The sequence below is a fragment of the Engystomops pustulosus genome, chromosome 9 (genome assembly GCF_040894005.1).
Source record: "Engystomops pustulosus chromosome 9, aEngPut4.maternal, whole genome shotgun sequence".
Taxonomy (NCBI): Eukaryota; Metazoa; Chordata; class Amphibia; order Anura; family Leptodactylidae; genus Engystomops; species Engystomops pustulosus.
In genome coordinates, this window is record NC_092419.1 from 75912157 (window position 1) to 76056335 (window position 144179).

General features: G+C 42.7%; 2 protein-coding genes across 3 annotated transcripts; one reads left to right on the top strand and one right to left on the bottom strand.

Moving 5' to 3' along the window:
- The first annotated feature begins 14321 nt into the window (after positions 1–14321).
- Positions 14322–74774, top strand: ATP7A (ATPase copper transporting alpha). Of its 2 annotated transcripts, none has more exons than XM_072124363.1 (23): positions 14322–14489; positions 23920–24057; positions 29422–29893; positions 31847–32566; positions 34268–34468; positions 38747–38910; positions 39472–39633; positions 39724–39800; positions 44561–44783; positions 44857–45090; positions 49532–49623; positions 50168–50295; positions 51026–51180; positions 51433–51567; positions 53270–53464; positions 62723–62905; positions 66074–66281; positions 66693–66839; positions 66946–67088; positions 67256–67459; positions 68172–68289; positions 70950–71052; positions 71218–74774. In XM_072124363.1, exons 2-23 carry the CDS (start codon positions 23944–23946, stop codon positions 71492–71494), a joined length of 4455 nt encoding a protein of 1484 aa, XP_071980464.1. In that variant the 5' UTR covers positions 14322–14489; positions 23920–23943; the 3' UTR covers positions 71495–74774. The 2 variants fall into 2 exon arrangements, with proteins under 2 accessions (XP_071980464.1, XP_071980465.1); XM_072124364.1 differs by lacking the exon at positions 14322–14489 and adding an exon at positions 21724–21916.
- An 11089-nt stretch (positions 74775–85863) lies between these two features.
- Positions 85864–90336, bottom strand: LOC140076700 (cis-aconitate decarboxylase-like). Its single transcript, XM_072123356.1, has 6 exons — positions 90174–90336; positions 88811–88865; positions 88444–88631; positions 87834–87938; positions 87513–87718; positions 85864–87428 (listed from the first exon to the last, which is right to left on the bottom strand). Exons 1-6 carry the CDS (start codon positions 90192–90194, stop codon positions 86507–86509), a joined length of 1497 nt encoding a protein of 498 aa, XP_071979457.1. The 5' UTR covers positions 90195–90336; the 3' UTR covers positions 85864–86506.
- Positions 90337–144179: the final 53843 nt, after the last annotated feature.

The window sequence follows — 144179 nt, forward strand, 5'->3', positions numbered from 1 at the left end:
ATGAAATCATGCGAGCAGATCACTCGGTAGGCTATTTAATACTGATGCTGGCACATACTTTAGTTAGGCTCGGCGAACTTTAGTTTTGCTAAAAAAATGATTAACTTACATATGTAAATAGCACTCCGGTGCTACCCCTACGTCATCTTTGGAAGGACGATGGCTTCCGATGTATAATTATTGACGCCTCCTTCATTGTAACCGTCCTCCTTCAGGTGCCGAGAGCTTGGTGACGTCACGGCTCTCGGCACCTGAAGGTGCAAAACTAAAGTTCGCCGAGCCTAACTAAAGTATGTGCCGGCATCAGTATTAAATAGCCTACTGGGTAGTCTGCTCACATGATTTCATCACGCGAGCAGTGGTAGGTTTCCTTCAAACTACAAATAATCACCTCTGCTCCTTTTGATGTTGATCATGCAGAAGGCGTGCATAATTAGCAGCCTGAAGCCCCAGACATCTTGTCCCCGCACTCCAGGCTGCTAATTCTAAGTTTATTCTAAAAAAAAGTAGGATCTAATAGATAAATCACATCAGCAGAATAGCAAGGGCAAAGGTTGCTTGTCTATATAGGCATCACCAAGACACAAATACAGACCCAAACCTGTTCTGAATTCTCCCTGCTCCCTGATTGCATAATTTTACCACAATAGAAGAGAGCTAGATAGCTAAAAGCAAAACAATGGGCCAAATTTATCAAAAGCAGTGCAAGCTGCACTAGGTGCAGTTTGCCTGTCAAGTGTGCAGAGTGTACAAGATTCATAAAAAGTGGCGCACTGCTCAGGAAATGTGCACCAACTCTTTTGGCCACATTAAACATAGAACATGTGACACAATTCTGTCAGATTGCTATATTAAATGTGGTGCACGGTTTGATTCTGGTTCACCCCTTTAGGTGCAGAATTTTGTTGCGCGTTGGGCATAGTGCAGCCGCGACACAATACTGACACAGACACTTTATAAACACATGTGCAAGCAGTTTGTACATTCTTTTCAGTGCAATGTCAGGCAGAAAACTGGTGCAGACACTAACTGAGGCCCACTATGCTTAGTTTACACCTAACACTAATGTACACTGTTTCTTGCGTCACTAAACGGGAGAGCGTACCTTACAGGAAAGCTGGTAGTAACCTGGTAGTAACCTGGTTTGAAGGGGTGGTCCAAAGTTTAAAATTTTATTTGCTATCCATAGGATACCACATTTTGTCTAAATTTTTGGGTGCTGTCCCGTCATCCCGTGCAGTTGGGAGAATTTTCCCTGCTATCCCTCACTGCCCCGGGTTGTCCCGCCTCCTGGTAACCCCACCGACTCCCCGGAGCTGCAGAACAGGGACCAGGACCAGGTGGGATCAGCTGCTCCTCCCATGTATGGCCCATCATCTCAGAGCTGCCGGGACTGGAGAGGAGGAAACAGGACTTCAGGGAAAGGAGGCAAAGGTAAATCACAAAGTTTTTTTTCTTTTAATACCCAGGAATAGAGGAGGACAGGAGGCCACTATATGAGGGGAGATGGAGAAAAGGAGGCTACTATATGGGGGCATATGGAGGACAGGAGACCACTATATGAGGGGAGATGGCGGAGGACTGAAGGCCACTATATGAGGGGAGAAGGAGCAGGGCAGGAGGCGACAATATGAAGGGAGATGGAGGAGCACAGGAGACCACAATATGAGGGGAGATAGAGGACAGAGACCACTATATGAGGAGAGAAGGAGGAGGACAGGAGGCTACAATAAGAAATTGAGAAGGACATGAGGCAACTATATGGGAAAGATGGAGGATAGGAGGCCACTATATGAGGAGAAAAGAAGGAGGACAGGAGCCCACTATATGAAGGGAGATGGAGGGTGACAAAAGGCCACTATATGAGGAGAGATGGAGGAGGACAGGAGGCCACTTTATGGCACCCAGTTTTCACCAGAGCCCGCTGTAAAGCGGGTTGGACTTGCGGCGCGGTACCACCAGGTCGTTCTAGAGGTGCAACTTTGTCTGCAATGGCAGCCAAGGTGAAGGTACACAGACTTTAGGCAGAATCGTAGTCAGGGACAGGCAGGAGGTCAGGACTGGTGGCACGGGATCAGAGCAACAGGCCAAGGCAGGCAGCAAAGGAGCATAGTCAGGAACGGAATCAAGGTAACAACGGGAAATCACTAGCCAAAGGACATGGGAACAAAGCATTTTCTAAGGCCGTGAGGCACAAAGATCCGGCAGGGAACACAGAAAGGGGCTGGGAATTTATTAGGAAGGGCAGTTGGCCAGCGGCAATTATCGGTGCGCTGGCCCTTTAAATCTAACACACGCATGCCCAAGGCTGGGGTCGCGAGGAACCGCGGGAGACGCAGCTGGATCCCGGTGAGGTGAGTACCGCGTCGAGCGCAGCGACTCACATGGTGGAACACAAATGCACCTGTGACCTGAGACCAGGGAGATGGAGGAGGACAGAAGGCCACTATATGAAGGGAGATGGAGGCTGAGGTGATTCTTGGAAAGCCGGAACAGCACTGGGGAGCTGCGGAGGCTGGAGCAACTCTTGGTAGGCCAGAGACTCTGGAGCGGACTCTGGGAAGGCTGGAGACTCTGGAGTGGCCTCTGGGAAAGCAAGAGACTCTGGAGCGACCTCTGGGAAGGCCGCAGACTCTGGAGCGGCCTCTAGGTAGGCCGCAGACTCTGGAGCGGCCCCTGGGAAGGCCGTAGACTCTGAAGCGGCCCATTGGGAAGGCCGCAGACTCTGGAGCGGCCTCTGGGAGGGCTGGAGACTCTGGAAACACCGGGGTCAAGCAGGGCAGGCATGAAAGCCGGACTTGAGGTTGTTTGAACCTGGACCGGATTTTTGCCAGAAACGTGGTATAGGTAGCCATGTCCGGATCACCACTATTCCACACAGGATTAGCCCAGGCCAAGGCCTCTCCAAAGAAAAAACAAACGCCAGCTTAGAGCGTTCGGTGGTGAAATGGGAGGACATCAGTTCAATGTACAGCGAGCACTGGGAAACAAAGCTCCTGCAAAAATTGGGGTTGCCATCAAATTTGTTAGGAATAAAAAATTCTGTTCCAGATTCTACTGCTGGAAAACATGGAGCAACAGGAGGAAAAGCTGCTATAGCCTGCTGCAATCATCCGTCGAAGGGTGGCAATGAGTTTGTCTAGAAGTTCTTTTTGGACAGCAATCTCTTGAAACTGCTGGGCTAAAGTGCTGGGAAGTTCAGCCAGTAGCTGGAGTGGGTTCTTGGCACAGTCCAGGGCTTTAGCAGGATATACAACCTTGGCGGAGTCCATGGCCGGATCTTACTGTCACACACGGAGTTGAGGGAGAGTCTCTTGGGGCTAGAGTCTGTGGACTCCCTGGACCCCCGTGGGGGATGATGGTACTAACCGCAACCCAGGACCGGAGTCTAGTCTTTGCCAGAATCCGCCGCAAAGCGGGATGGTCTTGCTGCGGCAGGGCCTGCGGTGGCATACAAGGTAGGGATACAGGGAAGGTAGGACCTGGAAGGAAGGATCTTTGGAAGGTAGGACCTCTGAATGGCAGGACCTCAGGATGACCACTGGGATTCCTGCTTAGGTATAGGATGGGGTGCTCATCTCCCTCTGGGTTGACCTGGCTGAGTACCGCACCCAAGCCATAGGCGCTGGCGTCAGTCTGGACTACGAACTTGCGGCTGAAATCTGGACTCTGTAAGACTGGAGAGCTAGTCAGAGCCAATTTCAGAGCCGCCATGGACCGCTCACAATCGGCAGTCCAGCTGACTACCTGTGGTAGTTTCTTCTTTGTGAGGTCTGTGAGGGGCTTGGCCAGGGTACTGTAGTTAGGGACGAACTTACGGTAGTACCCAGCTGTTCCTAGAAATGACATCACCTGTTTCTTTGTTTTGGGGGTAGGCCAATTTGCAATGGCCTCTACTTTCCCTGGCTCGGGCTTAAGTGTCCCCCCACCTACCAGGTGTCCTAGGTATTGCACCTCAGACATGCCTATCTGACACTTCCCAGGCTTGATGGTGAGACCGGCTTCCCGGAGGCGCTTGAGCACCTGTGACAGGTGTGTCAAGTGCTCCTCCCAAGTCTGGCTAAACACTGCAATATCATCCAGGTATGCCACAGCAAACCCTTCAGACTTACTTAGCAGTTTGTTCACCAAGCGCTGGAATGTGGCAGGGGCATTCTTCATGCCAAAGGGCATGACTTTAAACTCATATAGTCCAAAGGGGGTGATGAAGGCGGACTTTTCTTGCGCCTCCACTGTCATGGGAATCTGCCAATACCCCCTACTTAAATCCATGATGGTGATATACTGGGCGCTGGCGAGTTGATCCAAAAGCTCATCTATGCGGGGCATTGGGTAAGCGTCAAAAACTGTGATGCTGTTTAGCTTCCTGTAGTCCACACAGAAGCGTGTGGTCTTGTCCTTTTTGGGGACAAGCACCACAGGTGATGCCCACGCACTTTGAGACTCTTGGATCACCCCCAGTCCCAGCATTTCCTCCACCTCCCTCTTAATGTCAGCCCTTACTTCTGTAGAAACCCGATATGCACCCTGTCTGACTGGTGGGTGTCCCCCCGTGTCTACGTGATGAGAGGCTAGTGGAGTTTTTCCTGGTTTACCGGTGAAATTGTCAAGGTATGGGTTGAGTGTCTTTCTCAGCTGGGATTTCTGAGATCCAGACAGCTGGGCGCTGACTATTGCATCCTCAATGGACCCTCCCTCCTGTGCGGATGCCACTAAGTCAGGCAAGGCCTCCCTTTCTCCCTCCTCTGGTATACTGCAAACTGGCAGGATGCACGTATCCCTATCATGATGAGCCTTGATCATGTTGACATGAAAAACCTTGTGCTTCTTGCGAACATGGTCGATCGTGACTACATAGTTCACGTCATTTAGGCGTTGATGAATGGGATATGGGCCTTCCCACGCAGCTTGGAGTTTGTTTTGGGTAGTGGGGATCAGGACCCACACCTTCTGGCCCACCTCATACACTCTCTCCCTGGCGTTCCTGTCATACCACCGTTTCTGGTTGGCCTGGGCTTGAGTCAGGTTCTCCTGCACCATCCCTGTCAATGCCTGCAGTCTGTCCCTGAACTTCAGAACATAGTCAACCACAGAGACCTCTGGTGACCCTAATTCTCCCTCCCATGACTCCTTCATGAGATCTAGTGGGCCCCGTACCTTCCTGCCATAGAGAAGCTCAAAGGGAGAGAATCCAGTCGATGCCTGCGGTACCTCTCTGTAAGCGAATAGCAGGTGTGGTAGATAACGATCCCAGTCCTTCCCATGGGTATCCGCAAACGTCCGGAGCATCTGTTTGAGGGTCCCATTAAACCGCTCGCAGAGTCCATTGGTCTGCGGGTGATAAGGACTGGCTACCAAGTGCTGCACCTGTATTTTCTTACAGAGGCACTGCATAAGGTGAGACATAAACTGGGTCCCCTGATCTGTGAGCATCTCTCTGGGGAACCCTACACGAGAGAATATAGTGAGGAGCGCATCTGCCACCTTGTCAGCCCGGATGGATGACAATGCCACGGCCTCTGGGTAACGTGTGGCATAATCCACAACCGTCAGGATGAAGCGTTTACCTGAGCTGCTGGTGACATTCACAGGGCCTACAATGTCAACAGCAATTCTCTGGAAAGGCTCCTCAATTATGGGTAAAGGGATGAGGGGTGCTCGCTGGACCTGGCCGGCCTTCCCCACCCTTTGACATACTATACAGGAACGGCAATATTCCGCCACATCATTCCCCATATTGGGCCAATAGAAATTCAGCTTCAGTCGACTTTTGGTTTTACTTATCCCCAGATGGCCTGCTAGTGGTATCTCGTGGGCAACTCTCAAAAGCTGCTCCCGGAAAGGGCGAGGTACCACCAGTTGCCTATCAAGGGATACATCCTGCTGGGGGTCAGTGTGAAGGCTCTGTCTATATAGCCTACCCTGGTCCCATGTAATACATTCCTTGTCCCACTCCTCAGGGGTCTGACCAGCCCTCTCACGTAGCTTGTGTAGACTCTCATCTGAGTGCAGGGCGTCCAGAAACTGGCGACGCTCTGACTCTGTACTGGTTAATAGTTTAACCCTTTGACTGGTCTCCGCCACTGGTGACAGGCTGTCAGTCTGCTCCTGTTCCTCTGTAACCCGGACAGCAGGAGGTTCAGGACTCAGGCAACGGTGAGCTTCCTGAAGACTCCGACTGCGAGTTACAGCGGACACGGACACACCACACTCCAGCTTTTGGCGCAGAGCTGTGGGTGTTAACATACTACCACTCTTAGCCACATTATTAACACAGTTAAACTCTACATCATTACTATGTTCACATTCATGGTCTATGGCATTAGAAGCTAGGTTAGAAACAGGTAAATGGTTACTACACATTTCAACAATATCACATGATGCATCATCGTCACAGTCTACAGTAGGCATGGTCCCAACAATATCAGATGTTAACTCACGTGGGGCACCAGGGATGCCTGTGTCCTCATCGGCATCCTGGATTACATATCTAGAGACCAGACGCCCCAGGTCGGTCCCCAGCAATACATTGGTGGGAATTTTATCCGTTACACCCACATCTGTCATCCCTCTCCCCGCCCCCCAATCCAGGTACACCCGGGCCATGGGCAATGCAGGGGTGAGGCCTCCAACTCCAGCAACTGTAAGAGTCCGTCCTGGGATGAGATCCTCCGGCTTGACAAGTGAGGGGTGCACAAGGGTCATCTCTGCACCAGTGTCCCTCAACCCCATTGTGACATTGTCACCCACAGTAACCTCCTGTAGGTTGTCACCAACCACTCGCTTACTCCCACCCACAAACAAAACAGATGGTGAAGACAATGTTGGTTTGGTCAAAGGGGTGGTCTTCCTCTTCTCAGGGCATGTAATGCTGATGTGCCCCGATCTGTTGCAAACAAAACACCTGCGTTGGTCTCCCGCTGGCTTAAATGATGAAGAAGGGGATGCCCCAGAAGCTTTGTGGGAAACTGTAGAAGAGTTAACAGGGGGCTTACCCCCCTTCCATCCTGCAGCTGCAGGTTTCCGTGCCTCGGGCACTCTGCTGGCAGCAAACACATCTGCCAGCTGGGCAGCCTTTTCCAACGATTTTGGCTCCCGTTCTCATATGAACTGTCGCACCTCCGCTGTACAGGTGTGAATAAATTGGTCCATGGCGATCAGGTCATCCATCTCCTCTAGAGTGGTCACACCCCATCCTCTGGACCATTGTTTCACCAGGTTTAGCAGTTTCCTGGCAAACTCGGCATAGCTATCCGTATCTGTCCGCCTGACAGTACGGAAACGCTCCCTGTATACCTCTGGAGTGAGGTTAAAACGCTGTATCAGAGCCCTTTTGATAGCCTCATAATCGTGCTCCACAGAGGCAGGTAAGGCTACAAGTGCTTTGCCTTTAAGTCCAGGGGTAAGGTATCGGGCCCATTCAGCAGGCGGCAGTTGAAATTGCCTGCAGACCCTCTCAAATCCTTGCAAAAAGACATCCAGGTCCCCATCATTCTCCAGGACAGGAAAACGATCCAGGCGGGGCCTAAAAGAAACACTGTCCACGGACTCACTCTGTGATGATGGTGAAGCTCTTTGCTGTTGTTGGAGCTGTATCTGGGCCATCTGCAGCTCATGCTCCCGCTCTGCTTGGCGTTCAGCAAACTCACGTCTATGTTCCTCAGTCGCCCTCTCTGCTCGGGCAGCTTCCAGCGCTGTTTGGCGTTCAGCAAATTCACGCTCTGCTTTGCGCTGCTGGGCTGCTTCTTGGGCAGCTTCTCGGGCTGCCTGTCTCTCCCGTTCTTGCATCAACAGCTGTATCCTAAGGCTAGGATCACAGTCACCAATCTGCTGGAGAATTAGAGAAAAAGAAGTGTCCATACCGCTGGCGCTGCCATGCCCAGCCGGTTGCGAGACATCTCCTATCGGTTCCTCTGAGGCTGGAGGTCCCTGGTCCGGTTCCGCAGAAGGATGGGACTGCACAACAAACTCCACCAGCGTTTGAATTATCTCCGCCTTGTTCTGGCCCGTTGTTATTAGCCCTCTCTCCGCACAGAGAGTCAGCAGATCAGCCTTGGATCTGTTTCTGTATACCTCTGCCATCTTAGCAGTGGTCTCAAGTTAGCAAACAAAAGATAGAAAAGAAAAGAGGGGGAGGGGAACTGTTTTGTACGTATGTATATTGACTGACAAGTTTTGAGTGCACTGAGTCTCTTGCTTGTGGACTGTAGTATTAGGAATACTCCAGCCCTTAAGTGAAAGGGTTAATTGCTTAAACCAAACACTTAAAGCCTTAACAATGTAATAAAAAATTATACACTATCCCACCGCTATGCCACCAATCTGTCACGAACCCGACTCACCGGAGTTCACACACGGGGATACCTACTCTATGGAGTCCCAGAATTTAGCCCTTAAGCCCCTTGGAGAGATCCTTGTACTGTCTGTTCAGGTATTTGTACATTGTAATGAGGTCTCCCCTCAATCGTCCTTTTTCTAAACTGAATAATCCCAAATTGTGTAATCTTTCATTGTATTCTAATCAACCCATTCCCCTAATAATCCTGGTTGCTCTCCTCTGCACCTGTTCCAGCTCTCCTATATCCTTTTTATACACTGGTGCCCAAAACTGTACACAATATTTCATGTGTGGTCTGACCAGGGATTTGTCTTTATCATGAGAATCTATTCCTCACTTGATACATCCCATAATTTTATTTGCTTTGGCAGCAGCCGCCTGGCTCTGGTCACTAAAATTAAGTTTACCATCCACCAATACCCCCAAGTCCTTTTTAGCTCCAGTTTTACCAAGTAATTGACTGTTTAGAACATAATTATACTTTTTGTTTCCATGGCTCATGTAATGACTTGAAGATCCGGCAAAGCGTAAAGGGAGGTGCCGGACTATATGGGTGCGAAGGATAAGCCAGCGCCAATTAGAGGGATGCTGGCCCTTTAAATCACAAAGTATCACCCTAGATCGCGGGGACGCGCGCGGGCCTAGTCCTGGATGGAAGCTGGAGCCAGGACAAGGAAGACCAGGACCAGAGCCGGATCAGGAGCGGGGCACGCCATACAGTGGAGCACGTGTGTACCCGCAATCCGTGACATGGATCGCAGGGGCACCCGTGACAAAGGTCTGGCCGGGGGGAGCCGCATGGCAGCGGCACATGGGTGCACCTCGGAGTGTCTCGGATCGCGGGGTCACCTCTGACAGCCACTATATGAAGTGAGATGGAAGGTGAAAGGAGGCCACTATATGAAGGGAGATGGAGGACAGGAGGTCACTATATGGGGGAGATGTAGGAGGACAGGAGGCCACTATATGGAGGGAGATGGAGGAAAGGAGGCACTATATGGGGACAATGGAGGAGGACAGGAGACCACTATATAAGAGGAGTTGGAGGAGGACAGGAGACCACAATGTGAGGGGAGATAGAAGTGGACAAGAAACCACTATATGAAGGGAGATGGAGGAAAGGAGGTCACTATATGGGAGAGGTTGAGAAAGACAGGAGAGTACAATTTGAGGGAAAAAGGAAGAGGACAGGAGGTCACTACATGGGGGGAAATGAAGGAGGACAGGAGGCCGCTATATGAAGGGAGTTGGAGGACAGGAGACCACTATATGGGGGAGAAGGAGGAGGACGGGAGGCCACTATATGTGGGGAGATGGATGAGGATTGGCGGCCACTATATGAAGGGAGTTGGAGGACAGGAGACCACTATATGGGGGAGAAGGAGGAGGACTGGAGGCCACTATATGAAGGGAGTTGGAGGACAGGAGACCACTATATGGGGGAGAAGGAGGAGGACTGGAGGCCACTATATGAAGGGAGTTGGAGGACAGGAGACTACTATATGGGGGAGAAGGAGGAGGACTGGAGGCCACTATATGAAGGGAGTTGGAGGACAGGAGACCACTATATGGGGGAGAAGGAGGAGGACTGGAGGCCACTATATGAAGGAGATGGAGGGTGACAGGAGGCTACAATATAAGGGGAGATAGAGGAGGACAGGAGACTACTATATGAGGGGAGTTGGAGAAGGACAGGAGGCCACTATATGAGGGGAGATGGAGGACATGAGGCCACTATATGAAGGGAGATGGAGAAGGACAGAAGGCCACTATATGAGGAGAAATGTAGGAGTACAGGAGGCTACTATATGAAGGGAGATGTAGGACAGGAGGTCACTATATGTTGGGAGATGGAGGGTGACAGGAGGCTACAATATAAGGGGAGATAGAGGAGGACAGGAGACCACTATATGAGGGGAGTTGGAGAAGGACAGGAGGCCACAATATTAGGGGAGATGGAGGAGGACAGGAAGCTACTATATGAGGAGAGATGGAGGACAGGAGGCCAATATATGAGGAGAGATGTAAGAGTACAGGAGGCTACTATATGAAGGGAGATGGAGGACAGGAGGTCACTATATGTTGGGAGATGGAGGAGGACTGAAGGCCACTATATGAGGGGAGTTGGAGAAGGACAGGAGGCCACTATATGAAACGAGATGGAAGGTGACAGGAGGCCACTATATGAAGGGAGATGGAGGAGGACAGGAGGCCACTATATGGGGAGAGATGGATGAAAGGAAGTCAGTATATGGGGGAGATTGAGAAAGACAGGAGGCTGCAATTTGAGGGGAAATGGAGGAGGATAGGATGCCACTATACGAAGAGAGTTGGAGGACAGGAGACCACTATATGGGGGAGAAGGAGGAGGACAGGAGGCCACTATATGAGGAGAAATGTAGGAGTACAGGAGGCCACTATATGAAGGGAGTTAGAAAAGGACAGCAGGCCACTATATAAAGCAAGGTGGAAGGTGACAGGAGGCCACTATATGAAGGGAGATGGAGGACAGGAGGCCACTATATGGGGATAGATGGAGGAAAGGAGGTCACTATATGGGAGAGATTGAGAAAGCCAGGAGGCTACAATTTGAGGGGAAATGGAGGAGGACAGGAGGCCTCTATATGCAGAGAGATATGGGGGAGAAGGAGGAGGACAGGAGGCCACTATATGAGGAGAAATATAGGAGTACAGGAGGCCACTATAGGCCACTATATGTCCCCGTATCCCAAGCAGCCAGCCTCACATTCTCAATTCTGAGACTAAGTATGCCCATGTCTGGCAGTCCCCCTCCCTATAGAAAGGGACATAAGTACCCAAATTAAAGGGGTATTCTCGTCTGGGCATTCGCATTCAGTTTCATTAATCTGCCATATATAAACATTTCTTCAATTAGGAAACAGAGGCCGGAAGAAGCGCTTTGTTTGCGCGAAACGGCCGTTGCCTCCTGTGGGCGTCCGTTGTCCACCCCCTCCCCTGTTCACCACTCCTGTAAGTAGATGCATATACCACAATAAAGAAAGAAGAAAACTTTAATGAAGACCGGTGAGTGCCGTCTTTTTTCTTGTTTGCGATGGTATGTCCATTGTCCCTCCCCTTGTCCCACCCCCAAACTGAGTAAATTAACACCCTAAAAGGACACCTACCAGCCTTAAAGGGGTATTCCCATCTGGGCATTTACATTTAATTAAATTCATTGTAAACATTTCTTCAATTGGATGTTATTAAATAAAATGTTCCTGTGGGAAGATAATTTCTCATAAATGTAGTCATGTTGTCCCTTAGAAACGAGATGGCTTCCTCGGATACGGCCACCTCTGCTGGATTGAGTGCACAAAGAAACAAAAGGTTATTGTATATATAATGTCCGGGAGTTATTACATGTCGCACAGCCGTCCTGTGGTAATGATTGCTGAATCCTAGTGGTCCGGCAGGGCTCAATAGCGCATGTCTGGCCACTGCTGCCAGAGTGTGACGTGGTCGTATCCGAGGAAGCTATCTGGTTTCTAAGGGACAACATGACTACATTTACGAGAAATTATCTTCACACAGGAACATTTTTTTAATAACATCCAATTGAAGAAATGTTTACAATGAATTTAATTAAATGTAAATGCCCAGATGGGAATACCCCTTTAAAGGACACCTGTCATCAGGTCTGTGTCACTAGTCCTGTCACCTCTTCCTGTTGGAGCAGCTCACAAGGATCCCATCCCAGCCTTTATCTAGTTATTTCATACATTATTCATTGTAAAATCATCTATTCTTTATTATGTAAATGAGGCTGGTCACATGGTCAGAGGCAGTGATGTCACTCCTGTTACCCCTCCCCCTGCTCATGTCTGTGTGTAATGTATAGTAAAGCATGGCTAGTGTGTGTGCTGCATCTGCTGACATGCTGCATCCTCCTAATATACAGGTGAGAGACACAGACATCAGCTACACATGAATCTGACATGTTCTGCTGTAACATGGCTGCCTGGAGCTGCTGTATCTCTCCTAAACACACACACATGCACACAAAGGCTGCAGGGGGTGTGGCCACCAGCACCAGGAAGCACATCATTATACAGCCTCACTCCATTACACAGGCTGTCAGTCAAGCACTGGGGGTGTGGCTGTGCCTCCCACTCATGAATAGAGTGGACAGCTTGAATATGCTAATGCTTCATTGGACATTTCACAGGTCATTTGCATACAGCTTTAGGACCTCATTGCTTAGGTTTACAGGCATGTAGAGGGACAATGAAGGGATAGAGGCAATGCTCTCTAATGGCAGTTTATGAAAATATATTTAGTTTAGGGGGGTTATTTTGCATGACGGGTTCTCTTTAAGGCTGGTAGGTGTCCTTTTAGGGTGTTAATTTACTCAGTTTGGGGGTGGGACAAGGGGAGGGACAATGGACATACCATCGCAAACAAGAAAAAAGACGGCACTCACCGGTCTTCATTAAAGTTTTCTTCTTTCTTTATTGTGGTATATGCATCTACTTACAGGAGTGGTGAACAGGGGAGGGGGTGGACAACGGACGCCCACAGGAGGCAACGGCCGTTTCGCGCAAACAAAGCGCTTCTTCCGGCCTCTGTTTCCAATGGACATAGTTTTTAGTAAAAAGAGAGGGGCTTTATGTCCTTCTTACTCTAGCCCAGAAGTTTGGAGGTATTGATAACATCCTGATTGATGTGTCTTACTACTTGAATCCTCACTGATCACGAGAACAGGGTTGTAATCTATGTCTCTATGAGACTATAATAATAATAATATAATATATTATCTGGGGACTGTGATACATTTGGTGCATGTCTACTCTAGTCTGTATAAATTCAGAACACTATTAGTAAATTTTATACATATTTTGGCATTTGATGTTACATTTTTCCATATTTACAGCAGGACTGAACCACTGGTTCATATATGTACTTTATATGAGAAGAATTTATCATCAGATGTCTATGTGTCAGTTGTGGAGACCATTGACTTCCACTTTTACATCCTTTATTCAAAACTGGAACAAATGGTGTAAGGATAACAAATTCTCCATTTACCAGAAATTATAAACCTCTGTTTTCATGGCCAAAAGTATGGAGCAGATCAAAGCTGAGGAAGAGAAGCAGTTTTTAAACATCATGGGGCTTATTTACTAAGGATCCGCGGATCGCACTTTCCTTTGATTTTGGACATTTTTGGGATTGCGTCGCTGTGACAGGTATTTAGAAGGGGATTGTGTTGCATGCTTTCATGCGACGGGCGGGCTGTCGGACGATCCGATTGAATGTGGGATTTAATATTCAAATTGTGTGGCATCCAATGCACTTACATGCACCGGGAAGAAGATGGTGAACTCTGGCGAACCTGAGCGAGGAAGCGACAGATGAAGAATATCAGGTGCACGATTAGGTGAACTCCGTTGGCCGGGTAAGTAAATGTGCCCCCATGTGCTTTAACAGACCCAATGGTAGGTTTTCAACAAATAGGGCTTTTTATAGTATCATAGTTTATACTGTTTGAAAAAGACACGTCCATCAAGTTCAACCAAGGAAGGGAAGGGATTTTGGGGATAACAATTCTATATAACATAACCGTCAATGTTATTTAGGTGTAAAAAGGCATCTAGACACTTCTTGAAGCTCTCTGCTGTCCCTGCTGTGACCAGCGCCTGAGGCAGGCTATTCCACAGATTGACACTTCTCATAGTAACTGTCAATCTGAATGAATATTCACTTGCACGTTTTTGTTGCAAACTGGTCATGTGACTAAGGATTATCCCAGTGTGGCTGCAACTACCCCCAATATACCCATGTTTTAGAAAACACCTTTACTATCATAACAGGGGCTGCTAGCTCCCATGTGCACTGGTCTCCCTCCATGTCTCCTGTGCAGCACATGTGACCACAGCACATGATCTGCATGTCATCTACATTCCACCGTCATGTGATGAAGACTGAAACCCCGCCTAATTTTTTGGCCTCCAGTAACCAGGGAGACGGGAAGCTCGGTCATGTGATTGGTATGTTCTCGCGAGATTTTCCATGTCCCGGATCTCAGTATCTGGTTGGCACAAAGTGACAGCGCGGCTCGGGGGTCACGATGTGGAGTTACCGCAGGAGAGCGGGACCCTCCCGGAGCCGCCCCAAGGTGTGATCTATGCAGGTAATCTCTCTATTACACACTGTAGCCTCTGAACAGGCCATGCTGGTACTTGTAGTTCTCCCGACGCTACTGCTGCTACGTGCTTCATCTGTAGAGTAATGTTCATTTACTATCAAGGCAGAAGCGTGACAGAGCAGAGGAGCCCCATTCACTACCTGCCTCCTATCTGTCTATTATGTAGCTATTGCATGTCTATGGCACATCCTGGTAGGACCTCCTCATCCTGTAAGTACAGTATGTAATATACAGATATGTGGTAATGGTTCATGTCTGTATACACATCACGTCAAGCAAAAGCCCTTGTGATATTTTTCATTTGTCTGATCTATCTGCTCGGTGACATTATTACACCTAGGTGTTGGTATGTGTGCTTGCAGTCTTCAGTGGTGGTGACATGGGAGATACTTGTCCCCTCTGCAGTATCACAGACTAGTTATTCCCATGCTACAGGATAATATAGGACGGGCACTATCTTATTTGAGTAGTTAGAAGCGAAAAGCAAAGCTGATAAATGCCACAAGAAAAAGTCGTGTGTAAAAAAGCTAGATAGCTCTTTATCAAAAACACTGTAAAATAAATGTTTAAAAACAATTAAAAGGTTACAAGTTCCCTACATGGACCTGGTGATGTCCCCGTATCCCAAGCAGCCAGCCTCACATGCTCAATTCTGAGACTAAGTATGCCCATGTCTGGCAGTCCCCCTCCCTATAGAAAGGGACATAAGTACCCAAATTAAAGCTGTCCCCTTCATTTCTTATTGGCGCTCCTTGCAGAGTAGAAGCAAAGGTGCAGAGGCTCATTGACCTTATAGGTTTATTATTATTAAACATGTATACATTCTATAGTCTTATACTATGGGGGCTTATTTCTATCTGCTGTCACCAGCTCCCCGGCTGCTTTGGACTTTCTAGATCTCTTTCTTTCTAGATATCTGATGTTCCTCTCCTGATGTTTATTGTCACGTAGCCTTTATGTTTTTTGTATCATTTGGACATCTGTACATTTACGAATTCTTAACCTTATATTTACAATGGATCTCCATTTTTATTCTAGCAGCTAAGTGTAGGATCTGCCGCATAGTAACTTATCAGTCGTGTATCAGATGTAAATACATTTACCTTGATAATTAATCTACAAAGACCACACTGGCAGACCATGGGCATATGTTAAAAAATGATTAAAATAGGGCAAATGGACAGGAGTTTTGTGTGAAAATATCCATAATTTCAGCCACTGCAGTCACTGTATACACCTTATACACATTGGACTAGGGTGGGGATTTTAGAGTTCTTTAATCCCTCTGCACATCATTGTGTATATACTGTCTCATTCAATGTTTTATAATAATAGCTTTCATCACCGAGACAGATAAGAGAGGAGAGGGAGGGTTAATTTGAAATTAATCTACTATACTTCCACTGAATCCAAGATCATAGAAATGTTCCCTCTGTCATATATAGACCAAACCATTGCATGTTACCGGATTCTTCCCCTAGTCTCTGACCAGAGAATCTGTTTTGCCAACAGGTGGATGTATAATGGGAACCCTTGTCCCTATTCTTAAGATGTGCTTTATTATGCTCTATTGTTCTAGAGATCGGTGATGGTTGCAGCAGCTGTCCTCCCACTGCTCTACAGCTTATATCTCATCCTACATATGAGAGGATGGATGAGATATGTGTAATAGGAACAGTAATTTCTTTGTCTCCAGTCTATTTATGTGCTATAACTATTAAAGGTTGGTTACAACTCTGCAAGTTAGCAGAATAGGTTCTAAAAACTAGCTGCTTCCTGATCCCCTTATCCCGTGGATAGGGGATACCTTGCAATCTTGTACAACCCCTATAATGACCTAACCATTGGATAGCTCATAACCAGGTAATCATTAGAGGTGGGAGATCTGTCATCTTTGGCGATTCGCTGATTGCAGTAGTACCTTTGGTTTCTCTATACTAAGGGCAGAGTCTGAAGTCGCCCACACCAGGTCCAGCTTTCAGCCACCCGAGTGAGTTTCCCTTATAATAAGCTCTGTTAATCGTTACAGACCGCCGTCCAGCTCGGTCGCCAGTTTACTGGGGTTGTAGACATTGGTGATAGGGGCACAGGTGTCCTCTCCTTCCCAATCACCTTTGGCCCCCCATCCTATGGATGGATTAATAATAGCAATAGTCTAGAATCCTTTTTTAAACTGCACAATCTTCATGTGACTGTCCCGAGGAAGTCCCCACCTTCTCTTTGTACATGTAACTAGTCATGTGTCATCCAGCTGCCTCTGTTTTCTCCTTCACTCTTCCACACCCTTCCAGATTATGGGATTTATACCTTTTTTTCCACACCCTCTCCCTCTTGTAATTTCACATGGAATAGGGATGTGCATTTGCATGTCCTTTACTGTTTTGTGTAAATTTTCCATCATCTCTTTATAATTTTGGTTGTGTTTCACACTTGCAAATTTACGATTCATCAGTTTCATTATTGAATCATTTACTAGCAGACATTATGCAATTAGTAATTTTACAGGGAAAACTTGTTATGGAGCACCATGACTCTTCTTTAATTGCTGTCAAGTTTTATATCCATGTATCATAGACATGGCATACTTATGGTTATTGCTGCTCTCGGGTGTACCTGACAAGTTCTAATACCATAAATGTATCCACGGTAGTTTTATTATTTGTATGGGAGGTAGGAGCTGGGAGTGTGAATGTTGGAGAACGCTTTACATTGTGATCTTGATACAAAAACCTTTTACCTAGAAGTGTGGAAACTTTTTTAAAAGGACCCTGTCAGCAGTTTTGATGAAGCCAAGTTACCAGGATGTACGTAAGCACCTCTGGTCCAAGGAAAAAAGCTTTTTTTTTTTTTTTTTTTGAAGCATTTAGACTATAATCTAGATCAAACCACTGGGGGTGAACTTGGGGAGAGGAGGGGATACAGCTGTTGAGTTTAGGGGAAGCATATGGATTTAATAAATCTGTTTGTTTTAGTAAAAATATTGTTATAAAGATTTTCTAATAATATTAAGTGGTCTGTTTACTATAAAGCCCTGTATAATGTTATTTTACTGATTTTGTTAATGAGAAGAAAACCTTGCTAGTGGCATCTTGTGGTACTGGTGTACAGTATATTGCAGTATTTAGAGCCAAAATATCGTATTCCTAGTCCCCTAGTCATATTTAAATAATAGATCATTTTAAACCTTTTACTTCATAATTTTACTTAATTTTATAAATGTTTTAGCTAATAGTGATGATCATTATAAAATTTCACAGTGTGGGCGTGGATTTTCTAAGCAGACCCTGATCGCGGGTGTTAACCCTGTTAAAGAGGACTTGTCACCTTTAAAAACGCACTAGGAGCTACTAAAGTAATCAGCTAATAGTGCTACAACAGACACAGCAGTGTTACACTGCTAACGTTAAATAGAAAACGCCAGACCACGCTGTAAGCGGTTGGGCATATTCATGAAGGTCCGAGGTTTCTACTTCACCCCAGGACCGCCCCTCCTACTCCATAGGCCGGCGGTGACTGCCGAGCTTCATGCAGCAGTCCCTGCCCCTAATCCCGCCTCATCATTAATACGACGGACTGCGTACAGTGCGGTCCGGCGTTTTCTATTGTACAGCGCGGTAGTGTTTGCTATCATTAGCGGAGGAATCCGTTAACGCCAGCAGTTTTACACTGCTGCATCTGTTGTAGCACTATTAGCTGCTTACTTTAGTATATCCATGTATCATAAACAGGATTAAGTTTGGGCTTGTATACATGTATAGTGAACTGCTTGGCTAATATTCCATTTGCTAGTGATTTCATTTAAATTGCTCAGTACAGCAAATATGTATTTCCAGCTCTAATGTTTGCATTCAGTGAGAACAAGGAAGGGTTGATTTATTTATTTAGGTTAATCCGGAAAATCAATAGTCTATTGCAGGAAATAAGGAGGTCTTCACCGCTTATTCTTCCTGGCTGCTTAGTCTTCCTTCTTTTACTCTCTTCCTGCTGTAAAATGTATCTAAAAATCTAGATCAACTTTGTAAACCTAAATAGGACTTCCTATGACAGTGATGGCAAACCTTTTAGACACAGAGTGCCCAAACTATAACCAAAACCCACATATTTTTCACAAAGTGCCGATGCAACAATTTAAGCAGTAACTTATTACTCCCTGCTCTGTCACAGGTTTAAATTGTGTAGGCACCTGAGGACACCAATACAGTAGAAAGAAGGAGAAGAAGTTTGGTTATCATTGTAGCTTCCTTCTGGGGTGATGGCAAGGGTGCCCATTTAGAGGGCTCTGAGTGCCACCTCTGGCACCCGTGCCATAGGTTCGCCACCACTTTCCTATGACATTAAGGGGAACATGTTACCAGTTTTTCCCCAATTTAACTGCCAGCCCCTCAGGTAGGGGATGAAATTTCCTTTCCTTTCTGCAAAATACTTGTATTCTCTATAAATTCTGCAGCTTCTTTTTTTAGAAACTTCTGATTGTGCTATTCTTCTGTTAACTCTTCTAGTAATATACAAATAAATTGACCACTAGGGTGACCAAATCCCGACACAACCCTTTAATGAGGAAATGGTAATATTTGATACTTTGCCATCTCTGGCAGTACCATACATCTGAATAGGGTACAAGGTGCCATATATAGAGGATACATGGAACCCCTTATCCCTCTTAACTGACAACATCTTTAACCCTATGGAGATCATATGGCATTATCTGAATTAGGGTATGCTAGGTATCCCAGAATATTGTTGAAATAAAACACATTTGCCGGGCTAAATCTTTTGAGGTAGTTTCTGTTTTTTGGGGGGGATCTACAGGTTATTAAATTCATGCGTTCTCTTACTTATTCCTGCACTAATGGCTGTCTTACCCTAAAAAGTCTATCTTTTATCTTTGGATTTGAGGCATGAACTAAACTTTACCCCCTATTGCAGTGATGGCTAACCTATGGCACTGGTGCCAGAGGTGGCACTCAGAGCCCTTTCTGTGGGCACTCAGGCCATCACCAGAGAGGACTCCTGGCATCTTCCTGCAGTCCCAGACAGCCCAGGACTTGCTGTGCACAAAGCTATTTTAAAGTGACAGCTGTACCTGGGACTATTTTCTGCTTTATTGGTGTCCTCAGGTGCTGGTATCAATGAAAACTGTGACAGAGAAGGGAGTGTAAATCACAAATTAAATTTCTGTGCTGGCACTTTGCGATAAATAAGTGGGTCTTTGTTGTAGTTTGGGCACTCGGCCTCTAAAAGGTTTGCCATCACTGCCCTATTGTATATCTTGATGTCAACAGAATACCTAAATACCTATATTCCAGGTATTGGCATATTCCATGTATGCAGTGATGGTGAATCTTTTAGAGACTGAGCGTCCAAACTACAGGCAAAACCCTACTTATTAATTGCCGACAGGGCAATTAAACAACTTATTGTTCCCTGCTCTGCCACAGCTTTCTATAGAAATGGCATCTTGAAGACACCCATAACGTTGAAAGAAGAAAGGGAAATTGGGATAATCATTGTAGCTTCCCTTCAGGGTCCTTTTGAACAGGAAGAATCGCGGGGCAAGAGCTCTTATGATAATCTAACCCTGTTCTCGCCTCCTTACTCCTCCTACAGTCCCAAGAAGCCCAGAAAGTGTTGCTTTAACCCCTTCCCGACTTGCGGCGTACTAGTACAGCGCGGGCCGGGTCCTGGTGCATGGAGAGGGCTCGTGGTCTAAAGCCCTCTCCATAGCTGGTAAGTTTTTGCTGCATATTGCAGCAAAGGCTTATCGGTAACACCCACAATCGGTGCTAGCACTGATCGCCGCCGGCAATGCTGCCGGTGCCTTCAAAAAGATGGTGGCGCATGGGCGACGGCATTTTGCAGCGGATCGTCGCTCCCTGTGACATCATCGGGGAGCGGTAATCCGTTGCCATGACAGCCTCGGGCCTTGCAAAGACCCGAGGCTGTCTCTTTTTAACCCATTCATTACTGTAATCCCCATATACTGCCATACTCCAGTGTGGCAGTATATGGTAGGATCGATCAGACAACCTAGGGTTAAAGTACCCTAGGGAGTCTGAAAAATAGTAAAAGTAAACATAAAAAAAGTAAAAAAAAAAAAAAATTATAATAAAAAAAACTAAAAATTCAAATCACCCCATTTCCCTGGAACTGATATAAATATTAATAAACAGTAAAAATCATAAACAAATTAGGTATCGCCGCATCTGAAAATGCCCGATCTATCAGTATATTAAAATGGCCGAAAATGGCAAATTTTTTCGCCATTTTTGAAAAATATAAAAAAAAATCTTTAAAAAGTGATCAAAAGGTCGCACAGTCCTAAAAATTATAGCAATGAAAACGCCATCAAAAGTCGTAAAAATGACACCACCCACAGCTCTGTACACCAAAGTATGAAAAAGTTATTGGTGCCAGAAGATTGCAAAATTTAAAAAATAATTTTTGTACAGGAGGTACACACACAGATCTGAACATGGAAAAATGAAAAAGTTATGGATTTTTGAAGGTGGTGAGTGAAAAATGGAAGTAAAAAAAACTAAAAAGGGCCAGGTCGTTAAGGGGTTAAAGGGCTTCTACCATTAGATATACCGATGGCAAACTCCGATAACATACCTATTTATTGATTAGTTTTCTATCCTACAAAGTTTTTATGAAATCCTGAGATTTACAGACTGACATCTCTGCTGCTGGCTCATTTGCATATTTTATAAACTTTTTTTTTTACAAACATGCCACTGTTTCAGGATTTAATTAAAAAAATTCTAAGAAAGAAGACAAATCAATGAATAGTTATCTTGTAGGAGTCCATCATCACTATATCTGATGGTAGATGTCCTTTAAAATAGAGGTGATTGCTGCCGATCCTGATCATCCAGTTATATATGGGTAGATGGGTGGATGGTTCCTCTTCTGTTATGTGTCACACAACGTGACCCAAGTGCCTTGACATACAGGAATGAATAGGGAAGTTGTATCGGCCAATTCCCTTCTGTTGCAGAATTTCTGCAGATTACTGGTAATTTACACTTTATTAAATGTGTTTACTCGAGATAAGGAATAAGCCGCTTTACTACAAATTCCTTTAATAAGCAACCACAAGCCTAGTTATTTAGCACCGCCTCATTGGCCGGCAGCCGACGTCCTGGACAATTACATAGCTTTGGGTGCAGGTGACATTTACACATTCGGGCTGCTGTGTGCCTGCTGCCACTTCATCCTCCATAGAGAAATAGCAAGGGCTTCTTATTTTAGTTAGGAGTTAACTGAGGAAATCCTAGATGGGGATCCTGGGAAATACAGAATCTTGTGTAGCAAATTCCCTTAACATTTCACAGTTCATTTACTTTGCTACAAGGACTGTTATTTGTGCAAGGATCTCCTGTTACTTCCACGGTCCAGACCATTGACGGCTGGTAGGTACAACTGTTACAATCCCTGGAAAGACTGGAATGCTTAGCAAGCATATTCTGACATGCCAGCATAAGCTTTCTAGAAAATAGCTTAAACCAGTAGAGAAGATGATACTAGGGAATTTTGTAGTTTACTTTATAATTGCAATATGTTTCTTTTTGTATACTTTATTTATAGACAAAGAAATTATATCCCAATGATATCAGCTCATGATATACAAATTCTCATTTTTCATCACAATAGGCTACATTCAGACGGCCGTTGCCCGCTGTGTGTATAACAATACATGTTATCCTATATCCTATCCTATGGAGTCTCATGCTTAGTAATTATATAGTACACAGATAATACCATACCAGAAGGATGGATACCACACCATATGACCATATTTCTGGTGTGGTATTACCTGTGTACTTCCTGGTATCTATCCTTGTACTAAGCATTATATGTTTTTGCTTGCTTTTACATGTAGAATGTTACTATATATAATTACTAAGCATGAGACTCCATAGGATAAGATATAGGATAACATGTATTGTGATACGCACCCTTTTAATTGTGTTTTGATGTTGGCTACGTTTTAATATTAAATTAGATGATTTAATAAAGTTTGATATTGTATTTATCTATTGCATAGAATATTTTTTTTTATTGCTCTAACTTTTGGTTATTTATATTTGCATAACTGGGGGTAATTTCCTATACTTGCCCATACCACCTGGTTATATTACTTTTGGATACTGATACCTCATTTATATAGCTTATGTATGATCTGTTTTACAGAATACAGAATTTGTTTTGTGAGATATTCTGTTGTTTTTGCTTGTTGTGTTGACTGCGATGTTTAAGGGCAGGACAAGTTGTACTTTTTGTTGGTACCATGCAAGGGTAAATGTTAATTTTTGATCCTGTTTTTATTGGGTTGTGTGTGAAAATATTGTAATATTTGTGTGCTTCTTTTCTTTTTTTTAACCCCAAGACATTCACCATACAGGTTCACCATTGTTATGGATGCAACAATACCAAAAATGTAGTATTCTTGAGGTGATACTCGCTTTTTTAGGCTAAATGTGTTTTTGCAATGGATGGGGCGTTAAGGGACTTTTATTCTTTTATATTTTTTTTCTACTTTTATAAATGTTTTATTTTGTCCCAGGGTGGGACAAAAATCACTGATTCAGTGTAATATACTGCAATACTGATGTACTTCAATATATTACAACTGTGAACCTATGTAGGCTGACAGGCACACTGTTAGATTGTGCTTTTCAGCATCAACCAACAGGCACTTCGGTGGACCCCACAGCGGCCTTGGCAACAATCGGCACCCCTGTGCCCAGCATGGGGGGTTGCAGGTTACACGGGTGAGTAACTGTGGTGCTGATCCCAGCAGTTACATACAATAATGTTTTTTGCTTTATTAATAATTAATAATGACGTATTAAAGTTTACTATTATCACCAGCTCTATTCATTTCTGCAATTAAAAAAAACTTCATTGGTTGAGTTTTCCAGGGCAAATGTTTAAGAGTTAATCATGGTGTCCTAATATAAGAAATTGTTATGATCATATCACCTCATCATGCCGGGTCCTTGTTTTCTCTCTCTATTGGAGATCTGCTGAAAAGTAGCATTATTCGCTTCAAGTTATCTTGGTTAAAGATAGGAAATGAATAAGTCTATGTCTGAATTGCATCTTGGACACAGAGTTTCAGATCATAGATAAGCAATGCACGTCGCAGCCGTCCTAGAATCAAATTAGCCATCTATTCCAGAGCTGCTGGAGGGCATTGGTGACATCAGTAGCCCAGACTATTACTATATTATCTTCACAGAGGAGGAGTGCGTGGTGTGGCTGGGTGTCCAAGTAGCAGCATCGGATACTGATTTTCAGTATATATCATTGCAGCTTGGGACATCCAGGATCCCAGTGCTAATGCCATATCCATGTATTCTTGTATGCTTTTCTTCTGTGTGTCTTACAGTAACCATTCTGTTTCCTATAGTCTAGTGATTAAAGCTGGTTGAAGATGGCTTTGCGAGCGCTGAAGGCTGTTATCCCCGTGGAGGGGATGACCTGCAACTCCTGTGTCCAGACCATCCAACAAAGGATCGGCAGCCTCAATGGAGTTCATAGTATCCAGGTATGTTAGTTTTATATGGCTCAATTTAATTCAATAGCTCTGTTTTACAACCATGGTTGTCATTGACTAGTGTCTTTAGCTGTCTCTTAGTTGTCTTTTGTGCTTATTTAGCTGTCTTCTCTAATAAATTAGTTGAGTATGTTAGTGCAACAACCCTGCCGATGTATAGGGTGGGTAGTTGTTGCAAATGGCACCCTCTCCATGTTTGAAGCTGCCTAGGGAGACTGATCACCTCGCTAGGTGGTCTTCAAAAGTGGGGAACTTCGTAATTGCAGCTTTAACCACTGCCTGGGAGGGAAACAGTTAACATAGCAATTGTCTGTAACCAGTGATATGATGTGTTCTAATTGTAAAGCAAGCTTGAAGCTGCTTGGACAGTGCTGCCAACCCTTGGTCTTGGTTTTTAGTCAGCATACTGAGAAGCAGGTCCAGTGTGGAGCTCCTGCAGCGCTACCATCCAGACACACTACCAGGAAGTGGAAGAGGTATCTCAGGCCAACTGCCTGACACCTTCGGCAAGTCAGTAGACAAAGCTCCAGAGCAGATGTCCACTGTCCAGACTCTGCTCCATCTCTTCCAGCCCAGCCTGAAGCTACTACCAGGCTGTGAGCATATCTTCCTTTGGACCAGATATCTCCTACCAGCTTTCCAGACTGCTGAACCTGCTGATGTTGATGTTAGGAGTTCAAATGCCAATGGAGTTCAAATAAAGAACCGCGAGTTGATTTGCACAACGTGCCTCCGTTTGATCCCTGTATTAGACTGCTTCACCATCAAGGGCCCCCATCCTCCATCGCCCAAGGATTCCCATATACACCTCAGGGGGAAACCTCTTTCATCAGCCTCTCCCTCTACTTTTCTTGCACAAACCCCCTGCTGGAGATCTGCCAGGCTTTAGGCCCATCCTCCGGTCCCAATACCAAGCACCGTGACCATAGTGCGCCCAAGGCTGCAAAAGCCAGCCACTCTAGGCCCCAGCTGTCTACAGCCACAGAAGAAACGCTAGGCCCCATGGGGGATGTTGCATTAGTTTTGTGCAATCAGCGTTCAGCCTTGTTCTCTTGTGTGTCACAGATTGCTAAATGGCACAGTTGGTCTTGGATTGGGTAGAATCCTCTTTGGTGCTGACCACACAACAAACACAATAAAGAAAAGATTTAGCTTCTTGGGTCCCAAAACCAATTTTTATTTTTAACTCCTTAAGGACTAAACTCATATTCAGCTTGAGGACCAGCTTGATTTTTGAAATCTGACATGTCACTAAGTGCAGTAATAACTTTAGAGCGTTTTAACTTGCCAAAGTGAATTTGAAATAGTTTTTTTGTAAGAAGTTGTACTTCACATTAGAGGGACATTTTACTTGATACTCTTTGCATTTATTTATGAAAAAATGTAAAAATATTTGAAAATTTCCCAATTCTCAGATTTCTAAATGTTATGCTTTTCAAAAGATGTTTTTAACATCCAAATTAGTAATGATCTTTTACCATATGTCTGCTTTATATTGGCATAATTTTTTGCCATTTTATTTTATAAGGATGTTAGGAGATTTACAAATCAAACAGCACTTTTCCAAATTTTCTAGGAAATTTCCGAATTTATTTTTTTCAGCAGAATTTTTTTTTTAATGGGGGTTTTGAAAGTCCTATTTATTAGAAACCCTGGCAATGCAGCCCATTTATAAATCGCCACCACTCAAACTATTCAGAACTGCTTTAGTCAAGCCGTCTAACCCTCTAATATTCTCATGTGATTTAAAATTATATGGAAGTTCTATTTGAAATGTGCAGAATTTGACAATAAAGTGTTTATTTGGTTCCAAAAATGTACACATTTATGCTGGCTAAAAGGAGTAAACAAATCTCAAAATTTGTTGTGCAGTTTGTCCCGTGCATGGAGATACCCCACATGCGGTTGTTACCTGTTGTATGTGGGATAAAGCATGGAACAGAAGGGAAGGAACTCCAATGAGATTTTTGAGGGCAGATTTTGATGTAATAGGTTTTAGGTGCCCTGACACATTTGAAAAGTTCCGGAGGTACCAGAATAGTGGAAATCCCCACAAATTACACCTTTTTTCGAGTACACTCGAGTATCTATGGCTGGCTATATACTACTGGGGGCGGGCTGGCTATATACTGGGAGGCTGTGACCAACGCATTTCCCACCCTTGGCTTATACTCAAGTCAGTAGGTTTTCGACGTTTCTGGTGGTCTTGGCTTATACTTGGGTCGGCTTATACTCTAGTATATATACGGTAGATGACCTTTATAGTGAACCATTTTGAGGTGGTAATACCCCATTGATGAAAATTTATTAGGAGGGATTCAAATATAATTAACTCTGGAATTGACTTATCTTTTTTTTTTGTTTTGCTGTTCACTGTATAGCATAGATAACATGTTACTTATGTTATATGGGTCAGTACGATTACGGTAACATCCTATTTGCATAGCTTTGTTATGTTATGAGTAGTAGCTCTGATTTTTTTTTTTTTGTACTTTTTACTGGTATTATTTGTGGTAAAATGTGTTTCTCCTTTATTTTTAGCATTTTTTTAATAGTGCTCACTATGCGGGTTCAGTGACTATTTATTTAATTTTATTATACAGGTTGTTGCGGTGATACTTGATTTGTACCGTTTGTACAGTGATTTGCACTTTTTAGGTTTGAATGGGAGTTCATACACACCTTCCTGTCTCTCCAGCGCTGAGTCATAATTTCCTGCTGTAGGCCCCTTTTATTCATCAGAGCTCAGACAGGTAAACATAGACCTGTACACTGACAGTTTGCAGAGAGCACAAATGTAAGTATCAGGAATGCTGAATCAATTGATGAACATTCAAGGATTATTATTAAAGCAGTAAAGTCACATGGGCAACTTATGTTAAAGTGGCCAACCCCTTTAAGCCCCACAAAAGTGTTATCCATGGTAGGGAAAGGAACACACTGACATACTTCTATATTCTGGGAGATTTAGCTTAATCCAAAAATAAGAGTTTTGAGCTCTGTATTCGGATGAGCTGTGAGAATCCTGCAGCGATGATCTCTCCTGCCTAATGTCCCACAGTTTAAAGACCTAGTCACTAGTTAAGTTGGAAGCTGCTGAAAATCTCTTAAGATGATGTACTCTCTGCCCCTGTGGCTCTTTACAGGTTTTTGTTTGCTCTGTTCAAAGTTCCTACTTGTGTAATGCTGAATCTACCAAAATGTAAGATGGTATCATTGAGATTTTCACAAAGTCCTGGTGTCTGCTTGTGGCTCCCAATCCACTATATGCTCACACGGTCACCTGAAAAAATTGAGGAAATGAGGAAAAATACATCCTTGCTAAAGCAGTTTTGAGCATTCACTTCCTGGCATCATCTTGACGTTTCAGTTTTGGCTTGATGCATGTGATGTCACTAGAATATCCATTGCAGGACAAAGACCATATGCATAACTACCTTGGTGGCTCTGGAGGGCATGTGTGTGTGCCCATAACTAGCATAACTAGCCTTACAGATTGAAGCCTGTGCCAGACACAGTATCTTGTGGTTTATCACCACCTGCCATCAAAACAACCGGTGTGATTCACGATGTATAATTGAGCAATGTCATTCTAATTTATGGTGAATAGCTACCTAAGCAGTTTCCTCCTTTTTAGTTTTGTCAACAATAAAAATGATCCACTGTATGCGTGTGGTCCGAGAGTACCTGAACACATCCCACCACAGCTGTGTCCCTTCGCTTCGCACAGACATTGTAGCTGCCACTTCCATTTCTGATTTGCTTTTAATTGAATCCTCATCCAGCAGCCGATTCCTTCTAATTGCGGGTACATTGATGGCTACAGGGCACGGAAGAGGAAAATATCATAGGCAGTAATGAGCAGCTAGGGATTAAATTGCCTTTTACTGACGTTTAACAAGAAATTGATTATTCTCATTGTTCGAATTAAACTTATTATGTGTTGTGGTGATGCGTCTCCTGCTGGGGCATATAGCTGAGGTTATTTATTTTTTCTTCTGGAACTTAATAATAAAAGTTTTATTTTATGTTTTGACTGCAGGGCAACATTCAAATTTTCATCCTAAACTTTACTATACCTTAATTATGGAAATCACTGCACATATTTGTAATTGAGCTCATGGATCCAGGTGTAAAATGTAGCCCTGACACATTACAGATGATCAGCACGTTTTACTTTGATCAGCCACAGGGTCCAGCTTTTTTGGGGTGTTATAGGCTTGCTGAATAGCCAATAGGTTACCATTTAATACCACCCAGCTTTAGAAAACTTGGGCAATCTCTATCCAGGAATGATAGTTGCAAGATATTACAGTGACTTCTTCATTGCTCCATCTCTAATGTTACAGAAATGGCTCCTTTGAAAAATAAGTCACATATTACTCTAACAGCACTAATCTGGTTATGAGAAGTGCTGTGGGCCTCCCAGCTATAGGGTCCTGGTCATAGCTCTGCTGCAATTTTGCAAGTTTGAAGACGTGTGAACACAACCTGAACCCACCGAGTTTTGTATAGAAACAGTAAACCCAGATTGGAGGGAAAGCTGTTTTCATTTCTATTCTATCTAAAATGTAGAAAGTACAGCAAGGTGCCTTAAACTATAATTTGGAGTTGTTGCCCCTTCATCTTTCCTGCCATATGCTTCCCTCGCACTTGCAAATTTAGACTCCTTAAGGTGAAAGCTCCCCCTTCCTGCCCCTTATTGGTAGCCTCACACAGTCAATCCAGTTCTCTATGCTACATTGATAAGAAGAATTTACTCCAAAACATTCTAGTCTGTAGTTGGGTGTCTATTCCTTCAGGAAGAAGCTTTATGGTTTGGCTATTATCCTGAGTCATTTAAAAGGCTTCAGAATATAAGAGCAAGTTCCTGGAAGGACATTTGTTCATGGACATGACCTCCATCTGCAGCCAATTTATGGTCACAAATGTCCGACTCTTAGGAGTCTCCTACTGCACTTTCCATATATACTTGAGTATAAGCCTAGTTTTTCAGCACAAAAAATGTGCTGAAAACCCAAACTCTGCTTATACTCGAGTAAAAAAAATATAGGTTTTACCAGGTTTTTGTGGTAAAATTAGTGGCCTTGGCTTATACTTGGGTCGGCTTATACGCGAGTATATATGGTAGATTTCTAAGTGCAGCCATTGGGAGCCTCTCATAAGAGTTCAAAAGTATTCTTACATTTAACTTCATAGTCTGCTATTATTAAGAAAATAAAGTGGCAAAATGACAGGTACGTCTGAGTACATCTGACAAAACCGGTTGTGTGTGCTCTTCATTCATGTGCTGCAGATATTTTTGGCTGGCTTGGTTGTTCCTGTGTTTTATTTGGCTTCTGTATGTCTTCTCAGGTATCGCTGGAGGGAAAAAATGCTGCAATTATGTACGACCCTACACTACAGACGTCAGATTCCCTGCAGGAAGCTATTGAGGATATGGGATTTGAGAGTGCACCTGTTATCACACCCCCTCAGCCTGTACCTACAGAGAGCACCTTATTCCACACGTCGTCTGAGCAGTCTATAGAGGACATTTGCACTGAGCTCCTAAAGCTGAAGGGAGTCTTGGATGCTTCGGGCACAACGGACCAAGCCATCAGTGTCACTTTCATCCCCACAACCCTGAGTACTGACACTATCATCCAGCAGGTTACAGGACTCTCACTAGAAGCTATGGGTACAAATCGGATCTCTTCAGCTGCTCAGGACTATCAGACTGGAGATGTACTGGTGAAAATGAAGGTGGAAGGCATGACCTGCCATTCCTGTACAAGTACTATAGAAGGCAAAATAGGGAAACTCAAAGGAGTTCAGCGTATCAAAGGTAATATGTTTTGAATGTTATTTCTTATGTCTTAGTTATCATACCACTTTAGTATACCATGGGTTTAGTTCTGTCCTAAAATAATAGCTTAATGCACCGCCACTTAATAGTGGCATGCACGTGCAACCTTATGTATTAGATAATATTTCGGGGTATCAAATGAAAATCCAGTTACACCCATATGCAAGACTTACATGACTGATGTATACAATGCAAACATTCCTTAGAAGAGTCATGCAGTAAGCATCGCATATGGGTGTAACTTCCAGAAGTTGTGGTATTCCTGGATTTTCACTTGATGAAATCTTATCTAAACATCAGAGGTAACTATTGTTTTGTGCAGGAAAGCAATTAAAATATATAAGCAATTATTTTTATATATATTACACAGCACACAAACTTTATCTTAAATGGTTGATAATGTTATTCTCTGTACAGTTTACATTGTGGTTTATTGTTGGATTTATTAGCAGTCTATTGAAACATATGGAAATAGGTGCCTCAATGGAATGGCAGCTGTTTAAAGGGGTTTGTGGAATTTTATGATTGAGAGCTATTCCCAGAATAGAATATAAATGGTAGGTTGGAAAGTATCCAACGTCTATATCAGGGGTCCCCAAACTTTTTACATAGGGGGCCGTTCACTGTCCCCCTCAGACCTCAGACTAAAGTTTAAAAATAAATAGCGGTACATGTGACCGCATCCATAATTCCCATGCTGCCCCTCATAATTAATTATTTCCTATGCTGCCTCTCATAATTAATTATTTCCTATACTGCCCCTCATAATTAATTATTTCCTATGCTGCCCCTCATAATTATTTCCTATGCTGCCCCTCATAATTAATTATTTCCTAAGCTGCCCCTATACTGCCCTAACTATTGGCCTCCGGCCACCACAATCTTTTTACTGCCCTTTTTTTAATAAAAAATAAAAACCCTGTACTTGCCTAAGTCTCCCGTCATCATTTGGCCGCGCATCCTAATTCATGGAGCGATGTGCGCCAGGGTTGTCTTCCGGCCACATCGCTCCAGTAATAGTGCTTGAGCAGCCGTTTGCGGACGGACGGAGGCTCCTGCCCGGGCGTCGAAGGCCTCGGGGGCGGCAAGCGTTAGGGGCCGGATCGAAACGGTCCGCGGGCCGTAGTGTGGGGAACCCTGGTCTATATAGTCCCATTGCTTTATAATCTGCTGGCAGCATCCTGTAAAGAAATGCACTGTGATTTAGAAAATACCTTTATTATTTCTGTCCATTGTGTCATTTCTGAGAAATTCCCATTGTAATCTGTATGCTAATGAGGTAGTGGCTGCTCCCAGGTGTGTCCTCTGCATATGGAGCAATGCTATTCCTGCCCGTACCACTCCCCTCTGCATCAGATAAGCAGGAGATTTCTCTTGTGAGAAGCACAGGCTCACATTCGGAGAAGAGGGGAATGATTTAGGCCGGAATAGCAGTTTTCTCGGTGCTGTGGATACGACCTAGGTGCCCCATTCGCATACAGATTACTTGGAAAGGACAGAATATATAAAGATATGTTGGGAATGTAATGCTTAGTGGAAGGGCTAGACTTCTTTTAAGCTGTTCTATTCTAGCACCACAATAGCAAATAGAGGGATGAAGCGGCACTGTGAATACGGATTATATCCAAGGGTAGGGTGCAGGCTTGTAGAGGTCCGACTCAAGGATCCCAAGTATCCAATAGGCAAAAAGTAGGAAAGCAGCACTCAGTGTCAAATAGGTGTTTATTTCACCAGTGGTGAAATAAACACCTATTTGACACAGAGTGCTGCTTTCCTACTTTTTGCCTTCTAGCACCACAATGTATTGTTTATCAACATACGTGATAGTGTTTCAGACCCTGGTGAACTGTTCAGTATGGGGACCTTATGTCATTTATACGTTTCCACTTGTAAGAGCTTTGTTACATGATGAGTAATTTTCCTTTTTGGCAGTGTCCCTGGACAGTCAAGAAGCTCACATAATCTACCAACCTCACCTCATCACCGCTGCAGAAATCAGGAGCCAAATAGAAGAAGCTGGTTTTGCAGCATCGATCAAAAACAAACCCCTTCCAAAATTGGGAGTCATTGACATTTCACGTTTGACTAATGGCATTGGAGATGTAGCCCAAGCCAGACCAAAGTCTCTTAGTGACCTTACCAGAGCTGTATTTCAGGTGGATGGCATGCACTGCAAATCATGTGTTGTGAACATTGAGAGTAACATGTCTTCTCACCCAGGGGTGTCCAGTATTGAAGTATCATTAGAAAAGAAATCAGCTGTCATTACTTATAGTCCAAATGTCCTTAGTTCCGATGCACTATGTAGGGCCATTGAATCTTTGTCACCCAGCACTTTTAAAGTCAGACCCTGCAATGGCCTGGAAAATAGTAACTCTTCCATTGTCCAGGAATTATCAGAAACCAGTGCCGCAGAGCCCCGGACTCATCAGGAGATGTCCTCTAAAGTCATTGTAGTGAACATTGAAGGGATGACTTGCAATTCTTGTGTGCAATCTATTGAAGGGCTTATCTCTCAGAAGCCGGGTATAAAGACTATTAGTGTGTCACTGGCAAACAAAAATGGGACAGTGGAATATGACCCTGTTGTTACCAACCCTGCATCTATCCGGGCAGCAATAGAAGACATGGGATTTGACGCCTCACTAGCTGGTGAGTATAGTTATTCTATCACTGTGTCCCTTCTCCATCCTTTACTTGTTACATGATCTGTATCTTCTCAGTATAGTCACGTTCTATGGGGGCCCAAAGACTTTAAATAGTGTTGAAATGGTAGCTCTGAACCAATCTAGGTTCATAGTATCATAGTTTATACGGTTGAAAAAAGACAAATGTCCCTCAAGTTCAACCATTGAAGGAAAGGGATTGGATGAGGAAGGAATTTGGGGGAAACAATTAAATAAATCTGGTTGTTGTATAATTGGTTATGGTTATAGATTATAGTTTTGAAATGGATTAATTGGCCTATAAAAATAAATCTGCATATTTGACTCAATATCACCAGCTGTCCAGTGAGTCTTTTCTGTGGCATGTGCACCCATTGTGGATCTACTGCAGATAATGCTGTGAGAACATACCCTTTAAGCTTTTTAGAATGGTCTTCATTTTGATGGCTGAGCCTCACAATAGACTGGTGAGAAAAGTAGTGAGAATCTCAAGATCTTAACATTGATTAGGATTTCATGTGTGCCCTTAACCTTCAATAATCTATGTTTGTGGTCCAGTCAGGTGGCGCACACAGTTGGAAATTTCGAACTGATTTATTGTAAGTGTTAAAAACACAACACGTTTCGGGGACAAGTTCCCCTTTATCAAGTGGACAAAGACTATGCCGAGGGTGCGATACAGATACCTCCAGGGCAATGCAAATCGAAATTTCCAACACTGAGTGCGCCACCTGATTGAACCACAAACATAGACCACTTTCCACATATCCTGAGTAGTGCGGCGATACACCACACAGGAGATATCCTTCGGGAGGCAGCACCGGACCAACCTCATTTCATTACTAAACAATTCCTAGCGTTGTGGCTAACACAACCATGTACGGTAAGCATAATGAAAATACAATAAATACATTATCTATGATCACAGTCTGACTAGAAAATATAAAAAGAAAGACCTTTATGTTGATAGTATGAACAGGTTTGCTCTGATGAGGGAGACATCAGACCTTTAGTACAAACTTTCTGGCTGATCGGTTGGGATCAGTAGTAATAAAAGGCAGTCAGCGTCTATGGGAGATTATTCCCTGCTTGTCTGCCATGTTCTCCTTTTATGTTCCTTTAGACTCTTATTAAGTGACTGTGGCCATTTACTTTTTACTTTGATGTTTATTAAACAAATGTTAAAAGCAGAAAAAGTGTTTCATGTTGCATTATTGTTTCTCGGTGCATTTGAACAGAGTTTGCTAGCAGTTTTGCCATACTAAGCTACAGGTACTGTTAGTTATTTGCCCCTAGAGAACTGTGTTATACCATGTTGATAGCAGCAGGACCATGAAAATAGATTTATATTCCAGCATTGTAGCTAGACTCGGTCTTTCTGGTGCACTAGTGCTCCAAATCCAGCTACAATCTTGGAATATAAATGTATGTTACACAGTCCAGCAGCTACATACACGAAGATATGGTTACACAGCTATAAGGGCTATTGTCAGTACTCTCTAAAGTTTTGTTACTGCTGGTAGACTACTTTTAGTTTGCTGAAGACACAAAAACTCAACATGAAGTGTTTTCTTATGATTTTAATTAATGCGATTTTATAACCTTTGCTTTTATGTACTGTGTTTCGAGATACAATAATTCTGTAACCTTATTTGCTGAAGGCTATGTTTTTCTCCCTTTCTATTAGGATTGTTACCTGAAATTCCTCTGGAACCTGCACTGAAACCTCAACGCAATTCATTCCACCCAAAAGAAGCATTTAGCAAAGAATCCCTGGAGCACAGCCAGGAGGAAGCCAGAACTACGGACAAATGTTTCATTCAGGTCTCCGGCATGACGTGTGCATCCTGCGTAGCAAATATAGAACGAAATCTCCGCAGGGAAGATGGTCAGTAGTCAGCTGATTCATATTTCAAAGATCTTAAAAACAATTAGAATTTTTGGAGGACATTTCCTTTTTGGTGAGGTCTTTTAAATGTAGAGAGAGAGCCACTAGTGATATCTTTATAGTGAAATTGTCAGGATGAGTTAATTCCTTAACCACCATCAGCACTTCACATAACCTGTGTCTATGCAAATGAGGTCCTTTTAAGTCAAGAGAGTGGAGTGCCAACAGAAGTAGTCAAGCCTACCTACTACTGTGCTATGATCGATGTCTCGATGGGATGGGTGCGAAAGGCTTGACATCTTCTCTCTACTCTTTCTCCTTGCACCATGACTGTATCTCTCATAGACCTCAATGAGTTTCCTTTGTTGTATTGCAGTGTATGGCAATGAGGCTGCATAAAGCATATTACTATATGCTGTTAAAGGAAACCTACCATTTGATTTAATGCATTAAGAAGCAAACATACCTTCAGAATGCTGTAGCTACACTGATGCAGGATCATATCTTGTTTAATCCCTGTGCTGAGTGGTTTTGCTGATAAAACAGATATAACATTATGATATTGAAGCTCTGTCGCTTCTGTGGTTGGTTCAACGCTTGTCCTAGCACATGGGTTATTCACTGCAGGAGAGGATGATGTAATCCCTGGGTTGTGCCTGAAGACAGAATAATCAATTGCTGCACCAACCCCCAGCTGCTGTGTATGAGTGATCCAGGTCAGGTTGATTAGTCATTGTAATCCATTTGTTATTACAAGCTCCATGTGTAATGTGTTTATCTAGTCAGCCAGCCTGACCCTTCTTTCCCAAAGTCCTGAATGTTATTGTTTTTCAGCAAAACCACTCAGCTCAGGGATTAACCAGTGATCCTGCATCAGTGTAGCTACAGCATTCTCAACATATGTTTGGGTCCTAATGCATCAAATTAAATGGTAGGTTTCCTTTAAAGGACATCTACCATCAGATTACTGATGGTAGTTCACACAATTATGCTCATGTTCAATTATGCTCAATTATATACATGTTGTTGTCCATGTTTTTTCAAAGTTTCAGGGCTTTGGAATAAGGGCTTTGGAATAAGCTGTACAATAACTTTATAAAAACTTGTAAGTGAGCCTGAGGCACCTGAGCGGCTGTCTGCAAATCTTGAGCATGCGTGAGTTCACCATTCTTTGCGCAGCAGCAGTAGTAACTAGTGGGATGCTGAAGGTATGCTTTTTTCCCTGCATGCACGAGGTTTGCAGACAGCTGGTTGATGTCTCTGGCTGTCTGTGAAGAGTGGGCAGTACAAAGAGGGGAATGCTAAGTGGCAGATGTGTGCATAATTAGTGGCTTATATGAAGCCTGAAACTATGAAAAAGACGGACAACAACCCTCTAAGGTAACTAGCAGGATTGCGTGGACAGTCTACCATCAGTAATCTGATGGTAGATGGTCCTTCAAGCAGACAGGGCATCTACCCAGGGTCCCCTGTCGGAAAGGTGAGTACAGAGGAGTTTTTTTTGTTTTGTTTTTTTAGGATGGGCAGGGTGCTGCTGGCTATATACAAGGGGGCAGGCACTGGCTATATACTGGGGTGCAAGGCACTGGCTGTATACTGTGGGGGCAAGGCACTGGCTGTATACTGTGGGGGCAAGGCACTGGCTGTATACTGTGGGGGCAAGGCACTGGCTGTATACTGTCGGAGCAAGGCACTGGCTGTATACAGGGGGGGCAAGGCACTGGCTGTATACTGTGGGAGCAAGGCACTGGCTATATACAGGGGGAGCAAGGCACTGGCTATATACAGGGGGGGCAAGGCACTGGCTATATACAGGGGGGGCAAGGCACTGGCTATATACAGGGGGGGCAAGGCACTGGCTATATACAGGGGGGGCAAGGCACTGGCTATATACAGGGGGGGCAAGGCACTGGCTATATACTGTGGGGGGTAAGGCACTGGCTATATCAGTGGTGGCGAACCTATGGCACTGGTGCCAGCGGTGGCACTCAGAGCCCTTTCTGTGGGCACTGTGGGCCATTGTCCCAATTTCACCAAACAGGATCAAATCCACCAAATCTTCCCACAGTCCCAAGCATCTTAAAAGATACCGCTATCAGAGCTATTTTAAAGCGACATTTCATTGGCTGTTTGAACTGCGGGAAAAGAGAGAAGGACAGAACTGCATTGTCTTTGGAGGTCATCCTGCTGGACCCACCATTTTCCCTGGAGAGAAGCTAAAATGATGGTCTGAATTTGCCCACCTTCTTTCAACTCTATTTGTGGCCTTAGGAGAGCCAATAGAATGGAATGATGTTGAAGAACAGGCAGCAATAAGTTACTGCTTGAAATGCCATGTTAGCACTTCATGATAAATAAGTGAATTTTGGTTGTAGTTTGGACACTCAGTCTCTAAAAGGTTCGCCATCACTGGGCTATATACTGGGTGGGGGCAGGCACTGGCTATATACTGGGTGGGGGCAGGCACTGGCTATATACTGGGTGGGGGCAGGCACTGGCTATATACTGGGTGGGGGCAGGCACTGGCTATATACAAGGGGGCTTCTGGCTGTATACTAGGGGAAGGGGACTACTGGCTATATACTAGGTAACCATTATGAATAGGTTTTTGAAATATTTTAACCTCTTGCTGAGCTATTTGATGTAATTAGTTTTGTGGCATAACCCCTTTAATGTTACAATACCTTTCGGAGCAGGTGGAGTCATTTATGGATCCTCTCCAGTTTGCACACAGGAAAAGTGTTGGGGTTGAAGATGCGTTAAGGAAATGTTTTTGGCAGAAATTTAGTGACTATATGGTTGTGGTAGGTTACATCCGTGATAATGATGACTGTATCATACTATAGTAAACTGTTATGCAAGGTGGTGTAAGGAAAATGGGCCACTGCATAATATTGGGAAAACTAAAGAACTAGTTATTGATTTCAGACGGAAAAAGAGTGATGTCTGTCTACCTGTCTGCATAGATGAGCCTGTAGCCAAGCAAGTCTCTGAATATAAGTACTTGGGGGTCTATGTAGATATTTTTTGCGGCCACAGCATGGGGTACAGGAATCACAATTCGTGACATGTCTAGACTAGATAGTCAGATCAGGAAAGCTGGCTCTGTAGTAGGAATCTTGTGGGATTCCTGGGTGCTAGTTCTGAATATGCAAGGGCTTGGCAGGTTCAATAAGATTATCGGGGACCCAAGAAACTCAAATCATGCCATGGTTAGCTAGTCAGCAAAGTATGTTCAGCGATGGATGTGCAAGATGGATAGAATGAAGAACAGTTTTGTCCCATCTGCTGTTAGATTGTATAGTGATGGTTAAACCTGTATGCAGTAACTGTTTGACGCATGTTAGTGTACTAATCTATGTTTTAGGGGATTTTATTTATTTTTTATCAGGATGTGTGTATCTGTATTAATGTTATGTCATTTACTGCAATTGTATTGTTCTTTTTATGGAGTTGCGTGCAATAACTGTATTTTCACTTTAAGGATAATAAAGTGATTATTATTGTAATGAAGCTTTATTGATAATCCTTGGTCCCATTACAGAAAAAAATTTTGAAAATCCAATTGTCACTGGGGCAAAAAAAAAAAATGTTGTCAGGAGGTTACAATTATAAAATATACAGTTTCGACTTGTATACAAATTTAATTTAAGAACAAACCTAAACAATCTAACTTGTATGTAACCCGAAGTCTGCCGTATTATCTTTCATATTTATCTTCTATCATCAATCCACCTATCATCAGTCTATTTCCTATAAAATTCTCCTACAGTCCCATATTATAGGGCTTAAGGGATCTTACTGAATGTGACTGTTCATAAAATAGTTTTATTTTGTTTTGACCAGGGCCTCACCTAAAACCGCTCTTGAAAGTAGATTCGGGAAATAAACCCATTTTAAAAATATGGTTTTAGGCTGCATTCACACACATGTATGGGGGACGTATATACGGCCAATATACGTCCCCCATACACTTCTATGGGCTGGCGGCATCGTACGGGACCGTGCGGCACCGTACCGCTCCGTAGCCCGGGAAAAGATAGGAAATGTCCTATCTTTTCCCGTATTACGGCGCCATGGCCCATATGTTCCTATGGAGAGGGGCGGGGGTGAGCTGCGCTCACCTCCTCCTCCTCTCGCCGCACGCTGCCGTGTGCCTGCCGTGCTACGGTGCGTCAGGCTCACGGCAGTGTGCATGTAGCCTTATTAAGGAAAATATACATTCCGAAATCCGCTGTATTATCTATATGATTTTAGATTGTATTTTGTATTTTTTAGGTATACATTCTGTTTTAGTAGCTTTAATGGCAGGCAAAGCTGAAGTGAGATACAATCCAATGATTATACAGCCCTCAGGCATTGCTGAGCTCATCCAGGAACTGGGCTTTGAGGCGACTGTACTCGATGACTATGATGAAGACAATGGTGTCCTGGAGCTGGTGGTAAGCTGACTTGCTGGTACCTTAGATTGCTTTGTAGAAGGTGCATCACTGCTTATGAATGTCCATGTATCTTCACCCAAGATACTGTGAAATTTAGGTGTTAATTTACGTGTAGCCACTACGTGACACAACAAAGAAGCTGTGGATCAAGCTTCTCCAACCCTTCGAGATCAGCTTTTATTTTTAGAGGAAGCCACTACTGAGGGCATATAGTATTACATTGAAAATTGGGTAATGCAGTCTTTAGAGTTATACAGGGCAAAGTCTATGCCTACATATGGAGGTCTCTTATGGGGTACTTTTTATGTAATAATCATATATGGCATGTGAACAGGAATCGTCTTACAAGTTCCCCAAATTTTTTTAACAAGCTTTGTAAAAGTCCGTATTATTCTGAAATTTTAATGAAGGTGGTTAAAAACAACTTTCCCATCTTATACCCTAAATACCCTTCTACAGAAGTTATACCAGAGAGAGCACCCCTTCCCTCTGCTTCTAAAGTTAACTAGGCCTTTCAATGGTTTATTGGTTTTTTTTTTAAATCTGTAAAATTTCTTTCAGATTCGAGGGATGACCTGTGCATCCTGTGTACATAAAATAGAGTCATGTCTGATGAAAACGAGGGGGGTACAGTACAGCTCTGTTGCTCTTGCAACAAATAAAGCCCACATAAAATATGATCCAGAGATAATCGGACCTAGAGATCTCATGAAGATTATTGATGTAAGTCTGCAGCTATATTGAGAGATGTGCCTTATGAACCTATCCCTGAGATTACTCATGTTTTAACCATTGTATTTTCTTATTATTCAGGATTTAGGATTCTCTACATCATTGGTTAAAAAGGATCGATCTGCAAGTCATCTGGATCACAGGACTGAAATTCAGAGGTTTGTTTTGTTGCATGCATTATTGTCATATATACCAAGAAATCGGGTAAAATAGTCTTAAACCCCTTAAGTGTCAAGCCCGTTTTTCTATTTTTTTATTTTTTTTTTATATATATATATAAATGTGTCACTATAAGTGTCTTAAAGGAAACCTACAACTTGAAGTGACAGGTTTCAGATGGAAATACCGAGTACCAGCTCAGGGTGAGCTGGTGCCGGAGCTTATTTTAGTTAGTGTTTTAAACCGCTGTATTGCGGTTTAAAACACTTTTTAAACTTTATAGCCGGCGCAGGGCTTTAGGTGTTTTACAGGGGTAAAAACTAAATGAAGGGGACATTTACAATTTTGTAATTTTTTTGGACAATACATTAATTTAGGCCCAAAATTTAAAATTCGCAATGGACTAAATGACAAAAAGCTCCACAAAGTTTGATACCAGTTTCCTCATATGTGTGCACACAGGGCACATGGCTGGGCATAGAAGGCAAGGAGCGCACATTTTACAGGTTATAAAATGTTTATTTTGATTGGAGTGTTCCTTTAATCCTTTGCTGCTCTCGATCATTCTGGGCTTGCTATTGATTTACAGTCATCTTACCCTAAAGAAAATGCCAAATAACACCTTGTGTGATTTGTGCTATAACCCCGATGAATATGATATTTAATTAAACTCCATCCATCCAATGAAATACATATATTTGGCATGTTATTCACATGTAAACTTTTCGGAAGGTATCTTTTCAATTGTCAGACATATGCTTGAATAACTAATGTGAAATTGAGCAATCTCACAGTGGCATTAAAGGGGTTTTTCCATCTGGGCATTCACATTTTATTTAGTTCATTTGCCATATGTAAACATTTCTTCAATTAGATGTTATTAAAAAAATGTTCCAGTGTAAAGATAATTTCTCATAAATATAGTCATGTTGTCCCTTAGAAACGAGATAGCTTCCTCAGATACGACCACCCGCACTCTGGCAACGGTGGCCAGACATGCAATATTGAGTCCTGCCTGACCACCCAGATTCAGCAATCATTACCACAGGACGGCTGTCGGACATGTAGTAACTCCTGCACATTTAAAATACAAACATTTTTTGTATCTCTGTGCAATCACTCCAGCAGAGGTGGTTGTATCCAAGGACAGTCTTGTTTCTAAGGGACCATATCACTAGATTTGAGAAATTATTTTGACACAGGTAAAAAAAATAATAACATCTTATTGGAGAAATGTATATATATGGCAAATTAATAAAAATGAATGTAAATGTCCAGACAAGAATACCCCCGTAAGGAAGATGCACAAAGTCCTCTCCAGAAATATATAAACCCCTGTCACGATTTTATTGTTGAAGACCCTTATGACACAGTAATGATAAAGGTATCCAACCCCTTTATCTACTGCTTGGGAACAAGCACATGTCCATCTGTCTGTAAATATATATAGCTGGCTTCTCAATTATCGAATATTTGGTGGACATGGGAACAATGGGAGCTTTGTCATTCCGAGTTGGAGCAGGTTTGGCTTGTATTTTCCTCTAGTCTTTTATCTGGGGACATGTTTTTGTGAATTGCAATCTGAGGCAGCTGTTTGGTTGTATCAGGTGTAACCATAGCAAAGCTGTTCCTCTTTATAGTTTAGATAATACATTTGCTCTGTGTTGTCAGGTTTAGGGCTTTTACTGCCCTTATCTCAATCTGATAATATTACTTCAGCCTGGATTGTGAGCCAAAATCTGATATTTGGTTGTAAACAGACCTGAAAAGAGGAAGAAATCAGTGTACGCACATTGCATATTTCCAGCTCCACTTCTGCTTCTATTATCTTTTTTTTATTCCTCAGGGGTTTGAAAATACAGGGCCGTTTCTAGGTCAAATTTTGTGCCCCCCCCCCCCCCCCCCTTCCAGCTGCTGTTGACAGCTGCTGCAGAACCTCACACATGTGATGCAGAACTTCATAATTCACCCCTTAGCTGCTGAAGGACCTCACAATACACACCTCAGCTACCATCATCTTTCACATCTCAATTGTAAATTTGTCACAAGATTTCCCCCATAACCCGTTCCTCCTGAGCAGAGCCTTCTCCATAAAAGATGTAATCCAACCCTTTCCCTATGAAGACCTGAGGCTGTCTTGTTTTAACTCCTTCATTACACTGTGCGATTTGCAATCGATTTGTGATCAATCAAACAGGATACTTTAATCCTAGGGGGTCTGAAAAAAAGTTAAAATTAAATTTAAAATAAAAAAATTAAAAATTAAATTAAAAAAGCCTAAAAATACAAATTACCCCCTTTCCCTAGAACTGATATAAACAGTAAAAATCACAAACATGTTAGGTATTGCCACCTCCCAAATATCTGACCTATCAAAATATAATAAAGTTTTTACTCCCTGTTTAACCTTGTAACAGAAAATAGTGCCCAAAGACGAAAATGCCACATTTTTGCAATTTTGAAAAATATAAAACATTCTATAAAAAGTGATCAAAAGGCTGTACACTCCTTAAATGGTAGCATTGAAAAGTTGCAAAAGTTGCAAAAATTACACCACCAACGGCTCCGTACAACAAAGTATGAGAACATTATTAGTGCCAGAAGATGGCAAAATGAAGAATTTTTTTCTTTATACAGGAGGTTTTAATTTTTGCAAATGTATTAAAACCTATATCAATTTGGTATCCATGTGATTGCACCAAATCAAAGAATAAAGTAGATGTCATTTGGGGCGCACTGTGAAAGATGTAAAATCCAAGCCCACAAGTAAATTGCGCAAATTCATATTTTCACCAGTTTCACAGCATTTTGAATCTTTTCCCGCATCGAGTACACAAAATGAAATATTAAGTACCATCACAATGAAGTGCAATTTGTCACGCAGGAAAAAAGCCCTCGCACAGCTCTGTACATGGAAAAATAAAAAAATTATTTTTTTAGATTTATGGATTTTCAAAGGTGGGGAGTGAAAAATGAATATGCAAAAACAAAAAAGGGCCTGTTCATTAAGGGGTTAAGATAGTTAGCTTATAATTATAGCTCAGCTATGATTGCCAACCTAATATCACTAAATTCTGGTAGCCGCCAGTACAAAGGTGCACAAGAGGTGAAGGCGTAACTAAACCTTCAACAAATTTTTGTGAATGAATAGTGCAGATGATAATGTAATACATTTTAGTAAAGAAATATGTTTGTCTGTCTTTCTTATTTAACCCTTTTAACGACTGCCATCCGCTTTGTACATCCTAATTGCACATACCCCATGCAGATATCACGTGTACAGATGTAATAACAGTGGCAAACATCAATTGGATACATCTTTTATTTGAAGCTCTCATTTCCCACTGTAACTTTAACAGATATCTCTGGTTCTGTTGCATCTTGAAACACAATGGGCAGGTTTACGAAAAGTGTCGTAGACATTGCATAGTTAGACTCGACATTGTTATGCTGCACAAGATTCATATAAAAGTGTGATGTTGGATGATAAATCTATCGTAGTTTAAGACTGTGTGCAGCCTATGTAAACAGGCCATAAGGTGGCCGATCCCACTGACTTCACAAAGTACAGTCCCTGCATTATATAGATATATAATGTAAGCACGTCCTATCTGCTGGCTGATGTATTAACTATTACAGTTCGGTTGGGCTGTTGTTCAGTAGACGAAACCTCATTTCATTATCTCTCTATATACTGTACACACTCCCTGCCACTGCACTAATGTGCAGCCTATTTGTTTATGAGTGCCCTAATCTTTTCAACACATATTTTTATCAACAATTTTTAATTATCAATATTAAAAGTTACATTTTATTCACTCTTTATACATGCCCACCGGGATGTAGCCAGTGTGCCCCACGCCCACCGGGATGTAGCCAGTGTGCCCCACGCCCACCGGGATGTAGCCAGTGTGCCCCACGCCCACGGGATGTAGCCAGTGTGCCCCACGCCCACCGGGATGTAGCCAGTGTGCCCCACGCCCACCGGGATGTAGCCAGTGTGCCCCACGCCCACCGGGATGTAGCCAGTGTGCCCCACGCCCACCGGGATGTAGCCAGTGTGCCCCACGCCCACCGGGATGTAGCCAGTGTGCCCCACGCCCACCGGGATGTAGCCAGTGTGCCCCACGCCCACCGGGATGTAGCCAGTGTGCCCCACGCCCACCGGGATGTAGCCAGTGTGCCCCACGCCCACCGGGATGTAGCCAGTGTGCCCCACGCCCACCGGGATGTAGCCAGTGTGCCCCACGCCCACCGGGATGTAGCCAGTGTGCCCCACGCCCACCGGGATGTAGCCAGTGTGCCCCACGCCCACCGGGATGTAGCCAGTGTGCCCCACGCCCACCGGGATGTAGCCAGTGTGCCCCACGCCCACCGGGATGTAGCCAGTGTGCCCCACGCCCACCGGGATGTAGCCATAGTGTGTGCGCTCATGGCGGTGTACTCACTATCATCAAGCAGATGAGTACAGAGTTTGGTTTTTTTATAGACTCGCGTATAAGCATTTTTTTGCTGAAATATTTGCCTTATACACAAAATCAAAAAATGGCAACACTCCAAGAATTCAAGTAAAAAATGAAAGTCATTTTATTTTCATGTGTTGCAATGTTTCAGCTACTTACACACTGGAGCTTAAGTTTTGCGACACATAAAAATGAATGAATTCATGGAGTGCTGCCAGTATATTTATATAACATATATATTCTTACATTTGGCTGTTTTGGATATAACTTGTGACCTGCGATGTTCTCTTTCCAAGGTGGAAGCGATCCTTTCTAATCAGTTTGATCTTTTGCATTCCTGTGATGGGATTAATGATCTACATGATGTTTATGGACCCCAGTCATATGATGCTTCACGACCACAACATGACCATAGACGATATAACCATGTACCACCCTACAATGGTCCTGGAATACCAGATCATGCCAGGCTTGTCCATCATGAACCTGCTGTCCTTCCTGCTCTGTGTTCCTGTGCAGGTAAATGTACTTCTAAGACACATAGGATGAGTGTTATTGGACTACTTCTGTAAATCTGTTGTCTATCTTCTAGTTTTTAGGTGGATGGTACTTCTACATTCAAGCATATAAAGCCCTAAAGCATAGGACTGCTAATATGGATGTCCTTATAGTTCTTGCCACCTCCATTGCTTTTATCTATTCTCTGGTTATCCTTTTGGTTGCAATGTTTGAAAAGTCCAAAGTAAACCCAATTACCTTTTTCGACACCCCACCAATGTTGTTTGTCTTCATTGCATTGGGCCGGTGGCTGGAGCATGTGGCCAAGGTAAGCATCAGTTAGCTTTATTACAGGGGTATAATGGATGGCATAAGATTATTGATGTATCAAAGTAGAAGGGCCCATTTTGCAGGTTTAGGGGTATATTCTGAGTTGCTCTTAAAGGAAATCTACCATTTGATTTCATGCATTATGAACCAAACAAACATTGAGAATACTGTAGCAACACTGATGCAGGCACATATCTTCTTTAATCCCTGTGCTGAGTGGTTTTAGTGGAAAAAAACAATTATAACATTTAGGACCTTGGGAAAGCTGGGTTGCTTCAGCCTACTGTTGATAAACACATTACACTTAGTTTTCTGAACTGTCCAGGCAGGACTAATCAACCTGTGCTGGATCATTGGTGCTCAGCACCTGGGGGATGGTGCAGCGATTGTGCACCACTGGTGCAGCGATTGTGCCTGTCGGGCACAACACAGTGATTACATCATTCTCCGGAGCAGTGCATACTTAAAGGACATCTAACACCAGGAAGAAAGACTGTATGCAAATTAAGGACTGCATGCTCCATTAACCCCTTAACGCTCTGCGCCGGAGCTCTACGGCGCAGAGGTATAAGGGATGTATGAAGAGGGCTCACGGGCTGAGTCCTCTTCATACAGAGGTGGGGGTTTTTGCATTTTGCACGCCGGCGACGTTTAAAAGACGGCCGCCATCTTTTTTTTCTATCGCCACGCCCCCGAACGTCATCGGGGGCCGGCGATCAGTTACCATGGTAGCCTCGGGTCTTCTTTTGACACGAGGCTACATGGTTTATGCAGGTTCGTTACAATGAGCCAGTGGCTCATTGTAATGTATGACCTGCAAAAATGCCATATATTGCAATACTGTAGTATTGCAGTATATGGTAGGAGCGATCTGACCATCTAGGGTTAATGTACCCTAGATGGTCTAAAAAATAGTGAAAAAAAAAAGTTTAAAAAATAAAAAAAATTAATAAAATATTAAAAGTTCAAATCACCCCCCTTTCCCTAGAACGGATATAAAACATAACAAACAGTAAAAATCACAGACATATTAGGTATCGCCGCGTCCCAAAATGCCCGATCTATCAAAATTTAAAAACGGTTACGGCCGGCGGTGACCCCCGAGGCGGGAAATGGCGCCCAAATATCCGAAATGCGACTTTTACACCTTTTTACATAACATAAAAAATGATCAAAATGTCGCACAGACCTCAAAATGGTAGCAATGAAAACGTCGCCTCATTTCGCAAAAAATGACCCCTCACACATCTCCCTGCGCCAAAGTATGAAAAAGTTATTAGCGTCAGAAGATGGCAAAAAATTCTTTTTCTTTTTTGTACACATTCGTTTAATTTTTGAAAATGTATTAAAACACAATAAAACCTGTATAAATTTGGTATGACCGCGATCGCACCGAACCAAAGAATAAAGTAGGCGTGTTATTTGGAGCGAAGAGTGAAAGTCGTAAAAACTGAGCCCACAAGAACGTGACGTTTTTTTTCAATTTTTCCACATTTGGAATTTTTTTTCAGCTTCGCATTACACGGCATGTTAAAATAAATAACATTACGGGAAAGTAAAATTTGTTACGCACAAAATAAGCCCTCACACAGGTCTGTACGCGTAAAAATGAAAAAGTTATGGATTTTTGAAGTTGGAGAGCGAGAAATTAGCCGAAAAACCCTCCGTTCTTAAGGGGTTAATATCTCAGGCTCATTTGCATCAAGACCTTCATCCTGGTGGTAGATGTGCTTTAATGTGAGAGGAAAAGTGCTGGAGTCAGACACAGAAGTAGCAGAGCTCCATTATCATAACTGTATAATTGTTTTTTCAGCAAAACAACTCAGTTCAGGGATTAAACAAGATATGATCCTGCATCAGTGTAGTTACAGCATTCTCAAGATATGTTTGCTTCATAATGCATGAAATCAAATGGTAGATTTCCTTTAATATCTATGTTTGGATGGGGTGTGTTGGTATACAGCACAGCTGAATGGCATTACATGCTGGCATGTGTATGGTTAATGTGCCATTCTGCTGCAAGGAAAATCTGCTATGGAAATAGTTTTCAAACTTTATAAAGGACATAATACTATAATGTTTGCTAGAAGCTTTAAAGGGGTATTCCTGGAATAATCATAATTCATATACAAATGGGTCCTTAAAAATAAGCTATTATGTAATTAGTTGTTGTTTTAAATTTGGCTGGGAACATGTCCACATCACATGTCCTACACCTGCCGGGGCAGGTCATGTGATCACCACTATGTTTGGCTGTATTCGGTTGATTGCAGTTCATCCAATATGGCCAGTGTTGTGGTGAGACGTCATCTCAGTTGGGCAATATGTAGGGATGGCAGTTACACATCATTACTATGGCAACAGAGGAGGATTGTCAAAGAGAACTAATGGATCATGGGACTTGTAGTTTCCATTGGCGGACATCTTGGCGATAACTCTGCCTACTTTAGAAAGCCCATAACTTTTTGTGAATCATAAAATCAAACTATTTAAACTCCGTATTGAGACTAATGAGTTGTGTTATATGCATTTATTTGTAGCGTTATCGTTTTTGGGAACAGAGGTTCGTATTTCCGAAATACTCCTAAAAGGCTTTTTTCCAGTTAGTTTGTTTCAGCTGTCAGAGAGGCACTGCCAAACGAGCTTTCATCCTGACTTGTTCGCTGGTTTATTTTTACCAGCACATTCTCAGATTGGGTTGACGTGACCAGTGTAGTGTCACAGGGGTCAGTATTGGGGCCACTTCTTTTTAAACATAAACATAGAGAAAGATGACGGCACTCACCGGTTCCAAAAGCAGGAAAAGCGTCCTTTATTGGTGGGGAAGCATGCAGGGGGGTAAACAGGCAGGTTCCGGCAACGGGGCCGTTTCACGCACTGTGGCGCTTTCTCAAGCCGATGGCAGATGGCTTGGGAAAGCGCCACAGTGCGTGAAACGGCCCCGTTGCCGGAACCTGCCTGTTTACCCCCCTGCATGCGTCCCCACCAATAAAGGACGCTTTTCCTGCTTTTGGAACCGGTGAGTGCCGTCATCTTTCTCTATGTTTATGTATGGATATCTTCTTATATACATTGATTGAGCACCGCTGGAAAGTCCTGCCGTGATCACCCCTGCCCCTGGAGAGTCGGGCCACGCGTTGGGCTGTCGGCGGTATCGTTGGGGCTGTGCCCGCCAGAGACTTTTCTCCATTTAATATTGCCACTTCTTTCTAAAATTTTTATTAATGACCTTGTAGTGGGTTTACACAGTCCAGCTTCAATATTTGCAGATGATACTAAGCTGTGCAAAGTAATAAATACTGAGGTCGATAGTTTAGCATTACGAATTGGTATTGGTGGATGGTAAACTTAATTTTCGTGACCAGAGCCAGGCGGCTGCTGCTAAAGCAAATAAAATTATGGGACATAGTTTTGCCCTGGTCAGACCACACATGGAATATTGGGGGTCATTTACTAAGGGCCCGATTCGCGTTTTCCCGACGTGTTACCCCAATATTTCCGATTTGCGCCAATTTCCCCGGGATTTTGGCGCACGCGATCGGATTGTGGCGCATCGGCGCCGGCATTCACGCGACGGAAATCGGGGGGCGTGGCCGAACGAAAACCCGACGGATTCGGAAAAAACGCCACATTTAAAAAAAAAAAAAAAAAAAAAAAAAAAAAATGTGTTGCGAAAATTGCACTTGCCTTCACTCAGCCCGGCTCGGTGTATTCCAGTGCGTTCCGATGCTCTTCAGCGCTGCAGCGCCACCTGATGGACGGCGGAGGAACTACCTTAATAAATCCCGGCCGGACCCGAATCCAGCGCCGAGAACGCGCCGCTGGATCGCAAATGGGCCGGGTAAGTAAATCTGCCCCATTGTGTACAGTTTTGGGCACCAGTGTATAAAAAGGACATGGTAGAACTGGAACGGGTGCAGAGAAGAGCAACCAAGATTATTAGGGGAATGGGGGGACTAGATTACAATGACAAATGACAAAATTTGGGATTATTCAATTTAGTAAAAAGACGACTGTGGGGAGACCTCATACAATGTACAAATACCTGAACGGACAGTACAAGGATCTCTCCAAAGATCTTTTTATACCTCGGCCTGTGACCAGGACAAGGGGGCATCCTCTACGCCTAGAGGAGAAGCGATTCTACCATCACCATAGACAAAGGTTCTTTACTGTAAGAGCAGTGAGACTGTGGAACCCTCTGCCGCAGGAGGTTGTTTTGGCAGACTCTATGTACATGCTCAAGAGAGGCCTGGATGCCTTTCTGGAGAGAAAAAATATCACGGGTTATGGGGATAAAACATTTATTTAATTCTTAAAGGTTGGACTTGATGGACTTGCGTCTTTTTCTGGCCTATGATACTATGAACCTGTTACCCTCATTAGACATTTGTGTCAATTCTGTGTAATAGCATCAAATGCTATAAAATCTATTGCAGAGTAAAACATCAGAAGCCCTGGCGCGACTCATTTCACTTCAAGCGACTGAAGCCACCATTGTGACGCTGAGCTCTGACAACTCTGTCTTGAGGTGAGGTGATCTTATGTTCTATTCTAGTTCTGTATGTCAACATACTTTAGTCATAATATGGTACCCAATTTTCTATTTCTTTCTTTAAAGATAACCTGTCAGCTTAAATGGAACCTACCACCACGAATCTACCTATAAAGGTAGATCGGGTGGTAGGTGGATCAATAGGACGTGAGGGCACTGTTTCGATAACTTTTATTAGATTTATATGCAAATTTTCTGATGCGGCTACTGAGGTTACACGGGGCGGGTACTCTACGCCCCAGTAGCCTCTTTTCTCCTCCTACTCACAATCTTCGGCGCGCAGCTCCTCGTAGCTGCGCGTCCTCGTCCGACGAACCTGCCGTCTGCGCATGCGCAGAACAGCAGGCCCGCACCTGTGCAGCTCCGGCTTCGGAGCAGTGATCGGAGATGTGGAGACAGATTGGACTGTATGTTCAGTGAGAGATGTTCCCTTTAAGAATAACAAGAATTATCACAATATACCTTCTCATAACAGATTTATTATATCATGACTAATGGAAATTCCTTTTCTATGTTACAGTGAGGAACAGGTTGATGTGGAATTGGTTCAGAGAGGAGACATTGTGAAAGTTGTACCTGGTGGAAAGTTTCCTGTCGATGGGCGAGTAATTGAAGGCCACTCTATGGTGGATGAATCTCTCATTACAGGTACTAGGGTGAGGTCAGGCTATGTATGACTGCAGTATGATCGTAGTTATCAAGATTAGGGATTTTTGTATTCATTTTCTATTTATTTGGTTGTCCACAATCGGCAAAAAATTTTATATTGTTTGTGCAACGAAAAGTTATACCATTTTCCAATATACTTTCTGAATCACTTAGTCACAGTTTTAGAGGAGCTGCTGTCATTCTATAGGGAGCTATAGTGTCCCTTGACATATCATGTTAACAGCGCAACCACTGAAGGTGATGAGAAACCTTTAGGGAGTCATTGCGAAAATCAGCTGCCGTCCATTTATTGTGTAGGCTTCTTAACAGTGATGGCCTTGATTCCCTAAGTATATGTCAATAGGGTTACAGTGGCTGCTGATTGGTTAACACACTAACTAATTACTACCCAACGTTAGTTATGTTGGAAGCCGTGTCTACATAGAATATAAGTTAATTATAGTTAATTATAGATACAAATGTTTTCAATTTATTAATAACATTTATATTATAGTATTGAGGCATGTTAATTATAACGTATGTTGAGTATTAATCTGTGTTGAGCACAGGAATTAGTCTTCCTATAAACCTATTTATAACCAATTGTGTAACATATTATTATTATGTCAACATTATTTCAACATATAACACGTACTTGCAAAAGGTTTGTACACAACGTGACTTGTAGCTATTCCTGTATGATATGAATGTTTCTTATGTGCTTTCCCAGGTGAGGCAATGCCAGTCACGAAGAAGCCAGGAAGCAGTGTCATTGCCGGCTCTATTAACCAGAATGGCTCCTTGCTCATCTCTGCCACCCATGTTGGTTCAGACACTACCCTCTCACAAATAGTTAAACTTGTGGAAGAAGCTCAGACATCCAAGGTAACAACTTCTAGAAATCACTGAACAAGTTTCTTCCAATTGCCTTTGTTCCTTACCCCATACAACATTTTCAGTGTTAGCAAGAATTCCATCTGGAACAGGTCTATAAAGACTGTTAGATTTTTGGGCCATCAGTGACTCCATATTAAAAGGGCACTATATTGCACTGAGGTTTAAGCACCTTATTGCTCCCTTCACTTGATTTGCATATTTCTACTTCTAATCTATTATCTCTTATGTTTCCTCTTCCAGGCTCCAATCCAACAATTTGCTGATAAGCTCAGTGGTTACTTTGTTCCTTTCATTGTCATTGTTTCTGTTGTCACCCTATTTGTGTGGCTTATTATTGGATACCAAGACTTTCAAATAGTTGAGAAGTATTTCCCTGTAAGTAGAAGAGATCTGAATAAAAAAAGCTATGTATACATTGTTTAATAAATGCAGAATTAATGAGCACGTGTCATGAGCTTTGCATCCTCAAGTTGGGTATGAAATGGCCTTTTCTAGAATCCCCTCTTTTATGTGAAATATTTACCGTTAATCTATTAAAAAAAATAAATAAAATACATACGCTTCCTTTTAGAGTCTGGAGGTGGAGTGTCATTACAAACAGCAGCATCTTTGGTTTTATTGTAACTAGAGGCATGTGTTTAGTATCATATTAAAGATCACAATCTCATCTTTTAGGCCGCTTCACACTTGTGTTTCTCTACGCTACAGAACTGTAAATTCGGGCAGTTGGAGACATTGGAAATTCCCATTTGCTATAACTCACTGATTTGAAAGATGAGATTCTTAGGCTGGGTTCACATGTCGTCTTTGCTTTTCGTTATTAGGACGCGTGGGGCGGATTCCCAACATATCCTTACAGCATATGGCAAAGATGTATTCCACCGTGTGGTTATATAGTCGGATACATCAGTGACGACTCCTCTTCCCTGAATGCGGGGGAAGGCGTGAACAACGGCAGCAGCTGGTAATTGGCTGCTGACAATGTATGGGGAGTTTCCCGAGTGATGTCACTGTCCTTATATGGTGTCCTCCTGCTGAGAAATGTATCCGCTCCAGCGAGGCTGGAGGAAGGGTGCAATATGTTGCATATGCTCCAAATAGGCATCTACTGCCTCTGGTGGGTGTATACGTCGTATCAGCAGGAGGGGAGCCAGCTGAAAAAATATAGTTTTCTGGGTACACTCGATGAGTATGGGAGCTTTCCCAATGTATATACTGAGCATTTACCAGAAATTTCATGGGAACCTTTAATTTGGTTCCAAGTAGCATAGAATCTAAGAGAAGGGTGTCTGTAATGACCCTATCCCATGACTCTGGAGGTGACTCTTAGCTCATTTACATATGACTCTGGAGGTGATCTTGGCTCATTTACATATGACTCTGGAGGTGATCTTAGCTCATTTACAAATGACTCTGCAGGTGATCTTAGCTCATTTACATATGACTCTGGAGGTGATCCCTCACATAAAAGAGGGAATTCTAGATATTTCATACCTTACCTTAAATGTGTCCCTTTAAGTATTAAGTATTATATAGTCGGTCACCAGGTAAATGTTCATATGGTGTTTTGGAGGCAATAGGAAGTAAAGACTATCTCACGTGTGTTTCTTTGTTTTCAAGACTGTTTATGTACATAACAAACGTATCCTTAGATATATAAATAGGTATATAACATGTCGTAAAAGGTACCCTCTTTTTAAACCGGCCCTACAGGGTGGCTCACTTCAAACGTTCATATTTCCTGAAATGTTGCACCTATAAGCACAATCCTGGTTAAGATGAGAATTTACAGTCAGGAATTGAGATCTGTATTTAAAGATTTTTTCTGTAAGTACATATCTCCAGTTATGAAACACGAACCTGATATTAAAGGGGATATTCTCCTCTTTAATTGCGCACCAAAATTGCTTTTTTAGGTGGCACAGTTCAGGAGATATGACCGTTTAATGTTTTACACTGTCATGACGTGTATAGAAGTGTTATCTGCTGGGGGCATGTGCAAATAGGACATATGTAGCTATATATATTACAGTCATGAAGGGACTTATGTTGGATTATTATTTTTTTTTCATTATAGGGATACAACAAGAGTATTCCAAGGGGAGAAGTAATTGTCCGCTTTGCTTTCCAAGCTGCTATCACTGTGCTGTGTATAGCCTGTCCTTGTTCACTTGGATTGGCTACGCCAACTGCAGTTATGGTTGGTACAGGAGTTGGTGCTCAGAATGGCATACTGATCAAAGGAGGAGAACCTTTGGAAATGGCCCACAAAGTAAGCTGCCCGACTTTTTAACAAATTGTATAAAGTAATATAAGTAGCAAAAAGTTATTTTACTTCATAGACTAGATGAAATGGGGGATAGAAGAGACAGAGGGGCGCTCCTGTGGTGTATTACCTTTGTGATAAATGGTCAAAATTTGATACTTCAGGCTACCAACCTTGTGGGGTTGTGCATTCAGGCACAACTCCCAAATGATGCTTCTTTAGATGGACCTTTATCTCCGCTGCCGCGTACGTGGTCCTGCTTACTCCCCCTTGACGTGGATAGGCAGTTCCAAACGGATATCTTTTTCTCCAGGATTGTAGTGGGTTTTTTTCTTGAACACTGAAAGAATGGCGCTAACTGGTCCAGTAAAAATGATTTATTTCATTGAACGTAAAATAAAGTAAAATAATTAAAATAGAACAACGCCATATAGTGGTGATACCGAAAGAAGGGAAAGACCTGGCCTCGTGTGCTAGCTACAGGCCGATATCTTTGCTCAACGTGGACCTTAAACTGTTCTCAAAAATCTTAGCTAACCGCCTAGCCCCTTTGTTGCCGAGTATGGTCCACCTTGATCAAACAGGGTTCGTACCTTCACGGGAAGCAAGGGACAGCACCACGAAGGCATTGAATATGGTCCATTTTATTAAGACATCGGCCCTGCCTACAGTTATCCTTTCTACCGATGCCGAAAAGGCTTTTGACAGGGTAGGCTGGCCCTTCCTGACTGGAGTCATGAAGCATATGGGATTGGGTACGCATATGTTGCGGTGGATAGGTGCACTATACTCATGCCCTACGGCATCAGTAAGGGTGAATGGCCTTTATTCCGACTCCTTCCCCATCAGAAACGGAACGCGCCAGGGATGCCCGCTGTCCCCCCTTCTCTTTGCCCTTACTATGGAACCCTTACTTCAACGGCTAAGGAACAACACAGATATATCTGGAGTGATGGTGGATGGGAAGGACGTCAAAGTGGCAGCATATGCTGACGACTTGCTATTTTTCCTTTCCACCCCCCAAGTGTCCATCCCCAACCTCATAAAAGAGCTGCACTTCTTTGGGAAGCTTTGCAATTTTAAAATTAATATGCAAAAATCTGAAGCCTTACCACTAAACATACCTCCAGAACGACTTGCCTCACTCCAACAGTCTTTTAGTTTTCGGTGGGCTACCTCCTCTATAAAGTAATTGGGCATACACCTCCCAGCAGACCCGGACCAAGCCTACCGTCTAAACTTCCCCCCACTATTACAGACTATTAAGGAGGACCTGGGGAAATGGTCAAAAGGGTTCTTCTCATGGTTCGGCAGGATAGGGATCATCAAAATGAATATCCTCCCCCGCCTTCTTTATCCCTTTCAGGCCCTGCCAGTTAGAATTCCAGTTAGCTTCTTAGCCTCGGTGCAACGAATATTCACGACTTTTACCTGGGCCGATAAACCCCCAAGATTACAGAGAAGGATCCTACACATGCCAAAAAGGGAGGGTGGTGTGGCGCTTCCGGATATATCTCAGTATTACTTGGCCTCCCACTTAAGCAGGATCGTTGACTGGTGTAGACATGGGACCACGAAAGCCTGGGTCCCAATAGAGCAGCATTTCACCCAGGTTCCCCTCTCCTGCCTCCCATGGGTACAGAAAAGACAGTGGCATGCGCTATCTGCCCACCCTACTATCTATGCCACCCTGCTGGCTTTCAAACAATGTAGGTCAAGGGCAGAGATATCCCCTGCCGACTCCCCACTCACGCCAATCCTGGGCAACCCTGCATTCCCCCCAGGGATCACATCGCCGGTTTTCAAGAGTTGGGTCAAGGCTGGCCATTTTAGGGCACGTCACTTTCTAGTAGATGGGAAATGGAAGAGAGGAGAAGAGCTCACCTCTCCACCGGATTTGCCGCAAGCATCCATGTGGCAAGGTCTCCAATTAGCGCACTACCTGGGCTCTATTACACCCCCTCCTGGCTTTAACAGGTCACTGACAGGCTTTGAAGGCGCATGTACGCAGAAAGGACAGATAAGGGGAACCCTCTCCTTGTCATACAGCCTGCTGGTATCTCCCCCGCAGAACCACATTCCGTCTTTTATGGCCAAATGGGAACGAGATCTTGAACTGGATCTCTCTGCTGAGCAAAGGGAAAAGATATACGAGCTAGCACATAAATCATCATTAAGCACGGCCTACCAGGAGACAAATTATAAGCTATTGACCAGATGGTATAGGGTCCCCCATGTCCTCCATAAAATGTACCCCGAGGTCTCTCCAAACTGTTGGCGCTGCGGTGAAGAGGAGGGTTCTCTCCTACATATTTTCTGGAGCTGCCCCTCTCTTGCTTCGTATTGGACGGCGGTGCTGGAGGTGATTTGCGAGTTGACAGGCAGAGAGTTGCGGGATGACCCCGCTTGGGTTTTGCTCCACCACCACGAGATTTCCCTTGCCACCTACAGAAAGTCCCTGCTGTGCTATCTCCTTAATGCAGCAAAGGCTTGCATCCCAGCTTGCTGGCGCTCTACTGATCCACCCTCCTTGCATCAGTGGTTGGGCCGTGTTGGGGAGCTGCGGCGGATGGAGAGCCTCCTGAATACCGACCCCAAGAGAGCAGCCCGCTCTCATAAGACTTGGTTCCATTGGATGACCTTTGTGACATCTCCTCGCTATTTGGAATTGACTAGTACAATCCCGGTACGGCCACAAGATGGTGAAATTATGGAGCACTGAACACCAGGTAGAGGGGAGGCACGGCCCTTTTTTTTCCTCCTCCCATTCCTTCCTCAATCTTTCAACCTTCTTTCCCCTTCCCTTATTTCTCTCTCTTTTTCTTTCTATCCTCTCCTCCCCACTCTCCCCGATTCTCTACTTATCTTTTCTGGTTCGCCATTTAATCTGGAAATTACTCTAGGTAACTGATTAAGAACGTTAGGCAAATAAGGATATTCTGGATAACCACAGTAACACTGTGCGACAACTTATGGTATTATTGTTTTTATTGTTGCTTTGTATCTTTTCTTCAAACTGAAATTTGTTGTTACTCTTATTTGTAAACCCCCCATATTGGACACTACTTGGTATCCATGATTCCTTTCACATTGTTTTACCTCCCTTCCCTCCCCCTCTGATTCTTTTAATGTTATAAAAATCTTAATAAATTTAAATATGTAAAAAAAAAAATAGAACAACGCGTTTTGCGCTTGGGCTAAGCGCTTCCTCTGGTTCATAAACAGATGATCTTGGTGAAGTGAAGAACCGTCTCCCGTTTTTTTCTTAACTTACGGCGTATGTGAGTTTTTACGTGACAATATATAAACAAATAACCATAAAATGCATCAAAGACATAAAAGTGTTATATACACATATTACAAAAGTATCATTAAAAAGAATCGAGGCATTTTGTGTGTATATATATATATATATTCCCATGTGTCTGTGGGGTATCTGGACTACATCTACAGGTGCCTCAGGATGTCAAACCATGATTTCTATAGTGACTCTGTACTCCTCTGCGGCTGGTGAACTAGATCTTTCTCACAGGATGGTTTCATTGATCTCACTTAGGCCATTTGGTGTTAGTGTATTCAATTTCTATATCCAATATACTTCCCTCCGGCAGAGTGTCAGGCACCTGTTGGATATGGTGGCAGGTATGTGATGTATCGGTTGGATGGAAATGGGGCATTTTATTTTAGGATGGTGGATGGAGCAGTGCTACGAGACGCTGTGCAATAAAAATGTTTTCTTTATGTTCTCCCTATGTTTATTTAAACGATTATGTAGCGTTTGCACTGTCCTTCCTATGTATTGCAAATGGCATATTTCACACTCAAATAAATGACATACCCTATTTTTCGGCCTATAAGGCGCACCGGACTATAAGGCGCACCTCTAATAAATCGAAACATGTAGGGGTAAGGGGCACTCCCAAAAACTTTCTTGTTGAGATGATTCACCTCCAATTCTTTTGAGCCTTTTTATTGGAGAACTGAGGACATGTTTTATATGGTGGTGCTCATACCTATATACAATGACAGATATAGGACTGTTTGTTCATGCAAAATTTGAAGAAAGGTAGACACTCGCCACTTTTCTTAAAATTCATCGTTTATTTGTACATCTTTAAAATTGGCATGTGTTCATAGGGAGAAGAGAATATAATGCTAAGGAGCGTTCCAGGGATGAGTCGTTTCGCTTTACTGTCAACGCTTCATCTTGCCTGAAACCTTTGGCGTTCACACCCGATTTTAAAATCGGGCCGCCAAAAGTAGCTACTATGTAGCTCGGACACACCTTCACCATAATAGATATGTGATTGGTTAAAAACAGAATGAGGCGGAGTGACTTAGCGTCAGCTTCGCCCCTTTAATCTAGCAAGATGCATTGTCAGACCAGAAGGAAAACAGCTGTACTGCTCGCAGCCAATTGGATCAGGTTCTTACAACGGGCAGGCGGAGCCTCACTGGGCAGCATAGGCGGACCCAAATGAAAACTGTTACCCGCTGTCGAAGCTGAATAGGGACGTTTTTGTGCAGTCGGACTAGAAAGGAGACTGAAAAATGCACGGATTGACTTTAAAGGGGCGTGGTTCTACTTTCGTGACTCCTTGTTTTTACGGAAAGGGGATGGGTCTATGCAGAGCAGTTGTCTAAAGTAAGTATTTGGAAGCCTAGTGCTTATTACATATCTCATACATTTACATAAATTTGGCATAACACACAGCATAGCAGTTTGTCATATTGCATAACTTATTTGAGCATTACTTAGACACTAGGCATTAGCTTACTTAAGCATTACTTAGACATAGGATCTAAATAATGGAGTGGCCAATCTATATTATCATGCTTATTCGCAGACAACATTTTTGTTGTATATGTTATATTCTAGACATATACATTTAAAGAAAGAGGAACGGGAGGTGCGTACAGCTATAGCGATATCGATCGGCTTTTTACCCCCTTTTTTTTATTTTTTAAAATTTCTACTTTAGACAACTGCTCTGCATAGACCCATCCCCTTTCCGTAAAAACAAGGAGTCACGAAAGTAGAACCACGCCCCTTTAAAGTCAATCCCTGCATTTTTCAGTCTCCTTTCTAGTCCGACTGCACGAAAACGTCCCTATTCAGCTTCGAAAGCGGGTAACGGTTTTCATTTGGGTCCGCCTTTGCTGCCCAGTGAGGCTCCGCCTGCCCGTTGTAAGAACCTGATCCAATTGGCTGCGAGCAGTACAGCTGTTTTCCTTCTGGTCCGACAATGCATCTTGCTAGATTAAAGGGGCGAAGCTGACGCTAAGTCACTCCGCCTCATTCTGTTTTTAACCAATCACATATCTATTATGGTGAAGGTGTGTCCGAGCTACGTAGTAGCTACTTTTGGCGGCCCGATTTAAAAATCGGGTGTGAACGCCAAAGGTTTCAGGCAAGATGAAGCGTTGACAGTAACGCGAAACGACTCATCCCTGGAACGCTCCTTAGCATTATATTCTCTTCTCCCTATGAACACATGCCAATTTTAAAGATGTACGAATAAACGAAGAATTTTAAGAAAAGTGGTGAGTGTCTACCTTGCTTTTTTCCTCAAATTTTGCACCTCTAATAAATGCCTGCTAAGACATCTAGGTTCATATATAAGACACACTGGAGTATAAGGCGCAGGATCAAATGCAGTACCTAAAAATGACCAGCAGGTGGCAGACCCGTGCACAGTTCAAGCCAGCTACACTTCCCGGGAAACTTGTCTTCAGCGTGTCAGAGAGCTCCGATCTCAGAGGTATGGGCTGCTGGGGGTTAATGCAGGGTGATGCAGCAGGGGTTAAGCTGTCTCCCTCTGCCCCTTCTCCTTCCCTCCTCAGCCAGGGTGTTATTCTTGTGGGGTTCCCTGTGGCCCCTTCTCTTTCCCCTGTGGGCTGTCAGGTATGGGGGATTGTTTACTGATGATGATGATTGCCTCGTGGTCGGCACTATGGCAGCTCCGGTCTCTCCGTGCTAGGGGAGGGCAGGATGGGCACAATGTTAGTTGTGGTGCCAGGGCACTTCAGGAGCTAGGGAACCTGTATACTGTGTGGGAAGGTGCAGGAAATTTCTCGGGATGTAGCTATTAAACACTGGTAAATGTACAGTACATCTTGTCTGTAGTACATTTCTGTATAAGTTCATATATAAGGCGCACCGGCCTATAAGGCGCAACTTTGATTTCTGAGAAAATTAAAGGATTTTTGGTGCACCGTATAGGCCGAAAAATACGGTACTTGGTGTTACAATTCATTTTGTTTTTTATATGGAACATTTCATTTTATGTTGTTAGATTTAAATGATGTTCCAACCTTGATGTTTTTGCAACATCTGGTTTTGTGGCATTTTGAAACGTAGTTATCTTTGTTATCTGTACCATTTGGTTTATGTTGTCTAAGCACACTTGGGGCCAGGATATAATCGTAGTGGCTCTCCTATAGATAATTCTTGGACGGTTAGGGAGATGATCTTTAACCCCTTCCCGCACCCTGACGTGATACTACGTCATAGGATGCGGGTCGTTCCCGCACCTTGACGTAGTATCACGTCATGGCGATCACCCGGGCTCAGAAGCTGAGCCCGGGCGATCGCCGCGGGATCCCGGCGGTACGCGGTAGCCGGGATCCCGCAGTAACAGCCAGGATCGCGACTATCGCGATCCCGGCTGTTTAACCCTATAGACGCCGCGGTCATTGTGACCGCAGCGTCTATAGTGAATCGCCGCGACGATCGGCACCCTCCGTGCATGGCACGGAGGTGCCGATCGTTGCCATGGCAACCCTGAAGCCCGATAAGGCCCCCAGGGTTGCCTTCACTAGAAGCCTGTTAGGATCGTGCTTACAGCACGATCCTAACAGTGCTGATATCAGCCTATGCAGAATGCTATGTAATATGCTGCAATACATTAGTATTGCAGTATATTACAATGAACAAGTGATCAAATGATCACTTGTTCATGTCCCACCCTGGGACAAAATAAAACAGTAAAAAAAAGTTAAAAAAAAAAAGTGCAATTAAAAAAAATTATTAAAAAAGAATAAAAGTCCCTTGAAGTCCCATCCCATGCAATAATACAATAAAACATAAAAAAGTGAAAATCACAAAAAAAAAACACAACATATTGGGCATCACAACGTCCGTTACAACCCGTACAATAGAATAAAATCGTCACTGAACCCGTACGGTGAACGGCGTAAAAAAAAACACAAAAAAACTTGCAAAAATTATGAAATTTTCACATCTGACCTCATAAAAAGCGCATAAAAAGTAATCAAAAAGTAAAATTTACCCCGACATGATACCAAGAATAAGTACAGCTTGTCCCGCAAAAAATAAGCTATAAACCAACTCTGTAAACCAAAAAATATAAATGTTCTGCCCATTGTTACACGGCAAGCAAAAACAAGCAAATTTCTCACAAAATTAGTTCTATATTCTGCAAAACAAGTTAACCATAAAAAAGCCATATAAATGGGGTATCGCTGTAATCGTGATGACCCGTAGAATAAAGATAACACATTATTTTTATGGTATGGTGAACGTCCGGCGAAAAAAATGCTAAAAACCATAAACAAGAATTGATTTTTTTAACCACCACCAAGAAAGAGTTAATAAAATCTGATTATTGGCTATTGAGCCCCACCGTAAATGATGTCCCTGAAAAGTGGATTTCATCCACAAAAAAAATAATCCCCCATATGTCCAAATTACAAAAAAATAAACATTTTATAGCCTGTAAGATGTGACATTGCAGATCTGTTCTGAATGGTGCAGCTTCCCTTCTATGCCCGGCCGTGCGGCCGTACAGCAGTCACCACCACATATGGGGCATCCTTATACTCGGGAGAAATTGGGTATCAAACTTTGTGGAGTTTTTTGTCATTTAATACTTTGTGACGGTTTAATTTTTGGCCAAAATTAATATATTGTCTAAAAAAAATGACAGCTTGTAAATTAGACCTCCATTTTGTTTTAACCACTGTGAAGCATCTAAAGGGTTAACATACTTCTTAAAGTTGATTTTTTACACATTGAGGGGTGTAGTTTCTAAAATGGCGTGATACATGGGGTTTTACTGCTGTTTAGGCCTCTCAAAGTCACTTAGACCTGAGCATGTGCCTCTAAATAAGGGTTTTGGCGATTTTCATAAAAATGAGAAAAATTGCACCCAAAATTCTGAACCTCCTAACAACCTAGAAAAGAGAGAAGATGCATAAAACCCTGCGCCAATATAAAGCAGACATTCGGGAAATGTTAGTTATAAAGTTACTTGGGTGCTATGACTATCTGCCAGAAAAGCAGAAAATTTTGAACTTTGAAAATGAAAAATTTTCAGAAATTTTAGCCAAATTTCAATTTTATTCATAACTAAACACAAAAGATATCATCAAAATTTTTCTATTACTTTGAAGTACAATGTGTGACGGTAAAACAATCTCAAAATCCCCTGGATATGTTAAAGCGTCACAAAGTTATAACCACCTATAATGACACAGGGCAAATTTAAAAAATCAGGCCTGGTCCTGAAGGTCTAAAATGGCATAGACGCGAAGGGGTTAAGATGTATGTCTTTTCTGAGGATAGACCAATGTTTCTGCATAATGTTCCTGATCGCATGATGTTGTGTACTGTATCTAGTGATGAAATTGGTTTCCTGTGGGCTGTTGTTCTATAAAAAAAACAAAATGACTTGTAACACCAAATATGTCATTTATTTAATTGAGTGTGAAATATGCCATTTGCAATACATAGGAAGGACAGTGCAAACGCTACATAATCGTTTAAATAAACATAGGGAGAACATAAAGAAAACATTTTTATTGCAGTGTCTCGAAGCACTGCTCCATCCACCTTCCTAAAATAAAATGCCCCATTTCCATCCAACCGATAGATCACGTACCTGCCACCATATCCAACAGGTGCCCGACACTCTGCCGGAGGGAAGTATATTGGATATAGAAATTGAATACACTAACACCAAATGGCCTAAATGAGATCAATGAAACCATCCTGTGAGAAAGATCTAGTTCACCCGCCGCAGACGATAAGGAGTCTGTTTTCAGAGTCACTATAGAGTCTCTTGGCAGATAACTAAATTGAGCTGCTATGAATAGGGTGACCCTGTATAGGTCCTGTTCCAGAATTTGCCCCATATACAGTATAGGGGTATTTGTTCAGAACTTGTGGATACAATTACTATACATTGTGAGAGTAAAAAAATTGATTGCAGTTTTTAAAATAGGAATTTCCTGTTCCCTCAGATACGAACTGTTGTGTTTGACAAGACGGGAACAATCACACATGGATCTCCCATTGTCATGCAAGTGAAGCTTTTGGTTGAAAGTAACAGGATGTCTTCAAACAAGTTGCTGGCAATTGTGGGGACGGCAGAGAGCAACAGTGAACATCCCCTCGGAGCAGCAGTCACAAAGCATTGTAAAGAGGTAAGGTGTAGTGTTTTCCATCATTAAAAAGAAAATATAGTATTTCCCTCTTATGGCAACAAAGCTACAGAGCTACACATGGGTGGCCACTGTGTATGAACATACACAGTGGAGTGATGGTTGTAGAAATGTTACCCAACACTATTTCCAGCAATTGGGCATCAAAAATTAAATTGTAAAATTAGTGTTTGTAATTAAAAATTTCAATGAATCAAGGAATTTTTATTTGCATCATTCAGGCAATCTAAAAAGTGTAACTATAAAAGGATAGTCTTCAGACACTTATGATAAATGAATCAGATCTCATATTGATATCATTGAGTGTTTGTTGCTACAACACAAAAATCATGTGAACAAGTAATGGATTCAGGAGTAGATCTGGGATTCAGTAGAGTAGATACGTACAGCATAAGCCGGCTACTCCAAAACATGAATATATAATATAGGTATATACTATAGATAGTCAGTAACACTCACTGGATTGTGAAAGAGGAGAATGAAAGCATAAAGGTCACAATGGTACCCACCGCTGGGTTAAAGGCAGTAGAAAATGTGGGCAGGGCGCAAGGAAAATATCAGGCTAATGGTTCATTCACATGGCCGCCTGCGGGAACATGCATGCGGCCACAAATCTGTGGCCGCATATACGTCCTCACAGACAGCAATGGTGGCACCGCGGCGGTACGGTGCCACACACCAGGAAGGGATAGAACATGCTCTATCTTTACCCTGATGTGCGGCCGTGCGCCGCTGTTTCCTATGGAGGGAGGAGGGGCCACCTCCTCCTCCTCCAGCGCACGCCGGGCATAGCGTGTGTGAGTGCACCCTTATAGTGTACATATCTACTCTATTGAATCCCAGAGATTACTTGTTCACCTGATGTTTGTGTTGTTGTAATACAAGATCTGCTTCATGTATAGTGTCTGAAGAAGATCCTTTAACGGATCGAAACGTTACACTTTTTGGATTGCCTGAATGTTGAAAATAAATCCTTGATGAATTAAACCTTTTACGGATTGCTGAATTTTTGAGTAGTGTGAAGCACCTGAACATTCATAGGAGTGACCTGGATTTTCTTTCTGGAATTAAAAGTTTGACCTGAGCAGGTTACACCAAGGAGTGCACATTTGACACACTTCCTGCTTGAGGCGACCCCTTCACTCCTTTTTCGCGTGGAACAGCCGTGAGGGGGATAATAATTGCAATGCATGAAAATGTTACAGCTCACCTGGTAGGATTGCCTTGTCCACCTCACAGATATAATAATTGCAACCTAGTGGTTTTGGGATCATATAGGGCAGTGGTGGCAAACCTATGGCACTGGTGCCAGAGCCGCGGCACTCGGAGCCCTCTCTGTGGGCACCCAGGCCATCGCCCCACCATGAAGTTCACCAGACAGGACTCAAAGAATCTTACTATAGAATCTTCCTACAATGATAAAGGAATTTCCCCTCCTCCGTTCAACTGCGTTGGTGTCTTTAGGAGTCTGAACGATTGAAAGTTGTCAAAGAACAAGGAGAAATACATTACTGCTTAAATTGCCGTGCTGGCACTTTGCTATAAATAAGTGGCTTTTGGTTGAAGATTGGGCACTCAGCCTCTAAAAGGTTCGCCATCACTGATGTAGAGGCTTCTATGCCAGATTTGTGGAGTAGATGTCCTGATAATTGTCCCCCTATGAGATGTGTAGATGTATCATATTTTTAGGGTCACTGGAGGGCTTCACAATGAAGAGGTGAAACCCCTTGACTGTTCTTTCTCTCTGGCCTTACTAAAGCAAAAACTTTTATTCTGCATCTCTACTTCAAAGACTTCCTGTAACCCACATAAAGCCTTGATTTGGTGTAATTTGAAAACTAATAATCCATCCTGAATTTGTTGATACCAACAAATTCCTTGTAAAACATCCAACAAAGTCTCAACTCATGCATATGTCTTGGGCAATAAAACAGTTTATTATAGATGCATATTCCTTTAGGCAGTCGCAGTGAAGATTTGCAATGCAGCTGGGTTTTTTTTTTTTTTTAAATCTGCCTTTCTGCTTTCTCTACGCATTTGCATTACAATGTAGTGTGTTTTCTAACTTAACTTGCACCCTGACCGAATCCTCTGTGTTGTCCTAGGGGTTGGGCTTTAGTTTGGATGCATTTCAAAAAACATGTGACTTGTCTGTGCTGCAGATTTCTCAACTCTCAGCCCCTACCTATACAGCTCCTCCCACTCTCAGATGTGACCTCTGTAAAAGAGCAGGAGGGAGGAGCTACACAGGAGCACAAAGGTGGGGCCTGAGAGCTGAGCATTCTGCAGAACAGACAAGTCATTTTATTTTTTCAAAATGCACTCAAACCAAATTACACAGAGGATTTGGTCAGGGTGCAAGGTAAGTTATAAAACACAACTATATTGTAATGCATTTAGAGAAAGCAGAAAGGCATATTTGCAATGCAGCTGTAATAGGCTTTTGTAACCTGTCTTAAGTGAAAATGAGGTCTCTGGTGACAGGTTCCCTTTAAAGGGAACAGGTTATTGCATATATACGGAAGCTATAAAATAGCCTCTGGCATATTGATTTCAAAAATGTCTTTGCTGTGCATCAGAATAATTCCCATGCTTTTTAATTATTTCTTGGCATTACCTGGCTCCCTGCCAGCAGGTTGTGGTGAGTCCTGGGAAGGAGGGGAATGGAGGCATGCTTAAATAGGAATTGCTTGCAGCAGTGAGCTGACGTAAGTTGGGAAGGTAGTAGGGGGAAGACTGAGGGAGGGGATGGCACTGAGGGAGGAGGCATTGAGAAGATTACTCGTGCCATTTGAACTGCCAAACCTGGGACTCGCCACATGCTGCTGGCAGGGAGAACAGGTAATGTTAAAGGAACAATTTAAAAAACATTGGAATTATCAAATGCACTTCAAAGTTTTTTTTTTAAATCAACATGCCAGAGGTTAGTGAAACCTGTGATCATACAAAAATGGCCTTCCTGATGACATGTTCTCTTTAAGATAATTTTAAAAAAATTATTTTCCCTTAGATGAATTGCCTTAAATGTCCACTACTTGTTTTGCTACGTTGGTGTGCTATGTCCATGTAAGGCTCTATTCACACCACATAAACATTGCAATTTTGTGTGACCCCAAGGAGATGACTGTTCTATTTGTTTCTCTTCAACAGGTCCTAAACACAGAAATTCTGGGTACATGCTTTGATTTTCAAGCAGTGCCTGGATGTGGGATTAGATGCAAAGTCAGTAACATTGATCACCTACTAAGCGGCACCAACCAAACAAGCATAAACAATAGCAAAAATGCCATGCTTGTACAGATTGACGAAAAACACAAAGACTCAGATATTCATTCCTTTGCCGATTCCCAGATAGCAAGTAAGTGCAAATTGTATTCTTGCCAGCAATTCAAAAGTGATGACCAAGCCCCTTCATACCGAAGGTCATCACAGCCGCACCCACTACAGCCTGTACCTGCTGCTGTAGAAGGTCCACAGCTCTTGAAGTCAAATTATTGATTAGTCACTACATATGAATGGAGGCCAATGGTGATAATCGGTGCGTCCTGAACCGGAGTGGAGGAGAGCACATTTGTTATATTTATACCCCTTTATTTTACAAGAAAAAACCCTGGCCTGACAATACCTTTAATTTATTCATGTCAATCAGGCTTAAGGATATAGGTGTCCTTATAGTTTATTACTAGTCCACAGTATAGCAACAGGGGTTGGTCGTTTTAACAATAATACAGAAATCAATTGTAACTGCTCTACATTTTTCCTTCTGCAGCTTCTTCTTCACAACAGACATATTCTGTGCTCATTGGGAACCGGGAGTGGATGAACCGAAATTTCCTTAATATGAAAAGTGATACTGACGCTCTTATGACTGAACATGAGAATAAAGGTCGTACTGCTGTCCTGGTTGCGGTCGATGGTAAGCCGTGTGGGTTATGATAAAATTAACGCTGACAGATTTGTTTTTGGAATATTGGTAGATGTTCATGCGCATTGTCTACCCCCCCCCCCTTTTTTTTTTCTAGGTGTGCTTTGCGGTTTAATAGCCATCGCTGACACCGTGAAGCCAGAAGCAGCATTAGCCGTATATACATTACGTTCAATGGGGCTGGATGTAGTACTGATGACTGGAGACAACAGCAAAACTGCAAAAACTATTGCCTCCCAGGTAATCTATGTAATATATGCAACCCCTCCTTTACTGTAACCAAGAGCCAGCGTTGAGACCCGCACCCATGCAGCATAACCTGTGCCATGAATGAAGCGGACCTTAATAATGGATCATGTATAGTAAAATAATATATCTTGTTAACCCATTTTTTTCTTATCCCCCAGGTTGGTATAACCAAAGTGTTTGCTGAGGTTCTCCCATCTCATAAAGTAGCCAAGGTAAAGCAGCTTCAGGATCAGGGGACACGCGTGGCAATGGTGGGAGATGGAATCAATGATTCACCGGCTCTGGCCATGGCCAATGTGGGAATTGCCATAGGGACTGGCACTGATGTAGCCATTGAAGCTGCAGACGTGGTGCTGATACGAGTAAGTCTTCTAGCTTTCTATTTCCATCATACTTTTTTATGTCTTAATAATAAATAATTCTTTATTAATATAGCGCACACAGATTACACAGTGCTGCACAGAGCTTGCCAAATCGGTCTCTGTTCGCAATGGGGCTCATGATCTAATCAACCTACCAGTATGTTTTGGAGTGTGGGAGGAAACGGTAGGACCAGGAGGAAACCCAGACAAACACGGAGAGAACATACAATCTCTTTGCAGATGTGGACCCTGGGACTTGAACCCAGGTCCCCAGCGCTGCAAGGCACAAGTGCTACCCACTAAGCCACCGTGCTGCCCATTTCTTGTATATTATAAAACCCCATAAATTCAGTGTTGCTCTAAAGCCGTCCTTTACGTGTAATAATGGGGGTAATGGCACAGCTGCCACAGACTTCAGCATGTCCTACACTTCATGAGACATCACTACTACTCTTAATTTTGTATTCTGTATGTAGTATGTGGTGATATGGGAAGCAAACGTGAGCTGTTAGTGCTTAATATAGAAAAGTCAGCCTTCTGGATTAACCATTTCACTGTATACACGACGCTTCAGAGAAAGTAATCAAGTTGCACAAATTGTTATGTTTTTATTTGCTAAGCAGGAAAACATTTTATTCTCATAGATATGGTCATACCCTGAGGACTGACACTGAGAGATGACTGACTATATGTATCTGTCTTTCTCATGCAGAACGATCTCCTGGATGTTGTTGCCAGCATTGACTTATCACGCAAGACTGTGAGAAGAATAAGAATAAATTTTGTTTTTGCCCTGATTTACAATCTTATTGGTATTCCTATAGCTGCAGGTATGTGATGCCAATTTTCTAGACTTACCTAAGCGATTTTATTATTTGAGTACTGCCAGGGTAGAATTACCCTTATATTCTTCAAGTCATTCTTAGTTTGATCAACTTGAAGTAACAAAATACGTAATCACAAATTTTTCACACATCAGGATCTAGATTGGGGTCCTTGACTAGCATTTTGGAAGCTGTACATCAATAAAAGCTATGAGATTTCACTGTTCTCATGTACAGAATGCTGATGAGCAGGCAGATCAGATGCAAATGTAAATCAAACCCACCAATTAAAGGAAATCTGCTATTTGTTTTTATGCATTATGAACCAAACATACCTTGAGAATGCTTGTAGCTACACTGATGCAGAAACATATTTTGTTTAATCCCTGAACTGTGTGGTTTTGCTGAAATAACAATTATAAAATTATGAAAATGATGCTCTGTTGCTCCTGTGACTACCCCGGCACATCTCCTCTTACCCTAACTATGCACTGCTCCAGAGAACGCTGTATTCACTGTGCTGTCCCTGACAGGCAGAAGTAATCAATTGCTGCACCATCCCCCAGCTGTTGTGTATGAGTCATCCTGCCCAGGTCGATTAGTCCTGTCTGGACTGTTCAGGAAGCTCCGTGTAATGTTTTTATGTACAGCAGCCAGTCTGCACCCCTGTGTAGTAATCTGACTTCAGTATAGACAGGAATGCTTTTAGAAGAAATTTTTTCCAATTTATTCACTGCTCTCACCTTGGCTGATGAGAGCAGTGAATAAATTGGGAAAAAAAACTTTTTAAGCGTGTAACGTCGCCTAAAAGCAACATCCTTAAAATCTGCCCTCTAAAAACTCAATGGCACTCTACATCAACATTCACATGCCTTATTATTGCCTTATACGTAAGAAACTGCACCACTAAATCTATTATGTGTTTTCTCTTTTTATGCTGCATTAACGTGTAAATTTTATTATTTAGACTAATCCTTTTATTGTCAAAATCAAAAAATTCCAAATAGAACCTCAATTTTGTTTTAGTGTTTGCTTAAAGATGCTTAAAGGGTTGACATGTTTCCAATAAATAGGACTTTGAAAAACCTCATGAAGATTAATTTTCCTCAAAAAAATTTGAATCTGAAATGTATTTAAAAATTTGGATGGTGTTACGTACAGGATAAGTTCTTTAGGTTTGTTCTTAAAGGAAACCTACCACTTCTGATGGTAGGTATGAGATGTAAACACCGGGCACCAGCTCAGGGTGAGCTGGTGCCGGAGCTTACCTTAGCTAGTGTTTTAAACCGCTATATCGCGGTCTAAACACATTTTGATTTACAGCCCTGAGGTAGCTTCGGCGCGGCCGTGCGTGCGCGCCTCCATAGGAAGTGCCGGAGGCGTCACGCGCGCACGGCCACGCTCAGCGCCGAAGCTACCTCGTGGGCTGTAAATCAAAATGTGTTTAAACCGCGATATAGCGGTTTAAAACACTAGCTAAGGTAAGCTCCGGCACCAGCTCACCCTGAGCTGGTGCCCGGTGTTTACATCTCATACCTACCTTCAGAAGTGGTAGGTTTCCTTTAAGTTGAATTCGTATCCAACTCGAAACTGTATATTTTATAATTGTAACCCCAGCCAAATATTTTTTGGTGTCTGTGACAATTGGATTTTAAAAATGTTGGGTTGTCATAAGAACCAGGAATAACAATAAAGCTTCATTACAGACACCTTTAATAACTGTTATAGCTGATTATTGTAGCCTAAGGCTAAACTACAGTAAATTACCAACATCCAGAGGTCCGTTTGTAACTAGGGGTCGTATGTAAGTTGAGTGTTCTTAAGTAGGGGACCACCTATATCTCTGTTCAAACTGTAAACCTCTTAACGTCCCAATAAAATAACATAAAATAAAAAATTATGTCAACATAAAACAAACGTATGGTTATTGTTAGTTAGCAACCAATTTGGGCGGTTAAACTGTATGATGTGCATAACATTTAGAAATCAGAAAATCGCTAATTTTTCAAAAAGTTATATATAGCATTAATGTGACGTGTTCCAAAAGCATTCCAAAGTTATAACTGCATATTCTGACACAGGATGATTTGAAAAAAAAAACAAAAAAAACCTAAAGGTGAAAATGAGCTGTGCTATGGCTCAATTAAGTATTTTAAAAACCTTTTTTTCTTTTAAATGCGACCATTGCTGTCTATACTAAAATCAGTTTACTGCAAAGGGGGATGGGACTGGAAGTTGAGTAGTGTTCATCTACTATCAGGGATAAAGCCATCAATGTTAAGATCTTACTCTACCCCTTTAAAGGGGTTGTACAAACATTGCAAGTTATCCACTAACAAAAACATAGGGGATAGCAAGCTGATCTGTGAATGACTAGGTATGTACAAGAGGTAGGTGGGTGTGCTGTGCTCTGCAATTTCGACACTCCCATACTACATACAAGCTCTCTTGTTTTGGGGGGGGGGGGGGGATTCTAGTGATTGGTGAGATAGTCCCTGCAGTTCAACCCCTCCGATCATCTTTTTATCTTGTAAATTAGGGATAACTACATAGTTGGTACAAACCCTCTAACTAAATAAATCGGTATTCTTACACTTTGGTATTGGAGTTGAGCATTATCTTGGTTATTAGGGTAACACAATATGCTAATAATCTTTTTCTTTTAGGCGTGTTCATGCCGGTTGGTTTGATTTTGCAGCCCTGGATGGGGTCAGCAGCTATGGCAGCCTCCTCAGTTTCCGTGGTGTTCTCTTCCTTGCTGCTTAAACTGTAAGTGGGGTTTCATCCCTTGATTTGACTTTTGTAATTTTTTTTTATTCTGCTTGTTCTACCTTATTAACAAATGTTGACTAAACCTGTTAGAAATAAAATGTGGAGTCTGTGTGGAACCTTCTTGTTAAAAACCTCAATGGTGGATTTTTGTTTTTCGTGCAGTTACCGCAAGCCAAGTCGGGAGAAACTGAGTTTTCGAGCTCAAGGTCAGCTGAGACAAAAGTCCCCCTCAGAAATTAGCGTTCACATTGGTATCTCAGAAAACCGGAGAAGTTCTCCAAAGCTCAGCTTGTTGGACCGTTTTGTAAATTACAGCCGCGCTTCTCTTAACTCATTCATGTCTGATAAACATTCTCAGCAGAGCGTCCCTCTAAATGATCCTGACAAACATACACTTCTACTAGAAGACCTAAAAGGTGAAGAAGACACCTTCCTGTGATCACAAGCACCAAATATTTTAGATACATAAGGACTGTCAATTCTTTTTATCTGCATGAATACAGATATATGGAAGAATATACCTAAGAGCCGATTTGGGAGGACATGGTGGGCAAAGGACACTTGTACCACTGAGCCTTTTCTAGCTAGCATATCAAAACAATGCAGTGAGTCCTTAACAATGGTCTTGAAGTCATTGTCTTGCAAGCTTATGTGCCTTATTGCCTTGAGACTATTATCAAAGATTGAACAGGACACTTGAGAATTATGTTATTCCATTGACACCTATTTTTTTGGGAGGTTGGGGGGCAGAGCACTCATTAATTTATGTTTCCCTAATAAATGGGGGCAGATACAATTTTTTTAACAAGTTCTGGATTCCCACACTCTTGATGTCAGATATTTTATGCAATTGGGATGGTTTCTACCGACCAAACCCTAATGGAAATTCCATCTTCACAATCAGTGTTGACGTTTTGTGAAAACAATGGTGAAATGTTCTTTTATTTTACTAAGTGTACCAACATGAAAAGATGATGGATGTCCCTATGTATATCTCAAGCATACAACTATATGAATGTACTATTGCACTTTGTCAAGTGACATAACTGGTGGATCAAGTTTTCACTCCTAATAATGGAACATCTCTTAAAACTTGCATTAACCCTGTTCCAGCCAGTCCTTATTCAGATCTTTGAAGCCGAATATATATTGTAACCATAATGTCAATGAAACCATCACGTAAGGCTGAAATTCTTACAAGTGTGTCAGAAGAAGCTGTAGAGTCTACAGAGTCTGTTTGTCTTTTTTTTTTTTTTGTATTGTTTTTGCTGCAGCTCATCTTTATTATACCTCACTTAAAGGACACCTACCACCATATTTAGCGGTGGTAGACGGTCACCAAATCAATGCTCGTTACCTTAGGGGTTAAGTGCTAGTGTACAAATCGTCTGTGGCTCGCTGTGGAGTGAGTATAGATAAGGGGACATGCATATTTTATTATCGGGAGGCGCTTGGCTACCGGAGGCCTGAGCGCCTCTGGCTCATTTGCATATTTTTATGAAGTGCTTTATTCGGTGTAGCAGACGTGGAGGAACATGACAAACACTGGCACTTAACCCCTAAGGTAACGAGCAATCTGGTGGTAGGTGTTCTTTAAAGGAAAACTCTCTAAATGCTATGTACTGTAAGAAACCACAGTGTGCTTTGCTACATTTCTATTTCCTTTCTCAATCATCTGTATAAGATGTGTAAAGTTTAAAAAAAACACTCCAGGATTTTTTTTCCCATCCCAAGCACTGCTTATCTGAATTCAGTATACATAATCGAAGTGCAGGTTGCAAAAGACTCTTAATAACCATCTTGATTGATATATATCTCTCATTTGTAAGGATTTGTGGAAAAAGAATAGGGAAGGGATCAAAACTTACCTTTTATTAGTACTCTGAATTATAAGTAATGGAGTGGCTATCTTTTATATAAATTGGGGTTCAAATGTAGGTTTTTTGTAAATTATACACACAGGGACTTGTATAGGAGAAAAGGGGGGGGGGGCTGTATTTCACCTATATCACCCTATCCTATAACCCTATCAAAGGAATGGAGGGATAGTGTAGAGCAGTGATTGTGAACCTTTTGGAGACAAAGTGCACAAACTACACTCAAAACCCACTTATATGTTGCAAATTGATCCCTGCTATATCACAGGTTTTGATCATATTGGTGTCCTGAGTTTAATACACTAGAAAGATGATGGGGAAATTTTGATTGTAGCTTCCCTCCAGGGTCCCCTGAAAAAGAAAAATAAGGGGACCCAGAGCAGGAGCTCCAATGATAATCCACCTCTGTCCATACCTTCCTTCTCCTCCTGTAGTCCTGGCAGCCAAGGATGTCGCTTTAAGATAGTGCTGAGCTTGGCACATCCTGGGATATATTGGACCACAGGAGAAAGCCTTGAGTTCTATCTGGCAAACTGTGAGTTTGGGTGGAGGCCTGGGTGCCCGCAAAAAGGGCTCTGACTGCCACCTCTGGCACCTGTGCCATAGGTTCACCACCACTAGTGTAGAGCATCTGCAGGCTGGAGTCTTATTGTACTCCCTTTACAGCCAGGGTCATGCTGTCATTTTTTTTTCTTAATAATCCAGTAGAACGTGCGCAGTCTGTTTAGAGTGTGGTACCTCTAGTGCACAGACGGCGCTCCCCTCTTCACAAGCTGCCGTCCAGACGCCATCTCATATGGCAGTATGAGCAGAGCGAGGGCCCCCCCAAAAGAAGCCAATTCCGCTCATCGAAACGTACGTCAGGATGCCTAGGGTTACATTGTAGGACATGGACAGATCATTTGAGGGGATAGAGTACCCAATCACACCCTGTGCTACTTACCATAGCTGGAGTGAGTTATTCAACTTCCACATTGTGTGACGTGGCCAGCGCTTATATTGCCGTGTGAGACTGCGTCTTTTGGTGGTGCACCAATGAGTGTTGCAATAGATTAGTCACTCCTTTCTATATCCTCCTAGAGGTTATGATTATACTGGTGGGTAAGTTGTCCTCTTCTATACCATACCTGGTAATGGGATCATCCAAAAAGGTGAGATGGCTACCCCCACTGGAGACAACCGAAAGGGGATTCATAGGGGTCAGCTTGGGATCACAAACTTCTAATAAAAGCAAAGGAATTTTCATACAGAAAGAAATCGCTGAATAAGGAAATACAGAAACATAATGAAAGATTTAAACAAGGAATAACAGGAGTGCTTCTTTACGCCTTATACCAGAATTAAAACTGTCATACACCTCGAAAAACCTTTTGATATTGATATTTGATCAGCTAAATATCTGGTGTCACACAGCAGTAGATATCAGCGGAATGGAGGGTAGATCGTGCATATTGATCCAGTTAGCAGAAATCCTCTAGAAGCAGAACTTTCTATTATAAATGAGATTATTCTGTAAACACCTCCAGATGTTAAACCGCATTGTAGAGATCTTTATACATAACTTGCATATGTTCACACTTGATATAAAGTATTCTTAAAGGATTACTACATTTTCCCAACACGTTCTGTATTTTGGAATAATATTGAATTGTAGCAGTAATTTCTATTTGCTTGTAACATATATTTATTGTTTTTATGTTTCCTTTTATTATTTTTGTTCCTGCGACAAATATATTTCTTTATTTTTTTTCCGTTATATAAAGGCCTTTCATGATGGATTTAAGAATACCAAAATTTATTTACTTGTTTTACTCAGCTGAATTAAAAACTGATATGACATTTTCCAGTTGTTTCCTTGCTTATGTTCAATACTTAAAGCCAAAATAATGTTTTATTCTATAGGATTCTATAATATTACATTATATATTACAATCTTGTATGATAAACCGGGACACTTACTAATCGATCAAGGCACCGTGACTGTGGTAATCTTCTTATATTTGTACATGACCACCTTCCTTCTACAATAAACTTTTTAAATTACGTAAGTGTTCCTGATTTATTATACTTGATTTTGCTGGTAATTTCCTTTAATTGGTGCCGAATGTTTTCTGATTTTCACCTAGTATTTTTGGTACCCTGACAAAGGGGTTCAGCTTTATATGTTCTTGAAATTTTATGGAAAGTAGGGCAACCAATAGATCTTGGATGCTGTAGACAGTTATGTTATCTTTGTAGAGGTCTCTGTGTATAGCATACTTTCCCTAATTAAGATATTGATATTTTTAGAAAAGATTAATATCAGATCAGTCGGGTCTAGCTGTCATCGACACTGATTAGCTCATATAAGCCTTCAGGTCCATTGAAGGGCTCAGGAATGACCATTAAACATGTACGGAATTGTCTGTGTCTATTTATCATCATCATCATAGTATATAAGGCCGGAAAAAGACGCAAGTCCATCAAGTCCAACCTTTAAGAATTAAATAAATGTTTATTCCCCATAACCTGTGATATTTTTTCTCTCCAGAAAGGCATCCAGGCCTCTCTTGAACATGTACATAGAGTCCACCATAACAACCTCCTGCGGCAGAGAGTTCTCACTGCTCTTACAGTAAAGAACCTTTGTCTATGTTCAGGTATTTGTACATTGTAATCAAGTCTCCCCTCAGTCGTCTTTTTTCTTAACTGAATAATCCCAAATTTTGTAATCTGTCATTGTATTCTAATCCCCCCATTCCCCTAATAATCTTGGTTGCTCTCCTCTGCACCCGTTCCAGTTCTACTATGTCCTTTTTATACACTGGTGCCCAAAACTGTACACTATATTCCATGTGTGGCATGACCAGTGATTTGTAAAAGGGCAAAACTATGTCTTTATAATGGGAATCTATTCCTCTTTTGATACATCCCATAATTTTATTTGCTTTGGCAGCAGCCGCCTGGCTCTGGTCACTAAAATTAAGTTATCTACCAATACCCCCAATTTTACCAAGTAATTGACTGTTTAAAACATAATTATACTTTTTGTTTCCACGGCCCAAGTGCATGACTTTCCATTAGTCTACATTAAACCTCATCAACCATTTCTTTGCCCACTCCTCAAGCTTCCACAGATCCCTCTGTAATGCTAAACTATCGACCTCAGTATTTATTACTTTACACAGCTTAGTATCCTCTGCAAATATTGAAACTTGACTGTGTAAACCCACTACAAAGTCATTAATAAAAATATTAAAAAGAAGTGGCCCCAATACTGACCCCTGTGGCACTTCACTGGTAACGTCAACCCAATCTGAGAATGTGCCATTAATGACGACCCTCTGTTTTCTACCACTAAGCCAATTACTTACCCAAATACACAGATTTCCCCTAGTCCCAGCAGTCTCATTTTATGTACCAAGCTTTTATGCAGCCCAGTGTCAAATTCCTTTGAAAAGTCCAGATATACAACATCTACAGCATCCCCCAGGTCCAGTTTGGAAATTATTTTTCTCTCTATAATCCTGTAATGCCTCATAGCTGCCTTCACGTTTTAGCACCTTAAATGCCTTATCTTTCTCGCTTATTGCTTTCCTTACAAGACTAGTTGGCCTCATTGGCTTTTTCTTGTTCCTCTTCTCACAGGACTTTTTTTTAGAATATATGAGAAATAGTCCTATTTTTCGGGGGGGTTTTGTCTTTGAGAACATTGTCCCAGTCTGTCTTTAAGGTCTTCCCTTAGTTGCTGAAAATTTGGCCTCCTGAAATTTAGAGTGTTCGTTGCCCCTCCACTAACGCTTTTAGTAATGCGCAATACAAAATCAATGATATCATGATCACTATTCGCCCCAGCCTGTAGTTTTGATACCCTAACCAGCAGTCCAGCAGGTCCAGCAGTGCCTACCCTCTTGTTGGCTCCAGGACTAGTTGCGACAGGTAATTGTCTTTTGTTGTTGACAAGAACCTGCTGCCTTTGAATGACCAACAGGTTTCTGCACCCCAGTCAATATCTGGATAATTGAAGTCCCCCATGATAAGTACTTCACCATGCTTTGAAGCCGCATCCATTTCACTAATCAACATTTCCTCTGCTGCCTCCATTGTATTTGGAGCCTTATAACAAACCCCTTGTAATATTTTATTATTCTTTTTCCCTCCCCTTATCTCCACCCATAGGGACTCCACATTTGCATTTGCGTCACCAATTTCATCTCACAGGACAGGCTTGAGGCAAGAATTCACATATAAACAAACCCCTCCCCCTTTCTTATTTCTAGAATCATTTCTAAAAAGACTATAACCATCTATAGTAACAGCCCAGTCATAGCTACTGTCCAGCCATGTCTCGCTGATACCCACTACATCATATTTCAGCTCCAACATCAAGAGTTCCAGTTCTTCCATTTTGTTTGTGAGGCTTCTGGCATTTGTGTACATGCACTTTATATGGTTTTCCCTATCCCTATTCCTTTTGTTCTTATTCCCCAATCTTAATCCAGCCCCCCTTCCTCCCCCATGGACTATGACTCTTCCCAGCTCCCTTTCTACACTGTCTATTTGTTCTGCACAAGTGTAGTTTCCCTACCCCCAGGTCTCTAGTTTAAACACTCTTCCAACCTTCTGGCCATTTTTTTCCCCGAAAACAGCTGCACCCTCCCCATTGAGGTGCAGCCCTTCCCTACTGTAGAGCCTATAGCCGACAGAAAAGTCAGCCCAGTTCTCCATGAACCCAAAACCCTCCTTCCTACACCAACTTTTGAGCCACTTATTAACCTCCCTGATCTCCCGGTGGCTTTCTGGTATGGCATGTGGTACAGGTAGTATTTCGGAGAAAACTACATTCGAGGTCCTTGCCCTGAGCTAATGGCCTAAATCCCTGAAATCATTTTTAAGGACCTTCTACCTACCTCTTACTTTGTCATTAGTGCCAATCTGGACCATGACCGCTGGTTCCTCACCAGTCCCTCACCCGATCCGCAACATGCCAAACCCGAGCACCTGGCAAACAACACACTGTTCAGTGTGCACGGTCTTTGTGACAGATTGCCCTGTCTGTTCCCCTAATAATCGAATCTCCCACTACCAGCACCTGTCTGATCTTGACTGTGCTCCCATTATCCTTCTTACTGGAGCAGACAGTCCCCTGGTTGCTAGAGGCCATATCTTGCTGCAGCATTGCTACCCCTGAGCTGATATCCCCCTCATACGCCAGCCTGGCAAACTTATTGGGGTGCACCAGATCAGGACTAGACTCTCTACAACTCTTCCCTCTACCCCGCCTTCTACATGTTACCCAACTAGCTGCCCCCTCACTCTGCACCTCCATACTTCCCTCCCCACACCCATCTTCCCCAGAGAGTTTGTGCTCCAGAAGCAGCAAACTTCGCTCCATATTGTCAATTGCCCGCAGCCTTGAAACTTGTTCACTTAGATCCAGAATCTGGGCTTCCAGATGAGCAATTTTCACACACCCCACACAGCAGTATTCCCCCTCGAACGGCTGTGCAAGGAAAGCATACATGGCACAGGATGTACACTGTGTAGCATTGCCACTTATGGAGTCCATTATTCTAATAGGGATTACAGGAGCAATACAGAAAAAAGCTGAATTTACAGTCAAAGTAACACAAATTACAGCAGTTACCTACTAACATCCCTCAAACTTAAGTCCCTTAATCCTAACTCGCCACACAGCTCGCACACGCGCTTTGCTGAATGCTCTTTAAAAGGTTATTTGTCACAAAATTCCGCTGTGCTCATTGCAACAAGATCTGGCTGCATATTGTCTGTTGTGCCACGTGTTGGACTACTACCTATCCTAAATGTGTGTATTTCAGTACCATAAAGCCGAATAGGCATCTATCTTGGACTTACCTATTAAAGAGAACCTGCCATGCACTTTAACCTCCCAAAAAACATGATTAAAAAGGATTGCCCTTATCACTTAATGGTTCCTGGCCATAGCTGCAATGTGTGTTTTTTTTTTTTTTTTTTTTAATTTTTAAATTTATTTGAAGCATTTTAAACATTAAAAAACATGACAAAGGGGATAAATACACCACAATAGGGGTCTGGGCAGCAATACATTAATATATACATAAAATCTAAAGTGCATACGAATAACACTAGATGCCATAAAAAACAAGATGTAGCAGCAAGGTCATAAAAGTGCATAGCACTGATTATATATCAAAATATATACCTACAGTACAACGACATCAACCAGAAAGACACGCTGCCCAACCCCCACTTTACCACGTGTTATAGTTGTTTTTTACAATTCATACATCATACAAATATATATCAAAACAGGCTATAACATAGAAAAATCTTAATTACCATGCGGATTATTATTATAACCTGTTGTTGATTCCCATGGATATACAAATATCCCCTATAGAACAGAAAAGAAAGCATCCCCCGCCCCCTCCCTAACCCAACACTCCCTCCCTTACCCAAAACCCCCAGCCGGGAGAACAACAAAACAAAAAAAAAAACAACAAAAAAAAAGGGAAAAAGGAAATAAGAGAAAATAGGATGAAAAGAGAAAAGGATAAATATGTAAACAAAATACTAGTACCTCTCAAAGATCCTGACACCTTTGCCCCCCTACCAACCAGGTCTTTTCCCATGTATGTAGGCGACCACTTCTATGATAGTTAATCCTCTCCCAGGCCTTTACTTTTCTAATCATCTCCAGCCATTCCTTGCTAGATGGCCTTTGAGCACTGCCCCATTTTTTTGCAATTCCCAGTCTTGCCAAAAATAAGATTTTATTGATAATTCGTTTTTTGCAAAGATCCTGCTTATCCAGTTCCAGCACCCCAAGGATAGCAACCTGTACGGACCCGGGTAGGGCTACAGATAACTGATCGTCTATAATTGAAAAACTTCCCTCCAAAAAGGGCCTATCTCTGGACATGACCAGGCTACATGGATAAAATCCGCTCCAGGTTCCGAGCATCTAAGACATTCGGAATTTACTCTTAGCTTCATATTATATAACATCTTAGGGGTATAATATAGCTGATGCAGAAAATTAAACTGGGTCATCCTGTGATTCCAGGACATAGATGAGCAGAAAACTCCTTTATAACAGTTTTTCCAAAATTCCTTAGATACCGTATATACTCGAGTATAAGCCGACCCGAGTATAAGTCGAGGCCAGTAATTTTACCACAAAAATACTGGGAAAACCTATTGACTCGAGTATAAGCCGAGGGTGGGAAATGCATTGGTCACAGCCTCCCCAGTATATAGCCAGCCAGGCTCTGCCTCAGTGTATATAGCCAGCCAGCCCCTACCCCAGTGTATATAGCCAGCCAGCCTCTGCCCCAGTGTATATAGCCAGCCAGACCCTGCCCCAGTGTATATAGCCAGCCAGACCCTGCCCCAGTGTATATAGCCAGCCAGACCCTGCCCCAGTGTATATAGCCAGCCAGCCCCTGCCCCAGTGTATATAGCCAGCCAGCCAGCCACTGCCCCAGTGTATATAGCCAGCCAGACCCGGCCCCAGTGTATATAGCCTGCCAGACCCTGCCCCAGTGTATATAACCTGCCAGACCCTGCCCCAGTGTATATAGCCTGCCGCCGCTGCCGGACAGATCGCACAGAAGATATACAGGGGTCACCGGAAAGGTGAGTTTAGATATATTTACTTTTTTGACTCAAGTATAAGCCGAGTTTGGGTTTTTCAGCACATTTTTTGTGCTGAAAAACTAGGCTTATACTCGAGTATATAAGGTACTTTCCCAATGTCCTTTTCCCATTTACTGCAAGATGGAATAGCTACTTTTTCAGCCCAAGCCTGCAAAATTAAATTATATATATATGTGATATCACTTTCTTCCTAGTGATGGAGTTTATTAAAAATTCAATACAAACATTTGTTCCTACTATGAATCTACCCTTATCACTTGTTCTAATATATGCATAATACAATTGAAGAAATTTAAAGAAAAAACTCCTGTCTCCTTCCCCATACTGTGCCCTCATTTCTTCTAAATTTAACATCCGTGTTTCTGAAAAAATTTGTGAAAGGAAAAACAATCCCCTCCCTCTCCAATATTCCTTCTCTGTGACAAGCCTAAACTTCTTAAAATTAAAATTATCCCAAATAGCAGAGAATGATAATACCCCCTCAAGATTTAATATCTTTTTTAATGCCCGCCACACTTTATCCAATTGAACCGCAATACTTATGTGTCTATACGATGCCTGTGCCAATTCACCACCCTCTAATAATGTGAAAATCGAATCTCTGTGTCCTACACTCAAATTAATTAACTTATGGAATGCACTACAATTACGTCTGGTGATTAAAAATTATATATATATATATAATAGCCAAACATCCATGGGACCCCCAGTCCCCCTTGATCTACCATTCTAGACATGATGGAAAATTTCAACCTTGCCCTTTTCCTATTCCAGATCAACTCAGTAAACAGGGAATCTATTAGTTTGAAAACCCTTTTCGGAATCCAGACTGGACAGACCGCCAGCGGGTATAATAATTGTGGCAGTAAAATCATTTTTAGCAATCCAACTCTATCGGCTCTTGAAAATGGCAATTTTAACCAGTTGGAGATGGTATGTCGCATTTTATTTATGATTGGGATAATATTCAAATCAATAAATCTGGAAGGGTCAGTTGCAACCGTCACCCCCAGATACTTAAATGCCCCATCCGTGTTTAAGACATCCACGTGAATCCCAGGGTCAGAAAATTCCCCATCTAATGGTAATAAAACCGTCTTCTCCCTGTTGACTTTAAGGCCCGAAAAATATCCAAATTTTGAAACCAGGCTAAAGATTCCCGCCAGCGTGTCATTAGGTTTCCGTATGGTCATCAAAATATCGTCAGCGTAAAGGGAAATCTTGTCCCCCTCGCCCCCGCTTCCCCACCCCCTAATCCATTCTGCTTGTCTTATCATTATAGCCAAGGGTTCTATATAAAGGGCAAAGAGAAGCGGGGAGAGGGGACACCCCTGCCGTGTACCGCGAAAGAGAGGGATAGGGTTTGAAAGATCACCATTAATACTTATCCTAGCCAATGGGGCACTATAAAGAGTGCAAACCCCTTTAACAAAATCATTCCCCAGGCCAAACCTTAGAAGTACTTTCCAGAGGAACGACCACTCCACCCTGTCGAAGGCCTTAACGGCGTCCAACGACAGGATGGAGCAGTCCCCCCCCTTCTCTGAGTTGTATATCAGAAAACAGCCTATGCAGGTTATAATCTGTTCCTCTTGCAGGAATGAACCCGTTTTGATCTGGATGTACCAGATCTGTTATAACCCCTCTCAACCTAGAGGCCATAATTTTGGCCAATATTTTTATATCACAATTGAGAAGAGAAATAGGTCTGTAGGCCCCCATATCCATGGGATATTTACCTTTTTTTTTTTAAAAAAAAGTACTATGGAAGCTTCCCTCATTGAATTCGTAATCCGACTCTCCTTAAGTATAACAGAAAAAACTTGAGTCAAGATGGGAATCAGCGCGGTACCCAATGATTTATAAAATGCAAATGGTAGACCATCTAACCGTGGTGCGGAGTCCATTGGGGCCTCCTCAATAGCTTGCCGGATTTCCCCGACGCCAGACCCCCCAGCTCCCGCCCCCTATCCTCTGAGAGTCGGGGGAAGGGAATGGCGTCGAGGAAGTCATCCAGATCATCACCCGAGGCGGTCAGTTCTGATTGGTATATAGAAGAATATTCTGCAAAACAAGTTACCCCATTTACATGGCTTTTTTATGGTTATCGCCGTAATCGTGATGACCCGTAGAATAAAGATAACACATCTGCAGATCTACTCTGAATGGCGCCTCCTTCCGTTCTATGCCCGGCCGTGCGCCCGTACAGCAGTCACCACCACATATGGGGCATCCTCATACTCGGGAGACATTGGGTATCAAACTTTGTGGAGTTTTTTGTAATTTAATACTTTGTGACGGTTTAATTTTTGGCCAAAATTAATATATTGTCTAAAAAAAATGACAGCTTGTAAATTAGACCTCCATTTTGTTTTAACCACTGTGAAGCATCTAAAGGGTTAACATACTTCTTAAAGTTGATTTTTTACACATTGAGGGGTGTAGTTTCTAAAATAGCATGATTTATGGGGGTTTACTGCTGTTTAGGCCTCTCAGAGTCAGTTAAAGCTGAGGAGGTGCCTCTAAATAAGGGTTTTGGCGTTTTTCATAAAAATGAGAAAAATTGCTCCCAAAATTCTGAACCTCCTAACAACCTAGAAAAGAGAGAAGATGCATAAAACCCTGTGCCGGTATAAAGCAGACATTCGGGAAATGTTAGTTATAAAGTTACTTGGGTGCTATGACTATCTGCCTGAAAAGCAGAACATTTTGAACTATGAAAATGAAGAATTTTTAGAAATTTTTGCCAAATTTAAGTTTTTTTCATAACTTAACACAAAAGATATCATCAAAATTTGAATATTACTTTGAAGTACAATGTGTGACGGTAAAACAATCTCAAAGTTATAACCTCCTATAATGACACAGGGCAAATTTTAAAAATCAGGCCTGGTCCTAAAGGTCTAAAATGGCATAGACACGAAGGGGTTAATATCGACTTTATTATGTATCAGGACGGAGACGCCCCTAGAAAAAACGGATCCATACGCATGCAACCTGGTCAATGCCCATTTTTTATTAAGCCATCCTGATGTTTGCTCTGTTAGATGAGTTTCAATAAGGCAAATTATTCCTGGGAGGTGACGAGTAATAACATCTTCCACCATACACCTTTATTTAGCCCCCTAACATTCCATGTCAAAAATTGAACTGCCATGTTAATTCAAAGCAGGGAAAAAAAAAAAAATGAAGGAGAAAAAACAAAAAAAAAGAACTAACTCCCGGCTGGGTACCCTCCCCTTGCCCCCTCCCTCCCTCCCCCCCTCCTACCTGACCTGACCATACTTACAGGTCTCCAAACTCCTGCGTAACCCCTCCCCCCCTCCACGGAGCCCCAAATAAGAAGCTATAAGTATAATAGCTGCAATGTTAAAAAAAATCTGTTGGTAAACATATATGCAACTCACTTCATGTGGGTCCAATGAAGTCCTGCATATTCATGGGTTACTTGCATTGCCCTGCCTTCTTGTTTCTGATTGACAGGTCTTACCTCTATGTGGAACGTTAAGAGAAAGTTATATTACATCATTGGTTGCTTCCAATGGGATCTGTATGTAATATATCTATGGGGGACATCTGTATATGGGGTTGTATTTTTTGGGGTGTCATGGCTGTGTATATTGGAGGAAGGCTGTGTATACTGGGGGGGGGGGGGCTGTGACCAACTGGAGGGAGGCTAAATTAGGGCACCTAATAAATTGTGGGTGCTGTATATACTAAAGTTTATTCAGGCGACTATATAAAGGATGTTTTATGTGGGGAATAGTATGTTCAGGCATGTTGGGAGGATCATATATATTACTTAACAAAAAATGGGGTTAGTATCTATACTGTAGGTTCAGTAAAAATGCTAATCAAAAAGGGGCTATCATTTGGCCCATTCATACCATAACCGAGTACTAAAATTTAACTTTTATTAATGTATCTTGTTAAAATTCATAGTGAAAATTAAAAATGTAAGTATATAGTGTGCCATTCAACGTGTATGTCAGACATAAACAAGTCAATGGTATTCCTGGGTATAGCAATATGGGAGTCACATACTCTCGTGTAGGTGCATATGTTCAGTAGAGTTTAATGTAAACTGGGATAATAGTGTAAATTCCCTGTGTTGCAATTCATACTAGATAGTAACAGTGGTGTGTTAAATTTATTCACTCTTGGAGTGATAAGTTATGGGTGCATATATCCTATAGAAGGAGGGGGAGATTCAGTGATTACATCTGACTATAAGTTGCTGGTAGGTGTAATATCCAAATAGGGTATGTGGACACACCTCCCTCTTGATTCAGAGGGGCTATTAAATCACCCCCATACTTCACAGCGCTTAGGTACTGTTTAACCTTGCTGTATGCCCTTATCAGAGGCCCCCCTCTTAGTGGATAGTGGATATGCTAAGAATATATATGAGGATAATACATATTAGGAACATGCTCCATTGACTGTGGTATTTTAGGTGCGCCGAGTGGTGTTGTGCTGCGTAGAGCTGGAGATGTTTGACTATGAATTTAGCAGAGAAAACCCATGGAGAAATTGTTAAGTGATGGAGCAGATCATCACATGTAAGGTACTAGATACTAGATGTAACTGATGGGTCAATGACTGACTACTAGTGTGTAAGGTAGTATCATCGGGCGCGGGCTGGGGGCAGCGTTTGAAAGTTTCGACTCAGGCAGCAAAAAGGCTAAAATTGTCCCTAGCCACTTCATGTCGTGATGTCATCTAAGGTCCTGTTACATTTGTCTACCCTATGTATGTATCCGATCACATGAAATCACAGCCATCTCCATGGAGGATAGGAAGAAGTAGAAGTCCATGGAGGCTGCTGTGATCATGCCATGATACTGCCATGTGATAAGACACATACATGGGGTAGACAAAGCAAATTATGGTAAAGGACCTTAGATGACATCACCCAGTTCACATGACATGCCGAGAAGAGGCATAGGACATGGGGAGGTGTATATGGGAGGGGCTGACCGAGCAGGACATGCCTCCCCTGATGCCAAGTAATCTGATAATGATTTTTGAGGATGTAGGGGGAAACAATTTTATCAGGTTCCATTTAAGGGCCTAGAATCTTCTGAATCTCTGTCACAATTATAAGGCCCATAAGCAGAAACCCTGTCTGAAACCAATATCTTACCCAGGCTAATAAAATAACCATTTAAAACATGAGTAAGTCACTACAATTGTCAAATTGTACTTTTGTAGTTCGCAACATAAAGAAATGAGGATTTATCTATCATATGAATTTTTTATTTTATAATCCAGAAACAATGTACAGAATTGTTGAAATTACACTTGATGCCTTTTACCAAGGCTTAAATATAATATAATACACCAAACCATCATATTTGGATCTCATAACTTGGCAGTTCACATACATATCCAAACTACACACAAGCCAAAGAAGCCCTTTACCAGAAAACACACTGCACAGGATCTATTATATGCAACAGGGATCAGTAGACACTCTTGACCATAATGGAGTTCAGTTGGTTGAGTTCTCTCGAGTTTCAGTTGCTTGGACAGGAAGTTTAGGTCTGCATGCTGTGTTACTTTTGCTCCTCTTACCCTGAGATTTGTCATTATTTGGACATTTTTTTACAGTAAACTATTAGATGTTCAGACAACTATGAAAAATACATATAAATATACATAAATATCTATATTAGACTTATTGCACATATTGATTGTGTTCTCACACATATTTGCATGTGGTAATTCAGATGTAATGTTCTGAAACCCTTGAAATTACTAACTTGAAATAAATTTTGTTAGGTTAGTCCCTACTTTGCTTGTTGTCTCAGCTTCTTTTACTATCTAAACAATATCACTCTTTGTTGGTCTTTGCATTCTCAGATTTCCGAGAAAAGAGCATTTCTGTAGTAAATTTTTCCTCCTTTCCAGCTGCAATTCTTTTTGTGGATTTACTGGAGCAGATTTGGTAGTTGTGAGCTATCTGTGACACTTTCTAGATTTTCTACCATCTGAATTACACCTTGAATCTGGTCTCCTTGCAGGACATGTCCAGCATTGGAGATGAATTTCTTCAGTAGAGATTCTCTGCTCAGAGGTTTTCTCCAATGCCCATAGAATGTATCACATTTTCCAGTCATCACATCTCCATTCTTCAGCAGCAGGGCCACTTCTCCATACATCTTGTCAAAGTTGGCTACGTTGTCTTGTGGGTGTTCCACTATCACTTTACTCAGGAGATTATGGATTTCCTTACGGAACATTTTGTCTTCATGGAAGGAACTGACGTCAACTTCACCATCCAATAGTGCAGTGCAGGCATTGAACTGGAAGGAGTGGCGAGCCTCATGCTCTGAATCGGGGTAGGGTCTGTTGATGTATTTGGAGACTGGAATTCTAAGAACAATAGACTGGATGGTGGATGGGTCAAATGAGCCATACTGCTCTTCAAACCTACTTCTCACTGAGACAGCAGCATCGGCTATCCAGTGCATCCCTAAATGTGCTGGGAATGACTTGAAAGCAATGTCTTGCTTCTCAAGAAGAAACTCATAATGTTTTCCTGATGAATCTAGAGCTTTAGGTTGGTAGTCACCATAAAAGGCACTAAAACCAGAGCAGCCTGGGACATCGTCAAGTATGAGTGAGTTGGCCTCCATACCATTAGCAGCCAGTATGGCAGCTTCAAGACCTAACCTACTAGCATTACCAATGTGTAATGGTTTAGCTAGAGTCGCAGCATTTGCCATTGGAGCACCCGCAAGAGAAGCTGCAATCGCCAGGGCATGGATGCATTGATCTTTGCCTAAAGAAAGGAGCTTTGCTGAAGCTGCTGCACTTCCCATGGTGCCAACGACAGATGGTGGATGAAACCTGTGTTAAAAGAATATTACTGAATTAGTTTCAGTATATAATCCTAGAATTTGTATCAACATTTTTATGAATCCGGCTACTCACTTTTTTGGGATATTCTTTGCTTCACTAGAGAAACTCATCAGTCTTCCTTGTATTTCTATCCCTACATTAAAGGCTGTCAAGAGTTCTTCACCACTAACTCTTCTATCATGTGAAAGCATCTGAGACAGCGCTAAGATGGCAGGAAGTACAGCACCTGATGGGTGAGTGGCAGGGTGCCAGGTGTCATCAAAGTCCATGGAGTGTACCTGTGTTAACAATAAATTATTACCCGTCTTTTAACATTATGACTCATGACACATGGTGACAAGTTCCTGGTGATGAATTTATTCAATATATTATTATATATCTGTATGTACTTACAGCAACTCCATTTGCATAGGCTGCCAGGGTTGGTGAGAGCTTCAAACCCTTTTGGCCATAGACGGAACAGAAGGCAGAATTACCGTAAGCTGAGAAATGTAAGTCCTGAAGCAATGAAAAATGTAAATATTCAATTATAAAACCAATCCATTTCTGAGATGAGTTTAAAAAGGCTATGAAAGTTTAATCAAAAACAAGAATACAACTAGACCATACTTTTCTAAAAATGGCCATACATATGAGTTTATACATTGGTCTCCTGACGCTTTCTTGATGTCAGGAAAGAGAGGGATTGGGCTGTAAGAGTTCAGCATGTCCAATCATTTATCTGCTGGTTAACATTAGAGTTCAGCTTGGCGTCTCTTCCCTTATACTTAGGTAAGCTAAACGGCCATCAGAAATGTATGGTAGCGGCTTACTTCTCTACATATTCAGAACGCATACATTCTCTAGGGGATGTCAACAGAGATAGCTGGTTTGACAGACAGCCATCTAATGTGTAAAGACAGCATACAGGTTTAATTGTGACATACAGAGTACTTTAATGTCACTCAGGTTTTTAAACATGTTTTAGTTTCTCTATAGGGAGTGTAGTGGAGTATTATATTACCTGGCAGTACTTCAGCACTATGTTAAAGACATGTGTTGTGCTGCCAATGAGTCCCACTCCAATGTTGTCCAGTATCATGCGTTTACTTCTATGGCGGACGACATCAGACAGATGCTCGGGCCGTGTCCCATTAATAAATGATGCAAAACTATTGGTGACGGTGTCCTCCAACTGGTTTCCAGTAACCACTGAAAATAAATATAGATTAATGATTTATTCCAGAATTAAAATTTTACGGTATTCTTAGCAAATACTGTTGAGCAATATGAGCTTAATGCAAACTTTTCCATTGTCATTCTGTGCATCAGTCTGGTCTAGACTTTGATGAAAGCCACAGCTTTATGGGCTTAATGTGATGAATACATACCTTTTATTGCTGACTTGTGAATGTGTCTGGATAATTTGTGCACGTTCTTGGTGTTCTAGATTAAAAGAGAAGTATTGTCATTAGAATATTTTGCATGTTCTTTTTGGCATACATCAGTTTAGACAGATGAATCATTTGTGCAAAACAGATTCTTAAGATGTAACTTGATGGGAGGCAGAGGGTGTGCTCTCATTTGTTCGCTGGACACTTTGGGTCGAATAAAGCATCTTTTTCCAATATGGGGTGAGACCAGTACTAGAGAGAGTACAACTAGTTTTGGGGCCTGGTGCAGATTTTGCCATGGGTCGATCAGCTTCAAACTTCTGGACACAGAATGTGGTTTTGTTGAGGTCTAAAGGGGCCGAGTTTATTGTGCAAAGAGATGTAATAACACAAAGAAAGATAAGTGCCAACTTACCAGCAACAGATGTCACAGTGATAAATGTATAACTGTGGTGTCTAAATTTACAGAAACTACTACAGTAGCTTAAAGCATATCTACCACCAGGATAAAGGATTGTAAACCAAGAGCACTGGCATGCCGGTGTGTGCTCCCTCTGGCAAGATCTACTCTTATGAAAAAAAGGTTTTAAAAATTATACAAATGAGCCTCCATTGACATCTATTGAGCCTGGAGCACCTCAGACCTATTTGCATAGTTGTACATTTTTTAAAAAACAAAAACAAGAGCTTAAGAAGCTATAAGAAGAGTGAAACCTGACAGGGGGGGCACACACCAGCATATGTAAGTGTGCTTGGCTTACAACCCTTCATCCTGGTAATATTACACTGCAGTAGGGTGTCATACTTAATCTAGACACTAGAGGCTGATCCAACCATATAATATTTGTCAAATGATACAGGTGTTGCAAATATTTAGATGCTATTTTGACAAATATATGAAACAAAAATATGTAAAAATATTTTCATTATAAATAATGTAAAACACATGAAGATGTTAGAAAGTTGTGATTTCTCAATGAATTCTATGTCGCCACAGTTTATTGCAACATTTTATCTCACATTTATATTTGTGCCGCTCAACCATCTCTTTATTCTTTATAATATCTTAATGTTAAATTTAAAGAACAGAACATTATATTGTAATTCATCCTTTTTAATAACTGAAAGTTAAATGTAGGGAGTAAAACATTACTAAAAATTTAATTTTTTATTAAATTAAAATTTAATAAAAGTTATTGCTGAGTACAGTTGACATAATATAATGTATTTAAAATTAATTTACTACAAGCAAATATACATAAAACCCTCAGTATATACATGTTTATGCATCTACATATGCAGAGAAATTATATGATTGTTAAAAATATGATTGAAAAATCAATTGAAAAGTTTTACTTACGTGGACAAGTTTTGAAAACATCTTGAGCACAGTCTTGTCTATAGTGACTTGTAATTTAGAGTCTCTTTGTCGCTGTATTGTAGTGTCTCTAGGTCTGCCCTGTGGTATTTATTTCATCTTTCATCCTTACATCATTGCTTGCACCTTTACATCATTGACATGGCAAAGGAAATAGGTGGAGTTACCTGAAGAGATGACACCCAGGGAGCTTGTAAAAAATTTCTTGGGGAATTTTTGCAGGAAGTAAATACATGACATGGCTTGGATCACTCTATTTCTTAGAATCATTGTAAGATTTGCTAATCTGACTGCTGTGTTTGTAATTCTTCATTACATCATGTGCCTTAGAAGTCATCTTATGATTATAGATGTTTGGAAGTCTCTAATATAACATTTTAAATTAAATTATTCCAGAGAACTTTCCAGAAGGTTATTTTGAATATTATCTGTGAGTCAAGTTTGCATCTAAAGTTGGCAATACACCTTGGAGAATGAGCATAATTCATTCCAGGAACATGCTGGTAATCCAAATTGCTGGTTTGTCAAAGCAAGTTTTCCCATAGGAAATGATTGAAGCCCAGACAATTTGGTTCCACAATAATGGAATACCTCGGATTACGAGCAGATTTTGTTCCACACCCCAAATATATTTAGTCATGTGTAGTACAATATCCAGCCCCTTTATTTCTTTTACTTCTTCAATATTGTGTTATACAATTTTGTGAGAGAGGAAGGCACAGTACATTAGAGGGTAGGAAGGGCTCATATAATGCTTCCATTATGAAATATTCTTGTAAACCAAGTTCCATTTTTTTTTGTAAAATGCAAGGTTGTCTTGCAAAACACTTTCAGACCACGTTACTTGTAATCCAAGGTTCCACTGTATATTTGGATAAGAACTACACCTATACTGAGACCATCAAAACTTATATAATCCCTTCATTCTCATGTACTTAACAGCATTTACAATATTAGTGTAGCCTGTGGCACATATAGAAAATACAAATATAGTATATAATTTACTGTAGTGAAAATTTATGCATCCCCAACAACTATACCCCCAAAAAAAAGTAAAATAAAAAAGATTACAAACGTGCTACAGGTGTCTACATGTAATCTACTGTATCCTACTACCATCCCAAATAGATTGTGAGGCAGAGTCCCCTCTCCGCTTGTTTATCTGTAAATTTTCCATTTTTGTTGTTCTTTTTAATGTATTTTTTTTGCATATTTATGCACATGTTGTACATAGGGCCACATTTATCAAAAACACTGCAACCTTCACTATGTGCAGTTTGCCTGTGTAGTGTGTAGGGTGAGCCAGATTCATGAATTGAGGCACCCGTTCTTCATGAATCTGGCGCTCCCTGCACTGCTCCGACAGAGTGCATCAACTTTTTTTTTCTTTTTGGTGCTCCTTTAACATGGGGCATGCAAAACAATTCTGCTGGACCTTGCATGATAAATGTGTCACACAGTGCGATTGTTCACTGGAACTACCCTTTCACTGCAAAAATTTGTGTCACGTTAGAACTAGTGCCGCCATGGCACAAATGTGTTGCGGACACTTCTTAAATACAAGCAGTTTGCATTAAAAAGAATGTGCAACAGAAAACTGGCGCGGGGGCTTTAATAAATTTGGGCCATAGTGTATAATGTTAAAATAATTACTAATTAGAATCACGAGGCAGCCTGTTTATTACTTGCAAAGGAAGACTTTACTAAATTCATTGAAGTCAATGGGAATTTTATAAAAAAGTTATATTTCCAGTAATCTCTGAGAGATCATTACAGAAATAAAAAGAATGATGTAAACTACGGCTCAACCACTAGAGATACCGTACCACATAAAACATTTGGAATAAGACAAATATCATTTAGTATATAATAAAAAGTGGGAGATAACAATGTCATCCACCTTGGAATGCCTAAAATAGAAAGTGTCCTGTAAAATCCAGCAATATATTCTTATCTCACTGATAGACAAACTCCTATTCTTAGTCATGTGTGATGAAAGCAACAATACTGTGATCATAAAATCGAGTGATTCTACAAGGAAATAAAGTATGGTACTCTGTTATTGGCAGTTTCTGGGTGGAGATGGAAAATGAATGCATTTTTCTTCACATCCTTGTTTGTTAAGTCAAATTCCTACCTGATAGCGACACCAAGATTTGTTGTGTTGTTGCACGTAATGTACACTGGAGATCAAAAGGTCATTGTGTAGTCCTATGTGAATATATCCTAACATGAGTTAAATAGTTGTATTTAAGCTTATTTTATAAATTGTATATAATAATAGTCTTTATTTACATAGCACCTTTATTCTGTAGCACTTTACAGATTCTGGGGAACATATACAAATAAAATAAGACATTACTGTAACTTATAACATCTATATCCAGACTATGATTAAGGCTCGAAATGTGTTCTTATTAATTTATATTGTGGACATGCTGTGCTGGAGGATATTTCCTTTTCTCTCCATTACAGTTATAACAGTCAATAAGAATGAGGGCCTTGCTCATGATCTAAAGCACAGAATAAAAATGTAAAAGACATAAATGAAAATGTACACTGATCAAAATTAAAGAACACTGTCAGATACCTGCAAGTTACTGGTGTTAATCTGCCACCTGGTGCTGGTTTCCTTAATAATCTGACAAACCCTATTTAACTGGCAGCCTATCTTTCCAGTTTGCACTGAATTGCAAAAACAGAGTGCCATACCAAAGTTACTGATACCCCACGACAGCAGGAGGTCCAGGTGAAGGTCAAATGGGTGACCCTATCAACCATAGCAAGAGAAGTTGGTTGTTTCAAGTCTGTGATATCTACAATATTGCATCTTTACAGCATCAAATACTTATTCTAGGCCCAAAGTAGGCTACTTGTCCTCGAAAGACAAAAGCAAGAGAGGACAGGATAATGCAGAGAATCTCCATGGGTGAAAGTTTCAACACTGCACCTGGAATAGTTTGTCAGTTCAGCATTGAACAGGATAAGAATCTGTCTCGTCATACAGATGTTTAAGAGCATTTGGACTGAAAACCTACTCTGTAGTATACAAACTCTCTCATTAGCAGAAAGAATAAAATAGGGAAGTACGGTGGCTTAGTGGTTAGCACTACAGCCTTGCAGCGTTGGGGACCTGGGTTCAAGTCCCAGGGTCAAAATCTGCAAAGAGTTTGTATGGTCTCTCTGTGTTTGTGTTAGTTTCCTCTGGGTCCTTCGGTTTCCTCCCACACTCCAAAACATGATGGTAGGTTGATTAGATTGTGAGCCCCATGGGGACAGTGACTGATCTGACAAGCTCTGTGTAGCACTGTGTAATTTGTGACCATTATATAAATATTTTTACATAAAACAATTATTAATTTCCTTCGCGGAGGAGCATGTTGTGTGGACAGAGGAGAAGTGCCCCACAGTTCATTTTAGTGATAAAAGAAAGTTTAATTTATTTGGGTCTGATGGGAAACATTATGTTCGTCAACATGCTGGGGAAAGACTGAACACAAAGACTCACATTTATCAAAGCTAGTCCAAACTGAGCAATGTGCACTTTGCCTGTGGAGTGTTCAGAGTGCCAGATTATTGAATACTGGTGCACAGTCTTCATTAATCCGGTGCACCATGCACTGCTTTGGAATGCAATTTTTTTTTTTTGGTGCACCTTTATCATAGAGAGTTTCGAAAAATTTTTCAAGTCACAGAAATAAATGTGGAACAAGGTTCCAAATAGGCACCGGAACGCCCCTTTTGTTTTATAGTTTTTGTGGCGCGGTGGCATAGTGCAGTGGTGACAAAATGTTGGTGCAAACACTTCATTAATATACATGTGCAATACTGGTGAAAACACTTTAATAAATGTGGGCCAAAGAGTGGAAAGAAGTCAGTGAAACGTGGTGGAGGAAGTCTCATGGTTTGGGGAATGCTTTCTGCAGCAGGAATTGGATTCTCATGCAGCTACATGGCAGGTTAAATGCAAGTGTGTATCAGAAACTTGTTCATTCATTGCATTCATCACTCAGCCAGCAATTTTCATGGAGGACAATGTCTCTTGTCACACAACAAACCAGGTAAAACAGTTCTCTGAAACAGAAAACATTGAAACAATGAAATGACCATCTTAACCCCTTAACGACTTGGCCTTTTTTTTAGGTTTTTCACTTCCATTTTTCACTCACCACATTCAAAAATCTATAACTTTTTTATTTTTCCACATAAAGAGCTGTGTGGCGGCTTATTTTCTGCGTACCAAATTGCACTGCATATTGATGGTATTTAATAGTCCATGCCGTGTACTGGGAAGTGGGAAAAAAATTCCATGTAAAACAACTTCTATTAAGTCCATTAACCCTTTAAGTGTTTCACATGGGTAAAACAATATGGACCTGCGATTTAGAAACTATGGAATTTTTTTGGAAAATACATTCATTTAGGCCAAACTGACAGTTTCAGAAAAAATTAAATGATGAAACGCACTGCAATGTTTGATGCCCAATTCCTCCCGATTGTACTGATACCCCATATGTCAGTGATGGCTAACCTATGGCACTGGTGCCAGAGGTGGCACTCAGAGCCCTTTCTGTGGGCACTCAGGCCATCACCAGAGAGGACGCATGGTATCTTCCTGCAGTCCCAGACAGCCCAGGACTTGCTGTGCACAGAGCTATTTTAAAGTGACAGCTCTACCTGGGACTATTTTCTGCTTTATTGGTGTCCTCAGGGTGCTGGTATCAATGAAAACTGTGACAGAGAAGGGAGTATAAATCACAAATAAAATTTCTGTGTTGGCACTTTGCGATAAACAAGCGGGTCTTTGTTGTAGTTTGGGCACTCGGTCTCTAAAAGGTTTGCCATCGCTGCCATATGTGGTGGTAAACTTCTGTACAGGCGCATGGCCAAGTATAGAATCAATGGAGGCACCATTCACAGCACATTTGTATTGTCACATTGTACAACCTATAAATTTTTATGTTTTTTGGTAATGCAAACATATGAGGGCTTATTTTTTACGGGAGGAGATACAATGTATAGATAATTCATTTTGGGGGTCTATAGCTTATTCATGAGATTTTATTAACTATTTCAAGGGGGACACAAACAAAATCATCAATTTTTATTTTGGATTTTTAGCATTTTTTCCCCCCGCTCACTGTAATATAAAAATAATATTTTATCTTTATTCATAGTTTTTCTTATCTTTGCTCAATTTTCCTGAGCAAAACCAATATTGGAGAAAATCACATGGTTTTTACTATTGACAACTTTTTAGGGCCATAACTTCAGTATTTTTCTGTTGTCAGATCTGGTTGAGGGCTTATTTTTTGCTAAAAGAGTTTATATTAGGGAACGTAACTTTTTTACTTTTTTTGATCACTTTTTACGTCATTCACCGAGAGGGTTCAATATTGATTTAGATTTATTGTACAGATTAATACGGACGCGGTGATACCAAATATGTATGTGTTTTTGTGTTTTATTTACTTTAGTAAATAAGCACACCGGTGGGGCCTGATCCACGGGGGACACACTTGTAAGGGGTGAAACACCCGGGATCTGAGTTTTTCCGATCCCGGGTGTTAGTGCCGGGTCTGGGCTGTAAGATCACAGCCCGACACCGGCACCAGCGAGACCCGGTGTCCCGAAATCTTCTTCTGACGTGCCGCAGTAGAAAGGCGTACATGTCAGAAGAAGTACCCTTAATGACTGCCGTAAAAAGCCGGTATGGCGGTCATTAAGGGGTTAATATACTTTTTTTATTTTGTAAAACATTGTTTAGTGGCATGGTGTTCTCCTTACAAAAAAAGACATCAAACTTTAAACAATGTAGATAACATTATTTCCGAAAAAATCAAGTCATCATATATTGTGCTCTAATTTTAATCTCTGTAGATGAGAACTATTCCAGTTTAAGGTCAAGTCATATAACAACAGCTACCATTTTCTTTTTTGTAAAATATGCTTTTAAATGGGGCTGTGTACTTTGAGAGAATTATGTATGTTCCATTCCCACTAATGTAAAATGCAAAAAAGAATTAACACATTTCACATTTGAACTGAACACTTTAATAAGGTAGTAATTTCAAATGTCACATAGTCGGTATGTATGTAAGAAAATTGTGCCAGAGTGGGAGGGGTAAGGGGAGAGACAGGGAGTGAATGTGAACCTTTGAAGGAGTGGAATGTTATAGGTTCCGGTAATATCCATTTTGATATGTTTTCCTTATTTTTCTTCCTTCACCCATATTACATCAGAGCTAGACTTTCTTTCACTGTGAGCAAACATTTAGTTAACTGCTATTAATTTAGTGAATACATAAATTTAGTAAATACATGGTTGGCATTCCCGCCAAAGATCAGCATGTCCAAGCTATACCCCATACAGAAGTCACGAGAACTTAAAGGAAAACTATCACCAGGATGAAAGATTGTGAGCCAAGCACACTTATGTGCTGATGAGAGCCCCCTCTGACAGGATCTTATGCCTCTGTTTTTACAAAAAAAAAAGGCTTTACTAATTATGCAAATGAGCCTGAAGGCTCCAGATTTAATTAACATCTATAGGGCCTTGAACCCCTCAGGGTCATTTGCATGATTTAAAAAAAAAAAAGAGAATAAGAAGTTAAAAGAGCAATTCTTCATTCTGAAGGTAGATTGTAGAGTAATATAGCTCCAGTATTTAATTTAGTTTTTCAACAAATAACCCGAGAAAAGCTTAACCAATCATTTTTCTTTATTATTACCTCAGCCAGAGGTTTGATCGCACCATATTTCATGTATAAAGAAAGAAGAAATGTGAAAATACCTATTCAGTTTAATGTATTCTGTTGAGAAGAAGATGTACAGAGAAAGGGCCCAAAGAGTGTAGAGCCCCTTATAAACCAGATGTGTATAGACACTTGGTGCAGGACTCAGCTCTTTAAATCCTTTTGATACACCAATGGAAAGTCTATCATTATCAACTTCTCACACACTATATACAATTACTTGTAAATGATTGTAAACGGACTACCTTGCCAAACACTCATCCTAGTTCTGGGGCCGCTATCATCATCCTTAGTGGATTGAAAATTGAGTTTCCTGTAGTCCATGAATCAAACTTGGACAACCTCTTTAATCAAGTGCAGTCTTTTTTAATATTTTTTATTTAACTATAGATTTTTTTTATATTAGAGAAGAAAATCAGAATTATGAAATATTATGATCGTACTATTTATAAAGATATGAAAGAGGGTTTAAAAATAGTCCTGTCCCATAAACCAGGGAAAGTCCCTAACAATAATATGTTATGACTTATACCATGTAATATTCCTTTATGGGTGAATCTTTACTCTTGCAACATTAAACATGATGGTATTCAACAGTAAACCCTCAGGCTATTGTGACAATCTAGTGTGTCACTTTTTTATAATATAAAATAACCAGTAATGAGATGTCAGGTGCAATATACATTCTTATGTATGGAGGAATATAAAATGTTTGCTTTTATATACAAATACATATTTGACATCAAAATATTTCTCAATTAGTTTTAAGACAATATTAATAACTACATTATTAATAGCCAGGAGTTGTGTGTTCTATATTGACATCATTGTCATTTCTGACAATACCCTTCTTTAATCTTATTGGTGCACTACCATATTCATTACCAACCCCAGCATTTATTTATATTTCTATACAACTATGCTATGACTCTGCATCTTGAAAATAAACATAAAACACAAAATTCAATTGAAAGTATTGAAATTATTGGAATGATGGTTTAAATTTCTTTGTTCTTTCCTAAATGTGATTAATATAAATGAAACAATTTTTTGAAGTTAACCTTTTCCAAAAGGTTAAACATTTTATATGTTTTCTGCTGTCATCCTTTAGTCAACCTCCCCTGTATATTTTCCAATTTTTTGAAGGAAACAATAAGTCAGGCTCCTGCAAAAATGTATTTAAAAAAAATGTTTGTTGTCTTTCTTTTCTATTTATTTACATTACAACACATTCCAAATTATTATGCATATTATATTTATCTCTGATTTTCTTAAATAGTCGATGCAGATGACAGTATAATAAGAGTCATTACTAGAGATGAGCGAGCACTAAAATGCTCGGGTACTCGTTATTCGAGACGAACTTTTCCCGATGCTCGAGTGCTCGTCTCGAATAACGAGCCCCATTGAAATCAATGGGAGACTCGAGCATTTTTCAAGGGGACCAAGGCTCTGCACAGGGAAGCTTGGCCAAACACCTGGGAACCTCAGAAAAGGATGGAAACACCACGGAAATGGACAGGAAACAGCAGGGGCAGCATGCATGGATGCCTCTGAGGCTGCTTAATCGCACCATTATGCCAAAATTATGGGCAACAGCATGGCCATGACAGAGTGACAGAATGAAGCTAGATAGCATCTAAAACATGCAATAATTGACCCTGACACTATAGGGGACGGCATGCAGAGGCAGCGGCAGCAGCGGCAGGCTAGAGAGTGGCATGGCGACATACCCTAAATGGACTCAGGCTTCAAACCAATGGGTGGCAGAGAGGAACCAAAGGAGGTGAGCAAGAAGCGCTCAAATAATATCGGTACATGATAAAAGTTTGCCAGTATATTTTGTGGATTACACAGCAGGGTGGCGACAAAGTTAACATGGAAGCCATGAAAACAACCCAAAATTCTGCCTGACACAGCTCGTTTGATAAGGGGATCATGTATGGAGGCAGTGAACTAGTAGTAGATTAAAGGTGCTGCAGTTAAAACTATGTTAGTTGGATCTTGGCATGGAGCTGGCGCTCCGCTGCCAGGCGAGCTTTCGCCAATCCAAGCCCCTGTCTCTAGGCTACTCCCCAAACAGCACTTCTAAGAACCTTTTGTATAAGATCAAGTGTAGTAGTGTTCTTATAAGTTTGGGATATGGCGGGTGAGGGGAATGTAAACAGATGCGCAAGAAGCGCATGATGCGCAGGGAGCTGGCGCTCCGCTGCCAGGTGAGCTTTCGCCAATCCAAGCCCCTGTCTCTAGGCTACTCCCCAAACAGCACTTCTAAGAACCTTTTGTATAAGATCAAGTGTAGTAGCGTTCTTATAAGTTTGGGATATGGCGGGTGAGGGGAATGTAAACAGATGCGCAAGAAGCGCTGAAATAATATCGGTAAATGATAAAAGTTTGCAAGTATATTTTGTGGATTACACAGCAGGGTGGCGACAAAGTTAACAAGTTTGATGTGGAATGCCCTGTAATAGCTCTTGGGCGGTGTGCCTTTTATCGCCTAGGCTCAGCAGTTTGAGCACCGCCTGCTGTCGCTTAGCGACGGCACTGCTGCTGTGCCTAGAGCTACCGACTGATGGCGCCATGGCCACGGATGGTAATTCGGAGGAGGAGGAGGTGGAGGAGGGGTGGGAGGAGGAGGAGGTATACTAGACCTTTGAGACCTGGACCGAGGTAGGCCCCGCAATTCTCTGCGTCGGCAGTATATGACCAGCCCCAGGGTCAGACTCGGTCCCAGCCTGCACCAAGTTAAGTGTAGTAGCGTTCTTATAAGTTTGGGATATGGCGGGTGAGGGGAATGTAAACAGATGCGCAAGAAGCGCATGATGCGCATGGAGCTGGCGCTCCGCTGCCAGGCGAGCTTTCGCCAATCCAAGCCCCTGTCTCTAGGCTACTCCCCAAACAGCACTTCTAAGAACCTTTTGTATAAGATCAAGTGTAGTAGCGTTCTTATAAGTTTAGGATATGGCGGGTGAGGGGAATGTAAACAGATGCGCAAGAAGCGCTGAAATAATATTGGTAAATGATAAAAGTTTGCCAGTATATTTTGTGGATAACACAGCAGGGTGGCGACAAAGTTAACAACTTTGATGTGGAATCCATGAAAACAACCCAAATTTCTGCCTGACACACCTCGTTTGATAAGGGGACGATGTATGGAGGCAGCTATATGGACGACTTTTGGAGGTAGCAATGGAGACAACGTGTGGAGGCTGCTATGGAGACAATTTAATTTGGATAGAGCCTGTATGTGGCAGTCCAAAAAAGTTTTCAAACCAGAGGAGCAGGTAGGTGGCCCTCCAGAAAAATGAAATAGATTGAGTGCCTGTATGTGGCAGTCCAAAAAAGTTTTCAAACCAGAGGAGCGGGTAGGTGGCCCTCCAGAAAAATGAAATAGATTGAGTGCCTGTATGTGGCAGTCCAAAAAAGTTTTCAAACCAGAGGAGCAGGTAGGTGGCCCTCCAGAAAAATTGAATAGATTGAGTGCCTGTATGTGGCAGTCCAAAAAACTTTTCAAACCAGAGGAGCAGGTAGGTGGCCCTCCAGTAAAATGGAATAGATTGAGTGCCTGTATGTGGCAGTCCAAAAAAGTTTTCAAACCAGAGGAGCAGGTAGGTGGCCCTCCAGAAAAATTGAATAGATTGAGTGCCTGTATGTGGCACTCCCAAAAATTGTTTAAAACAGAGGACCAGGTAGGTGGCCCTCCAGAAAAATTAAATGCATAAAGTACTATAGCTAGAGCCAGTGGGCCCTGTCAAAAAATAGCCAGTTTCCTCTGCTTTAGTGTACAAAGAGGAGGAGAAGGAGGAAAATGAGGAGGAGGAGGAGTGCATAAATTATTCAGGTTGAGCTTCCTTCACCTGGTGGAGATTGGAAATGATGAGAAATCCAGGCTTTATTCATCTTAATAAGCGTCAGCCTGTCAGCGCTGTCAGTCGACAGGCGTGTACGCTTATCGGTGATGATGCCACCAGCTGCACTGAAAACCCGCTCGGACAACACGCTAGCGGCAGGGCAGGCAAGAACCTCCAAGGCGTACAGCGCCAGTTCGTGCCACATGTCCAGCTTTGAAACCCAGTAGTTGTAGGGAACTGTGTGATCATTTAGGACGATGGTATGGTCAGCTACGTACTCCCTCACCATCTTTCTGTAAAGATCAGCCCTACTCTGCTGAGACTGGGGACAGGTGACAGTGTCTTGCTGGGGTGACATACAGCTGGCAAAAGCCTTGTAAAGCGTACCCTTGCCAGTGCTGGACAAGCTGCCTGCTCGCCTACTCTCCCTCGCTACTTGTCCCGCAGAACTACGCACTCTGCCGCTAGCGCTGTCAGACAGATTGGGGTATGTCTTGAGGAAACGCTGAACTATCAGATTTAACACATGGGCCAGGCATGGCATATGTGTCAGTCTGCCGAGTTGCAGAGCCGCCACCAGGTTACGGCCGTTGTCACACACAACCATGCCTGGCTTCAGGTTCAGCGGTGCCAGCCACAGATCAGTCTGCGCCGTGATGCCCTGTAATAGCTCTTGGGCGGTGTGCCTTTTATCGCCTAGGCTCAGCAGTTTGAGCACCGCCTGCTGTCGCTTAGCGACGGCACTGCTGCTGTGCCTAGAGCTACCGACTGATGGCGGCATGGCCACGGATGGTAGTTCGGAGGAGGAGGTGGAGGAGGGGTGGGAGGAGGAGGCATAGTAGGCCTGAAAGACCTGGACCGAGGTAGGCCCCGCAATCCTCAGCGTCGGCAGTATATGACCAGCCGCAGGGTCAGACTCGGTCCCAGCCTCCACCAAGTTAACCCAATGTGCCGTCAGCGATATATAGTGGCCCTGCCCGGCAGCACTCGTCCACCTGTCCGTGGTCAGGTGGACCTTGTCAGAAACGGCGTTGGTCAGGGCACGGATGATGTTGTCTGACACGTGCTGGTGCAGGGCTGGGACGGCACATCGGGAAAAGTAGTGGCGGCTGGGGACCGAATACCGAGGGGCGGCCGCCGCCATGAGGTTGCGAAAGGCCTCGGTCTCTACTAGCCTATAGGGCAGCATCTCCAGGCTAAGCAATCTGGAGATGTGGACAATAAGGGCTTTGGCGTGCGGGTGGGTTGCACTATATTTACATTTCCGCTCCAGCGTCTGGGGTATAGAGAGCTGAACGCTGGTGGATGCTGTGGAGGATCGTGGAGGCGACGATGGGGTTTTTGTGCCAGGATCCTGGGCAGGGGGCTGACTATCAGCTGACACAGGGGAAGGAGCAGTGGTGTGCACGGCCGGAGGTGATCGGGCTTGGTGCCACTGAGTGGGGTGTTTAGCATTCATATGCCTGCGCATACTGGTGGTAGTTAAGCTAGTAGAGGTGGAACCCCTGCTGATCCTGGTTTGGCAAAGGTTGCACACCACAGTCCGTCGGTCATCCGGTGTTTCCTTAAAGAACCTCCAGACTTCTGAAAATCTAGCCCTCGCCGCGGGAGCCCTCGCCACGGGAGCTTCACTACGTGACACATTTGGCGCTGATGCACCTGCTCTGGCCCTGCCTCTCCGCCTGGCCCCACCACTGCCTCTTCCAACCTGTTCTGGTCGAGGACTCTCCTCCGTCTCAGAAGCACTGTGTTCACCCGGCCTCTCAACCCAGCTTGGGTCTGTCACCTCATCATCCTCCGATCCCTCAGTCTGCTCCCCCCTCGGACTTCCTGCCCTGACAACAACTTCACCACTGTCTGACAATCGTGTCTCCTCATCGTCGGACACCTCTTTACACACTTCTTCCACTACGTCAAGAAGGTCATCATCACCCACAGACTGCGACTGGTGGAAAACCTGGGCATCGGAAAATTGCTCAGCAGCAACCGGACAAGTGGTTTGTGACTGTGGGAAGGGTCCAGAAAACAGTTCCTCAGAGTATGCCAGTTCAAATGGCAAATTTTCCTGGGAGGGGGCAGACTGGGGGGGAGGAGGCTGAGGTGCAGGAGCTGGAGGAGTGCCGATTTCGGTGACATGGGTGGACTGCGTGGAAGACTGACTGGTGGACAAATTGCTCGAAGCATTGTCGGCAATCCACGACATCACCTGTTCGCACTGTTCTGGCCTCAACAGTGCTCTACCACGAGTCCCAGTAACTTGAGACATGAACCTAGGGAGTGTAGCTCTGCGGCGTTCCCCTGCTCCCTCATCAGCAGGTGGTGTCTCACCCCGCCCAGGACCACGGCCTCTGACCCCTGCAGTAGTTGGACGCCCACGTCCCCGCCCTCGTCCTCTACCCCTAGCCCTCGGGTTAAACATTTTGAAAATGAAAGTTATAACTTTAATTTTTTTTTAACTTTTTTTTGTGTTTTTTTGTGTTTTTTAGTTTTTTTTTGTGTTTTTTAGTTTTTAAAACCAAACAATGCTATCCTATTGCTATGGCTATTTTCTAGCCAAGTATGAAAGCACACTGCTATGCCAGATGAGATGACGCTGAGTTATGAAAAAATAAACGTAAAATAAAAAGGAAATGGCAGACTGTGCCTAATTGAAATCCAACCCCTAATAAATTTTCCCACTTTGGTCTTTGCGATGGATATGTGCGTCACTAAGCGCTAAACACAGCGGTCGCAAGTCTCACTCCAAATTCCTCACAATTGGCTAGTATATGCACTGCAGCAAGGACAGCCACCAGCAGATCAACCAGAAATAAAATATATATAACGCTATTGTAGGCGTAAGTAAGCCGTTTGGATTCTCCTTTGGCTATTTTCTAGCCAAGTATGAAAGCACACTGATGAGATGACGCTGAGTTATGAAAAAATAAACGTAAAATAAAAAGAAACTGCCAGACTGTGCCTAATTGAAATCCAACCCCTAATAAATTTTCCCACTTCGGTCTTTGCGATGGATATGTGTGTCACTAAGCGCTAAACACAGCGGTCGCAAGTCTCACTCCAAATTCCTGACAATTGGCTAGTATATGCACTGCAGCAAGGACAGCCACCAGCAGATCAACCAGAAATAAAATATATATAACGCTATTGTAGGCGTCAGTAAGCCGTTTGGATTCTCCTTTGGCTATTTTCTAGCCAAGTATGAAAGCACACTGATGAGATGACGCTGAGTTATGAAAAAATAAACGTAAAATAAAAAGGAAATGGCAGACTGTGCCTAATTGAAATCAAACCCCTAATAAATTTTCCCACTTTGGTGTTTGAGGTGGATATGTGTGTCACTAAGAGCTAAACACAACGGTAGCAAGTCCCCCTGCAAATTCCTCACAATATGGTACTAGCTGCACTACTGGTGCCAGCAAGCCCAGCCACAAGCAAACAAAAAAAAAAAAAAGTATAATGTTATTGTAGCCCTAAGAAGGGCTGTTGGGTTCTTGTTGAATCACTCCTGCCTAACACTATTCTAATAGAACACCCTAACGCTTTCCCTGACCAGCAGCAGCTCTCTCCCTAGCGGCATCCAGACACAGAATGATCCGAGCAGCGCGGGCAGCGGCTAGTCTATCCCAGGGTCACCTGATCTGGCCAGCCAACCACTGTTATCGACGTGTAAGGGTACCACGTCATGCTGGGTGGAGTGCAGAGTCTCCTGGCTTGTGATTGGCTCTGTTTCTGGCCGCCAAAAAGCAAAACGTCGGGAGCTGCCATTTTCGTCCGAGCAACGAGCAGTTTCGAGTACGCTAATGCTCGAACGAGCATCAAGCTCGGACGAGTATGTTCGCTCATCTCTAGTCATTACCCATTAGAATTTTATTGAACAAACCGCCCAATGATAACAGTATTCTTCATAATTAAAAAAAAAAACAAAATGCACAGTTCCAAATTATTATGCACAGCAGAGGTTTCAAAAAATTCTACAGGTCATGGCTGAGTGAGTAGCACTACTGCCTTGCAGCCTTGGGGTCCTGGGTTCAAGTCCTATCCAGGTCAATATCTGCAAAGAGTTTGTATGTTCTCTCCATGTTTGTGTGGGTTTCTTCTGGGTCCTCCGGTTTCCATGGGGACAGGTACTGATTTGGCGAGCTCTGTGCAGCGCTGTGTAATCTGTGAGCACTATATAAATAAAGGAATTATTATTATTATAGGCTGTAACTGAACTGAAAATGGTCATTTGTTGAATTTGTAGCATTAGGGGATCACATTCACTTCTTTGATATCTTCTTCACAATTCTTACATCTATTGAACTAGTGAGTTTTTGGAGTTTCTGCTTCAATTTCTTTGCATGATGTTAGCATAAGCTCCCAGAGCTGCTGGTTTATACGAAGTGCCTCCCAGCCTCATAGATCATTTCTTTGGTCCAGTATCATTATCCTTTGTGTATTCAATTTTGTCTTTCCTGTAGTCCATTAATCAAACTTGGACAACCTCTTTCAGTTAAATTCAGTTTTATTTTATAAATTGGTAACATCCGGGAAAGAAAAAATAACTACTGTATATACTTGATTATAAGCCGACCCAAGTAGGAGCCAAGACCCTCGAGTATAAGCTGAGGGTGAGAAATGCATTGGTCACAGCCTCCCATTATAATGCCAGCCAACCCCCTGTAATATATAGCCTTCCATCCCCCTGTAGCAAATAGCCAGCCAGTCCCCTGTAGAATATAAGAATATAGCCTTCCAGACCCTTTAGTAGATAGCCAGCCAGCACCCTGTAGTATATAGCCAGACAGCTCCCTGTACTCGGTGCTCACTATTCCGACGGCCCGGGCAGCTCCTCTTTTATCATCGCGTGCACGGCAGGTCCATAGCAGCTCCGTGGTCAGCGCGTCTTCTTTCTTCAGGCCGGCGCCAGGACCGTGACGGCTCTGTGTGCATGGCCCGGCCGTCGCACGACTATGATGTCAGCCACTGCTGACATCACAGAGTATAAAAATATATATACTTTTATATTAATAGAGAAGAAAATCATAATTATGAAATATTATGATCCTACTGTATAAAAAGATATAAAAGATGGCCTTTATGGATAGACAAATTAACAGATGTTTTAAAAATAGTTAGTCCTATCCCATAAACCAGGGAAAGTCCCTGACAATAATATTTGATGACTAATGCCATTTAATATTCCTTTATGAATGAATCTCTACTCTTGCAACATTAAACATGAAGATATTCAACAGTAAACCCTTAGGCTATTGTGACAATCTAGTGTGTCACATTTTTATAAAGTAAAATAACCAGTAATGAGATGTCAGGTGCAATATACATTCTTATGTATGGAGGAATAGAAAATGTTTGCTTTTATAGACAAATACATATTCAACATTGAAATCTTTCTCAATTGGTCTTAAGACAATATTAATAACTACATTATTAATAGCCAGGAGCTGAATGTTCTATATATATATAAAATACCCTACTTTAATAGCATATTATTGGTGCACTACCATATTCATTATCAACCCTAACAATTGTTTGTATTTCTATACTACTATGCTATGATTCTATGATTTTCTGTCATCTAGAAAATAAATGTAAAACACCATTTCATTTCTGAGCCAAAAAAAAATTCATTTGAAATAATTCATTGAAATAATTGGAAAGATGGTTAAAGTCTGCTTGTTCTCCCCTAAATGTGATTAATATAAATGAAACACTCTGGGCCAGTGCACATGAATGGGCAAAAATGGTTAAGCATAATTTAAGCATTTTTATATGTCTTTCACTGTCATTTGTCAACTTCCCTTATGTATTCCCATTGTTTTGAAGGAAACAAAAATTCCGGCAGCTGCAATATTTTATTTAACTATAATCCGATAAAGTGAGGAATAAGCCAATTGCAACACCCTCCGCAATACATCAAGGAGGGGCCACATGGGCAGGACTACTTGGCAGTCTACACTCACCGGCCACTTTATTAGGTACAACATGCTAATAACGGGTTGGACCCCCTTTTGCCTTCAGAACTGCCTCAATTCTTCGTGGCATAGATTCAACAAGGTGCTGGAAGCATTCCTCAGAGATTTTGGTCCATATTGACATGATGGCATCACACAGTTGCCGCAGATTTGTCGGCTGCACATCCATGATGCGAATCTCCCGTTCCACCACATCCCAAAGATGCTCTATTGGATTGAGATCTGGTGACTGTGGAGGCCATTTGAGTACAGTGAACTCATTGTCATGTTCAAGAAACCAGTCTGAGATGATTCCAGCTTTATGACATGGCGCATTATCCTGCTGAAAGTAGCCATCAGATGTTACAGGGTACATTGTGGTCATAAAGGGATGGACATGGTCAGCAACAATACTCAGGTAGGCTGTGGCGTTGCAACGATGCTCAATTGGTACCAAGGGGCCCAAAGAGTGCCAAGAAAATATTCCCCACACCATGACACCACCACCACCACCAGCCTGAACCGTTGATACAAGGCAGGATAGATCCATGCTTTCATGTTGTTGACGCCAAATTCTGACCCTACCATCCGAATGTCACAGCAGAAATCGAGACTCATCAGACCAGGCAACGTTTTTCCAATCTTCTACTGTCCAATTTCGATGAGCTTGTGTAAATTGTAGCCTCAGTTTCCTGTTCTTAGCTGAAAGGAGTGGCACCCGGTGTGGTCTTCTGCTGCTGTAGCCCATCTGCTAAAGTTTGACGTACTGTGCGTTCAGAGATGCTCTTCTGCCTACCTTGGTTGTAATGGGTGGCGATTTGAGTCACTGTTGCCTTTCTATCAGCTCAAACCAGTCTGCCCATTCTCCTCTGACCTCTGGAATCAACAAGGCATTTCCGCCCACAGAACTGCCGCTCACTGGATGTTTTTTCTTTTTCGGACCATTCTCTGTAAACCCTAGAGATGGTTGTGCGTGAAAATCCCAGTAGATCAGCAGTTTCTGAAATACTCAGACCAGCCCTTCTGGCACCAACAACCATGCCACGTTCTAAGGCACTCAAATCACCTTTCTTCCCCATACTGATGCTCGGTTTGAACTGCAGGAGATTGTCTTGACCATGTCTACATGCCTAAATGCACTGAGTTGCCGCCATGTGATTGGCTGATTAGAAATGAAGTGTTAACGAGCAGTTGGACAGGTGTACCTAATAAAGTGGCCGGTGAGTGTATGTACCTACATGTATTCAGTATACAATTTACTGGGAAATGGCAGAGCATACCAATCCAACAACATAGAGAAAACTGTACTCACCGGTACAGATGATTATATCTTTGTTGGAAAATGTGGCAAAATGCAGGGAAGATGCACGCTGTGGCAAAGCGACGGGCCGTTTCACACTAAAGCACTTTTTCGAGCCTCAGACCAATTTATTATATTTTATTTAAATAATGGCAGGGTGAGGAAAGTTTGTTTGTTTCCTTTTATCTACATTAAAGCCTATGGATAACCAGTGGGTACCAATGGATCATTTAAAAAAAATCTACCATTATATTTTAGATTTATGAAGAAACAGTGCTGCTGGGTAGCTCCCAGCTGCATGAATACAGATATACCGTATGTATATTAGCAGCGCAGCGGCTATATTAAGAGTATCTGTCATTTTTAAATTTACATACCTTCCTATGGTTAAAAGGGTTCTCTGGGGATTAAAAAATCAGGCACGCAGCAGTGGTCAAGCAGTACTGCTGGCAGGAGAAAGGGAGAACCAGAGGGGTTTGTTTTAAGCCCCCCACCTTATATCAAATTATCACTGACAAAGTAAATAAAATTCTAGAATAGAAGAGATAGAGGAATAACAGATATTGGGGCACATTTACTAAGGGCTTTGCACTGTTTTGCGACGCTCTTTAGCTACAAGCAAGTACTTTGAGCCAAGAAAACTGCCTGGTTCAGAGAATAAACACCCCAATAACGGATCTGCAATCCGCTAGAGTGAATTTTTTCACGACTTTATCGAATGAGCATGTAGATATCAAGAAGATTCTATAGGAACATTGGGGTATTCTATTAAATGATCTATATTTTAGGGAAACCATCCCCCCCCCCCCCCCGAGACCCAGGTTGACCTTTAAACTCTCAAAAACGCTAAAGAACATCATACAGCCCATAGTCTTTTGAAGCCTATCAGTAGTTTGCTGTTGAGTCCTTCAAATGCAGCTATGCTCGTTGCAAATGCTGCGAATCCATTACACATAGGCGCACAGAATTCAGCTCAATGACCATAAGGGGAAACATTGTAGCAATATAGAGAGAGGTTTTGCATTGCATAGTGTATTGATATAGTGTATAGTCTATGGAGGATGTTCATAGGCTGCAGGGTGACTTGGACAAACTGAGTGTTTGGTCATCTACTTGGCAAATGAGGTTCAATGTGGATAAATGTAAGGTTATGCACCTGGGGGCTAATAAAACACATGCAGCATATGTCCTTGGGGGAGTAAATCTGGGAGAGTTCCTTGTTAAGAAGGGCCTGGGTGTGCTAGTAAATCATAAATTAAATAACAGCATGCAATGTCAATCCTCGGAATAAGGATGTAATATTACCACTGGCATTGGTTCGGCCTCACCAGGAATATGACGTCCAGTTCTGGGCACCAGTACATAAAAAGGATGTCCTGGAGCTGGAGAGGGTACAACGAAGGGCCACAAAAATGATAAGGGGTATGGAGGGTCTCAGTTATGTGGAAAGATTAAAATAACTAGATTTATTTAGTCTGGAAAAAAGACGACTACGAGGGGACATGATTATTTTTTTTATAAATATATGAATGGTCCATACAAAAAATATGGTGAAAAATTGTTCCACATTAAATCAAATCAAAAGACGAGGGGACACTGTCTGGAGAAAACAAGGTTCAATGACAAGAGGTGACAAGAGGTAAAGAGTTCTCTTTACTGTGAGAACTGTAAATCTGTGGAATAGCCTACCTCAGGCACTCATCACAGTAGGGATAGCAGAGAGCTTCAAGAAAGGTCTAGATGCCTTTTCACACTTAAATAATAAGGTTAATAAGTTATGTTATATAGAATTGTTTCCACTAATTTCTTCCTTTCCCAATCCCTTCCTTGGTTGAACTTGATGGATATGTGTCTTTTTTTCAACAGTATAAACTATGAAACTATGATACTATGAAACATGCAGCAGTCTCCTCTTCCAAAGAATATATATGACCTCTAGGTACCCTGGTTATAGTGTGATAATATTCTGTATCTCCATTTAATTGGAGAATACATATGATCTGCCGTTTGATTTTATAATCTAAATGTTCTCTAGTTTACACAATAGTCTTTGTTCATAGACCACATGTCACGGTTACACCCGCGATCCTCAGTACGGATTGAGGGTGTACCCGTGCCTGCTGCCGCGGTCCCCGCTCCCCCAGCTCTCACTTACCTCTTCAGGCTCCGGCCTGCACTCTTGCTCCCAGCATGTAGGCCGCATGCTTCTTCCATGCAGTCGACTGCTCCTGCCACTAGAGGGGGCGCGCGCGGACTTCTCCCAGCCTTAAAGGGCCAGCATCCTCCTTATTGGCTCTGGCATTCCTGGCTCGGCTATATAGCCTGGCGACTCCCAGCATCCCCTGCCGGATCTTCAGGTCATTCTACTGGAGTGAAAGCCTTCCTGAGCGTTTCCATATGCCTCTGTGTTCCTGTGGTGATTCCCGTGTTCCTGTGGTGGTCCTGCATTCCTGTGGTGGTCCTGCATTCCTGTGACGGTCCTGCAATCCTGTGGCGGTCCTGCAATCCTGTGGCGGTCCTGCAATCCTGTGGCGGACCTGCAATCCTGTGGCGGTCCTGCAATCCTGTGACGGTCCTGCAATCCTGTGACGGTCCTGTATCCTAGTGTCCTTCAGAGGTCCTGCAAGCCGTCCTTCAGAGGTCCTGCCAGCCGTCCTTCAGAGGTCCTGCCTGCCTGCCTCCCCGTGGTCCTGCCTGCCATCCGTGGTCCCCGTGTCCCTACCTTGGCTGCCACCGCGGGCCTAGTCGCATCCGCGGAGCAACCTGGTGACTCCCGCCGCAGCAAGACCATCCCGCTTTGCGGCGGGCTCTGGCGAAGACAAGGAGTTCACTTAGACTCCGCTCCCGGGTGCGGCTAAGGTTGTCCACTTACTTAGTCCTAAGGGACTATTCCCCTGAGATTGTGACACCACACAAAGTAGTATTGACTTTAACTTATAGCATCAATCACCAATAATAAGTTGTAATTCAATTGGTAGTGCCATATCGCTGCCTTCGGCACCATCAAGTTCCTTGATAATCATTGGAGAGAACTGGAATTCCGGCTCAATCGTGGATTAAACACTACTCTCATGCACGGACTCAGACAAATGCGCAGACATTACAATTCCGCCCCATACACACGCAAGCGGCCATATTGGTATACCCAAGCAGAAATGAGCCAGGCCGACCGGCAGCTTAGCAACTCTTTTAGGTTACTAATGTAGACATAAGCACCCACAGTCTCTTCTATCATTGAGGAGGAGCTATATACTGTATATTTAATCACCTGCATGTTATTGGCCATTATGTAAGGCAGTTTTCAATTGGTCATGTGCTGTATACCTTTTGTACTTATAAGTCTGTCTATGTCAAGCACAATGCATTAGTCCTATAGTTTTAAAAAAAGGGGTACTGCCCCGAAACACGTTAACAAGGACAACTTTATATGATTTTATGGATACTCTAATTGGTTATTTTAAATAAATTTCAATTTCCCTTACTGGAGTTGAGTCAAGAGTTTTGATTTAGATACTCCATTATACATCCGAATGGTAGCGCCATCTTTTTAGCCTATTTTTTGGATACTTACATTTACTGGGCCCCTGTATTTCTGGGACTATGGATCAAAGACTATTGGCAGCTTTGAAATACGTCTCCTGCCTGCAATTATTAGCACATTGAATCTACAAGTATTCCCTCCACACCCCTGCTGGGGTATTTGATATAGACTCAGGTGGTAACCAGGTGAGGAGCCATAATCAGGTTTTGGCAAACAGAGGTGCCACCTTCCGTTTGCTGTTGTTGTTTTTTCTGTTTATGCTCTATTATATCTGAACTATAATACACACAAAGTGTCCCCCGGATAAAGACCTTATCTTATCTGTAGCTTGTAGAGTAAGTCTCTGCATGATGCTGTTTGCCAGCTTGTAGTGTCTGCATGTGAGCTTGTCTTGTAATAGAGGGGGGGGGGGGGGGGCAGGAGGCAGAGAAGAGAAGCACACAGGAGAAGCTATTCATGCGAAGAATCTGCCCTGTTTGACCATAATCAGAAGATTTACAGTCAGATCCCCGGGCAACCAAAACTGTATACACCAGGATTGATAGAGACAGGTTGAAATTATATCTGTGACATGGTGCTTGCATACTTGGATTTGTGGTTTTCCTGATCCAGATGACTGTTTTCCTTGTGATCACTGCTTCCTTTTCCTTGTCAGATATTTTGAGATTTCCTTTGATCTCAGACTTCTCAATCTGGTATATCAAGATTCCTGGTAAATTGTATGGCAGTCAATGTTGTAATGGACACCTTTCCATGGATGCTGTATAATATTGCTAACAATAGAAAGTCCTATATTTTGGTATTTACCTCTGGAATCTCCACTGAATCATTTAGAGATTTTCATCATTTTCTTACGTTTGCCATGTTTGCTGATCTATCCTTTTATTTTTTAACTGTAAATTTTTATTGAAAAGTTTTTCAAACGTTGTACAATACAGTGGGTAGAGCATGTAATACTTGTTGGTTCACATTTTGAACCATTCTTATGGTACAAAAAATGCTATACACCATCTAGCTCGACATTCAAGTTAAGATATCCAACTCAAAAGACATCATAATATTGCACCAAATTACAAATTGCATTTTTTTGTTAATGTGAATACAGTTATTAAGACACGTAAGAAATCTCCAGATCGACTATCGCTACTATACCCACTATACCAACTAAGAAACTATATAACACAACATAAGTAATAGAGATGAGCGAACATGCTCGTCCGAGCTTGATGCTCGGTCGAGCATTAGGGTACTCGAAACTGCTCGTTGCTCGGACGAATACTTCGCCCGCTCGAGAAAATGGCAGCTCCCGCCGTTTTGCTTTTTGGCGGCCAGAAACAGAGCCAATCACAAGCCAGGAGACTCTGCACTCCACCCAGCATGACGTGGTACCCTTACACGTCGATAGCAGTGGTTGGCTGGCCAGATCAGGTGACCCTGGGATAGACTAGCCGCTGCCCGCGCTGCTCGGATCATTCTGTGTCTGGATGCCGCTAGGGAGAGAGCTGCTGCTGGTCAGGGAAAGCGTTAGGGTGTTCTATTAGCTTACTGTTAGGCAGGAGTGATTCTCAAAGAACCCAACAGCCCTTCTTAGGGCTACAATAACGTTCTACTTTTTTTATTTTAATTTGCATCTAGTACCATTTTGTGAGGAATTAGCAGGGGGACTTGCTACCGTTGTGTTTAGCTCTTAGTGGCACACATATCCATAGCAAAGACCGAAGTGGGAAAATTTAGTAGGGGTTGGATTTCAATTAGGCACTAACTCAGTGTCATCTCATCTGGCATAGTAGTGTGCTTTGATACTTGGCTAGAAAATAGCCATAGGAGAATACAAAGAGCTTACTTACGCCTACAGTAGCGTTCTATATATTTGATTTCTGGTTGATCTGCTGGTGGCTGTACTTTCTGCAGTGCATGTACTAGCCAATTCTGAGCAATTTGTAGTGAGACTTGCGACCGCTGTGTTCTGCGCTTAGTGACGCACATATCCATAGCAAAGACCGAAGTGGGAAAATTTAGTAGGGGTTGGATTTCAATTAGGCACTAACTCAGTGTCATCTCATCTGGCATAGTAGTGTGCTTTGATACTTGGCTAGAAAATAGCCATAGGAGAATACAAAGAGCTTACTTACGCCTACAGTAGCGTTCTATATATTTGATTTCTGGTTGATCTGCTGGTGGCTGTACTTTCTGCAGTGCATGTACTAGCCAATTCTGAGCAATTTGTAGTGAGACTTGCGACCGCTGTGTTCTGCGCTTAGTGACGCACATATCCATAGCAAAGACCGAAGTGGGAAAATTTAGTAGGGGTTGGATTTCAATTAGGCACTAACTCAGTGTCATCTCATCTGGCATAGTAGTGTGCTTTGATACTTGGCTAGAAAATAGCCATAGGAGAATACAAAGAGCTTACTTACGCCTACAGTAGCGTTCTATATATTTGATTTCTGGTTGATCTGCTGGTGGCTGTACTTTCTGCAGTGCATGTACTAGCCAATTCTGAGCAATTTGTAGTGAGACTTGCGACCGCTGTGTTCTGCGCTTAGTGACGCACATATCCATAGCAAAGACCGAAGTGGGAAAATTTAGTAGGGGTTGGATTTCAATTAGGCACTAACTCAGTGTCATCTCATCTGGCATAGTAGTGTGCTTTGATACTTGGCTAGAAAATAGCCATAGGAGAATACAAAGAGCTTACTTACGCCTACAGTAGCGTTCTATATATTTGATTTCTGGTTGATCTGCTGGTGGCTGTACTTTCTGCAGTGCATGTACTAGCCAATTCTGAGCAATTTGTAGTGAGACTTGCGACCGCTGTGTTCTGTGCTTAGTGACGCACATATCCATAGCAAAGACCGAAGTGGGAAAATTTAGTAGGGGTTGGATTTCAATTAGGCACTAACTCAGTGTCATCTCATCTGGCATAGTAGTGTGCTTTGATACTTGGCTAGAAAATAGCCATAGGAGAATACAAAGAGCTTACTTACGCCTACAGTAGCGTTCTATATATTTGATTTCTGGTTGATCTGCTGGTGGCTGTACTTTCTGCAGTGCATGTACTAGCCAATTCTGAGCAATTTGTAGTGAGACTTGCGACCGCTGTGTTCTGCGCTTAGTGACGCACATATCCATAGCAAAGACCGAAGTGGGAAAATTTAGTAGGGGTTGGATTTCAATTAGGCACTAACTCAGTGTCATCTCATCTGGCATAGTAGTGTGCTTTGATACTTGGCTAGAAAATAGCCATAGGAGAATACAAAGAGCTTACTTACGCCTACAGTAGCGTTCTATATATTTGATTTCTGGTTGATCTGCTGGTGACTGTACTTTCTGCAGTGCATGTACTAGCCAATTCTGAGCAATTTGTAGTGAGACTTGCGACTGCTGTGTTCTGCGCTTAGTGACGCACAGATCCATAGCAAAGACCGAAGTGGGAAAATTTAGTAGGGGTTGGATTTCAATTAGGCACTAACTCAGTGTCATCTCATCTGGCATAGTAGTGTGCTTTGATACTTGGCTAGAAAATAGCCATAGCAATAGGATAGCATTGTTTGGTTTTAAAAACTCAAAAAAAAACAAAAAACACAAAAAAAAACAAAAAACACAAAAAAAAACAAAAAACACAAAAAAAACCCAAAAAAAGTTAAAAAAAAAAAAAAGTTATAACTCTCATTTTAAAAATGTTTAACCCGAGGGCTAGGGGTAGAGGACGAGGGCGGGGACGTGGGCGTCCAACTACTGCAGGGGTCAGAGGCCGTGGTCCTGGGCGGGGTGAGACACCACCTGCTGATAAGGGAGCAGGGGAACGCCGCAGAGCTACACTCCCTAGGTTCATGTCTGAAGTTACTGGGACTCGTGGTAGAGCACTGTTGAGGCCAGAACAGTGCGAACAGGTGATGTCGTGGATTGCTGACAATGCTTCGAGCAATTTGTCCACCACCAGTCAGTCTTCCACGCAGTCCACCCATGTCACCGAAATCGCCACTCCTCCAGCTCCTGCACCTCAGCCTCCTCCCCCCCAGTCTGCCCCCTCCCAGGAAAATTTGGCATTTGAACCGGCATACTCTGAGGAACTGTTTTCTGGACCCTTCCCACAGTCACAAACCACTTGTCCGGTTGCTGCTGAGCAATTTTCCGATGCCCAGGTTTTCCACCAGTCACAGTCTGTGGGTGATGATGACCTTCTTGACGTAGTGGAAGTGTGTAAAGAGGTGTCCGACGATGAGGAGACACGGTTGTCAGACAGTGGGGAAGTTGTTGTCAGGGCAGGAAGTCCGAGGGGGGAGCAGACTGAGGGATCGGAGGATGATGAGGTGACAGACCCAAGCTGGGTTGAGAGGCCGGGTGAACACAGTGCTTCTGAGACGGAGGAGAGTCCTCGACCAGAACAGGTTGGAAGAGGCAGTGGTGGGGCCAGACGGAGAGGCAGGGCCAGAGCTGGTGCATCAGCGCCAAATGTGTCAACTAGTGAAGCTCCCGTGGCGAGGGCTCTTGCGGCAAGGGCTAGATCTTCAGAAGTCTGGAGGTTCTTTAAGGAAACACCGGATGACCGACGGACTGTGGTGTGCAACATTTGCCAAACCAGGCTCAGCAGGGGTTCCACCACTACTAGCTTAACTACCACCAGTATGCGCAGGCATATGAATGCTAAACACCCCACTCAGTGGCAACAAGCCCGTTCACCTCCGGCCGTGCACACCACTGCTCCTTCCCCTGTGTCAGCTGCTAGTCAGCCCCCTGCCCAGGACCCTGCCACAAAAACCCCATCGTCGCCTCCACGATCCTCCACCCACCCGCACGCCCAAGCCCTTAATGTGCACATCTCCAGATTGCTTAGCCTGGAGATGCTGCCCTATAGGCTAGTAGAGACCGAGGCCTTTCGCAACCTCATGGCGGCGGCCGCCCCTCGGTATTCGGTCCCCAGCCGCCACTACTTTTCCCGATGTGCCGTCCCAGCCCTGCACCAGCACGTGTCAGACAACATCATCCGTGCCCTGACCAACGCCGTTTCTGACAAGGTCCACCTGACCACGGACACGTGGACGAGTGCTGCCGGGCAGGGCCACTATATATCGCTGACGGCACATTGGGTTAACTTGGTGGAGGCTGGGACCGAGTCTGACCCTGGGGCTGCTCATATACTGCCGACGCCGAGGATTGCGGGGCCTACCTCGGTCCAGGTGTTTCAGGCCTACTATGCCTCCTCCTCCTCCCACCCCTCCTCCACCTCCTCCTCCGAACTACCATCCGTGGGCACGGCGCCATCAGTCGGTGGCTCTAGGCACAGCAGCAGTGCCGTCGCTAAGCGACAGCAGGCGGTGCTCAAACTGCTGAGCCTAGGCGACAAAAGGCACACCGCCCAAGAGCTATTACAGGGCATCACGGCGCAGACTGATCTGTGGCTGGCACCGCTGAACCTCAAGCCGGGAATGGTTGTGTGTGACAACGGCCGTAACCTGGTGGCGGCTCTGCAACTCGGCAGACTGACACATGTGCCATGCCTGGCCCATGTGTTAAATCTGATAGTTCAGCGTTTCCTCAAGACATACCCCAATCTGTCTGATTTGCTCACGAAGGTGCGCCGCATCTGTGCGCATTTCAGGAAGTCCAGCCCAGATGCTGCCACTCTCAGGGCAGCGCAGCGCCGCCTCCAACTGCCCGCTCACCGACTGTTGTGCGACGTGCCCACGAGGTGGAATTCAACACTGACCATGTTATCCAGAGTTTACCAGCAGCGCAGAGCGATTGTAGACTGCCAGATGTCAACTTCCACCAGAACTGGTAGTCAGGTCAGTCAGCTTCCTCAAGTCTACAATGAGGAGTGGACGTGGATGTCTGATATCTGTCAGGTGCTGAGTAACTTTGAGGAGTCAACACAGATGGTCAGTGGCGATGCCGCCATCATCGGCCTCACCATCCCGCTGCTTGGCCTGTTGAAAAACTCTCTGGTCAGCATGAAGTCGGAAGCTTTGCGCTCGTCACAAGAGACAGGGGAAGAATATTCCCTTGTTGATAGCCAAAGCACCCTCAGGTCTGTTTCTCAGCGCATATCGGAGGAGGTGGAGGTGGAGGAGGATGAGGAGGAAGAGGAGGAGAATGTTGGCGAGACACAAGAGGGGACCATTGTTGAGTCCTTCACTGTTCGGCGTGTATGGGCAGAAGAAGAGGAGTTGGAGGAGTTGGAGGAGGAGGAAATGGACAGTCAGGCCAGTGAGGGGAGTGAATTCTTACGCGTTGGTACTCTGGCGCATATGGCAGATTTCATGCTAGGCTGCCTATCCCGTGACCCTCGCGTTCAAAGAATTTATTCCAGCACCGATTACTGGGTGTTCACTCTCCTGGACCCACGGTACAAGCAAAATCTTCCCACTCTCATCCCTGCAGAGGAAAGGAGTGTGAGAATGCATGAATACCAGCAGGCCCTGGTGCACAAGCTGAAACAGTATTTCCCTTCTGACAGCGCTAGCGGCAGAGTGCGTAGTTCTGCGGGACAAGTAGCGAGGGAGAGTAGGCGAGCAGGCAGCTTGTCCAGCACTGGCAAGGGTACGCTTTACAAGGCTTTTGCCAGCTTTATGTCACCCCAGCAAGACACTGTCACCTGTCCCCAGTCTCGGCAGAGTAGGGCTGATCTTTACAGAAAGATGGTGAGGGAGTACGTAGCTGACCATACCATCGTCCTAAATGATCACACAGCTCCCTACAACTACTGGGTTTCAAAGCTGGACATGTGGCACGAACTGGCGCTGTACGCCTTGGAGGTTCTTGCCTGCCCTGCCGCTAGCGTCTTGTCCGAGCGGGTTTTCAGTGCAGCTGGTGGCATCATCACCGATAAGCGTACACGCCTGTCGACTGACAGCGCTGACAGGCTGACGCTTATTAAAATGAATAAAGGCTGGATTTCTCAGAATTTCCAATCTCCACCAGGTGAAGGAAGCTCAACCTGAATAATTGATCCACTCCTCCTCCTCCTCATTTTCCTCCTTCTCCTCCTCTTTGTACAGTAAAGCAGAGGAAAATGGCTATTTTTTGACAGGGCCCACTGGCTCTTGCTATAGTACTTCATGCATTTAATTTTTCTGGAGGGCCACCTACCCGGTCCTCTGTTTGAAACAATTTTTGTGAGTGCCACATACAGGCACTCAATCTATTCCATTTTTCTGGAGGGCCACCTACCCGGTCCTCTGTTTTAAAAAATTTTTGGGACTGCCACATACAGGCACTCAATCTATTCCATTTTACTGGAGGGCCACCTACCTGCTCCTCTGGTTTGAAAAATGTTTGGGACTGCCACATACAGGCACTCAATCTTTTCCATTTTACTGGAGGGCCACCTACCTGCTCCTCTGGTTTGAAAAATGTTTGGGACTGCCACATACAGGCACTCAATCTATTCCATTTTACTGCAGGGCCACCTACCTGCTCCTCTGGTTTGAAACATTTTAGGGACTGCCACATACAGGCACTCAATCTATTCCATTTTACTGGAGGGCCACCTACCTGCTCCTCTGGTTTGAAAAATGTTTGGGACTGCCACATACAGGCACTCAATCTATTCCATTTTACTGCAGGGCCACCTACCTGCTCCTCTGGTTTGAAACATTTTTGGGACTGCCACATACAGGCACTCAATCTATTCCATTTTACTGGAGGGCCACCTACCTTCTCCTCTGGTTTGAAAAATGTTTGGGACTGCCACATACAGGCACTCAATCTATTCCATTTTACTGGAGGGCCACCTACCTGCTCCTCTGGTTTGAAAAATTTTTGGGACTGCCACATACAGGCACTCAATCTATTCCATTTTACTGCAGGGCCACCTACCTGCTCCTCTGGTTTGAAACATTTTTGGGACTGCCACATACAGGCACTCAATCTATTCCATTTTACTGGAGGGCCACCTACCTGCTCCTCTGGTTTGAAAAATGTTTGGGACTGCCACATACAGGCACTATCCAAATTAAATTGTCTCCATAGCAGCCTCCACACGTTGTCTCCATTGCTACCTCCAAAAGTCGTCCATATAGCTGCCTCCATACATCGTCCCTTTATCAAACGAGGTGTGTCAGGCAGAAATTTGGGTTGTTTTCATGGATTCCACATCAAAGTTGTTAACTTTGTCGCCACCCTGCTGTGTTATCCACAAAATATACTGGCAAACTTTTACCATTTAGGGATATTATTTCAGCGCTTCTTGCGCATCTGTTTACATTCCCCTCACCCGGCATATCCTAAACTTATAAGAACGCTACTACACTTGATCTTATACAAAAGGTTCTTAGAAGTGCTGTTTGGGGAGTAGCCTAGAGACAGGGGCTTGGATTGGCGAAAGCTCGCCTGGCAGCGGAGCGCCAGCTCCATGCGCATCATGCGCTTCTTGCGCATCTGTTTACATTCCCCTCACCCGCCATATCCCAAACTTATAAGAACGCTACTACACTTAACTTGGTGCAGGCTGGGACCGAGTCTGACCCTGGGGCTGGTCATATACTGCCGACGCAGAGAATTGCGGGGCCTACCTCGGTCCAGGTCTCAAAGGCCTACTATACCTCCTCCCACCCCTCCTCCACCTCCTCCTCCTCCGAATTACCATCCGTGGGCATGGCGCCATCAGTCGGTAGCTCTAGGCACAGCAGCAGTGCCGTCGCTAAGCGACAGCAGGCGGTGCTGAAACTGCTGAGCCTAGGCGATAAAAGGCACACCGCCCAAGAGCTATTACAGGGCATTCCACATCAAAGTTGTTAACTTTGTCGCCACCCTGCTGTGTAATCCACAAAATATACTTGCAAACTTTTACCATTTAGGGATATTATTTCAGCGCTTCTTGCGCATCTGTTTACATTCCCCTCACCCGCCATATCCTAAACTTATAAGAACGCTACTACGCTTGATCTTATACAAAAGGTTCTTAGAAGTGCTGTTTGGGGAGTAGCCTAGAGACAGGGGCTTGGATTGGCGAAAGCTCGCCTGGCTGCAGAGCGCCAGCTCCATCCCAAGATCCAACTAACATAGTTGCAGCACCTTTAATCTACTACTAGTTCACTGCCTCCATAATAATAATAATAATAATCTTTATTTATATAGCGTCATCATATTCTGTAGCGCTTTACAAATCATAGGAAACAAATACAAATGTAATGTAACAGAGCACAACATTTGTATGGAACAACAGGAGTGAGGTCCTGAAGATGATGGGGTAACACGAGGTAAAAGAATATTTAATGGTCAAGCCATTCTTCTTAGGGAATAGAAAAAAATATAATAAATGGAATTGCTGTCGCTTGAACCACTCAGCCGTCATCTTATATACCAGGTCCAGGGTGAATGGGACTGCAGAGAAGTCTGGTGCCTGTTGGTTGCTGGATAACAGATGGGAGGACGACACAGGACGGGTTAGTAGAAGAGTTAAAACTTCATGCAGTTAATGAGTGTTATAGGCTTGCCTAAAGAAATGGGTTTTAAGAGCACGTTTGAAACTTTGGAGGTTAGGTATTAGTCTGATAGTCCGGGGCAGAGCATTCCATAGAATTGGTGCAGCTCTAGAGAAGTCTTGGAGACGCGAGTGGGAGGTCCGCACTAGGGTAGAGGTTAATCTAAGATCACTGGCGGATCTAAGAGCACGGGTTGGGCGATAGACTGAGATAAGAGAGGAGAGGTAGGGGGGTGCAGCATTATACAGAGCTTTATGGATGAGGGTTATTATTATTTTAAACTGTATTCGAAAGGAGACTGGCAGCCAGTGCAGCGACTGGCATGAACTGTAAGCATACATGGTCCCCTTATCAAACGAGCTGTGTCAGGCAGAATTTTGGGTTGTTTTCATGGCTTCCATGTTAACTTTGTCGCCACCCTGCTGTGTAATCCACAAAATATACTGGCAAACTTTTATCATGTACCGATATTATTTGAGCGCTTCTTGCTCACCTCCTTTGGTTCCTCTCTGACACCCATTGGTTTGAAGCCTGAGTCCAATTAGGGTATGTCGCCATGCCACTCTCTAGCCTGCTGCCGCTGCCTCTGCATGCCGTCCCCTATAGTGTCAGGGTCAATTATTGGATGTTTTAGATGCTATCTAGCTTCATTCTGTCACTCTGTCATGGCCATGCTGTTGCCCATAATTTTGGCATAATGGTGCGATTAGGCAGCCTCAGAGGCATCCATGCATGCTGCCCCTGCTGTTTCCTGTCCATTTCCGTGGTGTTTCCATCCTTTTCTGAGGTTCCCAGGTGTTTGGCCAAGCTTCCCTGTGCAGAGCCTTGGTCCCCTTGAAAAATGCTCGAGTCTCCCATTGACTTCAATGGGGTTCGTTATTCGAGACGAGCACTCGAGCATCGGGAAAAGTTCGTCTCGAATAACGAGTACCCGAGCATTTTAGTGTTCGCTCATCTCTAATAAGTAACCATAAGTAGCCAATATAACACAACAGATATTACAAAACACACACATCAGGCAAGTTAAGACCTTGGGGGTGGGGGGTGCAAAATTGCAAATCTATCCCTTTATAATAACTGATACACAGGATCTTCAGCTTCTGTAGGAGCATATATTAGACTGATTTGCAGAAAATGGTGGACGAAAAAACTAATCTTTATCCTTTCAGTTCAATCACTGAGATACCAAATACTACACTCCATTTAGACAGAAATAAACAGAAATCTAGATATTTTTTGCTAATTTACTAACCAAGAAAAACAGAAATATCACATGTTCATAACTATTCAGACTCTTTGCTGTGACACTCTTATTTAACTCACATACTATTTCCTACTGATACTCCTTGAGATGGTTCTACTCCTTCACTGAAGTCCTGTTGTGTTTAATTAAACTGATTGGACTTGATTTGGGAAAAACATGCTGTCTATATAGAACCTCACAGCTCACAGCTCACAGTGCATGGCAGAGAACATGACAATCATGTCTAAGTCCAAAGAACTGCCCAAGAATCTCAGAGACAGAATTGTGGCAAGGGGCAGATCTGACCAAATTACAAAAGTATTTTTGTAGCACTCAAGGACCCTAAGAGCACAGTGACCTCCATAATCCTTAAATGTAAGAAGTTTGGGTTGACCACAACTCTTCCTCGACCTGGCTGTCCAGCCAAACTTAGCAATCTTGGGAGAACAGTCCTGGTGAAAGAGGTAATGGAGAACCCTAATAACACCACAAAAACAACTATCACTGCAGCCCTCCACCAGTTGTGGCTTTATGGCAGAGTGCGTCGACATTAGCCTCTCCTCAATACAAGACATATGAAAGCCTCAATACATTTTGCAAAAAAACACATGAAGGACTCACTGAGTATGATAAATAAGATTCTATGGTCTGAAAAGATGAAGATTGAACTTTTTGGTTTTAATTCTATGTGGTATGTGTGGAGAAAACCAGGCACTGCTCATCACCTGCCAAATACAATCCCAACAGTGAAATAAGGTAGTCACAAAATCATGCTATGGGGGTATTTTTCAGCTACAGGGACAGGATGACTGGTTGTAATTAAAGGAAAGATGAATGCTGCCAAGTACAGTGATATACTGAATGAAAACCTCTTCCAGAGTGCTCTGGACCTAAGAGCGTGCCGAAGGTTCACCTTCCAACAAGACAATGACCCGAAGCACACAGGTAAAATAACAAAACAGTGGCTTCAGAACAACTTTGTGACCAGCCTAGCCAGGCCCAGCCAGGGCCCTGACTTAAACCCAATTGAGCATCTCTGGAGAGACTTTATACTATTGTGGCTACCCTAGGAGGGGTGCCTTTACTATTATGGCTACTCCAGGGTTTCCCTTGTACTATTGTGGCTACTCTGGGGGAGCCCCATACTATTGTGGCTACTCCAGGGGGAGCCCTGTACTTTTTTGACTACTCTGTGCGGGAAGGGCTATACTACTTTGGCTACTCTGGGGGGCGTACTATTTTGGCTACACAGAGGGGAGGGGCAATACTATTGTGGCTACATAAATAAACAAGATCGTAATACCAAGTCCTTAAGAACACATCAATCTTTATTTATAAATACCAAGGCAATCAATAAACAAAAAAAAATATGGCTAAAAACCTCAAGAACAAATGTGTGGTGGTGGTCAATTCATCAAATATACACAAACATATTGCAAGTACAAAACTCCAAAGTATGTAGTTATTTTGTAATTTTACCCACCCGGGCGTTGCATGAGCATAAGTACCAGAGATCAGTAACAAAGACTGACCACCACCACTGGACCCTGAAGCACGTTTCTGGAACTTCTTGCACGCCTCCAGGTGTGGGAACGAGGCTGAGGGAATGTGCTTACACACACCTGTTCCTCCGCTGATATTAGGTAAGCACGCAAGACGATTGGTTCTGAAGTATGCCAAGTTGGATAGTTATACCATATAGTAAAACCATCTTTGTTCTTTTGTTTAGTTTTTAGCGATACATTTATTTAGTGTTTATTGATTGCCTTCGTATTTATAAATAAAGATTGATGTTTTCTTATGGACTTGGTATTGTGATCTTGTTTATTTATGATCCTGTATACTTGTACTATTTTAGCTACTGTGGGGAGTGCTGTACTATTGAGGCTACTCTGAGGTGGCCCTGTACTATTGCAGCCACTCTGCGGATCCAGTGCTACTATGGCTACTCTGGGGGCCCCTGTACTATTGTGGCAACTCTGAGGGACCCTCTACTTTTGTGGCTAATCTGGAGGACCCTGTACTATTGTGGCTATTCTCGGGGCCCTTTACTATTCTGGCTACTCTGGGGGACTTATTGGCTACTATTGAGGACCCATTACTAAATATTACCATACTGCCTACAGTAGGGGCACTTTTACTATATTGTTTACTTTAGGGGCTCCAATACTATATTGGCTACTGCAAGGTCACTATTATATTTGCAGCTGTGGGGCCTTTGACAAAACTGGTTGCTGCATTGGCTAGCCAATGAGAATTAGCAGAATACAGTGACTTGGAATTGTAACTTCATAAAGAATACAAGTATAAGACATATTAGGCTACCAGGTCTATATTCTTTCTATGTGTGATCAGGGCTGCATCCTCCTGTACAGTCTGCAGAGATATAGTAGTAGGTGCAACTGTGCAGTCCTATATTTTAACAATAGTCACTGTTCCCTCTAGATTTCTTTTCTCAGATCCATCCCTCATTTTTTTTTTTTTTTTTTTTTTTTTTTTTTTTTTTTACACAAAATGGAACTATGCTTTAATTTCCCAGTTTCATCTATATTCATACATATGAAAACAGTGATGTTCTCTAATGGGTATTACTCTACCGATTAGCTTTATTCACAAACTCATAAATCATTTTTCATAGTTGAAATACAATTTATCATACATAAAAACACAAACATATTTTAACAAACTGAAAATGATCAGTGAGACAGGAATTTGTAATATTAGAAGGAATAAGCTTCTCATTAATTACAACTAATATATACTACAGCTGGTCAAAAACCCCAAAATATGACAGGAATAGTGTAACTGACATATAAGTTAAACATATAAGTGCTTTAATATCATATGTGAATACGAAAAATCAGAAATTCACAGCTTCATAAATGGTGAGTTAATGCCAGGAATGGTCACATGTGGACAGATTTTAGAGGACTTGGTTGAAGCAAAAATGCAGTAAATCGAACATGGAAACAGTGACATCGATGACAATGCAGCAAATCGACTTAAACAGAAAATGTGAGCCATTGGGTTCAGTTACTGGACTACAGTTGAAAATATGTAATAAGGCCTTTCTATGTATTCTTATGTAGCATAGGTTACTCCCCCCCTCAACTACTACCACTGTGCACATATAGCTATGCCTGTGATAACACTGCAAATCATACAACTAGTCCACGTACATAAAAAACAAATATTACTAATTATACAATTCATTTACAAGGTTGAGATATAACTGACTATAACTAACTGATTTTGGGCTCATTCACACATTCAGTTATTTCTTCAGTATGCTATCTGTGATTTCCATGGATAGCGTACTGACAATTTATTATTTATGTGTCCATTCTCCGAGGGGTGCGCCAGCCATAAGCCGAGTAGAGCCTCTTGCCTCAGGTAGCACCATTTACAAAGGGGAGCAATCACCAGCTACAAAGCAGAACTTGACATTTAAAAATAGTATTTCTTCACACCTGCTGTCCACATGGGTGTGAGACACTGCAAGGAGAACACACATTTCTCAAAAATTACCCCCCAAAATGGAGGGGGCCGCAGTCTATAGCTTGCCTTAGGCAGCTTAAAGTTTAGATTCAACCATACATTTGCCTGTTCACTTTTTTTTTTACATATAATTTTGCTAACCATTTTCAATAGATTCCATAAGGAATGTGAAAAAAATGGATTCAGACAGAATTATAACACAAGAGGACCTGAAGATGGAAATGTTTTTTTTGGGGGGGACATACAATTGTCACCCATATGAATGAGCCCTTGGAAGAACCTGTGACAAATGCAGATAATGATTTGCCACATCATTGTTGATTTTGTCAGTTTACCTTTATAAATGACATCTGTGATTGACATTGCTGTATATCCATTTACATTAAAAAAATAATTGTTCAATGTCATTTTCTTAATGGGGAATTTTACCTTCCCCTCATCTTTATAAATGTTGTAAAATAATGTATGCCTCCAATCACCAGTAACATACATCAGTAAGCTAAGAAAAAAACTATACTGGTGAAAACAAGTCTACATTAACTAATACAATAATAAAATTAAATGTATAACTTTACAATTTTTTACAAAAATACTAGGCTAGGTTATAGACAAAGGTTTGCTAATAAAAATTTTAAAAATGGACCATAACCAATTATTCCTCTGTTTTAAGACTTATGGATCACCACATAAGAATCATGACAATAAGGTACCGTGTAAGGTCATGTGTTGATATTTCACTTAAACGTGGAGGGACCTGTGACACTGAGTGACTGGTGGAGAAGCTGATGGGTATAAAGCCCCACCAAGTGGCATTGCACCAAAAAGTTACTAGTAAAGACTTGTTCAGTCATTTGTAGTCCAATGCCAACTACTTACTCTTTACAAAGCAAATACAGTGAAACCACTTAAAGGCTATGTCTCCGGGATTGATCTTCACAGATGGCTAGTATGAATTCAAGATGGGGGAACTAAAAATCTGTCACAGGTAACCTGACCTGGTTAAAGCAGGAGGTGTTCCCAAATAATCTTTTAAAGAGTTTTCACTGTACAAAATTCTTTGTCACTGTGTGAAAGAACAGCGATGGAGCTTCTGAAGTCTAAAACTTTTTTTTTTTTTTTTTTTTTTTTTTTTTTATTGAGAAAATTCTAATAAACATATACAATATCATTCCTCAAAGATGCATATGTACAAACGAATAAATACCATATAAGTTATACAATATTGCACATCATACAAAAAATACAATCTCAACTTACAAAACCCGTCCCCTACCCCCTACCCTCCCATCCCCACCCCTTCCCACCCTACCAAGAGGATGATGGGGAAACTCGAGACTAACCATCTAAACCAAATCCGAACCAGAGGAAAAGAAAAGGAAAAAAAAAAAAAAAAAAAGAAAAAAAAAGAAAAAAGGAAAAGAAACAAAAAGAAAAAACAATAAAAATAAAATAACAACAAAAAAAAAAAAAAAAAAAAAAAAAGAAAAAAAAAAGAACCTTTCTTATATACCCACACACCAGGTCTTCTTCCATTTATTTATGGATCCACCTCTTTCTGCGGTAAGTTTCTCATAGTTTTTACATTTTTGTACCTCTGCCAGAAATTCTCCGGGGGACGGAGTAACTGCGCTTCCCCATTTCCTGGCGATAATCAATCTAGCCAAGAACAGAAGTTTGTGGACTATCAGCCTTTTCCTAGACTCATCTCTTCCCAAGTCTATAAGACCTAGGAGCAGAACGCGGGCTGAAAAAGTAAGTCTCAAATTGTAAGTACCATTTATAAAGTCCAGTATCTCACCCCAGTAGCCCCTCAACTTCTGGCAACCAAAAGCTACATGAAGAAAATCTGCATTCTCCAGGAGGCACCTCCGGCATCTAGAATCGGCCCTAAGTTTCATTTTAAATAAACCCCTGGGCGTATAGTATAACTGGTGAACAAAATTAAATTGAACTATCTTATGATTCCAAGACTGAGAGGACAATCCGATCCCTTTATAACACAATTTCCAATGCTCTTCCGATATCTCCCCAACTTGCGTGTGCCATTTATTTCTCGAAGGATGAACCACCCCTTTCGCAAACCCATGCATAACATGTTTATATAACTGTGAAGTCACCTTCTTCCTAAGACTAGTGCTAATCAAAAATTCTATTCCTACGTCCGTGTATACAGTAAATCTATCTTTACATCTCACCTCATTAAATGCGTGCTGCAGCTGCATAAATCGTAAAAAACTCGAGTCCATCCCTGTGAAACGATTCCCAAACGTCATATAATCACATAAATGAGACCCATCCAGAATCTGTGAAAAAAATCGAACCCCCCTCTTAAACCAGTGCTCACTATCTGGAATGGATCTAAATTCATCAAAGTGAAGATTCTCCCATATTGGGGTGAACCACAAGATACCCTTTATTCCCCTTAACTTTTTATATGTTCCCCAACATCTGTCCAATAACTTCGCCATGTGCATATTCTTATAATTATTGAATCTAAATTCCCCGCTTTCTAACAAAGAAAAAATGGAATCCCTACTTCCCACACTAAGCTCTATTAACCTACCATAGGCACTGCAATTCTTTCTTATGATTAAGAAAGCAAGTTGAGAGGCTAAAAAATAACCAAAGAAATAGGGAACCCCCAGCCCCCCATCCTCCAAAGAGCAATAGAGAGAGGGCAATCCTATCCGGGCCCGCCTTTTCCCCCAGATCAAATCTCTGACTAAACCTTCAAGAGTTCTGAACAGTTTCCCGGGGAGCCAAATTGGGGACACCGCTAGGGGGTATAGGAGCTGAGGGAGGAGGATCATTTTAACAATAGCTACCCTATCAGCTCTTGAGAAGGGCATTTTTATCCACCCCAGAATGTTCCTTCTTAGTCTATTTATGAGCGGGGTTATGTTTAATTCCACAAACCTCCCAAAATCCCCAGAAACCCATATACCTAGATATTTGAAGGGAGCACCCCTTTCTAACCGTGAAATGGGGAGGCCTTCCTCTCTGCCCACTCCATCCAACGGTAGGAGGACTGATTTGCCCCAATTGATCTTTAATCCTGAAAAAAATCCGAACCCGTCCACCAATTTAATGGCCTCCTTTATAGAGTCATCTGAACTCTGGATCGTCAACAAAATATCATCCGCATAAAGCGAAATCTTGTCCCTCTCTCCCCCACACCCCCAGCCCTTGATATAGTTGGACTCCCGAATCAAAATGGCCAGCGGCTCAATAAATAGGGCGAAGAGGAGGGGGGAGAGGGGGCATCCCTGCCTAGTTCCTCTATAAAGTTGGAAGGGTTCAGAGAGCAAACCATTAACACACATCCTCGCTATGGGGGAGTGATACATGATCTTAACCCACCTAGCGAAGTCCCCACCTAACCCAAATCTGTCCATTACCCTCCATAAGTAAGGCCACTCCACCCTGTCAAACGCTTTAACAGCGTCTAATGACAGGATGGAGCGGTCCCCCCTGCTTCCCAATTGCATGTCTGAGAACAGCCTATGGAGATTATGTCCTGTACTCCTTGACGGGATAAACCCGTTTTGATCCGGGTGAACAATAGCGGAGATTACCTTTTTTAATCTGGAGGAAAGAATTTTTGCTAAGATTTTTATGTCGGAATTCAATAAAGAAATTGGTCTATAAGAGCCCATCTCAGCTCCATCTTTATCCTTCTTAAGAATCAATACTATGGCAGCCTCCGTCATTGATCCCCGTATCGCCCCCTCTACGTATGCTGCTGTAAACACCGATTCTAATATTGGAGACAGAACATTTTGATACTTTCTATAGAAAGCGGAGGGTAAGCCATCTAGTCCGGGTGCTGAGTCTGATGTTGAAGTCCTAATGGCCTCCAAAATCTCTTCTACCCCTATAGGGTCATTCAAAGGGGACCTCTCTTCTTCCGACAAACTAGGGATAGGGATCGATTCTAGAAAGCCATTCAACTGACCATCCATATACCTTACTTCAGATGCGTAGAGTGTCTCATAAAAGAGCCTGAAACTCTCCAGTATTGCTCTTTGATCATGGACCAGTTTCCCAGTGTGGTCCAAAATAGCATGAACCCCTTGGTTACTCTCTTTTTTTTTGAGGAAATTAGCCAAAAGTTTACCCGGTTTACCCCCCTCCGCATAATTTCTGTATCCCCTAAAAAAGGCTCTATGTTGGGATTTCTCTGTCATAAAGGTGGTATACGTCAGTTGAGACTCCAGGAACTTATCTCTATCTGCTTCCGCAGAGGTAGCAGCCCAAGTTTTCTGGTTGAGATCTAATTCTTTTTTCAGTTTAAACTCCCTCTGTCTGAATTCCTTTTTCTTCCAGTTAATCTCGGAAAAGAAAATACCGCGCAAATAGGCTTTCAATGAGTCCCACACCCTCCATGGTTCCCCACTCCCCGAGTTACGAGACCAGAACTCTTGAATCAGTCTATTGATCTTCTCCTCATTGTTCAGGATTGTAAGCCAGTGGGGGTTGAGTCTAAAAAAGCTACCTCTTTCCAAACATGCTCCCTTCTGTAACCTCACTAAGAGGGATATCCCCCCATGGTCAGAGACCGCTATAGGCTCATACTTCATTCTCGCAATGAAGCCCAGGAAGGCATCATTAGCCAGGCATAGATCAATCCTGGAGAGAGATGAATGAGTCCGACTGAAACAGGAGAACGCAGGTTTATCCAAGTATTTAGTGCGCCAGACATCCTTAAGTGACCAACTCTCACAGAAAGTTCTTAAGCCTGCGGACCCCCTATCCCTATGTCCGGCAGAACTGCTCAGGCTACGTCTATCCAGATCTCCATCAAGAACTGCATTGAAGTCTCCTAAGACCAGAACCGGACTGTCCTCTCTATCTCTAGTGAATTGGGTTAACTCGTTTAGAACTTCCATTGAAAAGGGGGGCGGGATATATACAAAAGCCAGGACACACAAGATTTTATATAAAGAACAGAATAAGAAAATAAACCTCCCCTTTTTATCTGTTTTAACCGCTAAAATTTCAATATCCACCCTATTATGAATAAGAACGGATACTCCCCTGGAGAATGCAGACCCACAAGAGTGGAAGACAAAAGATGCCCACCTTCTGTCTAACCAGACCGTAGTGTCGGGGGTAAGGTGTGTCTCTATTAAACAAACGATGCCAGGCAAGTGACGGGCCACTATATCATTTACAATACATCGCTTACGGCGATCGTTCAGGCCCCTAACATTCCACACATAAACCTGGATAGACATAAATTAACCAAGTAGAAAAAAAAAAAAAAAAAAAAAAAAAAAAAGTTTTTTCTTTTTTTTCCTCCCTTCTCTCCCCTACCTCACAACTCCCTCCCCCAGCTGACTCAATATGTGTCTCCGTTCCCCCATCCCTCCCATCCCACCCACTTTCCCCTCCCCCCTCCCCCCCTACCTTCTGACCTGCCACTAAGAGCAGGACTCAAAAACCCTCCTAACTTCCATTCCACCCCCCCCCCCTCCTCCTCTCCGCCCAAACCGCCCTAAGTGATACATGATACATCTTTATTACAAACTATCCGCCAAGGTAGGCCATCATTCTTAAAAGCCCTTTGATTCCAGCCAATTAGAAGCTTCCACCGAGCTATCAAAAAAGACAGTGTGGTCATTATACACCACCCTCAACTTGGCTGGGTACAATAATGAAAACTTCATCCCTGCCTCCTTCATACGCATTTTAACATCTTTAAACTTCACTCTCTTCTGCTGTGTTGCTAGTGAGAAATCAGGAAAAATTGAAACCCTGGCCCCATTATAGGTCAAGTCTTGTTTAGACCGTGAAAACCTTATGATCCTATCCCGATCCTGAGAACACAAAATTTTAGCTAGAATAACCCTGGGGGGGGCACCTGGTATCGGAGGTTTGCCAGGGACCCGGTGAGCCCTCTCAATCATGAATAGAGAGGAGAGCTCATCGGGGCCCATTATTTCTTTGAGCCACTCTTGAACCCATTCTGTTAGGGAATTTCCCCCAACCTCTTCGGGGAGACCAATAATACGGATATTGGAGCGCCTAGAGCGGTCCTCTAAATCCGTCAACTTCTCCCTCAGGAGAGTCTGAATTTTCCCCAGACCCCCCACTTCCTTCTTCAAACTTTTGGTTTCCCCCTCCAGGGTCCTGACTTGGCTCGCTACATTAGAAACCTTGTCCCGAATCTTAACCACCTCCTCCTTCATTAGACCTATTTCAGTTGATAGGGCCGAGACCTGTTTGTCCAGCCCCTCCACCGTTTTTCCTGTCTTCTGTACAGTTGTCAATATTTCCACCCAGATTGGATTAGTAACATCTTCTGTTGTCTCTATTGCACCCTCCGGGGTAGGGTTAACAGAGCCTTCACCCTGGAGAGGGGGAGAGGGGGTGATACCACTTTTTGCATTTTGGCGAGTTTTTGTAATTGGAGAGTTCCATATTTTTTCCAGTTTTCCAGCCGAATCCGATTTCCCACCACTCCTGTCCTTCCCTTCCTTCGGGGACCCTCCACTCCCTCCCCCAGATTTTCTGCCTGAAGCTTTTGGGGGCATTTTATTTTTATTTTTTTTTTTTCCCTTTCTATATTCTCTTCTTCCCCTTCTTTTCTTCCCCTTTCTCTTCCCTTTTTCTTTCCCCTCCCCTTCTCTCCTCCCTTCTCTCCTCTCCCTCCCTGTTCCCGGCCCTCAAAGTTTAAACCGAGTTGTATATACAGACTTATACATACATATCAGCACAGTTAAATAACAGCACTTCAATACATATACAAAAAAAAAAAAAAAAAAAAAAGGCAAAGTGAGCAATTTTATAACCAGCCGAGTGTGGGGGAGGGAGATGAAGCCCAAGAACGCCACCTAGGGGGTCTATAGGAACCCCCCCGCTGGAGTATCCAGGGATGTGGTAGGAGGGATAGGCGGGAAAGTAACCAGCAGAATGTTATCAAAAACCGCTCCAACAGAGAGTGAAATAGTCCAGAGAGGGAGCAAAATCAAATTACGCCCAGGGCAAAGCCCCTTCCTTTTCTTTTTGATTTTTTTCTTCTCCCTTTCCCTTTTCCCTTCCACCTTCCTCTCTTCTCCTTCTTCGCCACAAAAAGTGCAGAGTTAGTTAGTAAGTATAATTAGTAAGGAGAAGGCATTGGACCAAGAATTTTTCGGGCAGAGGCGTTAGTTGCCAGCACAGTCAGGATAGTAGAGTTTTAGTAGACAACAAGCAAAAAGGAGTAGCAGTTATCTGTCATTAGAGGGGGTGCAAGCCAGCAACCAAGGTATTTCAGGCAGCAGCATTAATAAGCAACAAAGTCAGACTAGTAGAGTTTTAGTAGACAGCAAGCAAAAGGAGATAGCGGTTATCTATCATTAGAGAGGGTGCAAAACAAGCTTAGGGAACCTCCACACAATAGGCCCCAAAGGGACCACAACTCCTGCGACACGAAGGTATCTCACCACCAGCTGTTCAGATGACCCTTGACTCTCCGTTAGCTTTCAGGTCCATAGCGTGATTCCGTGCACGAGACGTCGTGTAGACCACCAGGATAGCAGCGACGAGCCCTCCAACCAAACGGCCGCCTCAGGTCTGCCCAACAAATCGGTACCTCGGGCCCCTCCAGCTCTCACCTGGTAGATCCGACCCAGAGCGTGACCCTCGGCTCCTGCTCCACCTGGAACACCCAGCTCTCACCTGGGGTATCTGACGTGGAGTTCGTGCCCCACCAGGTGCGCTCAATTTCAGCTCCCTATCGGCCGGCTTCAGCTACAGCTCTCACCTGGAGCTGGGAACATTATGTCTCTGAGCGTCGGTCCCCAGAAAAGTCGTCCGGTATAGCGTCCCTCCAAGCTGCATCCACGGGGCGGCACGCAATCGGGGCAGAGGAAAGGGAGCCGGCACCGGACCGGAGCAGTGGCTTGGCGGGGGCAGCAGACACCGCTACCCTGGAGGCATCAGCGGAGCGGCTCGCGGTCAGAGCCGAGGGGAGGGGGCGGATCCGGACGTGCGTGCACGTGTCACGTCATGCCGATCCGGAAGCCCAATCAATATCCATTGCTGATCCATCCCTCATTTTAACTGGTTGATGAATACACCAGCTCCATGTTCCCTGCCTAGGGCATGCAGTCCAACAATGTCAGCGGTGTTATTCCAATTAAGTCACCAAAGCTCAACTCTCCCTTCAAAACAAGGAAAATCCATAAAAATGCGTATTAGATAAAATATAGAAGGAAACAGTACTTTCAATTGAAGATCACATACACCACTCCACCCTGTTCTGAAATGGAAAACTCTTAGTGCTTCAAGGCTTGGCAGTTACTCCCAGTCATAGTACACGCTGTCAGCATTGATTCATTTAACAAAATACTGCTTTCAGATGGAAAAAAAACAACCATAGATCCAATGAAAAGGAAGACAATCCAATTGTTCAGATTTTCACTCCCCAACTTCAAAAATCTATAACTTTTTTATTTTTCCATGTAAAAAGCTGTGTGTGGGCATGTTGTACTGTATACTGGAAAGCGGGAAAAAAATTCTGAATGCAGTGAAAATTATGGAAAAACACATTTGCGCCATTTCTTGTGGGCTTGGATTTTACGGCTTTCACCAAATGACAGGTCTACTTCATTCATTGGGTCAGTACGATCACAGGGATACCAAATTTTATAATGTTTTCATACATTTACAAAATCTCACCAAAAAATTGAAAAACACAACATCTAAAGTATATTACGTATAATACAAAACAATCTTTATTGAGAAAAAATAGTGCATCACAATGCACCAGCAGCAATACAATATAAAAACAACAGAGAGTGCCACATAATATAAAGTTGATAAAACCAATGGAACAAATAGAAACTGGTAAGTGTAGCCTACTAACAGTCACAACCTAAGTAGGAATTGTAAACAGAGGAAGAACATCCCTCACATAAGAGCAGTAATGTTACCTATACCAGTAGGAAGGCACACGCTGTACACCCCGACACGTGTTTCGCACTTAGCTTTTTCAAGGGGAGTGTCTAGAGAAAGGCTTGATGGGTTTAAATATAGAAGTGCACCAATGAGAGAATAAGGCTGAAAAGTATAGATAAGGTACAGCTGTGTACCTATAGCTGATGAACGGCAGGGAAAGGAAGGGGCTGGACAGCAAAAGATCACATGACATGGGAATGGATACCAAGAGTCCGAGATATCGCGGTATCTCGGACCAGGATATGTTTCCTACGCGTGCGCCAAAAAGAGCGAGTGCTGCGACAGATTACCAAGATTCTGGCGCAGCTGCGCCAGAAATCAGATATAGGGTTCAATAGTCCACTATGTCACTTGGGAATGCCTAAAGGGTATCCAGAGGACAGTGCTACCTTGTATCCTAGTGTTGTAAAATCTAGAAGGTATTAAAACCAGCATAAGAGATATAATTATTCCAGGGAAGGGGGAAGGGGGAACATCTACATCTAAAATATGGGAAAGGGAAGAGGCTCAGAAAATACTATATAAAGTGACAAGTGCATGGATCAAAATGGTAAAACACAAGTACAAAAACAATTGAATACATGGAATTGATGAAAGTGATAAGTGCAATGAGTACATTAGTACAGGTATATGTACAGGAATGTTGATGTAAACTTATGTACAGGAATGTTGGTGTAAACTTCCACATCTGGGATATAACAGTAGAAAGGACCATGATACATATAGCAAAAAGGAATGATAATAAGTAAACATAATATCATATAAGAAAAACTTTGTTCAGAGTGCAAAACAACATGCATGTGACAGTGCAAAAACCGTGCAAAGTGCAAGTGCATCAAAGTGCCAACTAAGGTCGTGAATAGGTGTTATAATGTAAGCAAGAGGAAGGGAGGCATGGAGGGGTCCAGTATGGAGAATCAGTGGGATTGAGGGGGCCGTTCATCTTAGTTCACTCCGGGTGGGCTTCTGAAAAATAATAAGAGAATAGATAATACTAACAAAAAAATTATTTTATATATAGACAGGAGACTGCAGCAAGGGAGAGAAGTCCCAGAACAGAGATTGAAGCACAAAACAAAAAAAACAAAGACATAAATTATAATACAATATAGTAATAAAACCTAAACCCTAAACACTAAATGAAAATAAAAGAGGAGCACAGTAATCTAGAGATATAAACCATTACAGGTAAGGGACAAAACTCATATTCTCGTTGAGACCTCTTGGAGATACCGTGTCCAAGAGGAAGATCCACTTCGTCTCTTTCTGAGCCAGGACTCGTTTCCAGTTTCCACCCCTAGAGTCTACCATCACCCTATCAATCCCTCTTACCTTGAATAGGGAGCTGTCACATTGGTGATACTCTTTAAAGTGACGTGGTATTGTCTTTAGACTCCTCACATCATGTTCATCCTTTGCTGCCTCTATGCCAAGAACGTGCTCCCGGATCCTGCGACGGAATTGTCTTGAAGTCAATCCGATATAAATCAGACCACACGGACATGTTGCAAAGTAGATAACTCCAGTAGTCGTACACGTAATGGAATATGTGATTTTAAATTCCTTATGCCTGTGTGAGTCAAAAAAGATCTGGGTCGTTTCTACATTACTACATGCCACACATTTTCCACAGGGTCTACTACCCCATTTGGGGCCCTTGGATCCGAAGATCCTGTTGGTTGGTTCCCTGTGGGTGCTACTTACCAGATGGTCACGAAGGTTTTTTGCCCGGCGGTACGTAACCGATGGATGTGTAGTTGTAAACTTCTGTAAAGTGTCGTCAATCCTAAGAAGATGCCAATATTTCGAGAGGATCGTCTGCATTTTCCTCCATTCCGAGTTATAAGTGGTTATGAATCTGACGATATCTTCGTTAGTGCGCTTTTCTGGCTCTTTCATGATGAGGTCCTCTCTTCTCGCTTTTTTAGCTCTCCTATAGCCTCTTCTTATGCAGCGTTCCGGGTAGCCCCGTTCCTCGAAGCGGTGGCGTAGATCCTTAGCCTGAGTCTCAAACAGTGAGTCATCCGAACAGATACGTCGTATCCGGAGGAACTGTCCGATCGGGATGCTATCAATTCGTTTCCTAGGATGCGACGATTGAGCATGAAGAAGGGCATTGCTGGAAGTCTCCTTCCTAAAAACATTGGAGGAAATAAATCCATCACCATCCACATTAAAAAGCACATCGAGGAATTCCATGTCCTTACGTCCAACTTTGTAGGTAAGTTTGATGTTATAGATGTTATCATTAAGGGATAATATGAATTCCTCCAACTCCTCCCTTTGTCCCTGCCAGATCATGATGATGTCATCTATATATCTGAGGTATAGATGCACTTTATCAACATGTCTGCCAGGACTTGTGAGGAAAACCTCCCTCTCCCACAGCCCCAGGAAAAGGTTTGCATATGAGGGCGCGCATGCCGCCCCCATCGCCGTTCCCTGGAGCTGTAGGTAGAATCCTCCCTTAAACATGAAAAAGTTATGTGATAGAGCGAACTCCAAGAGTTCCAATAGTAAATCCATCACTTCTCCTTCCATGTTGGACATACCAAGGAAGAACTTGACAGCTGATATTCCATCTTGATGTCGGATTGACGTGTAAAGTGATTCCACGTCGCAGGTAACGATGTACATGTCCGATTCCAGATGGAGACCTACAAACTTTTTGAGAACATCCGTCGTATCCTTGAGATAAGAGGGTAAAGTCTCAACTGATGGGCGAAGATGAAAATCAATTAGCTTACAAATAGGTTCGCACAAGTTGTTAATACCTGATACGATCGGTCGACCGGGAGGGCTATTCAATCGTTTGTGCACCTTCGGCAAAAGGTAGAATGAAGAAATCCTTGGATGTTCAGGAATGAGGCAGTCCATCTGGTTTTGAGTCAGGATCTTGTTCTTGACAGCTGTTGAAAGAATGAGGGTTAGTTCATCCTTAAATTTTATTAGGGGATTGAAGGAGAGTTTCTTATAACAGGTACCATCACGGAGTTGTCTAAACGCTTCCTTTTCATAGTCCCCAATAGACCAAAGTACGACATTTCCACCCTTATCTGAGGGTTTTATCTAAAAGTTTGTAGGTCTCCATCTGGAATCGGACATGTACATCGTTACCTGCGACGTGGAATCACTTTACACGTCAATCCGACATCAAGATGGAATATCAGCTGTCAAGTTCTTCCTTGGTATGTCCAACATGGAAGGAGAAGTGATGGATTTACTATTGGAACTCTTGGAGTTCGCTCTATCACATAACTTTTTCATGTTTAAGGGAGGATTCTACCTACAGCTCCAGGGAACGGCGATGGGGGCGGCATGCGCGCCCTCATATGCAAACCTTTTCCTGGGGCTGTGGGAGAGGGAGGTTTTCCTCACAAGTCCTGGCAGACATGTTGATAAAGTGCATCTATACCTCAGATATATAGATGACATCATCATGATCTGGCAGGGACAAAGGGAGGAGTTGGAGGAATTCATATTATCCCTTAATGATAACATCTATAACATCAAACTTACCTACAAAGTTGGACGTAAGGACATGGAATTCCTCGATGTGCTTTTTAATGTGGATGGTGATGGATTTATTTCCTCCAATGTTTTTAGGAAGGAGACTTCCAGCAATGCCCTTCTTCATGCTCAATCGTCGCATCCTAGGAAACTAATTGATAGCATCCCGATCGGACAGTTCCTCCGGATACGACGTATCTGTTCGGATGACTCACTGTTTGAGACTCAGGCTAAGGATCTACGCCACCGCTTCGAGGAACGGGGCTACCCGGAACGCTGCATAAGAAGAGGCTATAGGAGAGCTAAAAAAGCGAGAAGAGAGGACCTCATCATGAAAGAGCCAGAAAAGCGCACTAACGAAGATATCGTCAGATTCATAACCACTTATAACTCGGAATGGAGGAAAATGCAGACGATCCTCTCGAAATATTGGCATCTTCTTAGGATTGACGACACTTTACAGAAGTTTACAACTACACATCCATCGGTTACGTACCGCCGGGCAAAAAACCTTCGTGACCATCTGGTAAGTAGCACCCACAGGGAACCAACCAACAGGATCTTCGGATCCAAGGGCCCCAAATGGGGTAGTAGACCCTGTGGAAAATGTGTGGCATGTAGTAATGTAGAAACGACCCAGATCTTTTTTGACTCACACAGGCATAAGGAATTTAAAATCACATATTCCATTACGTGTACGACTACTGGAGTTATCTACTTTGCAACATGTCCGTGTGGTCTGATTTATATCGGATTGACTTCAAGACAATTCCGTCGCAGGATCCGGGAGCACGTTCTTGGCATAGAGGCAGCAAAGGATGAACATGATGTGAGGAGTCTAAAGACAATACCACGTCACTTTAAAGAGTATCACCAATGTGACAGCTCCCTATTCAAGGTAAGAGGGATTGATAGGGTGATGGTAGACTCTAGGGGTGGAAACTGGAAACGAGTCCTGGCTCAGAAAGAGACGAAGTGGATCTTCCTCTTGGACACGGTATCTCCAAGAGGTCTCAACGAGAATATGAGTTTTGTCCCTTACCTGTAATGGTTTATATCTCTAGATTACTGTGCTCCTCTTTTATTTTCATTTAGTGTTTAGGGTTTAGGTTTTATTACTATATTGTATTATAATTTTTGTCTTTGTTTTTTTTGTTTTGTGCTTCAATCTCTGTTCTGGGACTTCTCTCCCTTGCTGCAGTCTCCTGTCTATATATAAAATAATTTTTTTGTTAGTATTATCTATTCTCTTATTATTTTTCAGAAGCCCACCCGGAGTGAACTAAGATGAACGGCCCCCTCAATCCCACTGATTCTCCATACTGGACCCCTCCATGCCTCCCTTCCTCTTGCTTACATTATAACACCTATTCACGACCTTAGTTGGCACTTTGATGCACTTGCACTTTGCACGGTTTTTGCACTGTCACATGCATGTTGTTTTGCACTCTGAACAAAGTTTTTCTTATATGATATTATGTTTACTTATTATCATTCCTTTTTGCTATATGTATCATGGTCCTTTCTACTGTTATATCCCAGATGTGGAAGTTTACACCAACATTCCTGTACATAAGTTTACATCAACATTCCTGTACATATACCTGTACTAATGTACTCATTGCACTTATCACTTTCATCAATTCCATGTATTCAATTGTTTTTGTACTTGTGTTTTACCATTTTGATCCATGCACTTGTCACTTTAGATAGTATTTTCTGAGCCTCTTCCCTTTCCCATATTTTAGATGTAGATGTTCCCCCTTCCCCCTTCCCTGGAATAATTATATCTCTTATGCTGGTTTTAATACCTTCTAGATTTTACAACACTAGGATACAAGGTAGCACTGTCCTCTGGATACCCTTTAGGCATTCCCAAGTGACATAGTGGACTATTGAACCCTATATCTGATTTCTGGCGCAGCTGCGCCAGAATCTTGGTAATCTGTCGCAGCACTCGCTCTTTTTGGCGCACGCGTAGGAAACATATCCTGGTCCGAGATACCGCGATATCTCGGACTCTTGGTATCCATTCCCATGTCATGTGATCTTTTGCTGTCCAGCCCCTTCCTTTCCCTGCCGTTCATCAGCTATAGGTACACAGCTGTACCTTATCTATACTTTTCAGCCTTATTCTCTCATTGGTGCACTTCTATATTTAAACCCATCAAGCCTTTCTCTAGACACTCCCCTTGAAAAAGCTAAGTGCGAAACACGTGTCGGGGTGTACAGCGTGTGCCTTCCTACTGGTATAGGTAACATTACTGCTCTTATGTGAGGGATGTTCTTCCTCTGTTTACAATTCCTACTTAGGTTGTGACTGTTAGTAGGCTACACTTACCAGTTTCTATTTGTTCCATTGGTTTTATCAACTTTATATTATGTGGCACTCTCTGTTGTTTTTATATTGTATTGCTGCTGGTGCATTGTGATGCACTATTTTTTCTCAATAAAGATTGTTTTGTATTATACGTAATATACTTTAGATGTTGTGTTTTTCAATTTTTTGGTGAGATTAATTTATACAACGGGGGGATCCAGTACAATCTATGCCCATACCACCCGTTTTATTACTTTGGTTTTGTCTATATCCCTGTATCTTCTGTTACAGAGGTTAATTTTAGTCCTCGAAATGGACTTTCGGGCACGAGAATCTTCCTGGCGCCTGGACGCAGACGCGGTATTTGGCAATAGCATCAGCAGCACAGAGGATTCACAGCAAAAACATAAAAAAGAGATTACAACCAACCTGAAAAATCTACTACACCGCAGGACAAGACTTTGGTGGAACCGTCTCTCTCTGGAAAACTATATCCTAAAAGGTATGATTCCAAGGGGATTGCGGATCCAGATATGTCCATCCTTTGGATTGGAGGACACTTTGTTCTGTACGAAATGGGAGGAGATATGCAATAAAAGCTCTATAGCTTTGATGCAGCTCATTATTGAGCAGAACAGCCAACAACTAGAAACTCTAGATACCGAGGTTAACATTATCCAGACAGAAATTAAACAGTGTCTAACTAATACGGAACTAGTGACCTTCAACACTGAGTTAGAAGAGGCTTACACTATGTGGGAGAAACAGATTAAGGGCCAAAAGACTAAGAAGTTTCAGAGAGACAGTCAGGATGTGACATCTGGTCGGATTTATAGATGGAAAAATAACAAGAATCCATCCCGTAGTCGTTCTTCCTCTATATCTTCACAAATCTCCTCTGGAGGACTATCCCAAATCTCCACAGAGGGACCTGAATCTAGGCCTATCCGGAACAACAAGAGACGTTATGAACCGTACCAGAGGCATCAACCTAAACGGTGGGCTCGAGGTGACCAAGTGAATGACAACAGTAGATCTGCACTTAAGGTAATTAATTTAACAGATAAGATATTATCTAAGTCGCAAATGGAGGTCTTAAGCCTCGGCCTGTCCTTTTCACCAACTGGTAATTTTGACTGCTTTACAGCAATAAAAGATCTACACCTCTTTGCACGAAAACTGGCTTTCAAAAAGATCTTTGCAGACATGGACCAAGCAAGAACACCTGAGGATAATGAGCACCTAGCCTTACAAGCTTTGGAGGAGCTCCTCGAAGAACAGGAGGCACCCCAAAAAAAAGGTATCATTCCCCCTTCTTTATTACCAAGATCAAAAAGATTCCCAGTCCTAGCGGACTATCCTAATATAGACCTGTTCGTTAAGCTTGTATCGCAGGATTTTAAGAAATTACCAAAAGTAGGAACAGAAAAGAACTGCACTGCAATACAACGGAAGGCTATTGAAGAACTGAGGGGAATGGAAGACGTGATTATAAAACCCTCAGATAAGGGTGGAAATGTCGTACTTTGGTCTATTGGGGACTATGAAAAGGAAGCGTTTAGACAACTCCGTGATGGTACCTGTTATAAGAAACTCTCCTTCAATCCCCTAATAAAATTTAAGGATGAACTAACCCTCATTCTTTCAACAGCTGTCAAGAACAAGATCCTGACTCAAAACCAGATGGACTGCCTCATTCCTGAACATCCAAGGATTTCTTCATTCTACCTTTTGCCGAAGGTGCACAAACGATTGAATAGCCCTCCCGGCGGACCGATCGTATCAGGTATTAACAACTTGTGCGAACCTATTTGTAAGCTAATTGATTTTCATCTTCGCCCATCAGTTGAGACTTTACCCTCTTATCTCAAGGATACGACGGATGTTCTCAAAAAGTTTGTAGGTCTCCATCTGGAATCGGACATGTACATCGTTACCTGCGACGTGGAATCACTTTACACGTCAATCCGACATCAAGATGGAATATCAGCTGTCAAGTTCTTCCTTGGTATGTCCAACATGGAAGGAGAAGTGATGGATTTACTATTGGAACTCTTGGAGTTCGCTCTATCACATAACTTTTTCATGTTTAAGGGAGGATTCTACCTACAGCTCCAGGGAACGGCGATGGGGGCGGCATGCGCGCCCTCATATGCAAACCTTTTCCTGGGGCTGTGGGAGAGGGAGGTTTTCCTCACAAGTCCTGGCAGACATGTTGATAAAGTGCATCTATACCTCAGATATATAGATGACATCATCATGATCTGGCAGGGACAAAGGGAGGAGTTGGAGGAATTCATATTATCCCTTAATGATAACATCTATAACATCAAACTTACCTACAAAGTTGGACGTAAGGACATGGAATTCCTCGATGTGCTTTTTAATGTGGATGGTGATGGATTTATTTCCTCCAATGTTTTTAGGAAGGAGACTTCCAGCAATGCCCTTCTTCATGCTCAATCGTCGCATCCTAGGAAACTAATTGATAGCATCCCGATCGGACAGTTCCTCCGGATACGACGTATCTGTTCGGATGACTCACTGTTTGAGACTCAGGCTAAGGATCTACGCCACCGCTTCGAGGAACGGGGCTACCCGGAACGCTGCATAAGAAGAGGCTATAGGAGAGCTAAAAAAGCGAGAAGAGAGGACCTCATCATGAAAGAGCCAGAAAAGCGCACTAACGAAGATATCGTCAGATTCATAACCACTTATAACTCGGAATGGAGGAAAATGCAGACGATCCTCTCGAAATATTGGCATCTTCTTAGGATTGACGACACTTTACAGAAGTTTACAACTACACATCCATCGGTTACGTACCGCCGGGCAAAAAACCTTCGTGACCATCTGGTAAGTAGCACCCACAGGGAACCAACCAACAGGATCTTCGGATCCAAGGGCCCCAAATGGGGTAGTAGACCCTGTGGAAAATGTGTGGCATGTAGTAATGTAGAAACGACCCAGATCTTTTTTGACTCACACAGGCATAAGGAATTTAAAATCACATATTCCATTACGTGTACGACTACTGGAGTTATCTACTTTGCAACATGTCCGTGTGGTCTGATTTATATCGGATTGACTTCAAGACAATTCCGTCGCAGGATCCGGGAGCACGTTCTTGGCATAGAGGCAGCAAAGGATGAACATGATGTGAGGAGTCTAAAGACAATACCACGTCACTTTAAAGAGTATCACCAATGTGACAGCTCCCTATTCAAGGTAAGAGGGATTGATAGGGTGATGGTAGACTCTAGGGGTGGAAACTGGAAACGAGTCCTGGCTCAGAAAGAGACGAAGTGGATCTTCCTCTTGGACACGGTATCTCCAAGAGGTCTCAACGAGAATATGAGTTTTGTCCCTTACCTGTAATGGTTTATATCTCTAGATTACTGTGCTCCTCTTTTATTTTCATTTAGTGTTTAGGGTTTAGGTTTTATTACTATATTGTATTATAATTTATGTCTTTGTTTTTTTTGTTTTGTGCTTCAATCTCTGTTCTGGGACTTCTCTCCCTTGCTGCAGTCTCCTGTCTATATATAAAATAATTTTTTTGTTAGTATTATCTATTCTCTTATTATTTTTCAGAAGCCCACCCGGAGTGAACTAAGATGAACGGCCCCCTCAATCCCACTGATT

Bases quoted from the DNA above. Each gene is read 5' to 3' on its own strand.
- ATP7A (XM_072124363.1), top strand. From the start codon at position 23,944: ATGGCTTTGCGAGCGCTGAAGGCTGTTATCCCCGTGGAGGGGATGACC. The intron at 50,296-51,025 runs GTACTAGGGTGA...GTGCTTTCCCAG, and splicing joins GGATGAATCTCTCATTACAG to GTGAGGCAATGCCAGTCACG. The intron at 67,460-68,171 runs GTAAGTCTTCTA...TTTCTCATGCAG, and splicing joins CAGACGTGGTGCTGATACGA to AACGATCTCCTGGATGTTGT.
- LOC140076700 (XM_072123356.1), bottom strand. From the start codon at position 90,194: ATGTTTTCAAAACTTGTCCAC. The intron at 88,866-90,173 runs GTAAGTAAAACT...CTTTTAATCTAG, and splicing joins TGTTTTCAAAACTTGTCCAC to AACACCAAGAACGTGCACAA. The intron at 87,939-88,443 runs GTAATATAATAC...TCATTGCTTCAG, and splicing joins TAGTGCTGAAGTACTGCCAG to GACTTACATTTCTCAGCTTA.